This window comes from Myxocyprinus asiaticus, chromosome 10, assembly GCF_019703515.2.
Source record: "Myxocyprinus asiaticus isolate MX2 ecotype Aquarium Trade chromosome 10, UBuf_Myxa_2, whole genome shotgun sequence".
NCBI classification, from domain to species: Eukaryota; Metazoa; Chordata; class Actinopteri; order Cypriniformes; family Catostomidae; genus Myxocyprinus; species Myxocyprinus asiaticus.
In genome coordinates, this window is record NC_059353.1 from 30,502,555 (window position 1) to 30,625,126 (window position 122,572).

Consider the following 122,572-nt stretch of genomic DNA (forward strand, 5'->3'; position numbering starts at 1 on the left):
AGAATATCTCAGCTCTGTAGGTTCATAAAATGCAAGTGTCAGAATGGTTCAAGTCAGAAAACATGGATTTAACCACTAGAGTCTTACAAATTACTTTATGCTGAGCTTTTCAAAATTCTGGAACCCATTCACTTGCATTGTGAGGACCTACAGGGCAGAGATATTTTTCTAAAAATCTTTGTTTGTGTTCAGCAGAAAATAGAAAGTTATACACATCTTAGATGGCATGAGGGTGGGTAAATAATGAGAGAATTTAAATTTTTAGGCGAACTATCCCATTAAAGCTGGCTTAAGATTAGTGTGAATAACCCTAGAGATCAAGAAGTTTATACTAATTGCAACATTAGAGATGCACAACATACTGTTACTCTACAGTATAATGTGCAGTTCCCATAATATCCCATAATAATCACCTTCATCCTGTTGCACTCAGTAGGCATGTGTTGACTATGTGGAGGAACTTTCTCTTCGATTATCCATTGTTCTGATTTAAAAAAAAAAAAAAAAATTACATAAAGAGGGATGAAAATAGTTAAAGGTTTGTCATGAAGAAGGCATCCTCAATAAAATACTCACATTTGATGCTGCAGCAAAAAGTCTGCAAACTGACGATCTCTCGCATAGAGTTCAAGTATGCGAATACGATCTTGAATCTCCTGCGGAACGGGAGGGAACAGAAAATACCAAATATAATGTCACACGCTTGCTCACACACAAAATACACATGCATTGTAACATAAACTTAAACACATTTACTGTACATGAGCATCTACTATCTGCTGTATGCCAGGGTCATTTTATTTTTAAAAATATGTTTTTTCTTTGGAATATCAGCCAATTTGCATGTCCTCATTCATTACCATTGCATTTTAATGGGTTATAAAAAATCGAATAATACTGTACTTAAAGTTCTCTTATACAGTAATAATACAGTAATAATACATTTGAATAAGTTTTATTTATATGCACTTTCCAGAAGCTGAAGTTTCTCTTACAGTCTTTATCAGTATTTCATTAGTCTTACACATTTATTGATGTTCAACCCTGAAATATTTTGAATGCAACAGTGTACCTACAAATCATGATTTGAAAGAGAATTGTCATTGGTTGAAATGCACCATTTTCTATAACCTGCCCATATAGTGTACCTGTACATAGTAATACGTTGTAAACATATAGTTTTTTTTTTGCACACACAAGCACAAAACCACACACACCTCCTTGGTGAGCTCACTGTTCTCATAAATATGGTGTATCTCTTCACTGCTGAAGTCTGTGGACGCCTCAGCACTGGCACTGCTGTGGATTAGTGGGTCAGGGTACCGCCGGTAGTAATGGCTGTAGCCTGTCGTTAAATCACTTTCATACATGGGGTTATACTTAGTGGCCCTGTCTAGAGATGGAATACTGTCCCCTCTCCTACATGCAAACATATACACACACACAAACAAACGTGTAAGAAGAAGGGGTCATGATCTAAAATGGTCCTGAGATCAAAGATCAGCCTTGTTGATAAATGAATACAAATCTCATAATGACATTACTGGAGCTTTAAGCTTCTTCTTACGTGTTGTAAGCACCATAATTAAAAATATTTACTGTAAATGAGAGAAACACACTTAATGGACAAGTAACTGATTCTATTCATATGTGACAGTTCCCTTATTATACAGAAACAGAGTCACACACACACATAATTGACCATGTTGACTGTGCTGTATGTCTTACCGTATTGGGTCCTCCATTTCTTCCTTGTAGTCATACTGGTCTCTCAGAGTTCTTGCTAAGAAGATGATTACTCCTGACGCCACAAGCAGGAACCCTGCAACAGATGCTATGGCAATGCCTACTACGAGTGTCTCAGATACATATTCTTCACAATGTTCCCCTCTGTACCACCAGTTCTCCCCCACACGACATCTACAGAGTGAACACACAGATACATACTGAATATATAAACCTTAAGACAACCCCTGAAACACAAAAGCAATTCTTTTTTCTCACTACCTTTACGAAAAAGTGCTGTAGCAGTACCATGGTACAATGATGGTATCAGATAAAAAGACTATACACAGTATTTTGATGCCTTGACTACCTTATTCATTTCCTTCACAGTTCTTTATAGAATATCATGACAATACCATGGTACAAAAAATATTACATTACCATGGCAGATGTCTATAAAAAAAAGGAGTTGTAATATGGTAAAAGTACTATATTACTAATATTACTATAGTACATTTTGGTACTTTTTGTTAGTGTAACATAATATATAATCCTTACAAATGTATCCGTAATTAACTTTCCTTAACATTTTTAAATACCACACCATCATATGACCAAAAAAGCATTCACAAACACATACTGTACACACACACCTGCAGATGGCTCCTTGGTCTGGAATGACATCACATTTCCCATCATTCAGGCAGAAGTCAGGCTGCAGGTCACAGATGCTCTGGCAGGGTAGTCCATCCACGCTGAAGTAACCAGCGTTACACACACATTCAGCCTCACCTGACCAGCGGTTCACTGTACACTCTGCAAACTCATTACATGCCTGGAACTTGCACGGGTCTGCCTGTTCACCTAAAACAAACATCCATCCACACACACATACTTTACATTAGTCACAGCATGTCATTCCAAACCCGTATGACTTTCTTCAGTGGAACACAAAAGATGATTTTTAGCATGATGTCCTGGCTGCTCTTTTCTATACAATAATATTGTATATTGTGAAGCGCCAAAAAGGATAAAGAAAACCACCATAAAGGTAGTTAGTACAGGTTGTTTACTATATTCCAAGACTTCTGAAGCCTTACAATAGCCTTACAATAGCTAGAAGGGATTTAAGTATTCTGAACTTGTCTTGCCTGATTCAACATCCAGTGAATATTTGTCAATGGCGAGGTTCATGGTCTGGTAAGCTGTGTTGCAGAAGTCCTCTAGAATGAGGTAAACAGCTGTGTTGACTCCACGAGGAACAGGCTTCCCAAACTTCATACGACTGTTCACCACAATACTTCCATTCCTAAAGTTCAGGATCTCCAAATTCTCAAAGTTACTGAGGTTTGACTGAAGATATGGCACCAGCTGAGGAACATACAATGTGAATATTTGAGTTCATAAACTCACAGACAGAAATTATAGACTGCATAAATAAATAAATAAATAAATGAGTAAATAATTCATCTGGATGCCCATGGATGGATTGATGTTAAAAAGGATATATGGTGGTAGTAGAAATGGATGAGATAATAGAAGCAAATGTACTTTGAAAGCAAACTGAGGAAGCACACTACCAGTTCAATGAACCGCTGCTCCAAGGCTTTGTATTCTGGAGAGCTCTTGTTGAACAGATCCTCAGAGAACATCATGTTAGTTACACGAAGACTGAAAAAAACTATCAAATCTCGCCCAGGGTTAGTTGGCATAGCAAAGCTGGGGAGCTCATCACCCTGGAAGACACCAGCAATGCCACTACCCTCTTCCTCTCCAAGATGGATCATATTATAATCCAGAGATGTGCTCATGACTTCCGAGTTTGAAGTAGGCTCTAACCCCACCTCCCCTGGAGGCATCATGGTGATGAGGGTAAAGGGAGATTCTTTCTCTGGTGAAAGAGGTGTTGGATAGACCGGGCCTGCTGGTTTAATAGTGAACACCAGGACCTCATCTTCTGTTAGATCTTCCTCGAAAAACTGTATCGGTGAAACATCTGTTAGTACAAAATTGTTTCCTTCCTTTGCTACTTTGGTAATGTCAACATCCATCCCTATCTTTTCACCAATTTCCTCTGATTCCTTCATTGTGATCACAGCAAATTCAGCTTCCTCATACTTTCGTGTTTCTAATAGAATGGTTTCCTCCTTGTTGTCTTTCTCTGGCATCTCTTCCTCTGCAGGTAGTATGAGGTCTACCATGGGTTCTGGGGTAGCTTTTGTCTCTTCCACTTTATGTGGTGTATCACTACCAACTTGATTGTCTTCATTCCCTTTAGATTCAACAGTCATCAGTCCAGGTATTTCCTCAGGCAACATTTGGTCTTCCTCAACCACCTCTGTAGTTGTGGTAATGGTGGAGAAGTCATAGTCTTCTACCAGGGGCATTTCTACATTAATCAAAACCTCTTTGTCACCTTCTGTTGCTCCAACTGGCTCTTTAGCATCAGTAGGGAGGACAGTCACCCATAGCCAATCATCTTCTCCTGCACCAGATCCAGAGGCAAGATCAAGGTCAGCTGTTGTGACATCACTGTCTTGCTTGGAGTCGGTAAAGTGACCAACAGCTTCACCATCCACAGAAGGACTCTTGCTGGGGGGAAACAGTGACAACAAGCCCTTGTCTTCAACGTCTGAAATAAAAAATAGACAAGAGTCTTTACCTGAGTGAATCACCACCATTGGTGTATGTCATTGTAGATGTGAATGTTGAGTCTTACCCTCTGAGAAACTACTGCTGGGATGGTCAATGAAAAGAGATGTGTCCTCATCTAGAATTATGACCTCATGTTCTCCCATACCTTCCTGTTCTGAGATTGTAGGACCCAACAGGTCATCAATAATAAGTAGCTCCTTGGTCACTACTTCAGGCAGATCGGTTGTTTTCTCAACAGCTACAGTTTTATCCTAGACAATAAATAGAATAAATGTGCTGAGCAAGCATCACTATTACTGTTCCTCATTTTTATTTATTTTTAAGAATTGAAATGAGTGCAAATGATGATGAACTTGTCCTGCACTGTTTGTGCTACGGACATGAATGATACCTCAAATCGTGCGACTTGTTGAGGAGAGGTATACTATTACTTTTACAAGCATTAAGACTTAAGATTTTCACCTGGTGGACGATTGAGGGGGGGGGGGGGGGGGGTATGGGTGTCATAGATTTACAGTACATTGAAGGATGGACCTGAGTCATATCTAGGGACCAGGATGTGATGGATACTTTGAGTTGGGCTCTTTTGACATGGGCCAGTAAGCAAACACCAAGCAACACCCTAAATACCTCCCACAACAACCTAGTATCATGGCAGCAAGTTTTGCACAGGCAAACATCAGAAAATGTAAAAATCTAGTGGATTCACTCTACCATGATTGATTGAAGATTAATGAAGTCCAGTGTCTCACTGCTTATCTCTTCACTGCTGGTCTGGAGGAAAACAACATAATCCACCAGCACTGCCTTTTCAATGCTGCAGAGAGAAAACAAAACATCCATTCACCTACTCATACACAGAGCCAGCACTGTCTTGTAAAAAAAGGAAAAACTGTGCTTGCAGTAATGCCCTCACAATGGAAGTCTATGGGAGGAAAGTATTCCAAGGGGTTTAAACTCATGTTTTTGCTAAATTACTTACTGAATATACATTTTTACATACAGTACACAATTGTTGATTTTTCAGCTGTAAAGTTCTCTAAATCATCCTTTTAGAAGTAGAACTTCTGTTCAATCACACTAGACACATATTAACATGTATACTCATTTAGTTATGTGGCTATACCTTCGATACAGTATATACATTTATCCTCATGCGATGCATTTCCTCTGAAAATACCATTGTAATAGCATGTCTGTATACAATTCTTGCTTGTTTTAAAATAACAAAATTATTGTTTGTGGTGAACAGCATGTCTCAGGTTCTGTCGATAGAAAATTTTTCTGCTTTGAACTAGGAGCATTTCTTCAGTTTGTCTATTCCAAGGTTTTAACAATGATCCTTACTAGCTCTTTCATATCGGTCATTCATCTTAACAAACATCATAACTTTTTTCTTTCAGATAAAAGTTATAACCCTTTGATAATAATCAAGTGCTGGAATAGATCGAACAAGGACCATTCAAGTTTAATCAGCATAACCATAGTTTTAAGGACAATCTTTTGTATGCACCTGCTGGTTCTAGCATACCTTAGCTGTTATCCCACTGTATGCATCAACACATTAACTGCAACACACGTTTACTCATTCACTAACCTGCACTCACACACACAATCAGGTTCTAACTTACCTTGAGGAATCCATCTGTGGCCTGCAGAATAGAAAGAGTTCATATTTTATAGCCTCACCACTTCGGCAGATAATAGACTTAAATAAATAAAGTTATCTGAATATGCAAAATCAACATCTATCTAGCACACATTGATTATGTTGTCATGACTCATCAGACAGCATTTGGCCACTCAAGCTACACTTAAAAATGTATAAATGTCATTGCATTAGATAACAAAATATATAAAACAAAGTGGCATCTACAAATGAATGATGCTAGACTTTTAATCAAAATCTGACTTAAATTTTCTTCACCATTTTAACAGTTACTTTTACTTCTAGTCCCATGGTAATTTTAAGTGGATGTTTGAAGTCAGTTCCCCTCAAGTTCATATGTGTCCTAGCAGAATAACCACAGGATTAGTTCATCAAATTAACTATGGACATGTTTCACTAACCTTGGACAACTTGCTTGTGCTATTCTTTGTTACTATAAATGCCACTTGGTTTGATGCTTTCTTATCTAATGCAATGACTCTATTACATTTTTAAGTGTGGCTTAAGGTTCAAATACATTTTGTGGCCACTGTGTAGTAGGCTAACTGTAGTGTAAACCTACTGTAAGAAAATTAAACACACCTGACATCCAGCACTAATACACTCTTGAATTCTTCCAGTTTCTCCAAAGCAGCTGAAATCTGTAAGCACAAAATATATTATATACACATTAGCCATTTTCACACATGCAACCAGGTAAATAACAGTAAAATTGTTGGGTTGCCTTTACTGGTAAATGTACCACATGTGCTGTTCACACATACCATCAAAACAGACATTTAAATGTACATATGATAGAGCTTCTCATTAAGGGAAATTGCCAAAGCAAAATTTACCAGTATTTTCAAAAAGGTTGTGTTAACAGATGACCTCAAACATGAAAATTGCAGTACATTTTCTGGAAAATACCGAATGTGTGAAAGGGGCTATTATGTCCCAAAACAAAGAAACATCAAAATGTTGGAGCAGCACATACTGTATGCAATATTAGGGTAAAAAAAAAAAAAAAAGAGCTTGTGAGTGTGTGTGTGTTATCAAGCATTAGGTGCGTGAGTGAGGATTAGTCTATAACGATTTAAATTAGCTTGATATGTTTATTAACAATAGAAGCCTATGGTATGGCCCCATTTAGACAGCTGAATGGCAAGTAAAACACCTTCTCCGTGAACTGCTGAGTGAGTCTGCGATGCTTATTGCTAGTGGGGTTGGACAGCTCTTCACTCCACAGCTCTCCCGCCAGTAACAAAGTCAGCTCCACCCTCTGCTCAACCAGAGTTGGTGTAGGCAAAGCAGCAGCCTCCATCTCAATCTCATTAGTGATCTGCCACACAATGAACACAGATGTTGTTAAGCAGGTGTTCACTGTTCATCATTCTTATTGATGTACTGTATATTGGTTGCATGTATCATGAACGCATCAGATTTGAACAGCCAGAAGGCAAGATTTACAGTGAATAACAACTTAACCTTTGGTGCGCCGCTCACACAAAGCTATCATATAGCTTCAGAAGATTTGGAATATAGTGCATGAGTCATATGAACTACTCTTATGCTACTTTAAAGCTGTTTATTTGTCTTTTTTAGAGCTTGACAGTTGCTGTCGCCACTTTTTAGCTGTATTGCAAAGAGCAGTGTAAACATTTCATTTTCATTTTTCATCTCTTTAACCCACTGTTTTTTAAGGCAGTTAGGTAATACCTTTGTATATACTTAATATGGGTCAAAACTACTGTACATATCACAGTAGCTCACTTTGTGAAATGTATCATAACAGTTTAAGCAGTAACACAACATGGTCATTGCCATCTGACATTATTGCTGTTTTGGATCAAATTTAGCCCAAAAATAGATAAATATTACAAATGATTCTTGACAGCCTAATCAAACTCTTCACCAATAATTTACTAAATGAACAGTACTGTATGTTTCAGCCCACCAACCTCTGTCTCCAGTTCAGTCGTCATGACAACAGAGACAGACTCTTCTGGAAATGGTACAGTCACCAGCTCAATGGTCTCCGCTGGAAACCCATCACCTACCACATGTACGGAAGACAATTAGTTGTTTATTCACCATGCAACCACATGATATTGAATCTCTTTCAGCATATTTTATTCCTATTTCCAATGACAACATTTTTGTTGTAACTGGAATTGCACACATTCAAATTGCTTCAAACTAGCCATTTTCAACCTCACTAAAAACTTTCAAGCATTTACAGAGTTTAACTCTGATTTATCTTTTGCTCAGCAACACACACTCATGATAGACAGACCTGGTGGTCCACTGTTTTGCACTTGGGATGAATCCTCAGGGCTGGACAAAAACAGACAGTTTGAAATGAAACAGCGGCCTTCAAATGTAGGTGTCAAAATTCAATCACAAACACAGGGGTTCACAAATGCACAATGTCTCTAATTCACAGTCAATTTAATAGAAATTCAAGAACAAGTATAAGAGGTATATACCTGCAGGCTGAGGATATATGTGTCTCTCTGAGAAGAAAGAGACGCATAGACAAAAGATGAGGGGAAAGACAGAGACCCATCTAATATAATGAATTGATGGCTGAGAGAGAAGGGGCATTTGTAAAAGGATGGATTCAGAGTGAAAACAAAAGTTTAAAAAGTGTTTTACTGCACCTTTTCAGTCCGGAATGAACAAGTCTCTGCAAAAGAACAATAAATAGATGAGCAATTCAAAGTACAGTAATATCAGTCTCAATATGCACATGTTCCATATCCTGACTCACAATACTCTTTTCATATCTAATTATTAGCTAACATAATTATCACAATGTTAACAACACAGGTCTTGTGCTACGTACTTTGTGGACCAGTGCTAAGTGTTCCTCTGATTGGCTAAAAGCATAGCCAATCTCCTGTATGGTGACTGTCCCAGCCTGGCATGGGCTCATCCAGCTCTGGTACTCATTCTGATTAGGGAGGCGGTCCCAAAAGATTTTGAAGGCCTCCCACACGGTTACCTGACAAACTGATATTAAAATATATTTTATTAGTGCAACAAACCACAAAAATGTGGAATGCACCATACACAAAAAATACACAATCAGCAAGCAACATAAGGTACACATAAGTACAGAGAGATTCAAAAAACCTCCTCCTACAATGAAAGAGATATTTTGGTGTCATTTTGCATGCATGTTTACTGATTCTAGAACAATATTATCTAATTAAGCATTTCATGGTCAAAGATACACTAGGGCTGTTTTTGTTTTGGTGGTATAACATATGGTGGCACACCCTCGAATAAAATCTATCCAATCTACTGTATCTATCTCATTAGTACAATTTAAAAATATGATAAAAAGTATTTGTAAGCTTAAGCAGTTTAAAATACTGTACATTTTTTATTGAATTAGATAACAAAATATCAAACACATTCATTCTATACTTATTTTCAGAACTAACACTTTCGGTAACTATTTTTGCAATTACTTTTAACCACCTGGTCTCACTGTGATTTTAATAGGGTTTACAAACTCAGTTCCCATCAAGTGACCCTTACAGAAATAGATCAAATTTGGTCAAACTGTCCACTTCTCAATTTAAATGTACAATCTACATCCATAATTTCCAGCAAGTTAATCAGAGGCAAGGTGACATTGATGTGCATTTACTCTGTTTAATCTCAAAACTTCCCGCTTAGCTAAAGTTGCCCTCTCTCAGTACATAGTAGCTGGCATGGTGCATTTATTTTGATACAGGTGCTGGTATAATCTTGTTAGTGGTTTCACAAGATTGGTGTTGCCAAGATACACTGATAATATGGTCACATTCATGAGCTCATAAGCTTGGGCCTTAGGGTTGCCACCTATCCTGTATTAGCTGGGACGTCCTGTATTTTGGCCGAAATGAACACGTCCCGTACAGGACGCCCATAGTCCCATATTTAGGTGGTGAAACTCTCAAGGGAGGATGGTGAAGCTCCCCGTTTTCTGCCAACAGTTACTGTAGCTGTTTTATCAAATTACTTACACTTATAAAAATGTACCAAATAGTACCATGTTATTATTTCCATATTTGTTTTTCAACATGTACAATGGTAATACCATGATATTCTTTGAAGTATCTTGATGTACCGTGAAAAAAACATGTTATTTGAATATGGTAATCAATCAGTACTGTAGTATGATAAAGTGCCTTGACACTGCCATGTAATGTCATCACTAAACCATGGTGCCACCACAGTACTTTTTTATGACAGTATATAGCAAGTGTATAGCCAGTATAAGTGCTTCTTACATTCTAAAGTAGCTAATGTTGCAATTGGATCTCCGTGCCTCAGTTATTTGGACATATGTTTGGATTTTCCTGACACAGAGAGCAAATAGTCTGTCCAGGTTCAAACCTGAGCTGACCAATTTTAAAGTGTCTCAATGGGGCACTTAGACATGGCTGATGGCTTGCCTGTGCTCACACCTTTAGTCTCAGTCATGGATGTAAAAGGTCTGACCTCACTGGCTCCAATCCAATGTGTTAACTGACTTTTAACCCCACCATCCTACCTTCTAATTTGTTAAGGACGCAATCACATGTGAGCTGTGAAAGGCTGTCCAGCGGTCTTTCCCCACTAACCTGAGCCTACCCAGACCCTTTGAGTGGATCTGACTGACTAATGAATGTGAGGCAAACGTTAATGAGACCCCAGGGTTAAAGTAAGGGCTATAGAGAACTACTTGCACTTCTTGGTAATTTTAAGATGCAGAAGTAAACTTTCCAGACCTCCAGTTTATTCATTTATACAAGACTGGCAATGTGTTTTGTATACTAAAAGCTTCCCTACTGCTATTTTTACTGTCCCATAGGAATTGCCAATAAATGCTCTTTAATATCTCAATCCCATTTTTTCTAAAATGCCAAAGTCTGCAATTAGAGATTGCTGAAATGACTAAAATTTCAATATGAAAAAAAAAAAACCTCAAACATTTCTTATCAAATACTTTTTAGTCCAAATTATCTGAACTTAAATTAAATTTTCCTCTGGGATGTTTAATTAAAAAAGACCCTTATTAACCCCTCTTCTCTCACCTTATTTCAGACAATCAGCTCTCCCTAAAAGGACAGCGGATAGTTACATCTTTCCTAGACTCCACTCTTAACTGAAGATCATCTTGCTGCCCTTCTCAAGTCATCCGCAAAAATAGAACCAGACTATTGGCAGTAGCAAGAAAGAAAACCAAATCCGCTCATGACCTTAGGATACACCAAACATGTTAACCTTGCCTGTTCTTCTAACATCAGATAAGTGATTAACTGAAAAAATGCATGTATCTTCACAAAATTTGAAAATGTTCAACATGTTCTTCTTTTTCTCCTCTGCTCGCACATCACCCTACTTGCTCAAATCCCAGAGAATGACTCATTCACACCCTCACAACAGGACAGGAGTTTCGTTTTTAATATTTCTATCTGTATTATTCGCTCACATTATCAAATTTCTTATCCGTTTCTAATAAATGCTGATAATTATCATCTGTTTCATTTATTAATAAACATTTATTTTACCGGGTCAGTCTATTAAGGTTTTTTTTTTTTTTTTTAAAGAGACATTGTCATATAGAAATAAGGCAACAAGACTTGACATTATTACTAACTACACATTAAAACACTGACCAGGGGGCCTGGGTAGCTCAGCGAGTATTGACACTGACTACCACCCCTGGAGTCGCGAGTTTGAATCCAGGGTGTACTGAGTGACTCCAGCCAGGTCTCCTAAGCAAACATATTGGCCCGGTTGCTAGGGAGGGAAGAGTCACATGGGGTAACCTCCTCGTGGTCACGATTAGGGGTTCTCGCTCTTAATGGGGTGCATGGTAAATTGTGCGTGGATCGCGGAGAGTAGCATGAGCCTCCACATGCTGTGAGTCTCTGTGGTGTCATGCACATTGAGCCACGTGATAAGATGCGCGGATTGACAGTCTCAGAAGTGGAGGCAACTGAGACTTGTCCTCCACCACCCGGATTGAGGTAAGTAATCGTGCCACCACGAGGACCTACAAAGTAGTGGGAATTGGGCATTCCAAATTGGAAGAAAAAGGGATAAAAAAATTTTTTTTTTAAAAACCCTGACCAAAATGTATTAAAAAAAATCTTTGACATGAGTCTTAAAAGCATTATGACACAAAAGACATTAAGCTCTTTTCCACCATCGGGCTGAATAGTATAAGGCATGGGCTGAATAGTTCTGAACACGGTGAGTTACGATACCAGTAGCTTTTCCACTTTAGCACTATTCAGTACGGTTCGATTAAAAACCATTCTCATCCAGGAATTCTTAGCACGGTTAGCTAATCCTGCTCAGGACAGAGAACCATGATGGTGGCAGGCCTGTAGTGACATGACTTATGATTGGTCACTTGCCTAGTCAGTTCATTCTAATCCTGATTTTGCAGCACCACAGTGGAAAAAGAAACCATAACCGTGCCAACAAGTATGGATTGGCACGGAACTGCATGATTCCCCAACGAGATGGTGGAAAAGCGACCATCGTAATACTTTTGTTCCAAAAAGGGGCAGCAGATACAAAAGCTTTCTTTACTAAATCAATTCTTGTTTTAGACACTAAATATTACTGTATATGAATAAATTAAAGCTGAAGTATGTAATTTCTGCCCCACTAGTGCAACCAAATGGAATTGCAAAAATAAACATTGCTTTCAAAACAGCTTTCTGAATATGCCCTCCCTTCTGCCATTGATCGAACAAACAGAAAGTCCCACCTCCAACTCATGCCATTGGTCGAATCAATGCTATTGTCTCTCTTAAGATGCGTCACTCAAAACAAACAGCACAATTTTCATAGTGCCACACAGACAGACTGTTTACAGTTTTCAAGAAAATTAACAAATGAATGCCTTACTTAAAGCTAGGATAATATAAATTATTTTAACACCAAAAAAGTTACATACTTTGCCTTTAAATTAGTGTCTACATGTTAAAAGCTATTCTAGATGACAAACTTGTCTGTACTGATCCCATTTGTCCTGTTGCATATAGTCCATTAAAGGAACATCCACACATTAAATTCCTATTAATTATTACTATTAACAAAATCTTAAAAATCCTTCCTCACCTATGTCCTCTCCTTGTTCATGCATCAGTTTACTCTTTATTAGACTATAGCAGCACTCACTTAGGCTCATGCCTTATACTGTAACTACCAGAAAACTTTTTCAGCCAGCACTTCATTACCTTCAAGGCAAGATCCACTTTTTTGGCATTGATTTAGCACTAAATTTGTGTCTTACATAATCTGTTAAAGCATCTTATATAATATAGTAAATCTTTCACTAACCTTTAAATTGCTTTGATAAGTATGAACTGTGAAAACATACATGGATAAAAAGCCAATACAAACTAATACAAAACAACTTTAGAAAGAACAACACACCATATGCAACACAACACTCCATATAAAAATCACGACAAATAATACTACACTCTAAAAAATAAAATTTGTTGTTTCAACTTAAAAAAGTAAGTGTTCGTGCTGCCTAAATATTTAAGAGTAAAAGTTGTTTGAACAGAATGTAAAGTTGACTTAAATCAATATAACTTAAATGAGCTTAATGTCTTTTAATTAAACTTGACTTTCTGAGTTCAACTTCATTCTAATTCAATTCAAACTGAATTGAAGTTAAACTATTCGTATTATCATTTAATATTATTGCTAACCAAAGAAGTAGTTAGGGCTGTCACAATGTCAGAAATAAATTAAACTGCCATGTGATGGTATATGGCAAGCTGATAATCAGAGACCAATGTCTGAGCCTTATCATATTCAGACAAAAGATTGTCAAGGAGACACGCATGAACCTCAACAATTTACACGCAAATCACAAAAATGGTGATAATCATCAAACACATTGTTGAGTAAAACGAATTATTGCTACATGACAAATAACTGAAAGTGACATCAAACACAATAACCAACAGCATATATAAAAGCAGCAAACAATTTAAAAAAAAAACTGAAAAGACATTAAAACTGCAATTTGCATAATTTATTCATGCCGCAGTGAGTGAATTGTCTTGAATTATATTTTCGATTTCAGCATAATAGGTTTTCTAAATTCAGTAATTTATCAGCCAACAAAAACTTGGATAATCTCAATAAGATCCATTCAGGGCAGTTATTTTAACTCTACATTTTAAGTTATGATAACTAAAAGGCTAAATAATTTTTTTACAGTGTAGTACATAAGTTAAAAACAATAAAAACTAACATTATATGAACAAAAAACACAATAATGATGATTTTCTTTTACGACATTGTCATAACATTGTAATAGTTTCTCACTTCTGAGCTGGTAGTATTTAAGGTGGTTAGTGATGGCTTTCTGCACTGTCTCTTGACTGCACAGGCGTACTCCACTGGACAAAAGAACGTCACGTTTCTTCCTTGGCAAGAGCCCTCGGTCTCCAGGCTTCTCCACAAGCAATTGAAACAATCGTGAAACATCATCACTTTGGGAGTGCTTAGCTGAATTTCTAAATGTGGGTTTCCAGTCAACTTCCTCTGAAACACCAACACAGACACATATGCATTACTTGATGATGCCATCATCCGCTACCCACATTCCCACCAAATATACACTTGCTCAAAGGTTCATACCTGCACTAATATCCAGCTGGCCAATTGCCAAAATGCAGCCAATACAACAAAGGATGTACGTCCAAATGGGTTGCCACATAGCAAATTCCATTACTTCCTGTGGCTTGAAAATCAAAATGTTGCAGCTTCACTTCGGATGACGTGGCATGGATAGATCCCAAACTTTCACACACCTGTGCATACCTGTTACACACTATCCAGTGACAATTATTATATTGTATTACTGTTAATCTGAAAGACAAGTACAGGTGTGTAACGGTGTCATTCAGGCTTTTCTGGAAGGTAGACAGATGGAAAGGGATTTTTCTTTTTTTCTCTAATCCTGTTTAGTAATCCTGTAGAGCAGCTCATCAAGAAGTAACTGGAGGAACTGGAGTTAACCAAGAGCGATTAACCAAGAATACATGTGCAGGGAACATGGGTTAGTTAGTGAAAGAGACAAAGGAAGGGGAAAAGATCATCTTGCCAGATATCGTGAAGCCAAAATCAGATAACAAGAATCATTATAGTTCAAAAGTTCTTCATGAAGAATGAGATACTAAGATGGCATGTACATAATCAGTTCTCAGCTGAACACCTGACCATCTGTAAGGTTAAGGACAACATTAACTGTTTTGACCCTTGAAGACAACACCTGTAAATGAACTGGGATCAAGTCACATTATTAAGATAATATTATAAAATACTATTGTGTCTTTTGAAACAGATAAAAAAGAACATACACTACCATTCAAATTTTTCGAACACTAAGAATTTTAAAAGAAATAATAAAATACATTTCAAACCATTATAATAAATTTACATTACTAAAATTTTGGCAGTATTTTTGATTAATTTAATGCATCCTTGGTGAACAGTGGCATCAGTTTCTTTCAAAAACAAAATATCAATGTTCTAAAACTTTTGAACGGTAGTGTAAATATTGCAATGTAGCAATAAATGAAAACACAGTAAACAAGTAGGAAAATGTGCTTATTTATAAAATCGAAGCAGCAAATAACCTACACTGATCTACCTGTACACATTTTCTTTGGAAAGACAATAACTTATTTGATATATTCATTCCTAAAGGAATATTCTGTACAAGTTATGCTCAACCAACAGCAGTTGTGGAATAATGTTGATTATCACAAAAATGTATTTCGACTAATCCCTCCTTTTCTTTAACAAAAGCAAAAATGGTAGTAACAGTGAGACACTTACAATGGAAATGAATGGGGCCAGTTTTTAGAGGGTATTAAGACAGAAATGTGAATCTTATAATTTTATTAAAGCACTCACATTATTTTTTTCTGCAAAAACTTGTGTATTATTTGAGCTGTAAAGTTTAAATCATTATTTTTGCGGGATGGCAACGAAGCTGTAAAATTTTATATAACTTTACACAGAAAAGGTTAGTATGCAATTTTATCACAAAAAAACAAAACAAAACAGGGATAGCATTTACATCTTGTCACTTTGGACCCATTCACTTCCATTGGAAGTGACTTACTGTAACCCAGACATGTGGTAATCAACACTGTGCCACAAATGGTTTAGACTGAGCTTAACTTGAATTGAACCCAGAATATTAATTTAAGGAATGTGTATAATGTCATTAATTTAATTTGTCCCGTAAAACCTATAGAAGGGCAGCTGACATAACATGTCAAGCACAGACAGTGTCTTGTAGTGTCTAATATCTAAAACTATTTTGAACAAAAAAAAAAAAAATCTAATTATTTTAGAATTATTGTGGTGTCTGTTGGCAGTTGATTTCCCACGCTTGATTGTTTAGAACAGTTAAGTGTTTAGTGAACAGCTGTTTGGCGATTGTTTGTTTTTTTTTTCTTTTCTTGGAAGGGTGAATTTTTAATTGACGCATTTTGATGTGAATCCTTTCAACCACACACCTTCTCCAAAATCCTGCCCTTCAAAACATGTCAGTGAAATAACTGACAGGCAAAGAGGTTTGCTAATACACAAATGTCCACATGTTCTTTTTTTTTTTGCTGTTTACAAAGTCTAGAGGGGTCACAGAAACAGGTGCCATTTCTCAGCACACCAATTTCAGTGTCAGGTAGGGACATGTCTATATCAACATTCCAGGGCCATTTTTGTAAATAAAAATGTAAATATGGTTTTGTTGCAGAAATGTTTTTTTTTTTTTTTTTTTTTTTTATGAGATGTGACAGTATGTGATTTGCACAAAGGTTAAGACAGGATTTGGTACTTTTAAGAACCCTCCCTGTGCTCACCCACTGATTTATCAGTCACAATACAATTACTGTGCAGGTGGTTAATGACTGTGTCCTTAGAAATATATCACCACAGGAAGGCCTCTTGGAAGCGGTGTCTTATTAGCTGAGAGTGTTTGTAAGAAAGGGTATGATCACCTTCTTAACATTTACCTTTACCTATGACATTCACTTTTATACATATCCAGTCATATGTGTGTGCACATGATTATCCGCACAGATATAAGGCACCACTGACATGTCTTTCCATTAAATATTGTGACACAAATACACTGAAAAGAACAACATCTCTATATGCATCAACATACAAACATGCATACAACACTGAGGCTATGCAATAGCATAATACCATACTACTACTGAAATTGGAAGTAGGGATGGGAATTGTAAGGAATTCGGTTTCTAATTTTGAATCCACTTCAATTCATTCCGTAACGATTCCATTGATGATTCTTCTAGTTCTTGTGAGGAAGAACCACTCTGACCGATTCAGTGAGTTAGTGGTTAGGCTGATTCAAACAGATAAACCATGAGCCTATTTGACCGATTAATTTAAAAGAACCGGTTCATCAGAGTCATTCATTTATAAATCAGACTACACTGGTCGCTCTGCATGTTTCTTGTTGCTTGCAGCCAGTGAGGTAAATGCAATAGAAAGGTGTTTTGTCTATATTTTGTATTAAGTCATTTGTATAATGTCCAAGGGCTGTTAACAGAACCGAATGTTAAAAACTTAAATTCCATCATTTAAAAAAAAAAAAAAAAAAATGGTTCTCGATTCCCAAGCCTAATGATAACTGAATGCCACATCCTAAATCAAACATGCACCGTAATAAGCTCATGTGACAATAATGTAGCATACTGTTTGAAATGTTTATCATTATGCATAATGCATACTGTTTCTCAAACTTTAAGTAAATAGTCTGCAATATACAGCGTAATCTGTGCAGTATGCAGTAAAGAGCAGCTCAGTATTCCATTCCAAACATAGACTATGGCATCTCATGAGTTCAAAGGGCAAGTAGTTAATACACACAAGCAGTGTGAAAAGGCACCGATTAAAAACATTTAGACAGTTTAGACATTATTTACCACTCTTATAATTTCTTATCTTAATCCAGTAGATGCTTTGCAAAAGTCTAAAACTGTGTTTACTGACTTGCTGCTGGATTGTCCATCTTTACAAATAAACAAACACACAGACAAACACTGTATACAGAACGGACTGCTGGGATTACTGGAAGAGGATGGGTGGTCTGTAAATCGTTCTCATCTCAATCTAACTGTCCGATTAGCATTAAACCATACAGTACATCCGTACACACAAGTGCCCTTTCACAGGTCCCCTTGACCACTACGACTGAGTCAGCCAATCAGAACAACAACTCATGCCACACCTGACTACTAATCCAGGCCGTTTGCTCAGGTCTTCTCTTACATTCATTTATTCCAACTAAAGCCACTTTAAATAGAGTACAAACACATAATGAAATAAACAACTGCATGACACATACAGTGTGTGACAGCTCACTATAGGGAATCTCATTAAATCCTGAATATATTCTTGACCCTGTGTTTAAAGGCTCCCAGACCAGCTGGAGGTTTGCTGTTGGGTCCTTTAAAACATTTTTAAGACCATCTTTCAGTAACCGCCTCTTTGTAAAGTCTGCATGTGACAGTTCACAAACAATTTGTGCTGAAATATGCCACAATTGTTAAGATTAGGCATAAATTATCAGGGACCTTGTTTTAACACTGGAATTCTTTAGAATATGCAGAGAAGCAGGTGCTACACACAGACAGGAATGTCACAAGGTTTGCCAGACTTTCCCGAATTTTACTCTTATTGATAGTTCTTCTGGTGTTGGGAAAAGTATATTTGCCAATTCTGGGTGGGTCTAGCTCCTGAGTACAGACTATTGTGCATCATTGATGTGTAAATGTGAGCAGTCATGTGTTCAATCTGTCTGACATCAGTCAGTCGCAGAAGCTCAGACTGATACGTTTTGCAGCTTAGTTTAAACAAATGGACAATTTTTGGTTTTGAGATCTGACAGTTACAGTATGTTTTCATAGTACAATGAATTTGATTTCTTATCGACATGACCCATTTAAAGAAAGTCTGGGCTGCTTACCTGAATAAAGACACAAACATTTAAACATACACATACATACAAATAAAGTTGAAATTAAAGGGATATTTCACCCAGAAATGAAAATGTTCTCATCACTTACCCTCATGCCGTCTCAAACTCGTATGACTTGAAAATGAAAAGTCTCACTGATGTACAGTGATTACATTAATCTTTGCCCCCATTGCCTTAAATTGAATGGGCAAAAACACGTTATACATTCTTCAAAATAAAATGTTTGCCTTCTGCAGAAGAAAGAAAGTCATACGAGTTTGAGATGGCACGAGGGTGAGTAAATAATGAAAGAATTTTCATTTTTGGGAGAACTATTCATAAAAAAAGGACAATTTAAAACACAATTAAGCTTAATTTTATCTTGACATTTATTTATTTCTAAAGTGTATTTCCAACAATGTATACAAAAGCATAAAATTATATAAAAGGTTCAAAAACACTTATAATATAAATACATCTAGCATAAAACAATCTTGTGCACCTAAAAGCGAAACTACTGAATCATATTTCCATCATCGGTTCTATCTTCTAGAGCTTCATTTCCAAAAGAGCCTTGTTGAAATCGGTACAGGTGAAGTATGAGATCTCGGATCTCCTCCCGTTTCCCTCGAACCTGTTGTCGTGGAAACCAGCGCTCCAATCTCAAAGGCAAGTCAAAGTGTACCACGGGATCCTGAAAGGCATTGAGGTCAAAGTAGGCAATTACACACATTGTATATTTGAAAAGCTGGTGCAACAAAAGGGTATGAATCTACCTGTAAAAAGGTTTCTGCATATTGCAGTAGATAAAGGCCACAGTCACTGCTGTTGTCCTGTAGGGGGACTTTACAGTGTGAACCAACCATGTGGTCGACACTAAAGTCACGATAACCACCTCTCTTCACCTCCCACTCCATCTGCAGGTATCTTTTAAAAAAAACAACTCATAATTAATGTCACTAATATTTAAAAGAAACATTATAACTTTAATAATTAAGGGCTGAAATCACAACCAAATAGACCTTATTTCATTGGTGTAAAATAAAGATATATAAAATGTAACCCTGAGAATACAACATAAACATGAGGTAGTTTGACTACAGTCAGAGGGCAAACACTCACTCGCGCAAAAGTTTGAAGATACGCTCATGAACCGACAACTTCAGTGAGTCCATGATGAGAATACAAGGTCTGGAAAGAATAAAGAGTAAAAAACAAAAATAATAATAAATCCACAAATCTCAGCATTTAAAGACGGCAGTAAATTGCAAAAGTGTTAGTTTAGTCGAAGATGTGGCCTGGCAGGTAGTACAGGTACTGTGGCACTTCCAGGTTCGAGCTCATGAGGCATTTCCCAATCCCAATCCCACCCCCTCCTTCTCCATATCATTTATATGTGGTATAATGAGCAGCGAAATACTTTTCTTGTAATACTCCATGACTGCATAATAAAACATTCAATTAAATAAAAAAATATTTACAATAAAAGCCAATTAATAAAATACACCAAAAGTAAAATACAAAAATAGAAAATGCCAATAAACAATCCCCTTATATATCTTATGTAGAACTGCAATTTCTTATTGTAATACCATACTGTACAAGACAAAGTTTACAATACAAAAAAACCAAACAAGAAATACTTCAGACCAGCTTTTATTAGAAAACCTAAACGATTATCTTTTCCTCCAAAGAAATTCTCTCTTTAATGGAGATAAGTTTGAGGAAATTAGAAACACACACATACCTTTTACAGACAGTGTGTCTCTTGCAGGTATTTTCTGTACAGTTCTACAGAGAGAAAAATAGGCACAAGACTCTCCTGTTACTGTACCTGTCCAAATTATTGCAAATAAAATGAAATCCAATGAAATGGAATCAAATCCAATATTTCTGACTGGCAAGCCCAATCAGTTATTACTTTTTATGGTGACTTACCGGAGGATTAGGAGATGTACTTGGCTTTATACAGCTGTCATCTAGATTAAGAAAAAAGGGTGTTATGACAAAGTATTTTTACACTTATTAAAACACGTACTACATTGTAAGAGATTGTCACATCTTACCTGGATCTTTGTCCTCATCACTGTTGGATTTGTTGTCTCCCTGGATTTCACCCTCAGACTGGGACTCACCCAAACCTTCCAACCCATCACCCTGCACTGATCCCATGTCTTCCCTCTTCACATACTGGGGCTCTTCCAACCCGGGGAAACAGATCACCACGAGATACCAGTGAGCTCTAAAAACAATAGACAGACATGATATAACAACTCACTAAAATATAGCCATCATTTTTCAATAAAAAGGCAATTAATATACATACACTCACTGAGCACTTTATTAGGAACACTATACTAATAATTGGTAGGGATTCTTTGCTTTTAAAACAGCCTCAATTCTTTGTGGCATGGATTCCACACAACATGATTTTATGCATTGCACTGCTGCCACATGATTGGCTGACTAGATAATCGCATAAATGAGTAGGTGTACAGATGTTCCTAATAAAGTGCTAAGTGAGTGTAGATATGTCCATACAAACAGACACTAAGCCAGACTTAAAAATGAGTGAATGTCATTGCATTAGAAACCAAACATCAAATCAAGTGGCATCTGCAAATATGATATTTAAGTGTGGCTTAAGTGGGGCCACTGGATGTGCACACATTTATGTAGACAATACTCACTCTTGATTGACAGGCACAAACAGGAAGTCTTTGTCAAATATGTCTACATGACGGGTCCATGTCTTTACTCGCTGATGCCTTCTGACCTGAGCTCTGTAAGCACATATCGAATCATAAAGTTGTAAAATCAAAGAAGACACTCTTACCTTTAAATATTTGTAAGAATAAAAATTACCAAAGGGAAGACAACTTATTTTAGTAATTCAGAAACTAAACAAACATAAATACATGCAAAAACATACTCACGGTGTACTTGTGCTGTCCTCGTTAGCATTGTCCCGGCGTGTGAGTTGTTTATAGAAAAAACTGCTGAAAACATGTGATCTGTCTACTGATGCCTGTGGGGCCTTCTGCAACAAAAGATACCTGAAATACACACACACATACAAAACAGTCTGAAACATGTACACCACAAACATGTAAGGAATATCAAATACCTTAGCAGTATTTAACTGTAAATGTTACATTTAACTTGGAAATTTGTCATTTCCAACTTCCTACTTGGAAAAGCTCAAAAGAATGCGACTTGACATTGGAGTTCCAACTTGGAAACTTGTGCAGAAATCTACAACTCCAATTTCACCGGAATGAACAAAGTAAATTATAAATAATCACTTTCTTTTTCTCCCCAATTTGGAATGCCCAATTCCCAATGCGCTCTAAGTCCTCGTGGCACTCAATCTGGGTGGCGGAGGACGAATCTCAGTTGCCTCCGCATCTGAGACCATCAATCCGTGTATCTTATCATGTGGCTTGATGAGCACATTACCGGAGATGTAGCTCATGTGGAGGCCCACGCTATTCTTCGTGGCATCCATGCACAACTCGCCACACGCCCCACCGAGAGCGAGAACCACACATTATAGCGACCACGAGGAGGTTACCCCATGTGACTCTACCCTCCCTAGAAACTGGGCCAATTTGGTTGCTTAGGAGACCTTAGGGGTGGTAGTCAGCGCCAAGGCTACCAGGCCTCCAATATTCACTTTTAAGCAAATAAAATGGATCTATGAGTCAAAGTTTAGCAGAGACATGTCAGTTAAAAATGGTAAATTATATTATCTCTTGTTTACTGTCCTGCAAAATAAATGCTATCATTGCCTTTTTGTTTTGAATGTCATCTTCCAAGCAACAGACAAAAGAACTATTCAAGATGAACTAATAACTCAATTCCCTAAAGATTCTGATGTTAGCTTTGAATCTTATGCCCCATTTGCACCTTGAATTATCATGCGTTTTCGGTGATCGGATCACTATCGGACTGCACTTGACCACATTAAATGGCATGTGTAAATGCACCCAAGGCGCATTGTGATCGGATTGTGATTGGATCGTGATTGGATCACTCAAACCACATTTGGAGGTGGTCAAGAACAGATTCTGACCACATGCAAAGAAGGTGTAAATGCCCATGCGTATTCGTTATTTGGATACAGTATGCCGCAACAGTCAACCACTGTTAAAGTGCTGTGTTGCAGGTTCTTGTCTTTTTCTGTAAATTCAGCCATGGAATGTGAAGAACAAAATAGACACTGCCGTCTTGCAATCTTGCCACTCGAACAGTATACAAAATCCCATTAATTATTTCATTTGAATACACTTTAATATCTCATCTCTCTCCTCACATCCCCACTGGGTCATGTCTCTCTCCTGTTTCTAATCACTATTTGGCTTGCGAGACATTCACGTGAAACTCATGCGTTTCAGATGAGAAGCATATTCAGCAATTACAAAGTGTTGAACGCAAGACTAATATCATAAAATTTGCTTCACCGACCTGAAATTTAGCTTTGGTGGCCACCAAAAATTATCAATGAAGAAAAAATCCTGACTGTCAAAGTGATGGAAGTATTTAAATTATCTATCAATGTTTTTAAAATTGGATAAAAGACAGAGCATTTTGAGTTATCACAGCCTCTGATGTAATATGCAAGTAATGTTTTCCATTTTGAGCAGGTAACTTTGATCGGATCTCTATCCAATCACAGTAGAGACACATTTGACTGCAAGGTGTAAATGTAATCCAGATGAAGAATATCCAGATACTATCCGGATATGAAACGCATGTTAATGCAAGGTGTAATTGGGGCCTTATATTCTGCTTTGCACTACAGTCTATATCTGATTTCAAATTGAATGGCTCCTAAACTTTATGTAAAAAAAAAGTTAAGTCACTGTAAATGTCACACATATGGCCTCTTCCTGTCTAAGTGGGCAATTCTTGGCCAGAAATAGCTTTCCAGACCGAGAATTCAAGACAATAGTCAAAAGTCTGTCTATTCAAGACTAGCAAGATCTCACCCTAACCCTGTTTTTAACCTCACCCCTTACCAAATAACTTTGAATGAGTAGTTGGATCTAATTAATCTCCATCCAATGATATATTGAGTAACTGAGCAATGAGTGATTAGTCTTACTTAAAGTAAAAGTCAATGATGACATCATTAAGGAACTCGCCGCTGTCTAAACACTCCAGGTCCTCCGTTGTCACGGTGATAGCTCCTTTCGAGGGTGGAGGCGGGAACTGAATCAGTCTACATAGAGTTGAGTGGTGATTAATTAAGACTGAAGTACAGAAAACATGCATAAATGCTGAGGTTGTGTTAGAGCAATAATCCCTTTGAGGCTGTGCTTTAGAGATTTTAAAATATGTGGAGTGTATAAAACCCTCTTAACTGTGGTAAAATCACTGTAACGCACAGCCTCAAAGGTCTTATAAATAACACCACTGTTCAATTACATTTATAAATACTAAAACTCATAATAAAAAATTCTTCTATCAATAGTTCATTAGCATAACTGAAAACTGGTTGCCACATGAATGCAGAATTTAAATGATGTGCTGTGAAAGTTCTGCCTACATCAGCCATTTTTCCAACAGTTTCAAACGTGCCTCAGGCGATCAATTTTAGACTGAATATTGTATGACAACAGAATTTCCAGAACTAGCAGTTTTATAATATGAATTATTTTGAGTTTCATTTTGATCTTGTGTACCTGCGTGTGGGACCACAGTGATAGTACTCTGTCCATTCTGGCCCAGGTGTGGGTGCCATGAAAATACTGTATGAACCCTGAGCTCTTCTGTGGCACAGCGTGTAGACCGACTTCAGTTGAACATCAGAATCCTGAGACTGTAGAGACACAGATACAATCCTATAACTGCCATATCATGGAAAACAGGATTTGTCTTGCTTTTTTAAATGACAGAGCTTGATGTACTGATGTACATTTACATATGAAAGTGTTAAGTGTCATGAAACACTAAAATATGTTAACAGACCTTAATGTGTTGCGGATTATGTAATAAAATGATAGCAGGCATTATTTTCATTTCAAAGCAAAAGTGGTTAATTTAGGGATTTGTTTAGGCTATTTTTGTCTTCCTGGTTTGAAATCAGCATTGAGAAAATGTCATGTGATGTATATGTTTTAGATTTACACTAAATCTGAGTTAACATCATTGGTTTCTCTCAACATTATTCATAGGATGGGTGGTTTCTCAGCCAGTCAGAGGCATTGATCATGAATATGAAATTGCATGGTTCAAAGGTACAATAGAGTTGCATGTTTTCCGCTGTTAAAAGGACAGAGCAACATGCTATTCATCAATAACTGACACATTTGAAATGTTTCTGTGCAACAAGCATTGAACGAGAGGATTTATCAATTTATGGAGAGGTGGTCTGGGACTCATTTGAAACAGACAAGGTCTGATGTGGTACAGTAGTCTCAGCATCATGAACACCATCCCCATCCTAACAAACATATTTGTGAATCAACATCAAGGCAAAACAGTCTTAAAAGTTATTTAAAAATGCAAAAGTGCATTTACATGCATTTTAATAATACAAATGTGAGCGGCTCATCATTTATATGTGCATTAACCTCTTCAATTCTGGGGCATTTTTAGGCTTAAAAAATTTAAAAGGTCACCATTTACACATACTGTGGACTAATTGCCAAAAATTGGCGCTCAGATTGGTGGCGCTCTACCACGTTTTAGCCCTTGCATATGTGCTCGTCCATAGACAGTAGACATCCATAGACCCTCATTGTTTCATCGAATATCTCAGCCTCTGAGTGGACTAGAAGCTCAATTTATCATCGATAGTCGATAACATATTTCTGATGATTTGTTTAGCATGCTTTTCCTGCTGGACTGCATATTTTGTTCTGGACATCCAAGATATAACATTTTAATATTCACACAAGCAAGCTCACAGACAAGTAAAAAATTTCAATTTTTTTTTTTTAGAAAACTGCCTAACGTAAGTTATAAAGTTTTTAGCTTTTTGGGGCTTACAGTAACAGTGATTGGTGCCTAAAAGAGACATTTGTATTTGATTTCTTACAGAAATCATATTTCACTTTGTGATTCTTTTGAAAATCTTATGAACTTTGTTATTAGAGCAACAAAATACTGTACAGTACTGTACAGTCGCATTCCTGGGAATGTGAGCTTCCATTTGATCATTTGTCTATTTACGTGCTATTTGAAAGACTTTTAGATTCATATTAATATTTCTACCACATGAACTCTAGATGGTGCGGATTTGCGAGGCGAATGTTTTCAGGCTTGATTTTGTTATTTTATGTAAGATAAATGCAGACATTATAGTTATCTATGAACAGTTCAGATTCTAAGCTTTCAAACGATACCACATATACCTGTCTTATGCATTCGGAGAAGAACATTATAAGCATAAACTTATAATAAAACACCCCCTTTTGGACCAGCCGGCGAGTCACCAAAGTTGTAACAGGTCATCAAAGACATAAAATGACCTGTGTGTATTTTTGGATTGTATTGTAAGCTTACAAAAGTGTATAAAATATTTTTTTGCATGCATTTGTGAATTACAGTGTGCATTTGTAAGAAACATAGATACTCTTAACTCAAAGCGAAATAAAGCTGACTGGATGAAAAAGGCAGTTGGTGTGTTCTCTCCCCTCTTCCCCCACACTCTGTTGCTTGCCATGCCCACTTTGTTCACATTTTTCAAAATTCTGCTGAGAGCTGAGAGTTGTGCTGAAACAGGGGGTTTTGTGACACTTTAAAGGTTCAGTAGCAGGATCAAAGAGAGGGTGGAAGATGGTCATGTACAACTAAATTACAATTTCTGGTAAACTAAACTATTTTAACATTTTAAGAAGGTGACATGGAAGAAAACAAAAATATGCAACAAAACTGCAGAATATGGCCATTTTATAAGCAGAATCAAGATTCCTCACATGCAAACATGAAAACAAAAACCAAACAAGACACAATGTTTTGTCTCAACCTTCACAGCAGACGCAGATGCAGCAGTGTTGTTCTGCGCATCAGATCTGGGCATGAGCAGCTGCAACAGGTGTGTTTCCTGGGAGGTCTGCAGCAGTTTCAGACTGTCTGACTGTGTGAGAGGGGTCAAGAGGTCTGGGTTGCCCTGCTTTAGACCCATCATGTCCATTAATGAGACCAAGACAGCCCTTTCAACACCAGCAACAGGTTCAGCCAAGCACAGCAATACACAAGAACTGCCTTCAGCTGTACACACACAGCAAAACATACACATACAAAAGAAGAGAGAGGAAAAATAGAAAATGGTGAGTTTTGACGATACAAAAAAAATCTTTAATGAAACAAAGCAGCTTTAGCCAGTGTTTTTGTCAATAATGGATGGACTAAATTGAGTCCACTGTATCAGGGAATCATAGATTAAGCAAATCTGTTTTGGGGAAAACGTGCATAACAGAATTATATTACTCATAATCAACATGTTTTTTTGATGAATTTACATTATAACACCCTAGTTGCTTTTTCAAATAGTAATCGCATTGAATTGCTATTTATTTAATGCAGGAGTACTTTAATGTTCTTTCTTGACCAAGGACCCAAAAATATATTTTGTGTTTACCTATGGCCCACAGTAACGAAACCATGCAGCATGCAATATTTGCTATGCTCAAAAGTTTGCATACCCTGACAGAAATTGTGAAATTTTGGCATTGATTTTGAAGATATGACTGATCATGCAAAAAAACTGATTTTTATTTAAGGACAGTGATCATATGAAGCCATTTATTATCACATAGTTGTTTGGCTCTTTTTTTAATCATAATGATAACAGAAATCACCCAAATGGCCCTGATCAAAAGTTTACATACCCTTGAATGTTTGGCCTTGTTACAGACACACAAGGTGACACGCATAGGTTTAAATGGCAATTAAAGGTTAATTTTCCACACCTGTGGCTTTTAAAAGTTCAATTAGTGTCTGTGTATAAATAGTCAATGAGTTTGTTAGCTATCACGTGGATGCACTGAGCAGGCTAGATACTGAGCCATGGGGAGCAGAAAAGAACTGTCAAAAGACCTGCATAACAAGGTAATGGAACTTTATAAAGATGGAAAATGATATAAAAAGATATCCAAAGTCTTGAAAATGCCAGTCAGTACTGTTCAATCACTTATTAAGAAGTGGAAAATTCGGGTATCTCTTGATACCAAGCCAAGGTCAGGTAGACCAAGAAAGATTTCAGCCACAACTGCCAGAAGAATTGTTCGGGATACAAAGAAAAACCCACAGGTGACCTCAGGAGAAATACAGGCTGTTCTGGAAAAAGATGGTGTGGTTGTTTCAAGGAGCACAATACGACGATACTTGAACAAAAATGAGCTGCATGGTCGAGTTGACAGAAAGAAGCCTTTACTGCGCCAATGCCACAAAAAAAACCCGGTTACAATATGCCCAACAACACCTTGACACGCCTCACAGCTTCTGGCACATTGTAATTTGGAGTGACGAGACCAAAATAGAGCTTTATGGTCACAACCATAAGCGCTATGTTTGGAGAGGGGTCAACAAGGCCTATAGTGAAAAGAATACCATCCTCACTGTGAAGCATGGTGGTGGCTCACTGATGTTTTGGGGGTGTGTGAGCTCTAAAGGCACGGGGAATCTTGTGAAAATTGATGGCAAGATGAATGCAGCATGTTATCAGAAAATACTGGCAAACAATTTGCATTCTTCTGTACAAAAGCTGCGCATGGGACGTTCTTGGACTTTCCAGCACGACAATGATCCTAAGTTCAAGGACAAGTTGACCCTCAAGTGGTTACAGCAGAAATAGGTGAAGGTTCTGGAGTGGCCATCACAGTCTCCTGACCTTAATATCATCAAGCCACTCTGGGGAGATCTCAAACATGCGGTTCATGCAAGATGACCAAAGACTTTGCATGAGCTGGAGGCATTTTGCCAAGACGAATGGGCAGCTATACCATCTGCAAGAATTTGGGGCCTCATAGACAACTATTACAAAAGATTGCACGCTGTCATTGATGCTAAAGGGGGCAATAGACAGTATTAAGAACTAAGGGTATGCAGAATTTTGAAGAGGGGTCATTTCATTTTTTTCTTTGCTGCCATGTTTTGTTTTATGATTGTGCCATTCTGTTATAACCTACAGTTGAATATGATTCCCATAAGAAATAAAATAAATGTGTTTTGCCTGCTCACTCATGTTTTCTTTAAAAATGGTACATATATTACCAATTCTCCAAGGGTATGCAAACCAGCACAACTGTATCTATCAGTCAATTTGAAATAAGGACTATAGAGAGGACTTGGAAAAGTGCATGAGTCATATGAACTACTTTAATAGTGCTGTTTAGAGCTTGATGGTAAAAATAACCATTCACTTTCAATTTACTGAAAAGATCAGCTTTGACATTCTGCTTAACATCTCATTTTGTGTTTCATGAAGCAATGAAGAAAATAATACTGCATTGCAATGATATGCAGGTGAGCAAATGATGCACAAATTTTAATTTTGGGGTGAACCTTTTTTAGAACTACAGCATAGAACAATGCAGACAGTGGAGGTAGCTGACCTGGACGTGTGCCGGACTGAATGACAGACAGGTCGTTGTGAAGTCTGTGGGCCTGAGCATCAGACAGCCAAAGTAGGAGCAGAGAAGGGGGCGGGATCTCGTCATCCTTAACCAATCCACACCTCTTCAATGCAGTCCCCTCCCACACACTGTATTTACGAATGTTAGCTATCGCTAAATAAATTTTCACTGAAGAATCTAGGAATGAACACAGGACAAGTACAAAGAATTAGACTGAAATTTGCAACAAAACATTTTAAAAGATTAACAGTACATAATTAAGGTCCTAGAGTTCCTATAGTGCTATATAACAAGAGTAGACAAAAAGAAAACACAGTAAATGTTTAAAAATAATTCAAACTTTATCAGAATAGAAATGTGCAATTTCTGGTCCTCTAGTGCAGTGATTCCCAAACAGTAAGAATTAGATTTTGCTATGCTGAACTTATAAAACAAAATGTATGAATTAAAATAAAAAATAAACAGTGATTTAGGGCTGGGTGATAGGACAACGTAATCGGATATCGAAGATTTCTTACAAAGCTCCCAATGCCGATTGCGAACAGATGATGATCGACAATATCGGGAAATGGCAAAACCATGGATCTGGGATGTCGGCAAATATATTTAACAGTGGCCAGGGTGTGAAACTAGCACACGCCACCCGCAAAATGCGATGAGGCTGAATCCAGTTCGCAAGCTCCTCGTCCAAATGAATTTCATGTGCAGGTAATTTTGCTCATCTACCCGCAAAAGGTTGTCGACCTGTAGAACTTCTCGAAGTGACACATGACATGAAATGCTGTTAGTCACAAAGACACATGCTTGAAGAAACACACATTAATATATTTTTAAGCACAGACAAAAGGGGACCCTGGGTAGCTCAGTGAGTATTGACGCCAACTACCACCCCAGGAGTTGCGAGTTCGAATCCAGGGTGTGCTGAGTGAGTCCTGCCAGGTCTCCTAAGCAACCAAATTGGCCCGGTTGCTAGGGAGGGTAAAGTTACATGGGGTAACCTCCTCATGGTCACGATTAGGGGTTCTCGCTCTCAATGGTGCACGTGACAAGTTGTGCGTGGATCGCGGAGAGTAGCATGGGCCTCCACCTGTCTACCGGTGTCATGCACAGCGAGCCACGTGATAAGATGCGTGGACTGACTGTCTCAGAAGTGGAGGCAACTGAGACTTGTCTTCTGCCACATGGATTGAGGTAACCGCACCACCACGAGGACCTACTAAGTAGTGGGAATTTAAAAAAAAAAAAAAAAAAAGAACAGACAGAAGAAAAGCCATCAATGCTTGTGTCTGATTTACTGTTTGTTCAGAGGTGTGCAGCACGAGCCTGTCATGTGGAACACAAGCACGTTGGCGTGCAGCGCAAGCCTGTCTCGTGGAACAAGCGCATGTAAAGAGTTTTCACTCTTCTTTCTCTGTATTCGTCTGAAAACTGTTTGCAAGAATAATGTCGTCAATAAGAATGCTTCAAATTATCTCCGATCATCACGGGAGGTGCTGTGAGTTTAGTTCACTTTATTTCCACGCGGTTAGCATGCATTGTGAACGCAAATCTGCAGGTTCAGTAATATATATCTTTGTATTAAAGAAACAAAGCCTAAAGTGATTAAATCATAAAATAATACAAGACACATTCACCTTGAACATAAAATTGAGTTTTATTTTATTTTCTTTAGGCAGCATTAACTGTAGGCTATTACTAAAATGCAACAAACACAAATTCAATAATAACACACATTTGGCAGCATTATGTTGGGAACACAAGGGAATTTATTTGGCTTATTTATTTTGATTATTATTGTCTTTACATTTATAATTGTCTTTAGTTTTTAATCTGTAGGCTAGTAGTAATTTTGCACCTGGTGTCATTGACGATATATAGCCTTTGGTACAAATTTTTGGTTTTGTGTCGATAAAAGGGGTACTTGAGCCTTACTGATGGTACTGTGGGGGTACTTACAGCAAAAATGGTTGGGAAACACTGCTCTAGAGACAACTGAATTGCAAAAACAATGACTGTTTTCAAACAGGTTTTCCACCTGCCCCCCTTCCATCTTTATTGGTCAAAAAACACATGTCTAAACTCACACCACTGGTTGAGCCACTGCTATGTTGGGCTAGTTACAATTGTCTACTTATAGTTGTCTCTGCATATTATGCAGGGAAAGGAGAAGGTATATGAACATTGAAAAAAAGTTCACACTTCACATTTAATTATATTTCATAAAATATCAGATACTAAATGGCATACATTTAATTTGCAGACGCTTTTCGACACGTTTACCTGTCAATGAAATGTTGATCTTGTCAGTTGTTATCTGAAAAATAGAACAATAATAGTATATTCAATATCAGGAATACTTTAAAATAGATGCAGAGCCAAGAACATTCATTCTCCATTTACTTCCTGCACATTTATGTAAACCAAAACTATCTGATAATTCAGACCTTTTTAAGGGTGGGTAATTCAACATTCCAATCCACCACATTATCATATAGCTCTCACCTTTATATTTCCACTGAATGCAGCACTAACTCCACCCATGTGAAGGGAAGACAGTTGTAGCTCCATCATAGAAGAACTCTGAAAACATACACAAATAAGCAATAGATATGTGCAGTTATTATTGCATGCTTTGTCATAGCTAGGAACCACAAGTAGTTATGTGTGGTAGACAAATGGGTAGAAACTTCAGCACATAACACTATACTTGTGTGTGTGTGTGTGTGTGTGTATATATATATATATATATATGGCAGCATGTAAAATAGAGACAGTGTGCCATTTTCAACTGTTAAGATCTAATACACTGTGTTGCCACAGCAACAGCTAGTCACCTACAACATTTAAAATAATTACAAATTATGAATTAGACTGGTTCAAAAATATATTTTTTAAAAACCCAAACACATGATGATGTTGATTACCTTGATTTAATCCCTAAAATATTCATTGTCATGTTACAGACTATTTTTAGTACTGATTTATTGTTTTGACTGAAGGTAAGTAATTTAACTCCAAAAACTACTACATAAGTAGGTCATAATGTTTTAAAATTTTCTCCGTTGATTTTACTAAACATAGTAAACAATTCTATATGGAGGTGAGGGTACTATACTCTTATTAGTAGCTAAAAGCATCATCTAATTAGCCAACATATTTAAGAAACAGGGGTGGGGAATGCAAAGAACTTTTCTGAATAACAGATGTTGCAATTCTGTGGAAATCTGCCGTTTTCTTTGAAGTTCTGCACACGTCAAATTCTGGGCCTTGTCATGATACTAACCTGTGAATAGATCTCTGTGATGTGTGGGTAGAGCACAGGTATTTTTTTCTGCTCACAAACTCTTGTTGGTATCTCCACTCTGTGTGTGTCTTTAGCGCCCTCTGGTGCCTGGATGTTTAGGACAGAGTCTTCACCCTCTTCTCTTTCCTCTCCCTCTTCCTCTTCACTTGAGAGAACAACTGAGAGAGGTAAAGGTTAAATAATTGTCTTTAAATAACAACTGTACTCCCATACGATTTCAAATGTTTAAGCAAAAAATATACACTCACCGACCACTTTATTAGGTACACCGGTACACCTACTTATTCATGTGATTATCTAATCAACCAATCATGTGGCAGCAGTGCAATGCATAAAATCATGCAGATTCAGGTCAGGAGCTTCAGTTAATGTTCACATCAACCATCAGAATGGGGAAAAAATGTGATCTCAGTGATATCGACCCTGGCATGATTGTTGGTACCAGATGGGCTGGTTTGAGTATTTCTTTAACTGCTGATCTCCTGGAATTTAACTGAAGCTCCTGACCCATATCTGCATGATTTTATGCACTGCACTGCTGCCACATGACTGGCAGGTTAGATAATCAAATGAATAAGTAGGTGTACAGGTGTTCCAATAAAGTGGTCGGTGAGTGTATGTTTCTAAAATTTGATTTGTATTACTATTTTTATTATATTTTTAAGTATTTAAATTTTTTTGTATAAATGAAATGTTTGATATAGTTGAATATTTTTGTGTTTATTTAGTGAAAAAAATGGCTTGATTATTCTTAACTAGATTGATACTTCTTGCTTAAAACATTTTGAATCTACTTCGCAACAATGTCAGTTTGGTCAAAACGATGGTTCATATACAAAAAACACCTTTTTAGGCAATGTCAATTCGACCTTACAATGTAATGTGTTAATTTAACTTCTTGCACAACTACGGTAAACATTAACTCAACGTTCCTGTGATATTGGACACCACTAATCACTTACTGGGTTCAGGTGGGTTGGGCTTAGAGGATTGTTGGATGAAGCTCCGCCCCTCTACACATCCTGGGGCAGGCTCTGAGTCGGGAACCTGTTCATCTGAGAGGCTGTCCAAACGAGATCTTTTGAGTGGGACTTCCCCATCAGCACCAACTGAGAGGCGTAGCACACTTCCTCTCAACCCCTCCGCCTCCTGTATTACCTCTCCATTCCTGCGGATGTGCTTTACCTTCTCATCTTCTTTTGCGTACTCCTGGCACTCTTGTGTTTCTATACTTTCTCTCTTATTGGCTAGATGCTACATCAAATGAATCAAAATTTATGATCTTCAAGAAAAAAACTTTAAAAATGTACCTCAAGTAAAAACAGATAATAAAAATATATCCAATGACCCCTTTAAAAGTGTATATGAACAATGATAAAACAGCAATGTTCTCTAATACGTCTGTGGTCATTCTTTTACAAACATTAAGTATTCTGACTTTTTTACCAAGATGTAGAGACAGATCTTTGCTTACCTCACTACTTGGTTTTGTCTCTTGTGCTACTAATGGTGATGAGGGGCTGTATCCAGACTCACATCTGGATGAAACTGCTTCCTCATGCTGTGGAGATCCTTCATGAAGTAGTGCTTCATTCTCTTCAACAGTAGATAACTTGGTCAATTCAGGCAACTGCTCAATAATCTGAACAGACTGTGGGGAGTCACTTTCTCTGGGTGTACAAGAGTCACTTGTTACTTCAGATGACTCTGATTGCGATGAGTTCAACTGACTGGATTGTGAATGTTTTATTCCTTTGCATGGACTTGATTCATTTTGAGTACATGATTCCATCGGCATATGGGATAGTGAATTAGCTCTGAGTTCAGTCGAGTCTGTTCCTTCTCTCTGAGTTACACTGGTTCTCTTTTTTATTAGCTCAGTTTTTGAGGTCTGATCACTCCATTTCTCTTTAGCTCCCCTTTGACTTTCCGGTTGGTATGTCAATTGAAAACTCTGCCTGTTACTTCTCAGCAAGCTCTGCCCGATCTCTGTCTGAAGGACATCCTCTAAGACAACCTTGATCTGACGCCTAAGGAAAAAGTAAACAATGGATGTAAAGGATAACAATATTTTTGAGAAATTTCAGTCAGGTTTTAGAGAAAACCACAGTACAGAAACTGCCCTTCTTAGGGTTACCAATGACTTATTAATGGCAGAGGATGCTGGAGACAGCTCCATTTTAGTGTTGCTTGATTTAACTGCAGCATTTGATACAGCTGATCATTCAGTTTTAATTGATACATTAAAGAGATGTTTGGGAATATCTGGGGTGTTTTTAGACTGGTTTGTTTCCTATTTGTCAAATAGGAAATTTGTAGTGTCAGTTGGAGATGAGATGTCCTCCTTTTCAACAATATATTGTGGTGTTCCGCAAGGGTCCCTGTTAGGGCCAATTTTGTTTTCTCTATATATGTTACCTCTTCATTCTGTGTTTCGAAAATACAACATTAATGCTATGCTGATGACCTACAGTTATTTGTTGTTGAATCCCAATTAACTGTCTAGTTTAAATATTCTTCAAGAGTGTATAGCAGATATTAAAAAATGGATGCCATGTAATTTTCTGCAGTTAAATTCTAATAAAACAGAGGTTGTTATAATAGGTCATGGTTTTAAAAAAAATCAGAGTGAGTCAGCACTTAATCAAGTGGTCCCGAATATTCAGCAGGTGGTGGGAAATATGGGCGTCTATTTTGACAAATTAAAATTTTGAATATCACAACAGGAAGTTAGTTCAGTCTTGTTTTTATCAGTTAAGGAACATTTCCCAGATGAGACAGGTTTTGAGTTAGGGATACAGAGAAGCTTATTCATGCTTTTATTTCACATCGCCTAGATTATTGTAATGCCCTGTTTTCAACTTTAAATCATCAAACTTTAGCATAGCTACAATCAGTGAAAAATGCTGCAACTAGTCTTTTGACACAAACTAGGTCTTTTGATCATATTTTATCATCATTTTCATATCAGTTTTAGCTTCTTTGCATTGGTTACAATTCATTTTCGGGTTGATTTTAAGATTTTATTAATTACATATAAATCATTACATGGTTTGGCGGCAGATTATTTAGCAGAACTTTTAAGACCTTGCGAAAGAGTTAGACCTCTTAGATCTTCTTGTCGTAAACATTTGGCTATTCCAAGATTCAGATACAAAACAAAAGGTGATTAAGCATTTGTAGTGAACAGCCTGCCCTGGGATATTAGATCTGCTGAATCTGTGTCCGTTTTTAAGCCTCATTTAAAAACTAATTTGTATAAACTTGCTTTTACTGCCTTGTAAATTTATGTTTTTACCTTATGTTTTACTGAGTGTTTTGATTTTATGTTTTGTGAAGCACTCTGGGCTAAACTGCTAAAAGGTGCACTATATATATAGTTATTATTATTATTTGCTTATCCTTAATGTTAGAGATTTTAATAAAAAAGCAAAAAAGCAAAAAAGATTAAACTTTGGCAAAAAAAGAAAAATCTGGTCACAGTACCATTTGTTCTATGGAAACTGGCAATTTCACTGGCAAATGATAAAACATATGAAACAATCACTTAGACTTGCATTGAACGAGGGACCCGAGCTATATCTAGGGACAGAGACTTGATGGAGGGCTGTTTGATTTGCATGGTGGTGGTCAGTTTTGCATGGGAAAGCACTACTCCCATTTTCTTCAAAAGATGTAAAAATCTAGTTGAATTATACATTTATACCTAGTTATTGAAATGACACTAAGGTTGCTGCCACATACCATTACAAAATATTGCACAAGCTTCAACAATCATACAGTGGGTAAAATAACACAGTAATGCCTTAAAACACACTTACATTACTTGAGGATCCATAACTGCTCAACAGACAGTATGAACACATTCTGTCAATCTTGCACAGCCTTTGCTCTTAATTTATTTATCTTATTAACTAACGGCAGAACAGCCATTTCAGCTCTCTAGCAGTGCACAGATGGTCAGCATGCACAGACGGTGCAAAAGAAATATGGCGGGAGATGGTAGATGTGGGCCATATCATGCAAAACAGGTTTTCTCTTGCTCTTTAAAAAACATTTAAAGTTCACTATGTAAACATTCTCCTTCCTAGGTCAACCGAGACATTTAAAGAAACCAAACTGCAAAAACATTTTCAGCATGATTCTGATGTCACACCTATGAGCAGAGAACCATGACTGCATTTACACGTGAAAACCTATTCAGTATTTTGCAACTTGGCCCAGCCTTATGAATGACAATGGACACTTTTTGCCTGTTTTCATATTTTAAATATGTGCAAGCTAGATAAAAGGAACGAATTCCTTATGATTTTAGTTCTGTCAGCACAACTTTAGCCTGAAGAATAACTCACTCCAAAAGTTATGATCATGCAAATGTGCTCATTGCCTAATGAGAACATCATCACTTCCTCTAACAGGAAACAGGTGGCAATTAAGAATGTTAAACAGCTAGGTTAAAATCAAAAGTTTTGTCAATGGATAATACCTTCATACCTACATAATAGTCATTATGTATTTAAAAAAGAAAAGGAAAAAGGGGCAAATCCTTACGGTTGTTCATACAATTGCTAATCTGAGAGGATTTGTAAGCACATAATGCATGTTTTACTGATTAGACAGGTCAAATTAAGCGAGGAACAGAGGAATTTGAAAGTGCACTAAGATTGATTTCAATGTAATGTCATTCTGAAAGAAAAAGAATGATGCAAGACTATATACAGTGCATCTGGAAAGTATTCACAGCGCTTCACTTTTTCCACATTTTGTTATGTTACAGCCTTATTCCATAATGGATTAAATTCATTATTTTCCTCAAAATTCTACAAACAATACCCCATAATGACAACATGAAAGAAGTTTGTTTGAAATCTTTGCAAATTTATTAAAAATAAAAAACGAAAAAAATCACATGTACATAAGTATTCACAGCCTTTGCCATGACACTCAAAATTGAGCTCAGGTGCATCCTGTTTCCACAGATCATCCTTGAGATGTTTCTACAACTTGATTGGAGTCCACCTGTGGTAAATTCAGTTGATTGGACATGATTTGGAAAGGCACACACCTGTCTATATAAGGTCCCACAGTTAACAGTGCATGTCAGAGCACAAACCAAGCCATGAAGTCCAAAGAATTGTCTGTAGACCTCCGAGACAGGATTGTATCGAGGCACAGATCTGGGGAAGAGTACAGAAAACTGTCTGCAGCATTGAAGGTCCCAATGAGCACAGTGGCCTCAATCATCCGTAAATGGAAGTTTGGAACCACCAGGACTCTTCCTAGAGCTGGCCAAACTGAGTGATCGGGGGAGAAGGGCCTTAGTAAGGGAGGTGACCAAAAACCCAATGCTCACTCTGACAGAGCTCTAGCGTTTATCTGTGGAGAGAGGAGAACCTTCCAGAAGAACAACCATCTATGCAGCACTCCACCAATCAGACCTGTATGGTAGAGTGGCCAGACGGAAGCCACTCCTCAGTAAAAGGCACATGACAGCCCGCCTGGAGTTTGCCAAAAGGCACCTGAAGGACTCTCAGACCATGAGAAACAAAGATTGAACTCTTTGGCCTGAATGGCAAGCGTCATGTCTGGAGGAATCCAGGCACCGCTCATCACCTGGCCAATACCATACCTACAGCGAAGCATGGTGGTGGCAGCATCATGCCCAGCCAGAGCCCAGACTTGAACCCGATTGAACATCTCTGGAGAGATCTGAAAATGGCTGTGCACCGACGCTCGCCATCCAACCTGATGGAGCTTGAGAGGTCCTGCAAAGAAGAATGGGATAAACTGCCCAAAAATAGGTGTGCCAAGCTTGTAGCATCATACTCAAAAAGACTTGAGGCTGTAATTGGTGCCAAAGGTGCTTCAACAAAGTATTGAGCAAAGGCTGTGAATACTTATGTACATGTGTGGGTTTTTTTTTGTTTTTTTTTTATAAATTTGCAAAGATTTCAAACAAACTTCTTTCACGTTGTCATTATGGGGTATTGTTTGTAGAATTGAGGAAAATAATGAATTTAATCCATTTTGGAATAAGGCTGTAACATAACAAAATGTGGAAAAAGTGAAGTGCTGTGAATACTTTCCGGATGCACTGTAAACGCATTACACATGCACTTGACAAGTTATTCATTCAATTTTAATAATAATGAAAGAGATCTACATCTGTTACATTTATTGCAAGAAGTAAATGATACTAACACATTGGTTAATAATGTGCCCATGCAACTACATCCCTAAATGTTTACTGTGAGTGGCCAGAACAGGTTGCACACTTAGGACCTGATGGTTTGTGTGCCACATGGCTGACCAGATTAAATTAGAATATCAACATTGTACAAAAAGCATATTACCTGTCAATTTTCTGCCATCTTTTGTGCTTTTGATCACTGGTTGTTTGTAATCTGTGATCTGACTGAGAGGACATACCATTTGAGGCCAGCTGTGTCCAGTGGATCTAATAAAAGAACATAAGAAAACACAATCTTATAAAATGAAACTACCAAAAAATGGTTTAAGAGGGTTTTTTTTACATAAAGTATTTAAATATACTAGATAAACAGTAAACTCTAAAATTCTTTTAATTGGTCCTTTCAAATTTCATCCCAAAATCAGAAGAATTTTTTTTATATATATATATATATTTTGCATAAGTTTCCATTAAGATTTTTTGCACTGATTTGTAACATAATTTTTTTGCATCACGTAATTATTTTCACCCACCTATTATTCTCATTAACAAAATGCAAAATATAATTTTTTATTTTAAATATATTTATATATAACTTATAAAAACATATTTACAAAAATATCCATACGCATTACAGTAATTGCTTTATTACCATTTAAATAATTTCACAATGCAAAAACAATCTTAATGGTCCTAAAAACAGACGTTTCTTTATGCAAAATGTAGTATCTTATGTTTTATTTCTTTTGAATATGGAGTGAAAAATGGCCAGGACATGTTTTCGTGTGGTTCACTATACTAGCATTTGTGGAACGTTAAAAATAGTGTTATATGCACTAAAGTGGTCAATGAAACTCATATGTAGTTCTTTACTTAAGCAATAAGGCACCCGAGGCTGTGCCATATTGTAAATATATTCTTGGCTGAAAGGCGTTGTTAGGCATGTCGCGAAGCAGAGTGCCTGCAACCCCTTCAGCGGTGACTATATTAACAATAACAATTAACAATAAGTGCCTTATTGTTTTTATAAAACAGTCACCACATAATAAAAATATTAAAGGTGCTGTAAGCATTTTTCATGGAAAGGTATGCAAAAAATGCTCCTACTCCCTGAAAGATTTTTAAATGTCTCTGTGACAGCACTATTCTCTGCAAACAGTAAATAAATATGTGTCCAAGGACAATGATGCTTTCAACCTGTCAATCATTTTGCGTGTTCTCAGTATTGTAGTTGCAGCGAACTATTGAGGCTTACTGCCATTTTTAAGCCATGTTGTTCATAACAGTTGTCTGTTGAGGGCGCTATTTTGCTACCGTTTCTTTTAACATCCATTTCTGCTCGATGTCGCTCTCAATAAAATTCTTGTGGAAGCAGAATGGCTAAATTCGCTTACAGAAACTGCAAGGACACAAATGTTCGTTAAAAGTACTGGCAGTAAACAGTTAACAGAACGTTGCTTGGCAACAAAAATAACTGTCAGCTATGGGTCATGCGGAGCGATACAAATAAAAGTTAATTGAAGAGGTCAGAGCTGTACTTTATCATGAATGAAGCACTGCTGTTGACCAATCAGCATTCAGAACCAGAACTATCTGTTCCATGAGCATTTAAGGCAACATTTCCTGTCCATCTCATAGTCACCTTGGAGTGGCTCTTCTTCCAAACATCAGACACCTCTGCATCCACACACTCATCGTCAGCTGAGGAAACTCTCCTGGGGATCTTAAGTGGACTTTCAATCTGTTATACAGGCGCATGTTCAAAGTTTATTTGAATATCTTAGAATATCCTGATTTCATAAACATCACTATGTTGTTTCATGCATGGACCTACCTTACAGTTGTCACGTTTGAGCTCAGGTGAGATGGTCAAAGCTCTCCTCCGATCGGAGGAGTCAGACTGGGGACTGCTGCGGGCTTTTTCATGTGGCATTCTGCAAAGACAGGTTTCAATGCCTTTTTAGATAACAGAAACAGCAGAGAGAAAGAGGAGACATCGGAACCTAGATGTACTATTGTAACCAGTCCAAAGACAGCTGCATCAGCACTGCTTCATCCATGCAACGTGAGATGATTAAATAACATATTTAACCAGATTCAAAGCTTCTTATCTGTTCGCTTTATCTGATCACGTGTATCAGTGCAGTTCAGCACATATCGCTGCAAAAAAAAAAAAAACAAACAAACAAACAAACAAAAAAAAAAAATAATAACATTTACACACATGCACATAAATAATCTTTAAATTACTTGTTAGCTAAATACAATGCCCTGGTTTGTCCTCACATACCTTCATATTTATATAGAATACCTACTTTTCAAATTACAGTCTCAGTGTAAACTGTAAATCATGGTTTATGAAGATAATTCAGATGATGAACATAATATGAGAACATGAATATTTTGATCAAATTCAACGGATGAAAACTTCCGCTATTCACAGGAAGTCGTGTGCTCTTCTTCTTTGGAGAAGTGATTGCGTCAGGTGGTGTTCGTCATCTAGTGGCAGGGAGGGCATGCTCGGTCAAAAAATAAACAATAATCAATTAAAATCAAAACACTTTATTGTAACTTCACCGCACCCAAGTGAAAAACCCAAGTTTTTCACTCATCATGACACTTGTGTGCATGATCCACAGAATAAATCAATAGGGAGAATGGGGTAAGATGAGCCGATTTGTACATATGTTGTTTCTTATACATGGAAAAATAAAACAGAGGTTAAATGAATCGAGCTACCTTTATTTCAAGGTGTCTGAAATAATTTGATATTATAAAATGAGTCTGTCACAGAAAGCCACAAACATATGGCCTTTAGAAAAATTTGATCTATTGGCTCAACTTGCCCCAGGTTAGGGGTAAGTTGCTCCTGGTCAGAAATAGTTGAACCGATTTAATTTTTTCAGTGACAAAAAATAAAATAAAAAATAAAATAATATCCACAAATATTTTTTATCTATTGATTCTTAAATATACTATTTATTTAATAATTATCTCCCCCTTTCCTCGTTTTTCCATAACATAAAGGATTGTTATTGCATGTAAATGATGGAACGATTTGGACCAATCACATAGTATAGCCTACAATAAATAAGTCGTCCAAAAATGAAAATCCTCTCATCATTTACTCACCCTCATGCCATCCCAGATGTGTATGAATTTCTTTCTTCTGCTGAAAACAAACGAAGATTTTTAGAAAAAAAAATCTCAGCTCTGTAGGTCCATTCAATGCAAGTGAATGTTGGCCAGAACTTTGAAGGTCCAAAAAGCATATAAATGCAGCAACAAAAAAAAAAAAAAAAAAAAAAAAAAAAGAAGAAAAGAAAAACGAATCCATACGACTCCAGTGGTTAAATCTGTATCTTCAGAAGCAATATAGAGGAAAATTTATATTAAAAAGGACCTAAATATTTATCTGTTTCTTACCAACACTTATATTGCTTCTGAAGATATGAATTAACCACTGAAGTTGTGTGGATTACTTTTATGCTGCCTTTATGTGCTTTTTGAAATGAATTAATTAATTTTCATTTTTGGGTGAACTATCCCATTAAGGCTTTGCTCTTTTAGGTCCTCTTTCAATTCCAGAATGTATAAACAGAATGGTTATTAGAACAAATTTGTTTCAATAAAACTTATAACTGGACTCAAATCTTTTCCGAAAAAAAATAAAAAAATCTTTAGGTCCTCTTTTATTTGCAAACATTTTGGAAAAAAGGCACTAGCTTAATACTTCAGAGATAATATAGTGCTAATTAAATAATGTGTATTTATATTGGATATAACACGCATGATATATCATTTTGCAACTAAATAAATTTGCTTTTGCACAACGGTCATTAAATCTCAAATAATATATATATATATATATATATATATATATATATATATATATATATATAGTATGTGTGTGTGTGTGTGTGTGTGTGTGTGTGTGTGTGTGTGTGTGTGTGTGTGTGTGTGTGTAAATATATTATAATAACCATACAAACAATAACCATAAAAACAATGTTACAAATATGCAAGTAATTCAGAGAGTTAAGATTAATTAATAAGTTAAGATGTATAAAAGAGTGAAAGCTCCACTTTTCTGTTACTTGCCAGTAGATTATGAGAAAATATTGCAGAAATAATAGTGAAAGGGTTCATTATTTTTCCACAGTATTTTCTCATATTTCAGGCTGTGATCACAATGGGATCATAATGAGTCTTTATCTAAATCCTTGATTCTTTCCTTAATTAATTTAATGACAAGGATAAATACTACACATTTCCATTTCAAATCTCCAGAGTCCATTGAGATTCTCTGAACATTGAATGAATGTTTTTCTTTTTTAAGCTTAGCCAGAGATTGAGCTGTAAGATTCATGTTGTTTAAGCAAATCCTTTTAATTTATAGATTATCTCTCATGCGGTATGATCTCACAAACATGCATATAGAGATTAATCAAATTAAACAAGATTAGAGCTTCCCAGAGAGGGCATGTTAATCTACGTAAAAGAGTATCAGTGATTACAAAACAATGCTCACTTGATGTTAAATTGTTGTGGAAGAACACAAGAGAGCATATGGTTGGAATTTCACAATTTTATTGGTTGTTTTTGTCATGGCAAACATGACATGAGGTAATAAATAAAGTCCTCTGTTATTTTTATTTATATGTGTCCAGTCAGTATACAGTCAGTTAGCAAAAGAGTTGGACACTGTTAAAATACAGTAAAAGCTGCAGGTAAACATCAGATCTAAACCGCTCCTGAGGCAGAAGTTGATGAATAGACCTTCACATTCTACAGCTGATGGGACACAAAAAGAGGAAAAGAAGAGAGGTAGAGCAAGAAAAATAATAAAAAGGTCACGCAGAGCAAAACTGGGTTGATGTCAGATCTTTATGTCACAGTCTGCCTTCTGAGCCAGTAAAATGGCCCCCATTGTGCCTAGTTTTGCTTCTGCGTGACCTTTAACCTCAGGAACCACATTTCTCTACAGCTGTCTCTGTATATACAGATGACGCAGAAGCACCCTCAGCCTCTGGAGTTGACATTAATGCTGCATCTGATGCAGAGCACTCTTGCTTTTTACCTGAAAATACACAAACATTTTGTATGACTTTAGTGACATTTGCACACACCATTTGTACATTTCACATCTGTGCAATACTACTGATACACTCTGATGGATTTTGCCTCATTCAGAGGCTATAAAGAATTAAACACCTAACATACACATACACCATTATGCAGTCCTTAAACCTGCTATGCTAGGTTTATTGATATCCTCTTTGCTCATGTTTTATGTGCTCATGAGTCATTCTGAGGATTTGCTTTTATAGTATGGCTGTAAGAGTGTAAATGATATAATCATGCAAAATGCTAGAATAACTCACTTTTAGCCAGATCACATGGTGTCAGCACAGGTTGTTCTGACTGATCTCCCTCTTTAAGGGAAGCCCTGATTTTGCGCACCACGTAGATGCTGGCTGTTGGGGAGAGTGTTAAAAGGGATCATAAAAATATACAAAACATACACCACTACACTAGGGATTTCAAAAAAGGCATAATTCAAATGATAATTTCTACAGTCCTGGAATCTTTAAATGTTGAATCAGAAATATAGGTGTATATATATATATATATATATATATATATATATATATATATATATATATATATATATATATGTTTATTAAAAGGTCATTACCATTACAAAAATACTATGGTGGTACCATGGATCTTCCATATCATGATACTAAATGATTTCCATATTCACGTACCATGGTATTTGCATGGTATTTGTTGATGTAACAAACAACAAATTAGTACCAATTTGAACGTACGTTCCACCTGTTAAGCATTATAATTGTGTAATAATTATATAATATGCAATAACATTGCTTATATTATACATTTAATCTCGTAAACGCAAATACAATACGTTTTGAATCCTTCTGTTATAATGTTTAAAGCTTACAAAGAAGTCTTACCTTTTATCAAAAGTCATACCATGGTGTACAGAATGTAGTTTCTATCGTGTCTGTACAATCCCAAGAAATGTGCCTTGTTCAGATATGTTTCGACGCCCAGAAACACCCGCGTCTATATGTTGTCAATGTTCTTTATGTTGTTCCGGAAGCGCCCTGCATGCTTTAGTGTTTTCAACAGCTTATGAAACTGGATTACGTATGATTACCGTCTCATTTCTCATCCATCGTTAACTCGCACTCATCCATGATTGGTTCTCTCATCAAACATGATGAGGTGTTCACCAATCGCTGTAAAATGCGTTTGCTGACATAACGCAAAAAAAGCCAATCAGGAGCACGAAAAGGGCAATAACAGGTCTCTCTGTATTTAAAGCTTATTTAACACTATAAATAACGTTTGAAAGTAAAACGGCTGATTACTACTTTGTTTCATGGGCTTTATTTTATTTTCAATTGTATTTTTTCCCACATAAAGACCTTTTTCATTGAATAAGTCATTACACTTTTGTCCACTTGTTCACAGTATTGTTTAAAATGGCTTTCGTTATACAGAGTAACACAAACGGGCGTAATGCCATTGAAATAATATTCCGGGTTCAGTACAAATTAAGCTCAATCAGCAGCATTTGTTACATGATATTGATTACCACAAAAAATTATTTTGATTTGCCCCTGCTTTTCATAAAAAAAATCAAATAAAATAAAAAAAAGAGCAAAAGCTGGGTTAAAGTGAGGCACTTACAATGGAAATGAATGGGGCCAATGTGTACAATATGCATGTAAATATGTAAATAAATCGCTTACTAACATTATATGTGTAAAATGACTGCAAAAATTATGATTTAAACAACTTTACAGCTCAAATCATACATGAGTTTTAACAAGAATTAATGTAAGTGCTTTTATAAAGCTTTTCATTTCTGCCTTTAAACCCTCTAAAAATTGGCTCCATTTACTTCCATTGTTCCTCAATGTAACCTCGATGTTTGATTATTTTTATTTTTTATTTTTCCAAGAAAAGGAGGGACGAGTTGAAATAATTGTTTGTGGTAATCAACATTATGCCACAATTGCTGTCGATTGAGCTTAACTTGCAATGAACCAGGAATATACCTTTAAAGACCCCCATACCAGTTCATCCTCTTGAGTTTTTGACTCTAGTTTATTCTGAGCAGCTTTCATAACCCTCTTATATGAAGCAGTTCATGGGATGTCCTAAGCTGCTTAAGTGACTGTCTAATCAGTGTTACTCCACATGACTTCAATGAATCAGCCTGACTTAGTAAGTGCTAAGACAGTCGAAATGTAGAGTTAATTAATTTGATCTTAAAGTAAATTAGCTAATTAGCAGAGAGTGCCAGCTCACTGTATTACTAAATGACACACACACATACACACACACACACACACACACACACACACACACACTGGTGCAGCTATCCTTATGAGGACTCTCCATAGACATAATGATTTTTATACTGTACGATCTATAGATTCTATCCCCTAACCCTACCCCTAAACCTAACCCTCACAAAAAACTTTCTGCATTTTTACATTTTCAAAAAAACATTGTTTAGTATGTTTTTTTAAATCATTTGAATTATGGGGACACTAGAAATATCCTCATAAACCACATTTATAGCATAATACCCTTGTAATTACCAGTTTGTAACCTAAAAAAAATGTATTCGTAAACCACTTAAACCTGCCCACACACACACACACAGAAACGTAATATAAAGTTATTATATTTGTATTTCAAATTAGTTGAATCTTCAACCAATACAAAAATATAGCATACGTTTTCATAAATATAATTATAAAACATGCTAAAGTTTTAAGGCAACAAGGAATAGAAAAAGCAGTCTTTACAAAAGAGCAAGTCCATTACTGTATAAACAACAAACCATTTAATTTTGAGGTGGTAGAAAGCTTGTTTGAAAAGCTTATTTTCCATAATACTACAGTACTCATAATTGCTATGCTACTATCAGTCAATGAAGGCGGAAGAAGGAAAAATACTTATATCAACAGTTTTCTTTAGAATAGACACATTAATCAAAGTGTTCAAAGGCAAGGAGTGTAAAGACACACAAAAACACACTTCTTTCCTAAACACTCTCTCAGGGTCCCCTGTCTTTCAGAATCGTGTCTGGGCTGTAAAAGAGAATGTTATTGTCCTCATCGTCAGAATCAGAGTGTGTATTGAGGTCATGTGTGTATCTTACACTTGCTGGTTAGTACTCTCTGCGGTCGCCATGAAGTGCAAAACAAAACAACAAATCTAAAAATGCAATAGCAAATCCGAAAACAAAAGAGCAAACCATAAAACACAACACCAAATCCAGAAACAAAAAACAAGTTAGAAAATACAACAGCAAATCAGAAAACACAACGGCACAAACACAAATTCCTTTCTTCAGGATTGGTCAACTGATTATATCAAAATACATGCCGATACGTCACTGACTAAAAAACTAAATAATTTGCCGTGTTTTTTTCTCTTGGGAAAACAGTAACAGGAAACTTTATAGCACAGTGAGTTAAAACAGAGAGCGGGAAAAGTTAGTTTCGATGTACATCTATGGTCAATGGGATGCCAAACACACCATTGATGAGACCTTCATCATGACCCATGAGCATGTAAACAGGTTCATAATGTTCTGAGAATAAAACAAATGTGTCCACTTTGCAGCCAACATTAAAATAAGCTTTTAGAATCTATAATTTCAGAATTTTTTATTTTACTATTAAACCAGACTCCTGATATAGTGTTAAATTGAATACTAAATTACCACTGCTTTGAAGTATGGTAAAATAAACAATTAATAATTATACTCAGCCTTCATTCATTTTTACTAACACATGATAGAAAAGTAGCATCAAAACTTCAAGCAATTGCAGAATGGTTCCATCAGTATACACTTCAGAAAATTGTGCATCATTCATTGAGTGCATGAGTGCACTACTAATTCTGGGCTTAAAAGATACAACTATGCAGAACTTTTTTATCTTCTCTCTTCCATGTTCTACTTAACGGCTGATGTGGCCCCTATACCAAAATAATCGCACACTCCTGCTCAATTGAATATGTATGACTAATACTGTAAATTGACAAGCAGATTTCCTTGAATCCCAGCAAACACACAAAAATCCCTGCATTTTGTGAACACACAAAATGCTGCATCAATATATGTCCTAATCTGCAGATGCAGCATTTTGCTGTCATTTTCAGCGACAGATCATGTGAAGAAAAAAAAATGAAGCAATAAATGTTTTGTACATGAAAAACTGTTCTTTACGTTGTTTAAGTAGCATTTAAACATGATTTAATCTATAAAAAAATGTGTCATTATGATACATCTCCACTTTGTACAGAGCACCCCCACTATTTCCAGAAGCACCCTCAGAGATTTTGATCTGGAACCGGGCCTGTAGCTGGCTAACATCTACAGATACATTCAATTGTATAGCCTATATTTTATAGGTCTATTTTGGGTACATATTTCATATTGCTTTCTCTTTTTTTACCCTTTTTTTATTAACTGCTTGTGCAACCATAGGCACAGTTGTTTATGTGTGTGTGTGTGTGTGTGTGGGCAAGTTTAAGTGGTTTACAAGGGCATTTTTTTAGGTTACAAACCGGTAATTACAAGGATATTATGCTATAAATGTGGTTTATTAGGACATTTCGAGTGTCCCCATAGTTCAAATCGCTTAAAAAACATATTAAACGATGTTTTATTGGAAATGTAAAAATGCAGAATGTTTTTTGTGAGGGTTAGGTTTAGGGGTAGGGTTAGGGTTAGGGGATAGAATCTATTGTTCTTTCAGTATAAAAATTATTATGTCTATGGAGAGTCCTCATAATGATAGCTAAACCAACATGTGTGTGCGTGTGCTTGCAGTTCTTTATTTGTGTTTGAGTAATGTTCATGTCTGGTCTCTTCTGGTCTCTTTACTCAAAATAAGTGTTTTCGTGGTGGGGGGGGTTAATTTAGTGAATAAGGGACCACAAACTGTCCACAAACTGCACTAAAACATTGGTGGTGTCCAAGCGTTCATTCAATTTGCATGTTCTAACTTAAAAAACACTGTTGTTTAAAAAAAAATTCTGAAGGTTCCAGTTGCTGCCAATGTAGCTTCAAATGTAGAAAGTGAGCCATCATGCCGGCAGTCTACTGCAACCTTTAAAATGAGAGAATGCTTTTTAATAACAGTGTTTATTATGTTAGAATATGCAAGTCATTTGAATGAACACTTGGTCAGTTTATGGAATTTTTAGACAGTCCCTTACACACTGTAGATGAACATCGTACCTAAAACTATCTTTTCCTGCTCGCTGTTTTTGCTCTCTGTGTTATAATGTGTCCCATTACTGTTTTACTTAGTGGCAAACCACTTACAATTTTCAGTAACTGAGCATTTGGAATTAATTTTGAAACAATCACGCAAGTGGGCAGAGAACCAATCCTGAGGAAAGGACTAGGTATTCTCCACACAGCCAATCATGTGAGAAGCTATGGTACCTAACCTTTCCATTTTGAATGAATTGCTGTTGTGTTTTTGAACTTGTTGTTTTGTTTCTGGATTTGGTGTTGTGTTTTCTGATTTGCTCTTTTGTTTTTGGATTTACTGTTGTGTTTTATGGTTTGTTCTTTTGTTTTGCACTTCACAGCCACCGTAACTCTCTGATTCACATACTGTCACACAGTCAAGACTGGAGCACCATCTGAGGAAACACAAAATGGGAACAAGAGACTGAAATCAGACAACACCTGACAGTAAGTATGTGTGTGTGTGTGTGTGTGTGTGTGCAGTCTCGCGTAGCCAGACTTTTGACCATCAGTATTAAGTGTGGTCCACACTGCTGCTTATTCCGCCCTTAAACTGGCCACTTAGACAGGTATGCCTATAGGGGCTTTCTGATGGACATGTAAAGCGACCAATCACAGAACACTTTATTTACTTGACATTTAGGTGCAGGTAAATCTGAAATTTAAACTAAGAAAACAAAATATGCAGGTTGTACTCTGGGATATCTTGTTTACATGGCACAAACTTTATCAAATCTAGCCAATCAGATTGTAGCCTGCTGTAATTAAATGTACCTTTATTCCTGTCATACTCAGTTGACTCCAGGTGTCTCTACCAAAGACAAGAGCGTTGGCAAGCCCATGCAAGGGTGCACTGAGCACATAAAGTAGTCAGAGAAAACACAGGGTCCTCTGGGTAAGAAGCATTATGAAATACACATACAGTACAAATCAGACACACACTCCAAGATGCCTGCACAGAAATGTACCGGATAACAGCAAGAAAACGCACAGTTACCGATTTATGAGGGGGACACAGGGTTACCATTTCAGCAGTCTGAAAGATATCTGAAAGAAGAATTATTGATACAGAATGTAATTTCATGAACTAGTGGATGGCAGCATTGTGATACATCTTTGTTACAAAAACACACACCTACCTACCTCTCTCTCCTCTCTCTTTCTGGGTTAAAGGTGCCTAACCAAGAACGCATCTTCAATTAAGACATTCAGAAGATCAGATGAGTCTGAGGGCACTTTCACACTAGAGCTTTTGGGTGCAGACTCATGTCTGTTTGACATCAGGAACCAGTTTATTTGGCCGGTATGAAAGCTGTTTTCCAAATTGGTTACACAACAGCAAACTGCACATGAGTCAACTTAAAGAGGTGATTTGGGGTGCATGTTCAGGTTCATGTTCACATTTGGTATGAAAGCATCTTCCTTTCTCATGGAAGTGCAACTATTAGGGCTGGGTATTGATTCAGATTTCCCAATTCAATTCGATTCCGATTCACAAGCTTTCCATTAGATTTGATATCAATTCATGTGGGTATATTTTAATTATAATGTCCCTTTTGCTTACATATGAAAGAAAATCCCTCCCAGCTAATGCTGTTAATTATACAGGGTTAATTTAACTAGGTACATAATGAAAATATTAATTTTACTAATTATATATATATATATATATATATATATATATATATATATATATATATATATATATATATCTTCTTTTTTTATTATTATTTTATTATTATTATTATTTTCATTTATTGTATTGTTTTTTCTTCATTATACTGGTCATATTTTGGCTTTTTAAAAATGAACAAATCCATGTATTCAATCAAGAAATATGATATTATATTTAATATATTATTTTTGGTTACATGTTTATTGTTTATTGCATAATTTGTACTTTTTACAAGTATTTACATTGATTTGTTGAACATGTGCTAAAACCGATACTGTCTCTTTAACAAAATCGCCATTTCTGTAAAAAGCGTCTGTAAATGAACGCATGTTATCAAGAGAAGACTCAAATGGCTTTATCTCATCTGTGCAATGCATGTTTAGAATAAAATGTTTATTTTCTGTTGTTTTTTATCAACAACTGACTGTAAAGAACAGAAAGGGTATTTAAAGATACATTATTCAATGACAAATGGATCGCATGGATCTCGTCTTTGGATACACGGAACAACTTTTATTCTCAATATGCGGTGAAAGGATCTTGCTGCTGAATCATCCACCACTATACTACACAATTACTGGTGAGTGAAATGTACACATTTACCAGCCAGTTGCCAAATAAATAAATTTTAGTCACATTGCGCAAAATTTGGAAGCAAATGCGACTGATTTCCTCTCATTGTAGTAGAGGGTTTCGCTCAAAGTAAAAGATCGATATTGGGATTTAAGAATCGATATTGAGATCGTTCAAGTTAAGATCGCTATGTATTGTAAAATCGATATTTTTACCCACCACTAGGAATATAGTATAAGTGTAATGCATCTCTCATTGCTGCTTGTCTCCAAATAAATTGCCTTTGGCTTATTTGCATCTCTTGCAATGCACCTGCGGCAGAAAGACTCAAATGCCTGTTCTCGTTAAGTTCTGTTGGTAATCAAAAGTTAAAAATAGTTCAATAACACAGTGGAACTGGTGTCTTCTCCTCCTGAGTCATTACCTAGCTACAGTGCTAAACAGCAGCCACTAGTACTCACGGTGGCACTCACGATGATGACACAAAAGCACCTTAGTTTTGACCAAAGTAATACTAATAATACTTAATGCAAGTGGAATTGGGTTATTTTGGGTTTGGACCAAAAAAATCGAAGGACCCAGGCCAAAATTTTTATTTTGGCCCCCTCTGTCCTACTTATTGAGTGGACGTGTCTCATCAGAAACTGCTTGTTGTGCAAAATGTGTTGGAATGTGGAATGTTGCCTTAAGCCTTACTGTGGTGCGTCAGTGTTACAGAGAACACATACAGGGAGGAGATAAACAAAGTGCTTTGCTCATGATGAATTTCAAATTTCACACCTATGTTAGACCTTCGGATACCATACAATCAAATTTAGGAAGTTGTAGGAGAGTTTTTAGCAGGTATTTGTGAGTCCCATTTACTCACCCTTTCATTGGCCACACAGATGAATTGAGAATAACAGCAGATCATGAGGATAATGAGGGTAAACAGCAGGACATAACATCTGCAAACAAACATGACCTTACTACTCAAGCAAGAAATAACACATACATGGGTCCCAGCCACACTTAAAAATCTATTAATGTCATTGCATTACATAACCAAATATCAAACCAAGTTGTATCCACAATCAAATGATGTTTGTTCAGAATTAACTTTTCTGAGCCATTTTGCTATTACTTTTAAACAACTGATATATTTGATCTTTTATGGTATAAAAAAAAAAAAAAGAAGAGAGCCCTTAAAGAGTCAATTTTATCATAAATGTTCTTAAGTAAAGCAACATGCACACCTTTAAGAATTAGAACGGAAATTCCTGAGATTCCTGAGATTCATGCTGCTTGTGTTAGGTGAGTCTCTGACATATGATGCAACTAATAACATAGTTTCATTCGTCTGTCAGTAAAACAGAATCATTCACACACACACAACCACACAAAAAAGAAACATGCACTTCTGTAAACACACACATGCCAAACCTCCACATTACATGTTCATCTGTGATCCAACTGCAGGAAAGAGTAAGAGAGACAGAAAGGATTGATGACTAGGGTGGTGATAGGATGACAATAAATTATAAATATAAAAGGTCAAAGGTTATTCACCACCAGGCACCAGCAGGACTGTAGTATCCACCCAGCAGGGGGAAGCTGGACATGAGCAGAGGAACCCCCCATGCCACCACATGGTACGGTCTGAGAAACACATTAAGATCTTTGGAACGCTGCTTGTATACATAGCTAAACATCTGTTTGTTGGCCCATGTGCATTTTCACACACATTTCATAATGTTCAGTTCTGATTTCTCTCACCAAGTTCAGGTACAGATTGACAGTAATAAGACACACCCAGGCCAGAGCACTCCAGTCTGAAACAAACAGCCAAAAATAAATAAATAAATAAAAATAACAATACTTACTATACATGACAAAGTGTCTACATCAAAAGTCCATCCTTCCATTCATTTTCCATACCCGCTTATACCTTGCAAGACACTTACAATGGAAGTAAATGGGGCCAATCCGTAAACTTTAAAATACTCAGTTTAAAAAGTATAGCCACTAGACGTAAACCATATGTGTGTTAACATGATTTTATTGTGATAAAATTGTTTATAAACCTTTTCTGTGTAAAGTTATATCCAATTTACAACTTCGTTGCCATGACGTAATGATTTAAACAACTTTACAGTTCAAATAAGACACAAGTTTTAACAGAAGATTGTAAATGCTTTTATAGAATTATAGTGTGGTGAGCTGGGCGGAGCCGAGCAGCGTCTGGGCAGAGTGAGGCTGGGAAAATAAGTGGCGAATGACTTTCACCTGTGTGCCACACTGGTCTCGCATTCCAGCGAGGGGCGGCGGGGGTATTTAATGAGAAGAGACCGCGCAGACAGGAGAGAGACACGTGAAGCTGTCTGCGTATCAGAAGTGCAGGTGCTGAAAAGCAGCGCATATGTTGAATGTACGGTTGAAAATATTTGACAATAAATATCTGTGTGCCTTGTCAACCCGGTCCCAGCTTCCTCCTTTCTTTAATTGTTACATATAGGCTTTACATTTCTGCCTTTAAATCCTCCAAACATTGGCTCCATTCACTTCCATTGTAAATGCCTCACTGTAACCTTGATTTTTGCCTTTTTTAAAGACAATGAGGGATGAATCGAAATAAATGTTGTGGTAATCAACATTATGCCACATTATGTCATTGAACTCTGAATATTCCTATAAGCAAAATCACTCTTTCAACAATGATGCTGTTGTACTAAATATCAGCATGGCTGTGATTACCTGCACCAATTGTGACTATGGTTGAATCACAGCAGTGATGATATGCAGAACAACAGCACTCTTGTTTGTGTGATATTGCTTAAATATATGTATTTATACATATATTAGGTTTGGTTATATACATATATAATGCTTTTCACGCATCGATAATAAGATAATTTTCCAGATGATAATCGATATATCGCCATCTTTTTTTTTTTTTCAGATATAAATAGATCTGCTTGTTGCACAATAGTCTTTGTCTCTTCATACATATTTCTCAACACAACTTTGGTATAGTGTGAGAGGCAGGGCAACTTAAAGGGGGCCGCACACCAAACATGTATGGAGGACGACATGGCGCATTCTAAAATGAAACAATTATTTTCTATGAATGTACAACCACCACTAATTGGTATCTGTCGTGGCACCCAGCTATTACTCCAGAGGCTGCTCAAAGTTCTGCAGCCACATCAAGGAGCTTAATTTGCATCACTTTCCATTAAATTCTACCCAAATCATTGTAAAAGGACAATCACTGGGTGATATATACACAATGTATTTACAGTTACAAGTATGTCTTTTTGTGGTTTGACAGTGCAGTTACACCTGTTTCATTCACTAACCTCAGATACACTAACTCATTAATGTCACTTTGTTCATTCTTAAAGAAAAACCTTCGTAACTAACTTGTCCTACCCGCGACCAGGTTCAGTAAATGTTATATCACCCCCTTGTGGTTTCCCAACGCTATTACGCCAGACCACATTAAACAGAAGAACAAGTCTGGCCATTCTCTTTTGACCTCTCTCATAAACAATGCATTTCCATCCACAGAACTGCCACTCACTGGATATTTTTTGTTTTTGGCACCATTCTGAGTAAATCCTAGAGAAATATTCAAATCAGCCCATCTGGCACCAACAATCATGCCACGGTCCCAATCACTGAGATCATATTTTTTCCCCATTCTGATGGTTGATGTGAACATTAACTGAAGCTCCTGACATGTATCTGCATGATTTTATGCACTGCACTACTGCCACACGAAAAGCTAATTAGATAATCACATGGATGATTGTTGGTGCCAGATGGGCTGGTTTGAGTATTTCTGTAACTGCAGATCTCCTGGGATTTTCACACACAACAGTCTCTAGAATTTACTCCGAATGTTGGCAAAAACAAAAAACATCCAGTGAGTGGCAGTTCTGTGGACGAAATGCCTTGTTGATGAGAGAGGTCAACAGAGAATGGCCAGACTGGTTTGAACTGACAAAGTCTACGGTAACTCAGATAACCGCTCTTACAATTATGGTGAGAAGAATAGCATCTTAGAAAGCTATTCTGAGATTTAGGCTGGCCCTGTTTTGATGGCACGAGGGGGACCTACACAAAATTAGGCAGGTGGTTTTAATGTTGTGGCTGATCGGTGTATATTCGATATTTGTACACACACACACTCAGTTGCCAAATTTACCAAAATACGTGAGCCACCAAGCTTGAAAATCACACAGAGACCCCTCCGGATGAGACTCTCCCTGCACAGAAAAAGGTACGATGAAACTGATGAGGGACAAAAACAATTCTCTCTTCCACATAAATTAGCACTCTCATAATTATTCTATGCCTAAATATGTCTCTCACATACAAATACACTAATATTAATCAATGCAACTCACATAACATATGCAACACTGTCAAAAAATGCAGCTACTGTCAGACTGACTATCATTTTCTGGAAAAACAAAGGAACAGATAGACATACATTACAATAAAGGGATAAAATGAGATACATTAATCCTCAAAATGTTATAATAGCCATAAATATAACCAAATAAACAGTTACTGGTTGTAATTTTACTGGTATTCAAGACATAATCAACAGTTGGAAATTTGCTATATTTGTAATTCATATAAGACACAAACACACACTGTACCTGAGCCAAAGAGTTATTTCGGCGCAGGAGCCATATTGCGAAGAGCATGAAAATGCTACAGACAGAAAATGTAAAGCTAGTTAGGCCTCCTCAAAACCTAAAACAAAATAGAAACATCATATTATTGTGACATATGAATAAACTCACCACACTACCAGTGAAAATGTCCTTGTGGCTCTTTTCACTTTTAGAATCACATCCTGAAAATTAAAAAAGGACTTGAATACAACAGTCAGGAAAAATAGTGCAATGACTTTAATTTCATGCATAAAAATAGCAGTTTGGCCCATAAAAATGCAGATTTCTATTCAATAACACTATTAGTGCCACTTTCATATATATTTTCCTTTCATTTCAAATAAAGTCTTGGCTGAATATTCTGCATATTCATATTTCCTATGTTATACATTTTTATACAAGAGTTCATGTGTTATCTGTGTTACCTGCCACCTACTATGTTGTGTGTTCTGCATAATTACCACAAGTGTAAATTAAAGTATCAACCCGTAATATCCAACATATTTCATTCTGTTAAGTTTCTAATAACTCACAAGCAGCTAGCCTTTTACACACTCTGAGCTCAAGTGTAGTGTTTTGTTAGGGTTATTTCATCACAGATCAATGAGTTTAATGCTTCTTCAATTATACTTTCTTATGTCTAGTAGTTATAGCACTAATAGACATCATGTTGCCTGTAATGGATGATGTCCTGTTGTGGTTCAGCATGAGGGCTAACCAGTTTCAGTGTTATATTAGTGTTTACACCATATTTATACTTACGCATCGATAGTCGTCTGGTGATGCATTAAAGAAAGTACAGTGGGAGCTGCTATTGTTTTTAATCTGGACTGGATGCTCATCTTCCATTCTTATACTTTCTTTTTACTAACTACAGTTCCCTTACGACTCAGTACACTTGACATTGCATTTATTAATGCATATGGGAGTGACTTCTTACATGACCTAGTTGAAACCTCTCTACAATAACGGCAATATTCTAATATTGGCTATGCTGTTTGAGGCCCGCCTGTTTTGAAGTGAAACTGTCCGCTATAAAAACAAAACAGCACAAACACCATCTTCCTTCAAGACAGTGATCATCTCTTGTCTAGAAGCCCTCTACTTTCGCCATCGATATACACGAGTCAGCGGGCGGAATCTTCACGGGAAGACTTTCAGCTCCCCTGCAATGCTATGGTGAACATCACACCGCCTCGTCAATTGACGCTTTGTTGGTGAACGGGCCGCTTCAGCATACTGACTCCCTGCAGCGTGTAACAGGTGTTATATTTATTTATTAATTTCACACAAAATCTCTCTTTTTGTTATTATCATTTGTTATATTTATATAATTATTTTGTATTCTGGAAATTCTTTTAATATTTCATTTAATTTATTCTTTTAATATTGATTTCTTTTATTTGAGATGTCATGTTTCTATGGTTATATGGTACTTTTTCAGTATTGTTAAAAATGGCGCGTGGCTCCTTTAAGACTTATGTTCCGGTTCCGGTTGCTCTCCTTCAGTTCGCGGTAAGCGCGACTGAAGAGAGGTTAGTTGTGCTGAAGCTCCGTCTAAAAAGTTTGATATGGGTTTTTTTCATTGTAATAAAACATGTAATTTTGTTCTTAAATTCACTTTAATCTTATTCAAACATGTATGAAGTTTGTGTGAATAATATGGAGCATGTATTTTTGGAGACAGTTCATTAAGCATGAGTGTGCAAGCTCTGTGGCTAAAATAATGCTTTTCACGGACAGGCTGGTGTTCCAGTTGTGAGAGAAGGCCACAGATTCGAGCTTATTTTGATAAATTTGTTTCTTTATTCATGCAGGTATGTTCTCTTTCATGCTTCTGATAATATTGTTTTGAATTTATGTAAAATGCTTTATTTTATTTAGTTTTATTTTTCTATTTTTTAATGAAATATGTTGAACACAATTGATTTTGATTTACATGAAAAGTGTAAAATGTGTTCAGTTCGCGGTAAGCGCGACTGAAGAGAGGCTGGTGTTCCAGTTGTGAGAGAAGGCCACAGATTCGAGCTTATTTTGATAAATTTGTTTCTTTATTCATGCAGAATAAAATCTGGCCAGAGTAATTCCTGTTGCCCGGTCTTGTTCATTTATCCACACAACGCAGAGCTAAACGAAGGCCGGTCACAAGCGCTTCGGCAGAGTTTGTGTATCCTTACAAAGCAATTGTATATTGTGTATTGTATATTGTGTGATATAAATATATATAAATTAATATATTTATATATCTAAAAGTGTCACTTACGTGTTCGCATATTTTTAAAGATGTCGTTCCGTAAGTGTTCCTTGTGCGAGAGACACATCCCGCCGTCAGATCAGCATGAGAGCTGCTTTTACTGTCTGGGCTGCGCCCATGCAGAGACGGCTCTCATAGAGTCAAACTGTCCTCAATGTGAGGACATGAGTCTCAAGACACTTCACTTATGAATCGTGTGTGAGGGACGATTCAGCCTCACACGCCCTCCCACCCGCCTCTTCTGTGAAACCTGAGGATTCACATGAGGAGGCACGGCGGGGCCGCGAGGTCGAGCAGGATGACTTTGAGGTGGTCCTCGTGGCGGCAGTGCATGTTTTCCGATATGCTATGTGCGAGACGTGCTCCGGCCTTCTGGAAGAGCAGGCGGCCTCGTCTCACTCTGAAACTGAGCGGTGTGCGCATCTTGAACTACCTCGATGTTTGGCTGTTACTAGCGCAATCAGAGGACCTGTTATGCCAGCACAGAGACTTAATGCTTCAGCATCTAAACAGCTTGGGCCTCAATGTGAACTGGGCGAAGAGCACGCTCTCCCCCAGCCAAAAAATCTCCTTTATGGGAGTCAGCCTCAACTCCATGAGAAGGCACGCACACCTCACGAGCGAGCACATTCAGGCCATTCTACAGTGTCTGTCTTGGTTCAAACTGGGGAGAACACTTCCACTGAAGCTGTTTCAGAAAGCATTGGGATTTATGGCGGCGGCATCAGTCTCTTACACATGAGACCTCTTCAATGCTGGCTGAACCGGCGTGTGCCATGACGCGCTTGGCACCAAGTGCTCATGCGCATCACTATGTCCTGCTGCTGTATAGCTGCTTTAGCATCATGGACAGCTCCTGCGTTTTACCAGTGAGGTGTCGTGCTGGGGCAAATTTTCACGCGGCACCTAGAGCTATCGGCTGCATTTCTATCCTTAAAGGATTTTCAGTCAGAAATAGCGAACTGTCAAGTCCTGGTTCGCTCAGACTACATGACAGTTGTGGCATATATAAACTGCCAAGGCGGAATTCAGGAGACTTCATCCTCACTGTATTGAGGATTTGGGAAATACCCACTGTCCCCTCTGGTACTCTAAGTCCCAAGCCCCACTAGCAGGTGCAATGGCAAACAAATGGCCGGCCAAATGCAAATATGCATTTCCCCCAGTATGCTTGATTCACTCTGTCATCTGTAAAGTCAGAAAAGACAAGGAAATTATTCTATTAGTTACACCGAAGTGGCCCAACCAGCCATGGTTTCCGTAAATGACAGAAATGCTGTACAGTCCGCCATGGGAAATACCGCTGAGGAGGGATCTCCTCTCTCAGGCACAAGACACAATCTGGCATCCCCAGCTCCAGATGAACCTGCATGTGTGGCCCCTGAATGGAGCGTGCTAGATTCGCCAGAACTGACGCGTTCAGTCATAAACACCATTTTACAGGTCAGAGCGCTATCCACGAGACGCCTCTAAGTGCTAAAATGGAAGGTGTTCACTGATTGGTGCCTCTCAAATGGCAAAGACCCAATAAACTGCCCCAAACATTAAATTCTCATACTTCTTCAAGAGCGATTAGATGCAGGACTCACTCCGTCAACGCTCAAAGTGTATGTGGCAACATTATCTGCGTATCACGCTGTGATAATGTTAAGTTCGTGGGCAATGGAGGAGTCAGGAGACGACGGAACAGGTTCAAGGTCAGTTTTTTTAATCAAAGGTGCACACACAGTTGACAAACTAACATAAACACTCATTGCAACACAGCACAGTCTCTCAGATCTGCCTTCTCGTAACTCTCTCTCCCGTCCTGATGCTCTGGCATGCCTTATCAGGTCTCCATCTGTCATCACTATAATGAGAGACAGGTGTTAGAGAAATGACAGCCCAGGTGATGAGCCTAAACCACTTTCCCTATCCAGCAGACAGACACATGACCACGCCCCTCACGCCACACACGCACATGAGCTGGCGCCTCTATAGGCACGCATGATTTGGAGGCTGTTCAATTGGCGGAGGACCATATGGCGGCGTACCAGAGGGCGGAAGAGCCCTCCCACTCTCTCTCCCCTCCCCCTGTTTTTTCCCCGTTCTCTTCCCCCTCCCCTCTTCTCTCTCACTCTGCTCTCTCCCCAGAGCCTGTTCCTGCCCCGCATAGGCCAGGAGTCCCGCCACTGAAGCCAGTTCCCCACACCCGGGGTGTTGCATCGTCCACAGCAGCGACAGTGCCCCACCGCTCTGCCCCTCAGGTGGAAGTGTCCACCAATGCAGGTATGGGCGTGGCACCTGGGCCGGTCTGCTGAAGTGGCGGGGATCCGGGACACTTCCGGGATCAATGCCCTGTGATGGAGCTGGGAACAGTGATCCCCAAAACTCCGCAGGCTGCCCCTGATCGGCCCGGAGCATACCGTATACCGTTAAGTGTCAAGGGGGGTACTCACCAAGCATTGGTGGATACGGGTTGTAATCATACCACTATCCACCAATGCTTGGTTCAACACGAGGCTTTGGGCACAGCTAAAATGGTGAGGGTGAAGTGTGTGCATGGGGATATTCATAACTACCCTGTGGTGATTCTTGCGATTAAATTTTGGGAACGAAACATAGAGTGGAGGCCGCGGTTAGTTCCCACCACACCCATCCACTGATTCTGGGGACTAATTGGCCTGAATTTAGAAATGTATTAAAGGGAATATGCGCGGATGGTCCCGCACTAAAGCAACGAGATGTGAAATGTGCGATGCTCTGGCAGGGGAGGCGGAGCCAGGGCCATCTTCATCTGCTCCACGTCAGGATGACGTGAGCGGGGGAGAGGCTGCATCCCCTACAGTCCTCAGGGGATTTTCCGAAGAGGATTTCCTTTGGAGCAGTAGCAAGACAGAACCCTCAAGCACGCCTTTGGCCAAGTGAGAGTGATCAATGGTCAACAACTCCAGCCAAATGTCACCCTTTCATATCCTTATTTCGCAATTATAAATGAGCGGTTGTATAGAGTGATGCAGGATGCTCAGATAAAGGAAGATCCAACCCAGCTCTTAATACCGCAGAGCCGTCGAGAAATGGTGTTCCAGGTGGCTCATTATAATCCCATAGCAGGTCATCTAGAGGAAAGAAATACACTGAACCGCCTAATAGCCCGTTTTTATTGGCCGGGCATTGGCGGCAATGTCCGCAGGTGGTGTGCGGCATGCCGAGAATGCCAGCTGGTGAATCCACCAGCCACCCCAAAAGCACCATTGCGCCGTCTTCCACTGATCGAGGTCCCCTTCGGAGAATTGGAATGCACCTCGTCGGGCCATTAGAGCGGTCAGCACGCGAACATTGTTTTGTATTGGTCCTAGTGGACTATGCAATGCGATATCCAGAAGCAGTGCCTCTGTGCAACATCTCAGCATGCAGTGTTGCAGAGGCACTCTTCAAAATAATCTCCTGGGTGGGGATTTCGAAAGAAATCGGCTCAAGATCGACAGCACCGACTGTATGACAGGTGAACTCGGCTGTGGGAATTTGCACAGGGAGACTAGTATTACTTCCCACATCAAGTTCCAAATTACTCGCCAAGTGGCAAGGACCCTTTGAGGTCACACGACGAGTGGGGGATCTCGATTATGAGGTAAAGTGAACCAATAGAGGGGGCGCACGTCAAATATATCACCTCAACCTCCTGAAATTGTGGAGGAAGGCAGTCCCTGTAACATTGGCTATGGTAGTCCCAGAGAGGGCGGAGCTCAGGCCAGAGGTGAATACAAAATACAATCATTTCACCCCGGTCACTTGCAGAGACCACCTCTCACCGAACCAACTCGCAGAGGTTGCCAAGTTGCAAAAGGAGTTTGCAGACGTGTTTCCCCTCTACCGGGTCGTACAAACCTCATACAGCACCACATCGAGACCGAGCCGGGGGTGGTGGTACATAGCCGTCCCTACCGATTGCCCGAGCACAAAAAGAAAATTATCCGGAAAGAATTGGATGCAATGCTCGATATGGGGGCAATAGAGGAATCCCACAGCGATTGGTCCAGCCCGGTTGTTCTAGTTCCTAAGAGTGACGGGTCTGTACGGTTCTGTGTGGATTATAGAAAAGTCAACGCGGTGTCTAAATTTGACGCATACCCAATGCCTCGCTTTGATGAGATGCTCGATCAGTTGGGCACTGCTCGATTTTATTTTACACTGGATTTGACAAAGGGTCATTGGCAGATCCCCTTGACACCAATGTCCCGTGAAAAAACAGCCTTTTCCACGCTGTTTGGATTACACCAATTTGTGATGCTTCCGTTCGGTTTGTTTGGAGCCCCGGCTATGTTTCATCGTCACATGGACCGAATCCTCAGACCGCATTCGGCTTATGCTGTTGCCTACTTAGATGACATAATTTACAGCAATGATTGGCAGTGGCACATGCATCATCTGAGGGCGGTTCTGAGATCGCTGTGACGAGCGGGACTCACAGCAAACCCCAAGAAATTTGTGATTGGGCGGGTGGAGGTACGGTATCTGGGGTTCCACTTGGGCCACGGGCCCAAGACCAAAAAGGGAGTGAGATTTGTGCCAAATTATTTGGATGTCACCAGCCCGCTGACTGATTTCACTAAAAAGGGAGCTCCAGACCCGGTCCAGTAGATGGAGCAGTGTCAACAGGCGTTCATGCAGGTTAAAGCCGCACTTTGCGAAGGGGGGCGCTTTTACATTCACCCGATTTCTCTCTCCCTTTTGTCTTGCAGACGGACGCTTCAGACAGAGGGCTGGGGGCCGTACTCTCACAGGTGGTGGAGGGGGAGGAGCTGAGGGAGACTGAGTACACCATAGAGAAGGAGTGTCTCACCATCAAGTGGGTGGTCCTCACTCTCCGGTACTACCTGTTGGGGCGGTACCTCTGCTTGGATCATGCCCCACTCCAATGGCTCCACCGCATGAAGGAAACCAACGCACGGATCACCCGTTGGTATCTGGTTCTTCAGCCATTTAATTTCAAGGTGGTCCACAGACCGGGAGCGCAGATGGCTGTCGTCGACTTCCTTTCCAGAAATGGGGGGGGTTGTGGTAGACATCCCGGATGTCTCCCAGGCCTGAATCGGGTGGTGGGAATATGTGGCAGTGGGGGCGTGGTCAAGCGTCCGGCCGGAGAGAGAGAAAGCGGTAAGGGCGCTTGCACCTGAGCTAGATTATGTGTAACACCTGTCTCTAATTCCAGTGAGCATGGGGAGAGCAGCATATAAGCAGCCACGCCACCAGCAGAGAGAGAGAGAGAGTCTGGCACAAGGAAGGCCAAGGTGCTCCTGAAGCTGCTACATTTAATCTGTTATGTTTGTGAAGCTGATGTGTTTAAATTACTATGTGCCTGTGAAGCTAATTAATTTAAGTCTACGTGCCTGTGAAGCTGACAAGTTTGTGAATTTGTAAAGCATTGAAGTGTCTGATTAAAAGTCCTACCTGAGCCTGGAAAAACCTGCTTCCCTGTGTTCTCCTTCCCTTCTGTTTGTGAGCTGTTACAGACTGTGACATGTTCTTGATTTCTGGGCAATGGAGGAGTCAGGAGGCAGCGAACTATCAATGTGAGTATTTTATTTACTCCTTCAGTGTCACACAAATCTTTAACAAAAAAGGGCTCTTATTGGCCAAACAAACACAAACGAGTCTTGAGGTTTCTCTCTATAATATGATGGGCACATGCAGCCAACACTCTCTGCTGTCTCTTTCTGCCACTCTGACGCATTTGTGCGCTTTTTCGGGTCTCCCTCTGCCATCACTATAACAAGAAACAGGTGTTAGAGATAATGAAAACCCAGGTGATGAGCCTCACCACTCTCTCTCTTCCACAGACTGACACGTGACCACGCCCAGTCCCCACAAGGACCTAAAACAGAGGCTCTCGAAGCTGCGTAAAGCAGAGAATCAAAGGACACGATGCAAAAACACAGAAAAAGCAAGAACAGACTTCTATAAAGATCCCTTTAAATTTGCGAAAGGCATTTTCACAAAAGGGAAAAGCGATCACTGAAAGTGTCAAAAATGGAGGTGGAAGCACATCTCAGATCCATCCACACTGATGTGCTAAAAGATGAACCGATACTTGTCCCAGCTGACATCCCACCAATCTCACCCCCACAATATTAATTTAACATCAGCCCACCCAAGCTGAGTGAGGTGAAAGAGGTAGTTAAGAAGGCAAGATCGGCATCAGCGCCAGGCCCTAATGGTGTTCCATACTGTGTTTACAAGAACACTCCGGAGGTTTGAAAATTCCTCTGGAGAACTATGAGGGTTGCGTGGGAAAAGCAAGTTATCCCCAAAGCCTGGCGAAGAGCAGGGGAAGTGCTGATCCCAAAAGAAAATAATTCATCCACCAGTGAAGAGTTTAGACAAATAAACCTGCTGAACATAGAAGGCAAGATATTTTTTCAGCGTGTTGGCACAATGACTTACAAAGTATCTGAAACAAAATCGTTGGAATGATACATCAATCCAAAAGGCTGGCATAGCAGTCTTTTTGGGATGTCTTGAACATATCAGTGTCATATGGCATCAAATCCAGACTGCTAAGCAAGAAGGAAAGGATCTGCATGTCTTGATCCTCGATCTGGCCAGCACCTATGGATCAGGTCCTCATTACCTGTTGTGTACTGCTTTTTAATTCTTTCAGGTGCCTGCAACAATAACATATCTGGTAAAACATTACTTCCAGGATCTGCAAGTTTGTCTCACAACATCAGACTTCACTACAGCTTGGCAACCACTGGAAGCAGGCATCATGGCGGGGTGCACCTTCTCTCCATTGGCTTTCACTATGGCAATGGAACTCATTATCAGAGCCTTAAAATGGGTTGCAGGAGGAGAACGGCTATAGCTTGGACAGTGATTACCACCGATACGAGCCTATATGGATGATATAACAACACTGACTACAAATGTCCCCTGCACCAAGAGACTTCTGGAAAAGCTTCATCAAAACATGCAGGAGCATCTCCATTGTCAAAGGTCAAGTCACGGATCAGAAATTTCATATTGATGGAATACTTTTCCCAACTGTTTCAGAAATGCCTGTGAAGAGCTTGGGCCACTGGTATGACACAAATCTCAAGGACACAGAACAGTTTGAACAACTCAAAAAGGATACCATCGCACACTTAACTAGCATCAACAAGACATTGCTGCCAGGAATACTCAAGCTATGGCGTTTCCAGTTTGGCATACTACCAAGACTCATTTCGCCTTTAACAGTTTATGAAATCCCCATCAACAAAGTGGAAAAGCTGGAAAGACTGATCAGCACAATGATGTGAAACAGCGGCTTGGACTTCCAAGATGCTTAAGATCTCTCGGACTGTACGGGAACAGCAAATTGGAATTTCCAATTGCAAGCCTTGTGGAAGAATTAAAATGCACCAAAGCAAGATTGATGCAGGGCCAGTAGACTAACTGGGAGAGCCTGGAAAAGAGGAAACACAGCTGGCGGACATCTGGAAGATGGAGGGATCTCGACTAAGCTTTGTCATCAGAGCCACTTATGACCTATATCAACACCCCAGAACCTGAAGCAGTGGTGGGGAGAAGACTCCGCTTGCTCTCTTTGTCAAGCACCTGCATCACTAAGGCACATTTTAACAGGATGCACTACGAGCCTCACCCAAGGGCGTTACACTTGGCGGCATAACCAAGTTCTCAGAAAGCTAGTATCATTCTTGGAACAGAGGCGAACCACCACAAATGCTCTCCCACAAACATCGATGGGAAATGTCCACATAACACTATTTGTAACGGCAGGCCAACCTCCAGAGCACCATGTAACATTAAAGGGTGCAAGCATTCTGCAAGTTGCTCGGGACTGGAAAATGGACGTGGATTTGGAAAAAAAGCTTGTATTTCCCCCAGACATTGTAACTACAACACTCCGGCTTGTGAGAGGAAAAAGACCAAGTACTCTGAACTGGTAACTGAAGCTGCCCAGAACAACTGGAAGACCAAGATTTTCCCTGTAGAAGTGGGATGCAGGGGATTTGTTGCTACATCTATGACCAGTCTATTGAAGAAGATGGGGTGAGGGGTCGATCCCTCCAACAAGCAGTCAAGTCCTTGTCAAATGCAGCAGAAAAAAGCAGCAATTGGATTTGGATTAAAAGGAAAGACAATAACTGGGCTGCAATATGAAAAATGGAGGGTATGGAACGGAGGGGGGTATACATGATATGCCAGGTATCACCACTGAGCCCTCTGGAGATGTTGTGGGCTTATCAACGAAACATCAAAGAAGGAGGGTGCCCACCTGATGACCCCGATGATGTATGTATCCTCCCTTTCACCACTCCAATCCCACTGCCAACATGGAGAGTGCCAAATTACCATAGAGATTGAAACATCAAGTCCTATTAGCCCTACTATGTTTAAATTAATAAATGATATAAACATGATATATTACATTTCTGGAAATATAAAAGTCTGCTTTTCACTTTAAAATGTACTGTTAATCAATGTAGCAACTACAAAAGGCAACATGATGACTTAAATTTCATCAAGAGTGACCCGTCAAGGAGCAGTAAATAATACTCATGTAGAGATAGTACACGGTGTTACTCACACAAACACAAAACACCATTAGGGTAACATGTCAAATTAAAATAATGCAATAAACATTAACTAAACTACATAAAATATAACACGGAACACTCCACAGTACATAACTGATATTAAAAAGAAGAAGAAACATAACTATTCCCATATATAATCACATTTATGGTTCACACAGGGACTTCTGAGATTTACTTTTTACCTTTAATTATATGGTAAAATCATACTTTTTACCTCAAAATTGTTTTTTTATTTTTTTATTTTTTTGTACAATAATTTATCGTACAATTACATGCATTTCCTTATTAAATATTTTATACTTTTATACAGTATATATTAACCTGTTAACCAATGTTTTTTTTTGTTTTTTTTACTGTAGCATTTTTACATTCTTTTACCATTAAAATGTTTTTATTAAAGCTTTATAGCATGACATGTCTATTTTCACTTTAAAATTAGTTTTGAGGGCATGCTTTTATTCTCTACTGAGATGATTTAATGTTCACCTGAGAGAATAGGGTGTGACAGTCCTCTCTCAACTGAAAAATAATATCTTTTAAAAAATAACACATTATGCAATAAGAACAAACTTTTTGATATTCTTGTTTTTATAAATAAACAATACCATTATTATTATTATTATTATGGCTGAGTGTAATTCTATAGTCTGTTTCATTGCACAGGTCTTGATAAAGCAAACACACAATCACAAATATGTTTTACTATTTTTGTGGCTATAGTATGCATTGATTTTCAATGTTTTTATACTCAGCTAATTATTATATGTTCTATCTTTAACACTTCACTTCACACAGCCCTCAAAGTATTCTTTTAGCATTTTAAAATGTTCATTAAGACATCAGTTTGTTTAGAATGTTTATTGTGACGTTTTCCTCATGGAAACTCCACATTGTCAGAGATTTCAGGTCCTTGAAATATCCTTGTGGGGACATTTGGTCTTGTACACACCTGGTATTTGCATGCACACACTTGGTAAATGGGAACAGTAAGCACCTTATAGATTACTTTTTATTACAGTAAAGTTAATGTTTTATGTTATTGTCTAATAAATAATGCCTAATCCATCAGCATCCTCACACATTAAAAGGAAATTATGGATAGACACCTTCAGTATCAGAAAGTGAGGTGTGTATACACTGTGTGGATAATTTGTGATCCGATATAGATATAATGGCTTGTGTAAACATAGAGGTTATGCATTGTTGTGGATGAATAATAATAAACAACATGACCATGGAAGATAGATTCAATTTACAAATGTTTATTTTGTCATAAAACAATAACATACTGGCATCGTGGCACAATATGGCATAGAATCTCATGGAGCTCATCATGACACCTGCAAACAGATTTTTCAGAGCATTCCACATCATTGATTCACAGGATGATTCACAGATAGTTTCGAGTCATAAGCAGGAAATGTCCCCAGGCCGCCTCTACGGATCTATCTATGTCTGTTCTCACATACACAAACTATCAAACACTCAATTCCTATAAAGGTATCAGTGGAAACACACTTAGTAGGTCTGTGTGTCTTCTGAAACATTCAGGAACATCATAATACAACAGTTTTCTTCTTGAACATTGAAGAAGAATGGAAAAATAAAAGTTTTCAATTGTACATAATACATAAATAGATTTAAATATCAATGAAAGTTATGGCAGCCAGCCATTTGAATGGGTATTTTAAAAAATAAAAAGGAAACTGGCAGTGCAAATAAAATGGCTTAAGACCTGAAGTCAGGAAGCAGCCCTTACAACACATCAGTGATCAACACCATGGTCAATACTAAAACAAAACCACTTTCCCCTCTGGGTTTGCTTTCAAACTTTTAGTGTTTTGTCAGTCCCTTCAAGCTCTTCCACAAATGTTGAACAGATCCTATTAGATCAGAATAGATCATCATGTGTGGACCCTTCATGATGCAGTTCATTGTCCCCAACCAGCAATGCCAATCTCCTGCTTGTATCGGTTGGTCAGGTTGTTGGCTTGGCTTGTAAGTTTGGACAGCACCCCATGCAAGCCCCTCAGGTGGTACTGCAGAAGCTGTTCCAGGTCCACGTCATTCTCCAGTTCTGTGCGCACTGGCTCCAACGCAGGAGTGTCCTTCTTGCGCCTCTGCTCCTCTGCACGCATGACACCCCATTCAATGTTGTTTCGGATGGACTTGAGCTGGGAGTAATAGCTGTACATGTCTGCCTCTGCATCGAGCAGATAGCTACCGGATTCGTTGGTTAACTTTTGCTGCTCCTTCTCTTGGTCCAGCGGAACATCTCTCAGCAGGCTCGGCACCATGACCGTCTGATCCATGTTGTTGACGGCGCCGATGAAGCGGTTCATGGCCGTGAAGAGAGCGTTCTTCTGGCTGAGGGGCTCGGACATCTGCATCTTGATTGATGATTTGGGGTAATTCGAGAGTAGTTTTCTGTCTTCTCTGGGGGAGATATGTCCCTCTCTCATGTGCTTAGCTTTCTGGAATTTAACACTATGTGAATCCTTTTTATAACTACCCATTATTAACTGGGTGTGACTGAAACCTGTTGATCCGGTTTGTGATGTCAGGTCGGTCGCGACCAGATTCCAACAACAAGAGGCAAACCTCCACACGGCTCCATAGATACATCGGGAGTGGCACGAAAATGCATGAAAAATGGACTGGTTTCATAATTATTTACGCTTCCCACAAACTTCATTAAGACATTACTGTTATGTATGTACAGTATGTGAAACAAACTGTATGAAGCTCCACTTTGACATTCTTTCAAAACAAATAATACAAGTAGGCCTTATATCATAGGCCTATAAAATTACACCCCAGAGATAGCACACCTACATTTCCACGATGTTTGTTTAGATCTTTTCATCTGGAAAGCATCACAATCTTAATAAAATCTGCTAAACATCTTAAAAATATCAGACTTACAAACATTCTAAATCATAAATGTCTCAAAGACATCTGCTGAATGTCTTATTGGCATCCAAGACATACTTATTGACATACGTCTTAAAGACGTATTGCAGATGAGCAAACAGCATTAAAAATATGTCTTCCAGATGTAAACACACATATCAGATAGATGTCTTGGTGATGTATGTTTGCTATCAGGGACTTAAGAAGTGTTGTTAATAGGTTGTATAAAGGTGACCGGGGTTGGTTGGCACACTTTTCTTTCTTTGTTGAATATCTCAAGATATTAAGCTTGGTGCAAATGAAAGTTTAGGTCTGTAGTTACAAAACATTAGATGTCACAAAATATTTCCTACATTTTGTCAGTTCAACACTAAAATTATGTTATGTAGCCTGCCTGTGTAAACCAATCTCAGCACCCCAGATAGCACACATACATCTCCGAGATAGATGTCTGTTTTAGATCTTTTCATCTGGAAAGCATCTAACAACTGCTAAACATCTTAAAAAGATCATATTTACAAACATTCTAAATGATAAACATCTCAAATACATCTGCTGAATGTCTTATTGACATCAGAGTCATACTTATTGACATACGTCTTTTAGATGTATTGCAGATGAGCAAACAATGTTAAACGTAAATACGTCTTTCAGATGTAAACACTCACATCAAATAGACATCTGGGTGATGTACTTGTGCTATCAGGGACATGTTTAAAATAAGTTTTTATTTTCATTTAAAACTATATTTTAAGAAGGAAGCAAACCCTGACCCAACCAAACTCATTGTGCCAACCAATCCTAGCCTTTCCTACTAACAAAGATGGTGGGTATAAAAAAGAGGGAAATTTGGTCCCTTGATAACAAAATATCCTTTAAATTATATTATCAATGTGATTCTATTCTGATTAGTTCAAATGAGGCCAAAAGCTGTGTTTTCTAAGTTATTAATATAATGCTTATGTCGGATGCCACATAGGCAAGAATGTCTATTTGGACAATGTAGCCTATGAATATACTTTCATAACCTCAGTAGTCTGGTCTTTCAAAGTGGATCATTTGCCAAACCACTAAAACATTTCATTTGTTTTTTTTATTAATGCTTTATAGCATGACAAGTTCTCCTTCTTTGCCTTAAAATTAGTTTTGAGGACATGTTTTAGTCTCTTTTTCTTTTCCTTCAAAACTTTTAAAGTGCTTACGTAAAATGGCCTGAAACTGTCCTTTCTGGATTGTAGAATTAATCTGAATGCACAGGAGTGATTAGTTTGTTGTCCAGTTTAAGAAATGAACACAAGAGGACCCAAATCAGTATTCATGTGCAAATTTTAAACAGTTAGGGTGAAAATGACCTACTATCTGATAGTTCAAAAAGTTTCTGTTTTGCACATACACAGATATTCTTTTGGATTCACAAGGTATAATTTCTTGTCTTTCTGTTTTGAATGTCAAGATATCAATACATTACTTGCACAAACTAAAACATGCACACACCGGGCTATTAAGGTAACAACTAAGGGGTCAATCCGTGTCTAGATAAGATAAGATCAGAGTGAGGTTTCAGTTTAAATAACTGTACATGCGCTAAGGCATAGAAAGGGAAGTTGAGAAGCTTTTGGAATGACTAGAATGTCTCAGAACAACCGGTTTTTCTGCCTCACCACCTTCCTTGTTCTCGGCCCTTCTCTGCCTCACCCTGTGAACCACACATTCTTTGTGATATAACACTGCCTCTTTTTTTTTGTTTTTTGTAGTGTGTCTTTACTTAGCTTCATTGTTGATAGTTTCACTCATTTTCTAAACTTTCTTACCACCCTCCCCATCTTAAATGTTTGACTGTCATGCATTTCAGTCTAAACAGACCTTGATCTGATACTGATTACAGGGCAGCAGCAGTCAGGCATTGAAAGGTGACAGTGAAACTAAAAGACAAAAGCATGCACAGTGACCCCACATTCATGCTAAAACACACACATTCTGATATTATGATAATATCAGTAGCCACAACATGAAACTAGATTTGAAATCGCATGCCCACACACTGCCAATCGTTCTAAATTATGGTGCACTGCTTGTTTTTTTTTTTTTTTTTTTGTGCAGGGTTAGTTATGTGTGAGAAGACCTTAGAGGAGTTTATTTGTTATGTCAAATGTTTCTAAGTGATTTGAGGTGGCATAAATGCCACATCGCATAATTAAACAGAAAACCTTAGAGACACAAAAATGTGGATCATTAATTTCATGAGTGCATTTTGTGACCCTTTCTTTGCTCTGAAAAGCTATGCAATTGCAGTGTCCTTCCAATCCCTTGGAATTTGGAGAAAAAATAAGAACATAAAAATTTACTAATACTGTAATACAAAATACATAGATACTTGAACCATAATCTCACAATGTCATAGCACTCTCTATAGGTAATATACAGGCTTTGGACTACCTGTGCACTTGAATAATGAATTTTGTGAAAAAGAGTTTTAACACATTCAATTCAAATACTTGATTTCTGAATGAAACCACCTATTGACATGTCAAGACATATGATAATTACTCATTTTGTGATACAGAAAGCACATTTATAGATGACCGTAATCTACTGTTATGTTGCTTTGACATTATTTTTTCCAGATATTTTAAAATTTGAGTTCAGGAATTTGTGGCTTGTAGTCTGTCAGGATGCACAGCATCAAACCCTGGAGGGGAAAAAATAGAAACCATTACTAAACAAAGATAAATTGGCAACACTTTAAAATAAGGTTCCATTCGTTAACATTAGTTAACTAACAATGAACAATATATTTTGTACAGCATTTATTAATCTTTGTTAATGTTAGTTGATAAAAATACAATTGTTCATTGTTAAAATACAATTGTTTATTGTAAGTTCATGTTAGTTCATAGTGCATTAACTAATGTTAACATATACAACTTTTGATTTTAAATGTATTAGTATATTTTTAAATTAACATTAACCAACATTAATAAATGCTGTAAAATATTGTTCATTGTTAGTTCATATTAACTAACATTTTTAACTCATGTTAACAAATGGAACCTTATTTTAAAGTGTTGCCAATTTATCTTTGTTTAGTAATGGTTTCTATTTTTTCCCCTCCAGGGTTTGATGGTGTGCATCCTGACAGACTACAAGCCACAAATTCCTGAACTCAAATTTTAAAATATCTGGAAAAAATCTTGTCAAAGCAACATAACAGTAGATTACGATCATCTATAAATGTGCTTTCTGTATCACAAAATGAGTAATTATCATATGTCTTGACATGTCAATACGTGGTTTCATTCAGAAATCAAGTATTTGAATTGAATGTATATATTATTCAATCAAGAGTTCAATTCAAGTTCTGCTTTAAATTGAATAAAATGACCTCACAATATTTTCAGTTCTAAGGGTGGCTATGTGCTTATCTGATCAGTTTCTTTTCCACAGCATTCTCAGAAAAGTCTGAAATAGTTAATTACAAAAAAAAAAAATAAAAAAATAAAAAAAAAAATACATATTCTCTTATGGGAAGTAATGGTTACCTTGATATTTTCTTATTCTTATATTTGGCATACAGTGAAACCATAAATGTTGGAGCCAGGCAAAATCGGTTTGTCATAAAAAATAAAAATAAAAATAAAACTCATTCATATCACTCTTTATTGTTCAGGACAAAGTGATGTCATATATAACTAATTATTTACTTTCCAGTAGGCTACATTTATTCAGCCATTTACTATTAATAAAAATTCTACTGTCGGAATGGCAAAGTGTCAGAAGTTAGAATCACACATAACCATCCAATCAGAAGGCGTCATCAATCTGGTGACATATAGACGCCTGGTCTCCCTCTGACGTCACGGCAATTCCATTGGCTGAGGGACCAATTAATGGGTACTATATTCACTGCCTGTGAAGAAATCCTTTAAAATCACTTTATGATGTATGTCGATATAACTTTGTGATTACGACATTTGACTTTTATTAATGACTTTTAAACCATAAGTTACACATAATAGTATATAACTGAAGTTATAGATTGTGAAATTAAAGATGTGTCGTTGTTTGTGTTTTTCAGTTAGCCTAGACTTCAATGTCTAGACAGGTTTTTTCTCAGGCATTACAAATGGCTACCCCTATGGGGCCGCGATTTACCGGGCGAACTCAATTTATCATGACACCGGAATACGGGTGGGAAAAAAAATAAAATAATGCATGCTCAGCCAGGTGTCTGTAACCAGCACACTACTGTCCCATGCTGCCTCCACTGGGTCCGGGAGGAACCGCCACTGCTTCTCATTCCCTACTTGTTTAGACAGACGCTGAGCCTCTTGAGTGACGTTAACATCTGGCTCATAACCCTGAAGATAAGAGAACACATAATAATTTAAATAAAATGTAGGCCAACAAAATTTCAGAACTAGACTTTTACATTTTCTGGAGAGTGGTGCTTACCTTATGCCTTAGAACCACTAATAAGGGCATTTATACAGAAGTTGATATGATTATATATTCATCCGAAGCTCAAGTCACATTGCTGTTATCAATACACAGTTTTGAAAGGGGCAGACTTTGGGTGTGGCCACTTTTAGATTGACACCTAGTTTGGCCAATGACATCATGAAGGAGTGAAGAAAGTTGTTTTCATCACCTATCCAAGCCACAGTGAGGCCTTTTAGTGAGCCATAGTGCTCCTTTAAGAGAGAAAAAGAACACATGAGTATGTATTGACCTTATAGACATCAGCGCCATCTTTGATTTTTGACAGGAATGACAATGAGGCTGTGAGGGATAAATGTACAGTCTCTTCAATGGGTTGTACAGTTGTTTAAAGTGTATGTGGATTGGTCCGCTGATGAAACTTTGAAAAAATATCTTTCCAAGAAATGTCAGTAGAAAAAACTCCAGACAACATGAGGTGTTGAAAATTAGATGTGATCTAGGAGCCTTCTACAGTAGATGCCATTGAAGAGACTGTAAGTCTATCCCTCACATCCTCATTGTCATTCCCGACAAAAATCAAAGAGGGTGCTACTGTGAATAAGGTCTGTTGCTGCAAATGTATGTGTCAGTGTGTAAGTAGCCTAACTGTAGTGTGAGTAGGTCAGCAAGAATCTGTATAGGGTGGTAGAGTGCAGACAGGCCATTGATAATTGGTATTGAAGCATCTTTATCCAGTTGCTCCAGAGTTGAGTAACTATACACCCGAGCTAACACAATATCTGCCAAACCAGAAAGCACCCTGCCATACACACACCCCCATACCAATATTTCTTATTATGTAAAGCCCACATAGATCATCTCTCTGTATTCAACCTATGCAGTGTTAAAGGAATAGTTCACCCAAAAATTAAATTTCTCTCATTATTAACTCTTGCCATCCCAGATATGTATGTCTTTCTTTCTTCTGCAGAACACAAACAAATCATATAACTTCTGAAGATATAGATTTAACCATTATTATGCTGTCTTTGTGTTTTTTGGAGCTTCAAAATTTTGAAGGACATGTAGAGCTGAAATGTTCTTCTAAAAATCTTTGTTTGTGTTCTGCAGAATAAAGAAAGTCATACACATCTGGGATGGCATGAGGGTGAGCAAATTTTCATTTTTGCATGAACTTTCCCTTTAAAAAGCTGTGGGTTTGTGTGTGTGGGTCAGTTTTTGCCTACATTTTGAGGACTAACAGTCCCAAAGGATAGTAATACCTGAAATCTACATTGTGGGGACCAGCCAACGGCCTCCACAAGGAAAATGACATAAAAAACAGCTAGAATGTCTTAGTTAGAATATATAAATGCAAAAAGGTCTGTAAATGGGTACATTTGCACATGCAAAAACTTATTTGTAAGAGTTAGTTTTAGGAAAAGGCGATAGAAAATATGATTAGCTCATATTATCATTATAAAAACAATGTTAATTAAGTTCAAACCTGGCTGTGTCAGTGATGCTCTCATTGACTCCTAGATGAATATCCTGGGGTGTGAGAAAATATGGATGGCCACCCAACAAAGAGAACCCTGGTTAGTGTTGAGAGAGAGAGAGAGAAAGAAAGACAGAGACTGTCAGATCTTTTGTTTGGTACCAGTTCCCATTCATTCATTTTGTTCAGGGACCACAATGATACATTTAAGCCCTTTTACAAGCTCAAACTCTGAATAGCATCTGTTTTGGTGGATATGCGAGTCCTAGTGCTTCTCTTTTCAAATATCATGGCAATAGATTTGCCTTGAAGTAATTGGAGATACTGTATAAAAAAAGCATAAATCAAATAAACATTGTTTAAAATATCTATTGACCTGGATACAATTTCTAATGAATGACTTCAGTAACTACAGTATGCTTTGCAGTACCTCTCCCCTGTGCTTTATTCGATGTTTCAGGTCAGCAGATATCCACAGGATGTGTTTAATTTCCTCTGCATTAAAATCCTTTAACGTTAGGAAGCTGCGGCCCTGCAGGTTAACAGTGCCCAAAGATGAATTTCCTACTCTATGGACATAAAATATGCACATTACATACAGAGTCATTGTGCTGCTTTTGTTAACAAATGGAGAACCATATGAAAATAATACAGAAGAATGCAATACTATTTTACACTTAATAATAATTGTTGCAGTTGACATGATATGCAATTACATCTGTTCCTAAAACAAACAACATGTTTTTAATTTCTGAATAATATGCATGTATGCTGGTTGTATGACCTCATTAATTAAGAGACAATCAAGAATATTTGTACTTTTAAAAATGCATTTGTCATACAGCAGAGCTATTTATAAAAACTGCAAAAAGTTTAAAAGATTATTAAAATGGTAAGAAAAAAAGAAATTGTCACAGAAACTAAAATGATACACATCCCCTCTCTCAAAAATGCATGTTAAAAAAACCTTGATGTAAAAAAGATCATGTACATGTTATCAGTCAACTACACTTTCATTTATAATTAACAAACATTATATAATGCTTACCAGATCAGTCGCCTAGTTCATATATATTAAGAATATAGCCTATATGAAAACATGAATCAAACTTCATGACATTCATAACAATCTAAATGTATGTACTTGTATCTGTTAAGCATTATGTAATTTAATAATGTTGTTATTATTATTAATGTAAATTACTGTAATATGTTATACAAAAATTCACAAAACAGACCATGTTTGGCATTTTTATGGCACACCTTGCGAACCAAAATTCCTGCTTTGGCAATTTTTGCACATTTCAGACCATTGTATATTCTGTTTTTAAAAGCAAACATTTTAATGACATAAATATATATTTTAAACACAGAGCTGGCACAACCAAATCAAGACTCCCATCTATTCCACAAACTCTCTGTCATGCAGTGGGAGGGGCATGGCTAAAGGGACAGTAATGGGGATGGGCTAAAGACATTGGCGTGGCATGTAACAGTGCTCGTGCTCACCCCTACCACTTTCACTGACCATGACAAGATGCTCTCTCACTCTCTCTTGCAATTACATAAACCTTTATGTATCTTTATTTTCTTAAATGCATCAAGTAATTAACTGCAATAACTGAACAGTTATAACAAAGAATAAACTTTTTTTGCATTGGTTGCCAGGGTAAAGTTTACTACTGGTTCGCTTGAAACAGTCTTCAGCAGGCAGAAGCTGACAGAATGTCAGTTCAGGAATGTCGTCAGGTGTAGGAGGTGATGACAGGGGAAACAGAGACAGAAATACCAGTTTATTTATCTGTCTGTCTGAGCATTGTAGGACTTTCTGTCTGTGACACCATAATCATGCTTTGAGAGCATTAACCACACATGCTATTCTGGGAATCTGGAAGCTAGGGATTTAAATGGGCTGTTTTGCTAAGTGTATGGAGGTTTGCTCTTTGCCATGTTTGTAAGGGAATTTCACTAAACCAGTATGTAAAGTTTCTTTTTTACTGAACTTAAATGTTTTCTTATTGCAGCCACAGGTGCTGTATTTACCTTTGGAAAGAGTACAATAGCAGGCAATGTGCCCAGCAGGTTGTGGGTGAAGAATTACATACCTGTGCACATCTCTTGTGGACAGTCACACTCGGCCTTTGTAACAGATTGCAACCTCTCTATATGCTCAAAATTGTGTAACTACACAGCTATATTTTGCAATGGCTCTTATTATCTATTTTCAGATCAGGGCTGTTTGTTTGTTTTGAAGTAATAGCAGAGGTCAGCTTGGTCTAGCAAGCAAAGGACCAGTGACTAAACCGAACTGTGTGAAAGGTGATGGGCCTCATGTATTCAGATAGAAGACAAAGGCAGGCCTAACAGTCGTAAAACCTAACTCAGCCCCCACACATTCCATGTCGTAAATTCTACTTTAAATCGCGCCAAAATCAAACAAAGGGAGTCCAAAACAGACTACAAATCCATGGAGCCTTGCTCACTAAAGGATCGAATTCTCAACTCCTATTGGATGAGGCACACAACAGAACGTCCCTCAAACATGACATCATCAGGAGTTCAAATAATTCTGAAATGCTTCCAGAATTCGCTTCCAGTGACTTAGTTCACCGTAGCTTTTTGCTGCTCTCGGTGCAGCCTCGTGGCATAAGGAAGTAATATCTGACTTGAAACTGTAGCCATACAATCTCCATCTTGCTGGACGAGTTGAGATTACTCTGTGTTCAACTGAACACTCTAACGGATCCGAAGAAGACCGCTGAGCAATTCGCATCTTCATCCGTTGGCTTACAGAAGTGAAGAGATTAAAGATTTCTCTACCATCTTCAATCAAGTCGACATTTCTGAGTTCTCCGCCAGCCCGCCGAGAATCAACAGCCGTACCACCCGCCGACAATCAACAGCCGTACCGCCCGCCGACAGAGCGAGGAAACGGCCTCCCGTCATCACCCGAGCCTCAAGGAACCGGGTCAAAGTTAAAGGACGGAGGAAAACACATTCTACCTGTGTCCTCATGCGATTCAAGTAAGAGGTTATGTCTGGGCAGAGATAGAGTATTATAGTGTGTTATTCTTGTGTTTCAAGGTTTTTGCTTGTACAGTTTATGGACCGCCATGTCCGTTCATTATTAATACTCAGGGTATTAATTATCACAAATTTGTTTTGCAGTATTGTGGTCCAACCAAATTGGATTGTTGTGCATTTTCGCCATCGCGGGTGAGACAGAAACTGAGTTCATCCATTAGAGTCAAATAACGCAGGACTTTTACGAGCCCCGCTCGTAAAACCGCGTCTCTGAGTGATGAGCACAGCTGCTTTCTCTCCAGCTATCACGAAATCAGCTTTCGGGCTGTCACTTAATAATCTCTCTCTCTCTCTGTCAATAACCACACTGACACACACACACACACACACACACACACACACACACACACACACACTGTCACACACACACCTTATGTGTTATAGGATTATTTTCATTTCCATATCTAATCATATCACTGTTTAGTTTGTAGTTGTAAGTCGGAAGTTTATTGACTGCATTGTATTAATTATTAATTGATATTACTGCATAAATAAACTTTTGTTTATATTACAAAGAGAAGTGTTTTGGTTTGTTTTGGTTTTGCATACGCCTGAGTCATGCTGACGGGATGTCAGTGCTCGGATTCAAACCTTCATTCATTGTTTTTTCCCGAAAATCAATATTCTTCGGATGTCGATTTTCCTAAGAAAACAATCTAATATTGAGACTGTTTTACTATTTGGTTATTAGTCCCTGATTCCAGGGTGGTGCCCCGTCAATGTTAATCCTTATTAATATTCTATTGATTTTTGATAATTGATAATTATCTTTGATGATTGTTGAATTTGAATGATCAATAAGCTAGTGTTAATTTTAATTAATGTTTCATCGATGTTAACAATTAACGATTATCTTTGATAAGTGTTGCTTTTTTTAAAGGATTAAAAAGCTACATTGATTCTCATCAGTGTTCTATTGATTTTAATAATTAATAATTATTTTTGATAATTATTAATTATTGCTAATAACCAAACTTTCTCCTAAACGTAGCACACTACATTTACTGGAGCCCCATATGAGGTTTTAATGAGTTAGATCCAATTAATTAATTTAAATATTGATTAATAACTACAGAAATAATTATTAATTATTTCTGATAGTAACACTGATCTAAACAACCAGTAAAGCCCTACAAAGGTGAGACAGAAAGTGGCGCATACCTACCTGTGCTTACTATCTTCCAAGTTGTATGCTGTTTTTGCATTTATTGCACACGTTTAATATTCATCCACAGCTCTTAAAGGGGAGAGAATTCAGTTTGTGTCCTGTGGGACTGATCTCACACTTGTGAGCACCTGTAACTAAAGGTTTGCAATCACAGTCAACCTTTCATGCTGCTGTAAATATATATTCTAGACATCTGATAGAGAATAATGTCTGACTGAGATGAAGAGATGAAGTGAAGGTGTCTGCGGGGGTGTCTTCAGCAGGAGGGGAGGTTTGTGGCTGGAGGAAACAGTGATGGACAGTTGGGACTGGGTCACTGTAATGACAGCATCTCTTTCCAGTGGCTCCACTCTTTCTGTGACTATGCTCCAATCAAATTGCTCTCTGCTGATGGCCACACCTCTGCTGTGCTCACAGGTAACATTTATTACATATGCAACAGATTCCAAGATTTGTCTTCCATTTTGCTTTAACATGAAAAAATGACTTAAATTATTCATTATAATTTTAATAAAACTGTTAATTTGCACTGTCATGTAAAATACTGATTATAATTTATTAATATTGACAAAACTAGCATTCAGCTTTGTCAAACTAATTGTCAGCTCTATCTATTGAATTGTCATCAACGTCAGACAGTTGACACTGATGGTGTTAAAAAATATATCATTATTTTACATATCACACATGTAGTATTTGCAGTGGTCATTTTGATTTTCTGATGTTGATAGCATCTAATTGGACCTAAAATTTGATCTTAAATTCCCAAACAATTTCTTTACAATTACCTGAAAATATATATGAAACAAAAACACTGAGCTTAGTTGACCTTGACAAAATAATAGCAGGTGAAATATGGAAAGAAAACCTTCAAAGGCGTAGTTCACCCAAAAATGAAAATTCTCTCATCATTTACTCACCCTCATGCCATCCAAGATGTGTACGACTTTCTTTCTTCTGCATAACACAAATTAAGATTTTTAGAAGAATATCTCAGCTCTGTAGGTCCATACAAAGCAAGTGAATGGTGGCCAGAACTTTGAAGGTCCAAAAAGCACATATAGGCAGCATAAAAGTAATCCATATTACTCCAGTAGTTAAATCTATATTTTTATAGATTACTGAAAGCTGATCAGCGCCGGCCATGCTCCATCACGGCCCGGCCACGCCCTCCTCCTCGTCACATTCATGTTTTCTTATGTGTCTCAAACTAAGAAAATCACTGGACTGTCACATGAAAAATTACATGGTGTAATTTTGTGGTTATTGTGTGGTGTGATCAATGTATGTGTGTATGTGCGCTCTAGGTGGCATGTGGTTCCAGTTACACACTGGTGTTTGCACGGCCAAGGCAACAGGAAAGTGAGGAAGTTTGTTTAGAGGATGAAGATGTTGCCTACTCTTACCTGGACAGATGTTATAACTCAGTGTTGAAGGGGCAACCATTAGAGCACATTTCAGACCCAGTACCTGCTCTGATCTCACAGCCTGCATTTGTCCCTGCATTTCTTCCAGTCTTTCACCATTGGAGTCTATCAACGCACCAGAAGGAGACAGAGAGTAAGAAACTTACTGCTTAAGTTAAACCAAAAAAAGTCATAGGTGTTAGAGTCCTTGTGTTCTTTGTCTTTACACTGCAATTGGGGCGCAGAAGCCACATCTCAAGGAGTATATATACAGATAATATTCTATCACAGTCTCCTTAGGCCTATTTTCAGTTTCACTTCTGTTGTAATTCTTTAATAACTTTTTATTTGGATGCTGCACTTAACGGAGGACGTTGACACGGCAATCATGAATAAAAAAAAATATTTTTTTTTGACTGGGCAATAAAAGTTGTCATTTAGTTGTCATTTAGAAAATAATGTCTTTCAGGTTCGTCCCCGTAAAATCCTCAAAAGGACTTAAAGACTGCTTGCTCTGTCTGTAGCTGGGACATGTCCCACTGCCTCAGGTAGAGATGCAAATGCGACTGTAGGGAGGGAAACTTTGCAGATTTAACGTTTTATGCATAACCCCTTCTCCACTGAGCTGTGAAGATGCAGACTGCTGACAGCCAAACCCAAGGTGAAAACAATAAATTTGATTGGATTTTCTGTCACTCTAATAATAAAAACTAATTGCAGAACCCTTCAAAATGTCCTCTGAAGGGGGACGCAGTAACATAGAGCTACAGTGCGATAATGAGCAGTTTTGATTGGCTGTTACAGATCACTTACACAGAATCAAAATAGCAGGAAATAATGTTTTAGTGGTTGATTGTTGATTCTTATGTACAGCATGCCTCAATTTGCATGTATATGTTTGTGTGTGTGTTTCAGGAGAGCTCATCTCCACAGTTTGGCCCAGAATTTCTTAATCTTCCTCCACTTACAACTAGTTTTCCTGCAAAAGCCCTGACAGGCAACATCCTAAAACCCAGATCTTTAACTGACACTCCTAAATGCTTCAAAACAGATGCTTCTGAAGAAATATTACCTGCCAAATATGATGTCAGGAGAAGCCCAGTCAGGACACCACCATCTAAATATTTTAATGTTGCTATGTTAATCATTACAACCACATCTACATTATCTGTCTTGCCATTCATGATCCCTGATCTTACCACAATCATTTAATCGTTAAATTTAATCACTCTAATGATCCAAAAACAGTTTCAAACACTAACCAAAACATACAGTAAATTGTAAATACTGACCAATTGCCCTTCTTGTGAATACAGTCACACCTGTCAGTAATAGTGCAAAGTACATCCACAGTGTTGGAACAGCTGAATACAGCATGTCAGACAAGGTAAGGAAAATCTGTGTCATTTTTCTCAAGACAGAATTATATATATATATAAAACTGAGAACTGATCAGTTGAGGGATGTAATGCCTGAATTGACAGAAACAGAATAAAAAAAGAGATGGCAAGACTGTCTTCAATAGAAAATGCACCTCGACAGACTCCGCCCACTAAACTACAGACTGGTTATGTTTCCCATCCATCACTGACAGAATCTCTACCTCCAAGCAATCAAAAATGCAGGACACTCAAGTCAGGACATACAGAGAATACCATGACGAAAGAACGTCCTTCTGTTACTACAGCATCACAAAGCGAAATGAAATCCAAAACATAAAATAATAATAATAAATAAATAAATAAATAAAATAAACTATCCAGAGTAAACACATTTTTTTAAAATTTTTGAATCTAAATATCAACCTGTAGTGGTCAAATCATCTCCAGATAGAATGTTAGCTAAAGACAGGGAGGGAAGCAATGAAACACCCAACACTAATTGCAAAAGACATGGGTTCCACAAAAGTTAAAGATCAAAAAGCCACTACTCTTGGGAAGATTAAACAACACGTAAAGTCAAGTCCAGTTAAAATTCAAGACACAAGTTCTCTGCCACTAGATCAAAGAGAGACCAAGTCTGATCCAGAGCAAACTGAACAAGTTAGAACAAACCCTACAAAAGTTCAAGAGGTGAAATCCCCTTCTAAAGTCAAAGAGGTTGGTAGTCCAGTAAAAGCTATAAAAAGGGTAAAGCCACCTATCAAAGTTCAAGATGTGCTGCCTCTCTGAAGTTGAATAAGTTGAATCAACACCTTACATAGATGCTCAAAGAGACATCAAACCCTCCCTTGGAAAGTCTCAAGAGGTCAGATCAACATTGATCAAAATACAAGAACAGGGAAACTTGACACCATTCAAAATTCCAGCTAAAATCCGAAAAACACCTGAAAAATGGAAAGGAAAGAATGATGTTGACACAGAGGAAAACGCTGGTGCATTTACACCAAAGCAAGCAAAAACACCTAGCCCTCTATCAGTTTCCATACCCGCACAAAGAAAGGGTAAGGCTTGGGGAGAGGGGGTTTGAGGAATGTCTAAAGCAAGAAATGAAAAACCTGTGGAAGCTGAGAACTTCCAGCTTCATTTCCCTCAATGGAAAACAGGCAGTCATCCAGTAAAGCACCAGCTACTAAAAAACACAATCTGCTTCCAATTTGCAGTCTGACCATAAAAAGAGCCAGTCACCCACCGATAAAGCACTTATTGAACAGAAACAAGAATATCCATCTATTAAAACTTTAGGGTCAGAGAGAAGCCACTAATTTCTGGGTCTATGGTCAAATAAGCAATCAGCAACCATTAAATCTTCCACCTCAAAAGAAACCGAATCATAATTTGCTAAATTATTAAGCCCAGCAAGTTCATTACCACAACACAGGCAGTCACCACTAAAAGAAAATAAATTAGTTGTCAAAACAGTTGAATCTGAACCAGTGTTGGTAATATAGACCTCACAGTCTGACAGGAAGCCACATGGAGAGCAAACCATTATGGGTAGTGTAGTTTCATCACTACCAAGCTTGGCTGTAGCTAGTGCAGCACCACTACTAATAAAAGCAGCTGATGTGCTTTCTGAAACTTCACACACCAATCTTGCACCAGAACAAGCTGCTTCAGTACCCAGGAAACAACAAGTAACAATTTCCTGCCAGAACAGGAAGTGGACCAAAACACTGCGGTTTAAGATGCATTAGCAATCAGTGAGAATCAGGAAACAGATGGCAGCATCACTAAATGGCAGCGCAAGAGCACACAAGGTAATCCTGAGTATGTTAAAGACTGGCTTTAGAAAAGGAAATGTTGGAGAGTGGTAATGGAGGAAGAGATGATAAGGAAGATGAGAAAGACAGTGAGATGGGAGAGAGAGATGAAGAGGAAGAGAGAGGGGAAGAAGACAATTTAGCTAAGGAAGAAGATGAATGTGAGGGGGTGGGCAGGAAGGGCAGAACTGTCCTGTTGAAGAGGAAGAGGAATGAGAGAGTGAGAATGAAGGGGATGGTCGAGATGGAGAGAGTGCTAAAAAAAGAGATGAGGGAGAAGAGGAGGAAAATGGAGCAGCAGGAGAGGAAGAGGGTGACTGTGATACTGGACAAAGCAGTAACAGTGAGAAAGAAAAGAGTGAAGGAGAGGACAGTGGAGATAATAAGGTTGAAAGAGAAGATAACGAGGATGGAGATGGAGAAGAAAATGGAGAGGAAAGTGAGATACAAAAGACTGGGAATGAAGACAATATAGAGGAAAAAGTGGAGGGGGAGGAAGGAGAAGCTAAGCGTGAGGAGGATAAAGACGAGAGTGGTGATGAAGAGGAGGAAGAGAGGGATGAAATGGAAAGCTGGGATGGAGGGAGTGAGAGAGAGGTGGAAGACAACAAGACCCAAGAGAAAACAGATGTAGAGAAAGAGCAGGAAGGAGAGAACAGTGATGATCAGTCAGGAGAGGAAGAGGAGAAAATGGAAGGAGACGAGGAATCTGATAATGAGGATGAAGAAAAGATTGAAAGATCAGATGAAGAGGATGAGAAAGGAGAGATTGAAGAAGAGGAGGATGGGAGTGAAGAGGAGGATGAAGAGTATGAGACAGGTGAGGAGGAAGAGGAGGAAAAAGAAAAGTCTGAAGGAGGGAGTGACGGAGAGGCTGAAGCAGAGGAAGGAAATGGAGAACAGGAAGTGGGAGAAGAGGAAGATGAAGAGAGTGGGGAAGATGATAAAGTTGAGAATGAAGATCAAGAGGAAGAAAGTTATCATGAAAAGGAGGAAGGAAATGGAGACCAGGCAAAAGAGGAGGAAGAAAAAGAGAACGAGGAAGAGGAAATAAAAGAAGAGGGGGATTTTGTATACGAAGAGGAGGAAGACAGTTTGGAGGATGAAGAAGAAGAGGAGAGTGAGAGAGAGGAGGAAGAAGATGATAGTGAGGAAGAGGAGGTTGAGGAAGAGGAAGAAGAGGTCAATAAAGGCCAAAGGGAGGGGAAACAGCCTCAGAAGAATGAGAATGCCAAAAACAGTGATGAAGAAAACAGCAAATGCCAAAGGATCACAGGAGCAGAAAAAAAGTAAATGCTGAAAATAAGGAAAAAAGGGAGATGGAAAACAGCAGAGAAAAATGGAAGAAAGGAGAGGGCAAACCATGTACAGGAAGAAGAGAGTGAGGAAGAAGAGGATGAAGGTGAAGAGGAAGAAGAGGAGGAGGAAGAGAAATAAGGTGAGGAAGAGGAAGAAGAAAGTGATAAAGAAGAGGAAGAGAAAGAAAGGGTTCAACAAAGGAGAGCAACAAAACAGAGCGTCAAACCAAAAGCATTATCTGTGGGCAGACAGGGCATCACACAAACAATTGCACAGAGACAGAAGACTGAAAAAAGAGATCAACAGAATCTTCAAGGGAAGAAGCAAAGAGCTAGTGGTGCTCAGGACCCTCAGTTCTGGAACAATATCTTACCACAGTATCTAAACCTTAAATTATCCCAATGGGAGCACACAAAAAGCATAGAAACACTGTAAAAAGTGTTTCTTAAAGGCCAGTTTCCAGTGAACTCACAGTTAACTGGCCTACATTTAAGTGCTGTGGATCACAGTTCTTGAAACAGATGGCTGTAATCATGACAAATGAGCATCAGAAATGGTCTATGGAAATGTTTTGATTAATCTATAATTTGTGTTCCGATTTAGTAAGTATGACATGCGGCTTTATTTAAGAGGTAACTTCTCCGAATCCAGGGCGTGCTGAGTGCGGAGAACCAATTGGCCCGGTTGCTAGGGTGGGTAGAGTCACGTTGGGTTAACCTCCTCGTGGTCACTATAATGTGGTTCTCGCTCTCAGTGGGGTCCTTGGTGAGTTGTGCGTGGTTGCCGTGGAGAATAGCGTGAGCCTCCACACGCGCTAGGTCTGAGGGGTAACGCGCTCAACAAGCCACGTGATAAGATGCACGGATTGACTGTCTCAGACGTGGAGGCAACTGAGATTCGTCCTCCGCCACCCGGATTGAGGCGAGTCACTACGCCACCACAAGGACCTAGAGTGCACTGGGAATTGGGCATACCAAATTGGGGAGAAAAAGGGGAGAAAATAAAAAAATAAATACAAATAAAAAAAATAAAAAAAGAGGTAATTTCTCATTTCAAGTGCCTTGATTGAACTTCTTATAAACGTATTCCATTATGGATTATCATGATGTTTATTTTAAAGGAATAGTTCACCCAAAAATTCAAACTCTCTCATTAACTCACCCTCGTGTTATCCTAGATGTGTATGACTTTCTTTCTTCTTTAGACCACAAACGAAGATTTTTAGAAGAATATCTCAATTCTGTAGGTCCTCACAATGCAAGTGAATGGTGGCCAGACCTTTCAAGCTCCAAAACATCACATAAAGGCAGCATAAAAGTAATTCATATGACTTTAATATGTCTTCTGAAGTGATGCAATCACTTTGGGTGAGAAACAAATCAATATTTCAATCCTTTTTTACTATAAATCACCACTTTACTTTCACTTTCAGAATGTGAACAAATGTGAAATGAACGTGTAGATTTATAGTAAAAAGGGACGTAAATATTGCCCTGTTTCTCCCCCACACCAATTATATTGCCTTTGAAGACATAGATTTAACCACTGGAGTCATTTGGATTACTTTTATGTTGCCTTTACTGCAACATAAAACTGCAAATTATTACTGTAAATCAAAGTGAGAGAATAGAGTGTAATAAAAGAGTAAAACAAGAATACAAACAGTCATGCATACCTACCAACATTCTGCAATTTGACAGTAAAGTGGTTTAATGGTTTACTAAGATTTTCTCTCAAGACTCTGCAGAAAAATGTAAGAAAGCGTGTGTGTTTTGTTCCCAAGGTTAAATATACACTCACTGAGCACTTTATGGAACACCTGTACACCTACATATTCATGCAATTATCTAATCAGCCAATCATGTGGCAGAAGTGCGATGCATAAAATCACGCAGATATGGGTCAGGAGCTTCAGTTAATGTTCACATCAATCATCAGAATGGGGGGAAAATGTGATCTCAGTGATTTCGACCGTGGCATGATTGTTGGTGCCAGAAGGGCTGGTTTGAGTATTTCTGTAACAGCTGATCTCCTGGGATTTTTCACACACAACAGTCTCTAAACTTTACTCAGAATGGTGCCAAAAACAAAAAAAACATACAGTGAGTGGCAGTTCTGCACACAGAAACAACTTATTGATGAGAGAGTTCAATGGAGAATGGCCAGACTGGTTTGAGCTGACAGAAAGGCTATGGTAACTCAGATAACCACTCTGTACAATTGTAGTGAGCAGAAAAGCATCTCAGAATGCACAACATGTCGAACCTGGGCTACAACAGCAGAAGACCACGTCAGGCACTTTATTAGGACCATAGTGTTCCTAATAAAGTGCTCAGTGAGTGTATGTAAGTCTTTGGTGAAGAATTTATGAAATCCAGTGCTCTCTGACTCACAACTGCTTACTATGCTATTGGTAATCTTCATGGTATAGGGTGAGACTAGCTATTGAAATAGGACTTCCCTGTGTCTTCTATTGTTCTTACATTAAGCTAACACTTAAATACAACTTTTGGAATGTTTATGTGAATAGATTTGTTAAAAAACAAGACAATGTCTTGTTATGTACCATCTAAAGAACATAGTTCCCAATAGAACAGAAAGGAATCATGATCACCAGTGAAAACATTTCCTGGCAATTGTTTTAAAGACAACCCCCTATGATTTCTTTTAAGACTTCATTTCAACTCAAAAAGTTCATAAATGCAGGTGCCCAAGCAAAGTAACCACAGGTTTAGTTGAAGTTTGACAACCAGAACGTGTCTAAATATTGTCTTTATTTGAAACAAAACATCTACTATTTTATTACGTAAAACCTAATAATAGTCTTTTTTTTTAAATTAAAAAGCTTAAAAAGTGTGCCTGTGCCATCTTTATTTACAATGAGGTTCCATTTGTTAACATTAGTTAACAACATTAGTTAACATGAACCAACAATGATCAATACTTTTACTGCATTTATCTTGGTTAATATTAATTACAACAATAGTAATCTAATAAAAAAAATTTAATCAAAAGTTGTATACGATAATATTAGTTAAATGCACTATGAATTAACATGAGCTAACAATGAACTATTGTATTTTTAACCAACATTAACAAAGATTAATAAATGCTGTCAAAAATATATTGTTTATTGTTAGTTGTTGATACCTAATGCATTAATTAATATTAACGAATGGAACCTTGTAGTACGCTAAAGTGTTACCCTTTCTTTAACATGTTGCTAACAATTTACAGTAAGACATGAATTGCGATCATTATTTGCCGCGGTGTATAGACAACTTGGCAGGCTGGGCCCTTGATTCCACGCGCCGGGTATGTGCGCGCCCTCGCGCTGGATAAAGAGACTCGTGTTTCTGAGGAGGAGGCGGGTCTCGGCTTGTCATACGGAGGTCTCCCAGTAGCTCATGTACTTCCCAAAGATGGACACCTGGATGTGTGTGTTTATGATAGTGGGACTCCAGATGTTCGGGAGCTTCGCGTATGATGGTAAAAGATTCATCTAAAATGATCCTTTTGAATCTCGCGCTTTGAACTTTGATCAGTTTACATGTGTAGAGCGATACTTATTAAACTAATGCTAAGTCATTAGAGGAACTATAATTTTTGTACATTTATGAGTTTTCCCTGGTTGTTTCTACTGGTTATACTCTAGTAGGCACAGTTTATGTAAACTGAGCCCAGAGTGTTTACGTGGACGCTTTTGGGGCTGTTTGGGGGGAGAAAAGGGGTAAGTTCCCTAAATCTAGGGGAAAAGACACTGGATTCTTTCATATGAAAACGCACGATGATTTGACACCAGTAGGACACTGCGCACCAGGTTCAACTGCTCAATAAAGATGATTTTGCATCGCACATCTTTATTATGCATACCTTTTGAAGTAACTGTATTAGAGACATACATAATTAAAGGTTTTCTGGAAGTGAGTCAGCAGTGCTGGCTCTTTTTTTTTTTTTTTTTTTTAGCTGGAATAGCTGAGTGTTTATACAGTGTTAGTACGCACAAAAAGCGCATTTTGTTTTCAGGTCGGACGGGGACACAAAATGCGTGTTTACAGTCAAACTTAATCACTCTCATTTTCATCTTATAGTGCCTTCAAACCTTATATTTTGGGGGTAGTTCACCCAAAAATGAAAATTCAGTCATTGTTTACTCACCCCTGTGTTGTTATAACCCCATATGACTTTCTTTCTTTTTCTTATGTTGTGCTCAGTGATGTCATACAATGGCAGTTTATGGTGAACACCTCTTCAAGCTTCAAAAGGACACAAAAGTATGATTCAGAAGTCTAATAAATGATTCCATTAGACTTATGATTGTTATGAAAGCATACAATAATGTTTGGTGTGAAACAAACCAAAATCTGATGTAATGTTTAGTAAAAAATTTCACTGACCATTATTATTCAGTACGAGTTCATGAGTCTGCACTTTGCAGGAGAGCAACAGTAGTTACGCAGCACGTGCGAGATGGGGCGTTCAAGCGAAAACCAATCTGCGCAGGGCACCAACTCCCTAGGGGGGCACCGTCTTACCCGATGGGGTTACCAGAAACTCCACCGGCTGTTGTACGTTATACCTTATTCAAGGACCCGAAAGCAGTCGCGGAACACAGACGATCCTTAAGGGCCGCAACGCAAAATATGGAAACACAGACAGTCCTTATGAGGCACAATGCAAAATATAGAAACACAGACATTCCTTATGGGGTGCAACGCAAAATATAGAAACCAAGCGATCGAAAGAATGTCCTGTTGCTCGTCAAATCTGCTTAGGACAAAAAACTATGATCAACATAGAAAAGATAACTTTTATTGCGTGTCATTTGGCATCTGAGTAGGACATGGTGTGACTGTTTACCTTCAGCCCCGTGGCTCTGTTTGATGGAGGACTCGCATCTATTGAAATGCATCTATTCTTCCACTACAAATTCTTAAGACCTGCTTGTAAGTTCTGTTCTCTGGTTTGTGTGCAGCTGTATTGTGTTTTCTGTTGTTAAAATAGCTGGTGGTGCTGTTGAAGCGAAACAAAATGCATTTTCAATTGAACGCCCCATCTCGCGTTTGCTGCATAACTACTGTTGCTCTCATGCAAAGAGCTCTAAAGCTCACGTGCAGACTCATGAATGCGCACAGGAGAATAAAGGTCAGTGAACATTTTTACTAAACAATACATTTGATTTCGGTTTGTTTCGCACCAAACCTTATTGTATGCTTTCATAACAATCATGAGTCTCATGAAATAATTTGGCCCAAAAGTTGTTGAACGAGGGGTGGTGCAGGGGTGTCGCTGCTCTTCTCTGCATATCACTACCCCCTTCGGCATTTCTCTCTAGATTGGGAATAAAGCATGTCCAGTGCTACGCGCTTATTCCTGCTCTCCATGTTATAGACATGAGTTGCCGCATAAAGCCTGATTTACTCTACGTAGTTTCAGGTGCGGTTATTTTAACAATAGTAGCAGAGACTCCGCTACAGATACTGCCATTTTTTGCTTAAACACAGTGTAGAAAACAAAAATTAAGCAAAGTGAAACTATCTTCATCTGTCTGAAATGTGATTCAGACGGTTTAGCTAAGCCAGGTCTGTGTCAGGACGTTTTTTCTGTCTGAATTTAGCTTCATTAATCAGCATGTTAGGAGCCTTTTTTATAATAAAAAGTGATTTTTGTTCTTATTTTGTGAAAATTAATCAGATGTCATCATGTCATGGGTCGCAAAGAAAGCCTATTTATACTTTAATTAAAAAATCTAAATCATCTTGTTTTTCAACAGAAGTTGCCGCAGCAGCTCATTTATTTTTTACAGCAGTGACCGCTACCACTTTAAGTGCTACTTTTACTCTGTCTTTCTTCCTAATCTCTATGCGCCAAAGTAGATCATTGCGTGAAGCTGGCTGTTTCGGTGCCGTATACGTATGAAACAGCTTTCCACCCGGACTGTTGCGTGAGCCTGCCTTTGCTAACAGGTGCCGCTCCGGCTTCATGCCACTTGAGCTCTATTACAGCTTTAATTGAATGCAAGGAAATCAAAGATTAACTATTTAATCCAATCTTTCCAATGCTCCCCAGTGTTTCAATCTGGTTCTCCCACACAGGTGATTCCTGTCAGCCTCACCTGCGCGGGCAGCTTGTTTAGGGCGTGCTCCATTCAGCGATTCCGTTTGAAGTCATCTTCCAACATGACTATCACGATCATTCTCCCTTCAAAGTGTCCTTCGGAGTGTGATTTACTCCATTCTGAACACAAGGGCAATCATGCAACAAGCGAACTCCTTCCAAATGACCACTACTCTAATTACAACATCTTTTCAAATCAACACAGACATTTTAGCGCGAGCTCGCTGCCGTAGCAGCACCCGCTCTGACTATTCTACAGCTCACTATAGCTATACACAGCCTCTATTCGAACAGACACAAGCCGAATTCGGCTCCGCAAGAGGCGGGTCGCATGCCGAATCCAACTCATTGATAATCATTCTGCAAATATGCCTCGCCTCCCCACAGTATTCGAGCTCGCCTCGCTGCGCAGCCCCGATAACTATGAAGCAAGCGCTTCTACAAACTTCTACTCATCTCTAGACCATAGCATGACTTTCTCTCCTCCTGCCAAGGACAAATGCTTCATGCAGGTAAAATCAATCCATCATTTTTATTTTACAGTCAAGTTCAACAGTCTGTCATAATCTTACCCTCCACCCAATTTTAAAGTAATGGGTTTAAATCGACATTGGATGATTCGGCTTTGCAGTTTGCTTCATACTCACAATATTTCAGTTTTTCTGTTGAGTTTATTACAGGTCATCAGTATAAACAAGTTGTTTTATTCACCACACTACTACAAACGGCACCCATATAGTATCTTTTAAATAAAAATCTCAGGCACAAACGCCAAATGATTTCATACGTCCTCGTCTAAATGAGACGAGTCACCCCGTGCCAATAATACAGAGTTCATGAAATTACTCGCATTACATTGGAAAACAGTCTACAAAGCTCCAAACCATACGCTTAAGTTAAATAAACATCAGACTATGGTATTTATCTGGGTATTTTGTTTCAGGTGCCTTCTAATTCCATGACAAAGCAACTTTAAATGACATCGTACGTATGCACATGCAAGCATATTCCTGACATTGCTACACATATGTTCCCGGAATTTAATCTAGCAAACAACTAAATTTAAGGCATCTGCAGATGCTACGTTTACCACATTACCATGTTTACTGTTGGCTTAATACACCCCTAAGCAGCACAGTCGTGCTGTCCAGGTGCCGCAACTGCGGCGTCTTACAGACCATAAGTTTAAGTCTCCCACTACACTGCAAACAGCACAATGCGTCATTCAGGTTGTGGCACGTCTTTCAGACTATGCATCCAAGCTTCCACGGCTCTGTAACCCATATTATGCCACTCATACCAAATGAACCATTGTTGTAGTGTTTGACAACAATCAGGTCGTCTTAGGTCTCCCCTATGCAGTTCTCCACAAGCCTGTATCTCAGCATCAATCAATTTCATTCAAATATAGCCTACTTTACGCACTCACTTCGAATGCCGTGCTTGACAACTCAACCCATTCGTATCACAGAGTGAGTTCTCGTTTATATGCACTGCAACCTTTTCTCACTAAAACCCGGGCTCTTCCTGTTAATGCCACGTGGTCCCGTGCCCGAGGATTCAGCCCGTTCGTTTCGCATAAGGAGCTCCTCTACAAATACAGCATATATCACTTCACAAGAATCAAACGTTCTACCATCGAATGCAGTGCGTGCCCATGCCTGCAGACTTAGCCGCCACAGCTCCGAGTGAGCTCAGTAAATACAGCTAAGACATTCCCATGAATCGTAAACTCCCATTGAACGAAGTGCGGCCCTGCCCAAGGCTTCAGCCCGTTAATATCGCAAAGGCACATGCAAGCATGTATCCCCACATTGCTTCACATATGTTCCAGACATTTCAACCTAGCAAACAATTAAGTTTAAGGGGTCCTCTCAACAAGCATTCGATCAAGCGGGTTCACAAGTGTCTTGCAATACTTAATCGTAGGGAAATTCGAAAACACATCTCCCTACATGCAGTAAGCTCACCTTCCATCCTCAGAATATTTCACCGCTCATATGCCTCTGTTTTCCATGCAACCTATTCTTTCTGCCAACATCCATCCCACCTCCCCCTCCTATCCATGGGCCACAGGAGCAGGTTCCCGCATGATTCTGCCTCCGCTGGAGAAACCCACTCCAGACCCATTCCCCTATACACTTTATCCCCCTCCTTTCTACCATCTTAATCTCCCCTACTCTGGAACTGTTCCCTGCATGAGGCTGCCTCCGCAAGTGAACCTGGTCCCAAATCCCTTCTCAGCTAATGCCGTGTGGGCACACACTCATGGATTCAGCCGCTCGCAGCACTGAGAGAGCTCCATAAATGCAGCATAAACTATTCAAGAATCGTATGCTCTTCCATTGAACGCCACGCAGTCCCGCGCTCGAGGATCCAGCCCATTTAAATCGCAAAGAAGGGAGGGATCTCGTTTTAAAGCAACTCTAATCACTTCATTCAAATGCAGCACAGCTCTCCCGTTTAAACACAGTATGGCCCTCCCGTTCAAATGCAGTACAGCTCTCTTGTTCAAATGCAGCTAGAGTCACCACATCCAAACCATGAAATCTCCCATTCAAACGCAGTGATGGCTCTCCTGTTCAAACATAGCATGGGCTCTCCCTTTCGAATTGCAGTAAGAGCTCTCCCATATGAATGCAGCGAGAGTCACCACGTCCAGGCCGTGGGCTCTCCCGTTCAAATCGCAGTGAGGTCTCTACCATTAGAATGCAGGAAGACCACCATTTGAATGCAGGCTGGGCTTGCCCATTTGAATCGCCATGCAAACTTTACGTCAGTAGGATGAAGGATACGCAGCAGAGTAAACCATTTATGAGAATCAGACCAAAGAGGACATTCAATTACATTTTCAACCTGCCGAATTCTGCCCAGCTTTCCCAAGTTAAATTCCCTCACAACAAAGCAAAACAGACCTAACCAAAAGAGGGCATTCAATTTTCATTTTCAATCTGCCCACTCCCATCCAGCCCTTTCAATCACTAGCACACTACCTCCATTACAGAGGGTCCCAATCCAGAAACCTCTCGATCCACTTTTCATAGACAACAAAAACCATACAGTTTCCTGATTCTGGTTCCAAAAACATCTCAAATCCTTTCTGATTAAATCCGGCATCTCAGAAAAACCATACTCCAAGCCATTCCTTCAGTACCAGCGCCACAACCATAGCAGCACAAAAAGGCCTGCTCGAGCATCAAATACGCCTACTGGGCCATTGGTCATCTGTACCAACCGTTTCCATATCAGAAAAGCACAACAAGCCATCATCAGCAAACCACGATGCGTTCAGGGTCAGGGGGATGCTTGCTTGGGGGAAAGACCTCAGAAAAAAAATTGTGGAAGGAAGGAGACACAATCTGTCTCCTAGAGATGAACGTAGTTTGGTGCGAAAGTGCAACTGAATCCCAGAACAACAGCAAAGGACCATGTGAATATGCTGGAGGAAACAGGTAGACAAGTATCTATATCCACAGTAAAACATGCAGAAATAACGTGAAAGACTGCTCAGCAAGGAAGAAGCCACTGCTCCAAAACCACCATAAAAAAGCCAGACTACAGTTTGCAAGTGCACACAGGGTCAAAGATCTTACTTTTTGGAGAAATGTCCTCTGGTCTAATGAAATAAAAAGTGAACATAATGACCATCGTTATGTTTGGAGGAAAAAGGGTGAAGCTTGCAAGCCGAAGAACACCATCCCAACCGTGAAGCATGGGGGTGGCAGCATCATGTTGTGGGGGTGCTTTGCTGCAGGAGGGACTGGTGCACTTCACAAAATAGATGGCATCATGAGGAAGGAAAATTATTTGGATACATTGAAGCAACATCTCAAGACATCAGCCAGGAAGTTAAAGCTCGGTCACAAATGGGTCTTCCAAATGGACAATGACCTCAAGCATACCTCCATAGTTGTGGCAAAATGGCTTAAGGACAACAAAGTCAAGGTATTGGAGAGGCCATCACAAATGCCCTGACCTCAGTCTGATAGAAAATTTGTGGGCAGAACTGAAAAAGCGTGTGCGAGCAAGGAGGCCTACAAACATGACTTAGTTACAGCAGTTCTGTCAGGAGGAATGGACCAAAATTTCAGCAACTTATTGTGAGAAGCTTGTGGAAGGCTGCCCAAAACATTTGACCTAAGTTAAACAATTTAAAGGCAATGCTACAAAATACTAACAAAGTGTATGTAAATGTGGCAGAGTGAGCAAGAGACAGTGGGTGTGGCATCAAGCCTCAGAGAGGCATTTATTGGAAACAATAATAAACGTAAAAATGTCCAAAAGGGGTAATAAAGTGTCCAAGGGGGAATAGTGTTCATAATAAAAGGGGGAATCTGGCATCCTCGTGGTGAACAGGGCTCCATGAAAGGGGCGGGGTAGTGTCCATAGGATAGCCCAGGCCCAGGCTGGGTCAAGTCCACGGCGCATGGGGCGGCGGCGTCACTGGCGGCCTGTCTTCCCAGGCCCGCGGCAAGTGTGAGGGGAAGGCAGCCCGGCATCTAGCCTGTTGGCGGCAACGTGAGCAGTTCACCCCCGGCAACTTATTACAACGTCCGGGGGTCCGAAGAACGGGTCCGGCAGCGCGTCCACTCGTCCGATCCCTCCCAGCTCTGGTCCTGGGTGTGCAAGGATGTGCACACATGGAGATTTGAAGCTGGCTCCCTGAGAAGAGGTGCACACTGCATTTTAAAGACAGCGGTGATGAAGCATTATCCCCATCAGGTGTGCTTCATTCACCGCTGACCAAACGAGGCTTATTAATTATGCAACTCTTCTCGCTCTCCCGCCTAACTTCCGTCGTGAGTCTGGCTGAAGGGTGGCCCTAAGAGGCGGGGCGACGATGACGAGCCAGAGGGGTGGATCATTCCGCCACAGTAAACTTCTGACCCACTTGGAATGTGACGAAAGAAATAAGAGCTGAAATAAATCATTCTCTCTACTATTATTCTGACATTTCACATAATTAAAATAAAGTAGTCATCCTAACTGACCTAAGACAGGGAATGTTTTCTATGATTATATGTCAGGAGTTGTGAAAAATAGACTTTAAATGTATTTGGCTAAGGTTTATGTAAACTTCTGACTTAAACTGTATTCTGAATGTAAAAATATTTAAACACAAAAACTGGACTGCTGTCATTCAGCTTCAAAACTAACTGTTGATCTTATCTTTTAATATTCATATCCAAGTGCCCTCGACTGATGAAGTCTTCATAAAATATTTTAATCCTTTGGTAGAAGATCCCTCAGACCCCATTACTTTGGCTGTCTCTGGGCCCCCAATGTCCTCATCCCTGCAAAAGTTTTGAAGATACTATTTTGACTGTTTAGGATTTATTTTTTATTTCTTTACAAAGTACTATTGCTGCCAATGTGGCAAGTTATAAAAACTATTCAAAAATATATATTATATAATTTCATAACCATATGACTACTGACACCATGTAAGCTATGTATTATCCGGACCTTTGCTGGGAAGGAAATGTAGAGACTCCTGGAACTTTAACTGAATACCTCTGCTTTAATGGTTTCTCAACCCAAGATTTTTAGGGAATTAAGAGTCTTGTTGCTTGGGCTCGCTTAGACTTGCATGGACTTTCTGAATTTCCTGTGCTGCTGTAAAAACAATTCAAGAAGTTCAGTGGGCAGGAACACACTGGAGAGACATGCAAGTTGTGTTGTAGTTGTCTGATTGGTCTATATTACCAATTCTTCTGCATACTGACTTAAAGCACTGTGAGATAACACTGCATTTGTGTAGAGAGGGTATTGCATGAAATGTAATAAAAAATATAAATGTGTTGAAAGCTGTAAAAACCTGAGGTTGTGGCTCATGCCATTGAGTTGTGGCTTGTGGTTGTGGTGTTGTCCTCAGTTTGTGGTGCATGAGAGGAGAATTTACAAATACAACAGACCCTCAAAGTCAGATCTTGAGTTTATGTGCATGTGTAAACTAAGCGCCAGTAAAAGAAATTATGCATGTTGGTGATTTATTTCAAACACTGATTGTACATTGTTTATTCACAAAGACTGGGTGGCTATTTGTGTTTGTAGACTTGTGAACGTGTTACAAGAGTAAGACAGAATAAACACAACCTATACCCATCTAACACTGTCCCGACTTGAACCAGTATTTGTGAGGGCACGTGCTTGTATTTTTAAAGTGCCCACATGTCCTGACTACTGTTTTTAAAGGAGAGCACAAGAATTAAGTACAATTATCAATATTAGTTAAACAACCTTCTTAGTTAATTGGTTTGTGTCTAATTTAAACTAATAGCTCTCAATGCTTACATAATTATACTTGTAAAAAAGGCTATTGGATGAGAAATTGACACTTGAATGTGTCATTGCTGCTGTATTTACAAATAATGTGAGAAGACAATAGTTTCAAACTAGAAAATGAATGTTGGTTAATGTGTTAGTTCACCAAAAAATAAAAATTGTCTCATCATTTACTCACCCTCATGCCATCCCAGATGTGTATGATTTTCTTTCTTCTGCAGAGCACAAACGAAGATTTTTAGAAGAATATCTCAGCTCTGTAGGTCCAATGCAAGTGAATGGTGACCAGAACTGTAAAACTCCAAAAATCACATAAAAGCCACATAAAAGTAATCTATATGATTCCAGTGGTTAAATCCATATCTTTAGAAGCGATAGTATAGGTGTGGGTGAGAAACAGATCAATATTTAAGTCCTTTTTTTTTTATATAACTTTGAGATTTATGGTTAAAATAAAAAGGATATGAAATATTGAACTCACCCAAAGTAATTGCATCACTTCAGAAGACATGGATTAAACCACTGGAGTCTAATCGATTACTTTTATGTGGCCTTGATGTGATTTTTGGAGCTTGAAATGTCTGGTCACCATTCACTTGCATTGTAAGGACCAACAGAAGAGATATTCTTCTAAAAATCTTCGTTTGTGTTCTGCAGAAGAAAGAAAGTCATACACATCTGGGATGGCATGAGGGTGAGTAAATGATGAGAGAATTTTCATTTTTGGGTGAACTATTCCTTTAGGACAAACTTTGAATGTTGGCTAATCAGAGCCTTGTCTGAAAGTCAGAACAGCCAGAGTTTGGTGGTCATACTGTATCTTAAAAACTTTAGGATTAACAACAGTCGGAAAGTTTGATCTTGGGATTGGTATTATGAAAGAAAACCCTTATAAAAGACATGGACTTGTTGGGCTAGAACTGTTGCAGATGCTGAACATGAGGAGCCTGAGGGATCTTTTATGTTCAGCATTGATGACTAATGACTGCAGAACTTCCAAGAGTGAGCAATTTAAACTAACAATTGTAAAAGTTGTGAAATCTTTGGTGATCCTCTGGACTCTGATAAAACCTAATGTGAATTCTGCCAATAGTAGGCTATTTAAATGGTTTAGTTGAAGTTGTCTATACAGGTGCATCTCAATAAATTAGAATGTCGTGGAAAAGTTCATTTATTTCAGTAATTCAACTCAAATTGTGAAACTCGTGTATTAAATAAATTCAATGCACACAGACTGAAGTAGTTTAAGTCTTTTGTTCTTTTAATTGTGATGATTTTGGCTCACATTTAACAAAAACCCACCAATTCACTATCTCAAAAAATTAGAATATGGTGACATGCCAATCAGCTAATCAACTCAAAACACCTGCAAAGGTTGCCTTCAAAATGGTCTCTCAGTTTGGTTCACAATCATGAGGCTACACAATCATGGGGAAGACTGCTGATCTGACAGTTGTCCAGAAGACAATCATTGACACCCTTCACAAGGAGGGTAAGCCACAAACATTCATTGCCAAAGAAGCTGGCTGTTCACAGAGTGCTGTATCCAAGCATGTTAACAGAAAGTTGAGTGGAAGGAAAAAGTGTGGAAGAAAAAGATGCACAACCAACCGAGAGAACCGCAGCCTAATGATTGTCAAGCAAAATCGATTCAAGAATTTGGGTGAACTTCACAAGGAATGGACTGAGGCTGGGGTCAAGGCATCAAGAGCCACCACACACAGACATGTCAAGGAATTTGGCTACAGTTGTCGTATTCCTCTTGTTAAGCCACTCCTGAACCACAGACAATGTCAGAGGCGTCTTACCTGGGCTAAGGAGAAGAAGAACTGGACTGTTGCCCAGTGGTCCAAAGTCCTCTTTTCAGATGAGAGCAAGTTTTGTATTTCATTTGGAATCCAAGGTCCTAGAGTCTGGAGGAAGGGTGGAGAAGCTCATAGCCCAAGTTGCTTGAAGTCCAGTGTTAAGTTTCCAGTCTGTGATGATTTGGGGTGCAATGTCATCTGCTGGTGTTTGTTCATTGTGTTCTTTGAAAACCAAAGTCACTGCACTCGTTTACCAAGAAATTTTGGAGCACTTCATGCTTCCTTCTGCTGACCAGCTTTTTAAAGATGCTGATTTCATTTTCCAGCAGGATTTGGCACCTGCCCACACTGCCAAAAGCACCAAAAGTTGGTTAAATGACCATGGTGTTGGTGTGCTTGACTGGCCAGCAAACTCACCAGACCTGAACCCCATAGAGAATCTATGGGGTATTGTCAAGAGGAAAATGAGAAACAAGAGACCAAAAAATGCAGATGAGCTGAAGGCCACTGTCAAAGAAACCTGGGCTTCCATACCACCTCAGCAGTGCCACAAACTGATCACCTCCATGCCACGCCGAATTGAGGCAGTAATTAAAGCAAAAGGAGCCCCTACCAAGTATTGAGTACATATACAGTAAATGAACATACTTTCCAGAAGGCCAACAATTCACTAAAAATGTTTTTTTTATTGGTCTTATGATGTATTCTAATTTTTTGAGATAGTGAATTGGTGGGTTTTTGTTAAATGTGAGCCAAAATCATCACAATTAAAAGAACCAAAGACTTAAAATACTTCAGTCTGTGTGCATTGAATTTATTTAATACACGAGTTTCACAATTTGAGTTGAATTACTGAAATAAATGAACTTTTCCACGACATTCTAATTTATTGAGATGCACCTGTAAGTGGAAACTCCCTCCATACAAAGTATATGCATATGTGTGTGTGAGTGAATCTGAGCCGAGCCAAATAAGATTCTGTGTTACACAACGTTCTGCTGAGCTTAACAGAATGGAACAGGAAAACTCATCTGCCAACTGGTGCGCACACACACATACACGTTTTCCATGATAAAAGTTGGAAAACTGTGGTCCTGTTATGATTTGCCTTTATCTAACATAAGACCCAAAAATTTATATTTTGTCTTCATTTACTCACCCACATGTCGTTCCAAACTTGTATGATTTATTTTTTTCCATGAGACAGTCAACATTCCCTACTACTGTCAGTCCCTAACATTCTGCCGAACATCTCCTTTTCTGTTCCACAGAAGAAAACAATCATACAGGTTTGGTACTGAATGAGGGTGAGTAAATGAAGACAGAATTTTCATTTGTTGCTGAACTATCCCTTTAAGGCAGTCTCTTGAGTTCTTGTAACTGCATCACAGAAAGCTTTGATCTAACTTGCTGTGTGATCTGCCATACACACATTTACACACACACAAGAGGCAAAAAAAAAGGGAAATAGAGGGAATGAAAAAGCAAATCAGAGGCAATTTATATGCAAGGAACATAGGCCTCTTGTTTTGTTTGTGTGTGTGTTTGATCCAAGTCTAGCAGGGTGACCTGTGGTTAATAGAGTTTTCCATTCCATTCCTTTTTTTTTTTTTTTGTGAAGCAAGCATAAAGGCCTCATATTAAATTTCACTCGAGTATTGATCACTTATTTTCAGATTACAATAAGTATGAACCACCGAATTAGATGGAATAGAACACAGAAACTTGTTACTGTTGGAGTCCATTTATGTTTTTTTCAGCAGCATGGTGTCCAGGGACGGCTCTAGGTTCAGTGGATATTTGGGGCTTAGCCCAGACCTCTGTGGATACATATGGGGCCATCCTTTGATGAAATATCGAAGTATAATACACTTTATGAAAAAATTTCAATGTTACATCTGTGAGATGTCATTTATATTGTAATTCTTAAAATATTACTGAAACTAAAAATAAAAGGTCCCACTAACTTTTGTCTCAAATTCAGATACGACTGAAGATCAGATGTTGCATGATTTAACGCTTTAAAGTGTGATTTAAAAAAAAACACACCATATTGTCCCTTTCTGCTTTCCGTACTTTGACGCACATTGTGTGCAGACAGTTTTGAGTTTCATACAGTGCATCCGGAAAGTATTCACAGTGCTTCACTTTTTCCACATTTTGTTATGTTACAGCCGTATTCCAAAATTGATTAAATTCATTATTTTCCTCAAAATTCTACAAACAATACTCCATAATGACAACGTGAAAGAAGTTTGTTTGAAATCTTTGCGAATTTATTAAAAATAAAAAATGAAAAAAATCACATATACATAAGTATTCACAGCCTTTGCCATGACACTCAAAATTGAGCTCAGGTGCATCCTGTTTCCACTGATCATCCTTGAGATGTTTCTACAACTTGATTGGAGTCCACCTGTGGTAAATTCAGTTGATTGGACATGATTTGGAAAGGCACACACCTGTCTATATAAGTTCCCACAGTTAAGAGTGCATGTCAGAGCACAAACCAAGCCATGAAGTCCAAGGAATTGTCTGTAGACCTCTGAGACAGGATTGTATCGAGGCACAGATCTGGAGAAGGGTACAGAAAAATGTAAAAAGCAGCATTGAAGGTCCCAATGAGCACAGTGGCCTCCATCATCCGCAAATGGAAGAAGTTTGGAACCACCAGGACTCTTCCTAGAGCTGGCCGCCTGGCCAAACTGAGCGATCGGGGGAGAAGGGCCTTCATCAGGGAGGTGACCAAGAACCCGATGGTCACTCTGACTGAGCTCCAACATTTCTCTGTGGAGAGAGGAGAACCTTCCAGAAGAACAACCATCTCTGCAGCACTCCACCAATCAGGCCTGTATGGTAGAGTGGCCATGCAGAAGCCACCCCTCAGTAAAAGGCACAGGGCAGCCCGCCTGGAGTTTGCCAAATGGCACCTGAATGACTCTCAGACCATGAGAAACAAAGATTTAACTCTTTGGCCTGAATGGCAAGCGTCATGTCTGGAGGAAACCAGGCACCGCTCATCACCTGGCCAATACCATACCTACAGTGAAGCATGGTGGTGGCAGCATCATGCTGTGGGGATGTTTTTCAGTGGCAGGTACTGGAAGACTAGTCAGGATCGAGGGAAAGATGAATGAAGCAATGTACAGAGACATCCTTGATGAAAACCTGCTCCAGAGCGCTCTGGACCTCAGGCTGGGATGAAGGTTCATCTTCCAACAGGACAATGACCCTAAGCACACAGCCAAGATAACAAAGGAGTGGTTCCGGGACAACTCTGTGAATGTCCTTGAGTGGCCCAGCCAGAGCCCAGACTTGAACCTGATTGAACATCTCTGGAGAGATCTGAAAATGGCTGTGCACCGACGCTCCCCATCCAACCTGATGGAGCTTGAGAGGTCCTGCAAAGAAGAATGGGAGAAACTGCCCAAAAATAGGTGTGCCAAGCTTGTAGCATTATACTCAAAAAGACTTGAGGCTGTAATTGGTGCCAAAGGTGCTCCATCAAAGTATTGAGCAAAGGCTGTGAATACTTATGTACATGTGTGTGTTGTGTTTTTTTTTATAAATTTGCAAAGATTTCAAACAAACTTTCACGTTGTCATTATGGGGTATTGTTTGTAGAATTGAGGAAAATAATGAATTTAATCCATTTTGGAATAAGGCTGTAACGTAACAAAATGTGGGAAAAGTGAAGTGCTGTGAATACTTTCCGGATGCACTGTAAGTTACAATGGCTTTGGGAAATGGGCAACAAAACTAAGAAGAATCATAAGATGGATTCTTAGATGCAGTGGTGGGCCGTGCATTTTAAGTCTAGGCCTTCAGTGTGATTCATGCCATTGAGAAAACACAGTTTCACAATGAATAAGACACCCTATGCTTTTGGGCATCATATATTTTGTCACAGCTAACTAGTAATACCAACTGACATTTTAAAAACGCATCCACACACGAAAGCCAGAACTTGAAATGACACTTAATGCTCAAGCAAGCCTAATTTTAACTGCAGCATGACTGTTTTGTGAAATGAACATCTCCCAAACAGACATTCAAAAATCATATTTTTTCATTTGAATCTAGCAAGGAGGTCTATAATACCTGGAAAATTTGCGATTGTAATGTTTCTTGCAATAAATTTCATTTAGTCAGGGTACACGGTTATGCTGCGTTCCATTCAAGTTGGATGTGGGATATTCCTACTTGATACTTCCGATCATAAATGCATTCCATTCCCTGATATTCGGAACTGCAACACACCCGTTAGCTTAGCAGGGGTTTGACTCTCATTAGAGATATCTCCTAGCAACCCAACTGATAAACAATGCTACAGCGCTAGCATTTGTGCTTCAGGTGTACGATTATTAAAAGAGATTATAATTTACCATGCTTTATACACCTGTTTCTGCAGGCGTTTGTTAAACAAGCTTTAATATCATGTAATGTGGAAACAAACTAATTTATCAATATTATTTAATAAAGTGAATGTTTATCACTTACTTTGTATATCTCCCTGAGTGTCAACATGTTTGTTTGACATCATGCCCTGCATCTCGGCAAAATCGGAGTTGAGAATTTCTGCTCGAGCCTACAAGTTGTAATTCTGACTTAAAGATGCATTCCATTGCACTTTTCCTAGTAGGAAGTTGTAAAAATCACACTTTCCGAGTTGAATGGAACACAGCACTGCTTTTCAAAACTTGATCCGACACTGAATGCTCAAGCAGCCTAATTTACACTTAGAAAACTCCTGATGTTGCTATAAAAATGCAAAAATTAGTTACCAATTTACTAGAAGTGAAAATCAGTCCTCCTTTCCTGTTTAATAAATTAAGCAATCACAAGGTCATGCAGAACTTCTCATGTTTTTAAATCCACAAGGATTTCTTTCTCAATGGCAATAACAGCAGTGATGACAGCCCACTCGTCAGACAGGTTGATCTTATGCTTTCCGCTCATGAATTACGTACATCACTTAAAGCGTGATTGCGTCACTCAAGGCCAGCTAGAAGGCCTCAACCGGGACATAGCCTAAAGATCACACCCACCAAGAACAAATAAATCAATCTGATTGGCTGATGAATCTGACAATCTGACTTTAGTTGCCCATTCATTTGCACTACTGAGGGATTCTGAAGAAATTCTGAAGGCCTGAGGGGGTGGAGCTCAGACTCGCGTGCTGCTTTAGGCATGCGATTTGTGAAACAGTTGTCACACTTTGCTTGTAAGCATCAAGGAATAAATTCTGACTGGATAAACTTTTGGTTTTTCTCTAGTTGTTTGTAGATTAATTAAGAGTGGAAAGCGTTTAAAAATACATATGCAGAAAGGTGACTGAGAATGAAAGGATGAAAAATATTTATTATTTGGCATGTTAGGCCAGCAGAGAAGGTTTTGCTGGCCCTGAGAATTCACCACTGCTAAGATCTAAGCAGATCTCTTTTGATGTTTTGAGTCGGAGACTGGTCTGCAGAGAGAAGTCTCAGATCTTACAAAGGGCTTGTTGTGTGCACACTCCTGCGACATGCTGAGACTAGTCCCAGACGCAGTGACAGTTTTCAAAACAGCTAGACATCTAGACATTTTGTCGTCAGGTGTGACAAAGTTTGCAAATTCTTTGAGCACATCTGTTTATATTACTTTTTGTTTTCAGGGATATATATCTCAATATTTAGTACTTACTGAATCTGGATGGACCAGAACAACACAGTCTTTACAGTATCTCACCAAGACTAGACACACAGCCACAATCGCGTGGCGAGCGCTCTTCTTACATACACACGAGTGCTGGAAAACTGCTGCAAATGAGGACAGCGCATGTTTACTGAATTGAGTGTTTATTTGGTGTCATTGATACTGTAGAAAGACACCTATCATTTATTTATACACTAACTGAGCACTTTATTAGGATCACTATGGTCCTAATAAAGTGTCGGACGTGGTCTTCTGCTGTTGTAGCCCATCTGCCTCAAGATTTGACGTGTTGTGCATTCTGAGATGCTATTCTGTTCGCAACAATTGTACAGAGTGGTTATCTGAGTACCATAGCCTTTCTGTCACCTCGAACCAGTCTAGCCATTCTGCGTTGACCTCTCTCATCAACAAGGTGTTTCCATCCGCAGAACTGCCGCTCACTGGATGTTAGAAAACTATAGAGATTGTTGTGCGTGAAAATCCCAGGAGATCACCTGTTACAGAAATACTCAAACCAGCCCGACAATCATGCCACGGTCGAAATGACTGAGATCAAATTTTTTCCCTATTCTGATGGTTGATTTGAACATTAACTGAACCTCCTGACTTGTATCTGCAGGATTTTATGCATTACACTGCTGCCACATGATTGGATGTTAAGATAATCGGATGAATAAGTAGGTGTACAGGGTGTTCCTAATAAAGTGCTCAGTGAGTGTTTATTACTTAAAGGTGCTCTCAGTAATTTTTTCCTCATTAAAAAAGTTTAACTCCTTAAGACATTAATTGTAATTTTGCAATATATGTAGGAAATCATGACCACTCAGCTCTGACCACATTAAAATGAAGACTCCAGTCATATCAGTTACCTTATAAAAGCTGTTTTATTCTACATGGAGAGGGTCCGCACATGGGGGCTGCCATGTTAGAAACACATGACCAGCCAAATACTACTTGCTTAACCTTTTCGCTCGTGAGTTTATCCTGTACTGACGGATCCCCCAGCGTGAGTTCTTTAATGCATGCTGTAATAATTATTTTTTTTTTTCAATCTTACCTTACACTTCACAGCAGAAGCTCAGAAGGACAGATAATATCACAGCAGGTGCACTGAAGGTCATATTATATATGATTAAACATATCATGTGGTTTTTAGATGTTTATAATGATTGATTATGATAGATAAGATGTGATCGCAAATGTGCTTGCCGGCTATGCACACTGCCATATTGTTTACATGCAATGCAACATTGGATTTTGAGTTTATGAAAGAAGCATAGAAGGTCCTAAAAGCCTAGCCCTTCCACTTTCCCAGCACCGGAAGTGGTTAGAATGAGTGATGGACGGAATGGGATAAGGCTCAATTGGATTGACTAGTTTGTGTACTGTTTGTTTGACGTCTGAAAACATGACCGCATCACTGCATCAAAACAGTGGTCTCTGATGGTAACGGCTTTAAATTTTTATTTTTGAATTTGAATGTTTGTTACGCCAGGTTCACACATCCTCCGTGAGCGAGGTGTGAGCAGCACGTTTTCATTTTGGTGCCCATATTAACAGACAACACTGTTTACACTGCAAACGTGAGTCCTGAAGTGACGTGTCCCAGAAGCGTCCCAGATGCGGCAGTGAGCAGATAGTTTCGGCGTTGAGCCTATTTTTTCCGCGCGGCTCACGTTGAGCTCAGTGGCTTTGGGTGCAGTACAACACTAAAATAATCAGATTATTGAAAAGACACAAAAGGAAATCAAAATTATTCAAACCAAACCTATAGTACACTACAATTTATATGTCTGCATGCAAGTAAACTCAAAATAAATAAAGGAAAAAATTAATAAACTGCCGGACATTTTGCCATTCTATGTATAAAGGTGTAGGCCTACAGTATAGACACAACATTAACCAATCACAACCAAGTGTGCTAATAAAGATGACGTGCACGTGACTGCCCGCTGTTGTCCTTGAAGCAGCAATAACCTCAGCTTATTACGACCATATTAAAGAAAAATTTGGCGTAGGACCCCAACTTTATTTCCTGTGCAGAGGTGCTTGTGTTTCTCGCAGGAGAGACATGGCCAATGTGAACGTCCAACGCGACTGCTCATGCTCACGGAGGATGTGTGAACCCGCGTAACATATATAAAAAATAAAGATATTGTGATTTTTAAAAGACTATTTGTGCAGCTGGTTCATTATGACAACCGCTTCTGTCCCTCTTTTGCTGGTAAACAGCAGCACGAATGCAGATCACACCGGTTTGATCGTACGCATCTGAGCCCAGCCTAGCGTAATCACACCGGTTTGATCGCACATGCGAAAGGGTTAATCTCAGTAACCGTTCTGTTATTTGACACATTTATAATCACTTGATACCACATTTTATCACAAAACTAGATACTGAAGCACTGCTACTTCTGACATCGCTACAAGATAACAAAAACATTCAGGGCTTAAGCCCTAGTGGCCCAGCCCTTGCACAACCCATGATAGTGATGAGAAATTACACAGTGACTGTTGTGAAGGAGCTTCTGTCATGATTTTCAATGGAAACAAGCAATGTAAAATATGAAAAATACTAGATGAGCCTCTGAATGAAGCCATGCCTACATCTATCCTATCTATTCCTATTTTCTGTAGTGCATGTGATGTTATTTTATGCGGCTGGCCATGCTCACTGCACTGCAATTAAACACTGTAATTCACTGCTTTACCTGCAGAGGTCATTGTTGCATTTCATGATTTGTCAATAAATGCAATAAACTTAGGGTTTTCAACCTTTACAGACAAATTCAGAACCAACAATAGAACATTAATAAAAGCACACACTAAAAAAAATACATTAACTACAATTATTACATCATAGATGTGTTAAGAAAAAAATTATTTATACATTTTCTTTGCAAAACCTTTTTCTTCACAAACCTTCATGGACGCCCAGTGGTCCACAGCCCTGGTTGAAAACCCTGAACCCATTTTTAAGATAATTATTTGGGATTTGTTCGACTACTAGTTGGCTGAACATATCACAATGGTAATATTACAGCAAGACATTCTGTACTGGAGCCAAGGTGCTTTTCCTTGCTCTAATACAGTCACCCAGAATGGCAATCCTAGTTGAGCTGAACTTTTTCTTGCTTGTGCTGTCCTAAACTGTTTACAGGCTCTGGATACTGGCCATACACTGATGATGAAGATGTGCGATACACAGGTGAACACACACAATCACACATACAGTATTCAAACACTTATTGATCTGAAGAAAGAAAGAAAATTACTCAAAACTTAAATGAACATTTTCTCATAATTTTTTCACTCTCAGGTTGTTCCAAATCCATATGACTTACTTTCTTCTGTGTAACACAAAAGGAGATATTATTCAGAATGACAGCCGCAGTCACCATTCACTTTGCATTGAAAATGATGCAATGAAAGTGAATTGCAACTGATGCAGTCATTCTGTCTAATATGATATTTTGTGTTCCACAGAAGAAAGGAAGTCATATGGATTTGGAACAACCTGAGTTAGTGAGTAAAAGATGACAGAATTTTCATTTTTGGTTGAACTATTTATTACTTTAATCCAATCTTTTCTTTATACAACCACATAACTTAACACATGAGCGCTGCTGTCAGAACACGTACACTCAGAACACACAGAGGACGCTATGCCTCTGGCTGCCTGCTTAGGCCTTCCTCTTCTTCTTTGGCTGTGTCTCTTTTATTCCCATCTTTATCCTGTTCACATTTCCTCCATGTGTGTCTGGATGATGGCAGTTGTCAAGGTAAGTACAAAAGACCATATATTTTTAGGCCAATTATGTGTTTTGACTTGAGTTGGTGTCTTTCAGTGTATTTAAACTTGTTTGCATATGTGTGTAATAATGTATGTCCCTTTTCTAGGTGTGCCATGGTGTGCCCCAGTGAAGGTCAAACACGGTTACGTCAGCTGCCAGTCACCACTTGGGGAACGTTATAAGAATGTCCTGGGAACTCGGTGTAAGATCCGTTGTAAGACCGGCTACGAGATGCACGGCAGCAGTGAGATCCTCTGTATGGCCAGCAAGCTGTGGTCAGGAAAATACGCCTGCAGAGGTCTGACTTTGCCATTCACACAACCCAGTTAGAACATATTACCTATGGATGCTAAAAAAGGAGGATTAGTCCATAATCAGTTCTAGATTTTATTGCAATGTAACATACAATTTCTACAAGTAGGAGATAAAGGTCAAGTGTGTAATCTCTGTGTCCGGCTGTTGGGTTGCTCAAACAAACAGAGCAGTGTTTTGATAGTGACGCAGAGTCCGTGTTTACACTTTTCAGGAAATCAGCCTACAAATGGTGTACTTATACTTGCCTCTCTATATTAATCTGAGATGGAAGATTAAGTAATTTAACTTGGGAAAAAAATACACACGTCACCCTTAAAATGTTAGTTTACCCAAAAATGAAAATTCTCTCATCATTTACTCACTTTCATGCCATCCCAGATGTGTATGACTTTCTTTCTTCTGCTGAACAAAAACGAAGATTTGAAGAATATCTCAGCTCTGTAGGTCCTTTCAAAGTGAATGGTGACCAGACCTTTGAAGCTCCAAAAATCACATAAAAGCAGCATAAAAGTAATCCAAATGACAGTGGTTTATTATGTCTTCTGAAGCGATCATTTTGAATGCAATCACTTTGGGTTAGAAACAGATCAATATTTCAATCATTTATTACTATAAATCTCCACTTGCACTTGAAAGTGAAAGTGGAGATTTATAGTAAAAAATAAAAAAAACATACACTGTTTCACACATATCACTTTGGAAAACAAAGATTTAACCACTGGATTCGTATGGGTTATTTTATATCTCCTTTATTTGATTTTTGGAGCTTGAAAGGTCTGGTCACCATTCACTTGCATTGTATGGACCTACAGAGCTCAGATATTCTTCTTAAAATCTTTGTGTTCTGCAGAAGAAAGAAAGTCATACACATCTGGGATGCATGAGGGTTAGTAAAATATGAGAGAATTTAAATTTTTGGGTGAACTATCCCTTTAAGACCTTTTTACATCGAGCATGAACATTTACCACAAATTTACTCCACAAAAAAAGATTAGAATGGTACCAAAGCATTTCAATGGACCTATTAACACATGAGTCAACATTTTTCAGATTACAGAGCAAGCGTTTTGTAAGGTGAGTGGTATCTTGCATTAATCTAGCTTTACTCTTGGTGTGAACAGACCTTTCATCTGTGGTTTGTTTTGCTTTTTTGTTCAGTTCTTCGTTATGAAAACGCCTGTATTGTTTGAAAACAAACTGTATATTTGAAAATATATATGAGAGTGATGGGAAATGAATTCTAGCTGCACAAATAAATGGAAATGCAATATAATTGTCATTTTCTGAACCAATGCATTTACTTGAATAATAACTTGAAATCTTCAGGGTACCTGTGCATAACACAACTCTACTCAATACTACCTAGTGACCTAGTGCCGGATTTAATTGCATTAAAGACCTTAACTGTCCATTTAAAATCCATTTAAACCAACTCATGAATTGATTATGTTTGCAGAAGTCCGTTGTCCTAAACTGGCCATGCCGTCTAATGGTGGTTTTAAGTGTTCAGATGGGTCCTACTTCAACTCACGCTGCCAATTCTTCTGCTCGCCGGGATACACACTCCATGGAGACCACAGCGCCACCTGCCAAAGCAGCAGAACGTGGAGCGGGGGCAACAGTGTGTGCTTGGGTGGGTGAAACAGTCATTCAGTACTCACTAATAACATGGATCCATAATATTTTTAGTGGTTTTGGTGAGCAATGTAAAGGTGTTTTTTTTTTTTTTATCTCAGATGTGGATCCTCCAGTGATTAAGTGTCCTAATATAAAGGAGAAGACAGCTGAACCCAGGAAACTCACTGCCAAAGTGACATGGGACACACCAGAGGGCAAAGACACAGCGGACGGCATTCTAACAGAGTCAGTGTATCATACAAACACCAGTTTATTATGCTACAGTATTAAAGTGTTCTCAAGGTTGTGCCTGGTTTGCAGATTGCCAACAGTATTCTTGAATCTCTACATCTCTTCAGCAAGAGACTCATTATGTAGATTACACACACACACACACACACACAAGCGAATGCAATTGCACATTTTAAAGACCTCATGAAATCAAAATAAGAGTCGTTTCGCTTTTTGTTCATGTGTGCTTTGAAGTTAGTTACAGTACATACTAGTGTAGCGTTGACAAAATCCACTTTTAGCTAGATAGATATACAGTTCATCAGATATTCGTGTTTCTCTTCTGGGAATATGGACCAAAATATTGATCACTCATCTAGCACTACACAGGTTTTTGTCCAATCAAATGCTAGAATGAGAATGTCCTTCCCCCTGCAACCAGCCGGCAAGTAGCAAATCATCAATCATGGCTGTGACTTAAAAGCCTATTGGCTATTTAAAAGCAAAAGGGATGAGTCCTTTGATATTTCCTGCTCAAACTTCCTGTTTCAAAATAAATATTTCAACACAGGACAGAAAGTCAAGCGATTTCATGTGGGCTTTAAATCACACCAAATCACTTTCAAAATTGTTAGTTTTGTAAGGAAGAGACTGATTGTTTCTTTGTGTTGTAGTGTTGAACTGAAAGGAAAACCATCTGGAACCCACTTCCAAGAAGGAAATCATAAATTATCTTATACGGTTTTAGACCGGGCTGGAAACAAAGCGACCTGCAGGTTCAATGTTCGAGTCAGAGGTGAGTCGTGTACCTTACCAGTGCTGACAAACCTCCTTTAAAACTACTCATAATTTAAAGTAGTTAACCTACAGCTACTTTTAAACAATTGTTTTAGCAACTAACAAGCCATGCATGGACCCAGATAAATCAATTAATGTTTTTTGGAACCGGTTTATTGAAATTTAACTGAAAATGAAAGAAATGATTGATTTAAATGAACTGGCCTTCCCAACGCTACATTGAAAAAGAGTGTGTTTGATTAATACCGCAGCTCACTTGGTTGAGTGCACAGTACATTGTGACATAAAAACAGTGATGTAGCCTTTTTGTCACTCTACACTGCACTGCTGCACATTGGAAAAAAATTGCTTGTTACTGGAAAGGCAACACTGTTTTGACAGCAACTACTACTGACAAATGAAGTTATGTTAGAAGAATAGCTTTTTTTTCAATTGCTTGCCAACACTGCAACTTGCATCACAATGCAAACACACACACTTCCCACCGATTAGAATGTTCTACAGAGCACAATTACAAGAAAAACTTTTTACCACCTAGATTTTAAACCATTATTAGTGCACTGTGGAAAGTCATAAGTGTATGTTATGTGCGTGTTACAGTGCGTCGATGTACTCCTCCTTCTGTTCCTGACAATGGCTGGATGAAATGTGACAGCGGGGGAGATAATTACGGGGCCACGTGTGAATTCCGCTGTCTGGGTGGCTACGAGCTGAGGGGCAGTGCTGCCAGAGTCTGCCAATTTAACATGGAGTGGTCTGGCCTGGAGACCTCCTGTGCTCGTATGGAAAGCAATTTTAACACCTGACTAACATCTATATCAGCTAAACAAGAGATAAATACTTTCATTGTTCCTTATATGTTTTTATATTTATGATTACATAGTATTTCAAGTTTTACATCTTATGCCGTAGGTAAAGGCATAGAAAGACTTACAAACAGAGTGATGCTACTTATTTAGGCTGAAATATAAGATTCAGAATTCTTATTAAAAGGAATAGTTCACCCAAAAATCATTTACTTATGTAAACGTGTATGATTTTTTTTTCTTTTCTTTTTTTTTTTTCCCAGTGGACAAAAACGAGATGTTAGGCAGAATGTTCATGCTGCTCTTTTCCAACAAGTGATTGGGGACAGACATTGTTGAGTTCCAAAAATGACAAAATCACACTAACAAAGTATCATAAATGTAGCCCATATGAATCATGTACTATATTCCAAGTTTTCTGAAGCCATTCAATTGCTTTGTGAGAGGACTGAATTGAATTTTAGTGAATTTAAGTCTTTTGCGAAAATCCTTCCCACTGACAAAACTCTTGAATCTCATTTGAGAGGGTGAGTAAATGATGACAGAATTTTCATTTTTGGGCAACCTATTCCTTTAATGTTACACTTACTGAGATTAAACCCCTCATTCCATACAAAATTAATCATAAAGGGATAGTTCACTCAAAATATGAAAATTCTCTCATCTTTTACTCACCCTCGTGCCATCCCAGATGTGTATGTCTTTCTTCTGCAGAACACAAAACAAGATTTAAAAAAAAATATCTGTAGGTCCACATAATGCAAGTGAATGGTGACCAAAATTTTGAAGCTCTAAAAAGCACCTAAAGTCAGCATAAAAGTAATCGATAAGTCTCCAGTGGTTTAATCCATGTCTTCTGAAGCAATCTAATCAATTTTGGGTGAGAACAGACCAAAATGTAGCTTCTTTTTCACGGTACATCTTGACATTGCAGTCTCCTTGGTGATCATGATTTCAAGCTCGATTACACTTTCTACAGCCATCTAGCGCTCTGCGCATGTGTCAAGCACTAGGAAGTGTAATCGAGCTTGTAATCATGATTGTGCCTAGAGACTGCAATGTCAAGATGTACAGTGAAAAAGGAGTTACATTTTGGTCTGTTCTCACACGGATCGCTTCAAAAGATGTGGATTAAACAACTGGAGTCTTATGGATTAATTTTATATTGCCTTTATGTGCTTTTTGGAGCTTCAAAATTTTGGTCACCATTCACTTGCATGATATGGACCTACAGGTATTTATTTTTTATCTTGGTTTTTGTTCTGCAGAAGAAAGACATACACATCTGGGATGGCATGAGGGTGAGTAAAAGATGCATTGAATGGACCTACAGAGCTGAGATATTCTTCTAAAAATCTTTGTGTTCTTCTGAAGAAGGAAAGTCATACACATCTTAGATGGCACTGTTATTCATGTCGGCACTAAGGATGTCCAGCTTCGTCAGTCGGAGATCACTAGAGATAATGTTAAAGAGGTGTGTGAACTTGCAAAAACGATGTCAGGCACTGTAATATGATCGGGCCCCCTCCCTGCTTGTCGTGGTGATGAGGTTTATAGTAGATTAGTGTCACTGAATGGCTGGATGTCTGAATGGTGTCCAGAGAATAGCATAGGATTTATATACACTTGGAAGAGTTTTTGGGGTAGACCTGACTTGCTAAACAGAGATGGACTCCATCCCTCCAGGGAAGGTGCCGCTCTCCTCTCTAGTAATTTGGCTCATGGACTTAATAGTGATAGTATTTGACTAACTGGGGCCCAGGTCAGGAAGCAGACAAACTGGCTAATGCGAACGTCTGCTAGCTACCTTGAGACGTCACACAGGTCACATAAACTACAACACAGAGACTGTATCACCTAGATGTCATATACAGTTGAAGTCACACATTTACATACACCTTAGCCAAATACATTTAAACAAACTTTTTCACAATTCCTGACATTTAATCCTGCCTTAGGTCAGTTAGGATCACTACTTTATTTTAAGAATGTGAAATGTCAGAATAATAGTAGAGAGAATTATTTATTTCAGCTTTTATTTCTTTCATCATATTTTCAGTGGGTCATAAGTTTACAAACACTTACTTAGTATTTGGTAGCATTGCCTTTAAATTGTCTAACTTAGGTCAAACATTTTGGGTAGCCTTCCACAAGCTTCTCACAATAGGTTGCTGGAATTTTGGCCCATTCCTCCAGACAGAACTGGTGTAACTGAGTCAGGCTTGTAGGCCAACTTGCTTGCACATGCTTTTTCAGTTCTGCCCACAAATCTGATTGAGGTCAGGGCTTTGTGATGGCCTCTCCAATACCTTGACTTTGTTGTCCTTAAGCCATTTTGCCACAACTCTGGAGGTATGCTTGTGGTCATTGTCCATTTGGAAGACCCATTTGCGATCAAGCTTTAACTTCCTGGCTGATGTCTTGATGTTGCTTCAATATTTCCACATAATTTTCCTTCCTCATGATGCCATCTATTTTGTGAAGTGCACCAGTCCCTCCTGCAACAAAGCACCCCCACAACATGATGCTGCCACCCTCATGCTTCACGGTTGGGATGGTGTTCTTCGGCTTGCAAGGCTAACTCTTTTTCCTCCAAACATAACGATGGTCAATATGGTCAAACAGTTCAATTTTGGTTTCATCAGACCAGAGAACATTTCTCCAAAAAGTAAGATCTTCATCCTCATGAGCACTTGCAAACTGTGGTATGGCTTTTTATGGCGGTTTTGGAGCAGTGGCTTCTTCCTTGCCGAGCAGCCTTTAAGGTTATATCGATATAGGACTTGTTTTATTGTTGATATAGATACTTGTCTACCTGTTTCCTCCAGCATCTTCACAAGGTCCTTTGCTGTTGTTTTGGGATTGATTTGCACTTTTCGCACCAAACTATGTTCATCTCTAGGAGACAGAATGCATCTCCTTCCTCAGCAGTATGAAGGCTGCGTGGTCCCATGGTGTTTATACTTGCATACTATTGTTTGTATAGATGAACATGGTACCTTCAGGCATTTGGAAATTGCTCCCAAGGATGAACCAGACTTGTGGAGGTCCACAATTTTTTTCTGAGGTTTTGGCTGATTTATTTTGATTTTCCCATGATGTCAAGCAAAGAGGCACTGTGTTTGAAGGTAGGCCTTAAAATACATCCACAGGTACACCTCCAACTGACTCCAATTAGCATATCAAAAGCTAATTGGCTAATTGCCTAAAGGCTTGACATCATTTTCTGGAATTTTCCAAGCTGCTCAAAGGCACAGTTAACTTAGTGTATGTAATGTAAACTTCTGACCCACTGGAATTGTGATATAGTCAATTAAATGTGAAACAATCTGTCTGTAAACAATTGTTGGAAAAATTACGTGTCATGCACAAAGTAGATGTCCTAAACGACTTGCTAAAACTATAGTTTGCTAATATGAAATCTGTGGAATGGTTAAATTTGTTTTAATGACTTCAACCTAAGTGTATATAAACTTCTGACTTCAACTGTAAAGACTGTGTCTGTTCCCCGAACTACCAAACACAAAACTCTCACTAAAGTATTTAGAAAAAATTTGATTAAGGTAAAACTTGAAAATAACAACAACAAAAAAAATTTAAGATAAACATCATATAAAGGTAGGGCTACTAAACATGAGATCTCTTTCAACCAAAGCACTAATTGTAAATGAAATTATTACATATCATAGTTTGGATGTGCTCTGTTTGACTGAAACCTGGCTTAAACTGGATGAATATATTAGTTTAAATGAATCTACTCCCCCATTTTATTGTTATAAACATGAGCCTCATCTGAAGGGTCGAGGAGGTGGTGTTGCTACAATTTACAGTGACATTTATGGTGTTACTCAGAGGACTGGATATAAGTTTAAGTCTTTTGAACTAATAATGCTTAATGTGACACCATCAGATACAAAAGTCATCTTTTGCCCTTGCTTCAGTATATAGATCACCCAGGCCGTATTCTAATTTCCTTGGTGAATTTGCAAATGTTCTATCGGGTCTTGTAGTTACTGTGGATAGAGGTTTAATTGTTGGTGACTTCAACATTCACATAGATAATGAAAATGACACAATGGGATTAGCATTTATCGATATTCTCAACTTTCTTGGAGTCAGACAAAAATGTGACAGGACCAACTCATTGCCATAATCATACGCTAGATTTAATTCTGTCATATGGAGTTGATGTTGATACTATAGAAATTCTGCCACAGAGCGATGACACCTCAGATCATTACCTCATCTCTTGTATGCTGCGATCAGCTAACATTACTCAATCTACACCATGATATTGTTCAGGTAGAACTATTCTTTCAACCACTAAAGATAGCTTCACTAATAATCTTCCAGATCTATCTCATACACTCAATAAGCCACAAAGTCTAGAAGAACTTGATGTAATAACAGAAAATTTAAAAACAGTCTTCTCTAGCACTCTTGATAGTGTTGGCCCCCTTCGATTAAAGCAAATTAAAGAAAAAATCCCCGCACCATGGTACAATGATCACACTCATGCTCTCAAGAGAGCAGCTTGGAAAATGGAGTGCAAGTGGAAGAATACAAAATTAGAGGTATTTCGTGGTGCATGGAAGGATAGTGTATGTAGCTACAGACAGGCACTAAAAGCTGCCAGGTCAGCATATTTGAGCAAACTTATAGAAAATAACCACAACTATCCTAGGTGTTTATTCATTACTGTGGCTAAATTGGTTAGGAATAAAGCCTCAACTGAACCAGATATTCCGTCGCAGCACAATAGTAATGGCTTCATGTCTTTCTTTACTGATAAAATTTAAATAATCAGAAACAAAATTGGAATTATGCAGTCATTTGTCACAGTACCTCAGAAAAAAAGTGTCTCATAATTTTCCTCATGAGCAGCTTCAATCCTTCGCTGTCATAGGTCATGAAGAGTTAACTTATCGAAAAATCAAAAGCCACAACATGTATGTTAGATCCAATACCAACTAAGCTCTTAAAAGAGGTATTCCCTGTAATCTCAGAATTTCTTAATTTTATTAACTCCTCGCTATCCTTAGGACATGTCCCAAGAAACTTTAAAATGGCAGTTATCAAACCGCTTATTAAGAAGCCTTAGCTTGTTCCTGGAGATTTGGCTAATTATAGACCGATTTAAAATCTCCCATTTATGTCAAAAATACTAGAAAAGGTAGTGTCCTCCCATCTATGTTCATTTCTACTGAAAAATAGTATATATTAACAATTTCAGTGTGGATTTAGGCCAGATCCAGCTCCGTTCCCGTTTGGTGTCATACTCCATTGCTACTTGTCTCTGAGTGATGATGACTAAATGCAGCCGGTGCCAGCCAGACATCACTTCAGTCTATTACGATGGACTTTAGAGGATGAACTGATGCCAACTCCAACCATAAGACATGGGATATTTCATATGCCACTGCCTGAACCTTAGACTTAGGATAGACCTCACCGAAATGACCGGCAGGTTGAAGTGCGATGCGCCTCACTCATCTCTGCCTGCATCACCTTGGTCTAATGATGGACTACGCTCCTGAAATGGAATACATAGACTATCAATGAATTGCCAACAAAAGCCTTCATCAGCCAACTAACAAAGGACAATGCATCTATGTAAACTTCTGCAGATAATGGACTTTAAAAACATTAGTTATTTATCTTACAGTTCATACAAAATCTTTGTTTAACACTGGCCCTTAACACTTACTTAGTTTACTAATTTTAAACCATGACTTGCACTGCACATAAATAATTAATATTGGCATTATATTCATGCTGTTAGCCAGAGGGGAACTGGCCCTCACAGTGAGCCTGGTTTATCCTAAGGTTATTTTTCTCCATTAACCAACATCTTATGTTCAATATCATATTTAATCAAACTACACAATGATGACTCTAAGACTTCATAGATATTACAGTTTCATTTTCTGTTAATGCATGAGTTTCTGTAAAACTGCTTTGAAACGATGTGTGTTGTGAAAAGCGCTATACAAATTAAAATGACTTGACAGGGGGTGAGTAAATGATGAGAGAATTTTCATTTTTGGGTGATCTATTACTTTAAACTTGAGCTTGATCTGACTGTTACTTTCCTGCCCTCTTGTAAATAACATCCTAATCATTTGCATTATTAACAGCTATGAATATTAATGTTGGTGTGCTGTCTGCTGCTGCACTATTGGATCAGTTCTATGAGAAACGCCGCCTTTTGGTAATCTCCGCCCCGTCTGCTGCCAATCACAATTACAGATTCCAGATGACTAATTTACAGGTATAAATTGTATCTCTGTCTGTCACTAAGGCTATATTCTCATTCCTGAGAATTGTATTGGACAAATGTTTGTATACTGTACATCCCTATTTTCTAAACATCAAATTTTAAATGCATATACAGTATCTGCTAAAAGTTTAGTTTGTCGACTTAGTGGAGTACACTAGCATATAGATGGTCTCAAAGCTAACAGACATGGTCTAAAAGCCACAAAACTTAAATTTTAACATTAAAGGGTGGTCTGGGTAGCTCAGCATGTAAAGACGCTGATTACCACTCCTGGAGTCACAAGTTCGAATCCAGGGCGTGCTGAGTGACTCCAGTCAGGCTTCCTAACCAACCAATTGGCCCGGTTGCTAGGGTGGGTAGAGTCACGTTGGGTTAAACTCCTTGTGGTCGCTGTAATGTGTGGTTCTCGCTCTCGGTGGGGCGTATGGTGAATTGTGCGTGGATGCCGCGGGGAATAGCATGAGCCTCCACACATGCTAGGCCTCCGCGGTTATGCGCTCAACAAGCCATTTGATAAAATGCGCAGGTTGAGGGTCTCAGACACGGAGGCAACTGAGATTTGTCCTCCGCCACCCAGATTGAGGCGAGTCACTACGCCACCACGAGGACTTAGAGCGCATTGGGAATTGGGCAATCCAAATTGGGGAGAAAAGGAGAGAAAATCCTCCACCCCCCCAAATAATTTTTTTTATACATTCAAAATACTTTAGCTAAACTGTCAAACCAATACTAGTGTGGATTAAAAGCGAACAAATGGCCAAAATGGTGACTCAATATATGATAAGTGCAGCTTGTACTATAAATGAGTGCTCATGTAGAAATTAAATGATCTTTGTGTGTGTGATTCAGTATGCACAGTGTGGTCTGGACTTAAGGCATGTGTCAGTGATTGAGCTGGTGGGGGTGTATCCAGCTCAGATTGGCCGCATCAGACATAGACTCATCTCTCCAGGACTAGCTCTGCAACTCAGGTACTTTATTAATTACCGCAATCCAGAAGCTTGATGATAGTGTTTGCAAGACATTTCTTTCTATTTTTTTTTTTTCTATTAGAGTATAACTAAATATGAACCGAGTTTGTGTTTTGTTTGCTTCTGGGTAGGTTGCTGCTGCAGCTGTCTCAGAACTCATTTAGCATGGTCCTGTTAGATAAACAGGGTGTGGACAAGCAACGCTACACTTTTCCCATCACAGCAGCAGAGATCTTCACCACCATTGACACCTTTCCTTTGCGCACTGAGGAGGCCATACTACAGAAAGAGGCTGGACATGGCTGCTAGACACCCACACACACAGTTCCCTATTCTTTTGTACTGGAAATAAGGCTAGCTAAACTACGTGAGAGTCTGGATAGAGCTGCTACATTTTATATTGAAAACACATATGCACACACATCTTTAAACACAAATGCATGAGTGAGTCTCTGTTGTTTGTCTTTTTTATGATGCTCTATTCTATTTTATTTGTCTCTATTTATGTCAAAGTGGAAAATCCACTTTTCTAAAGAAATACTACCAAAACAATATTAATGCAATAAAGGCCTTTTTGATGATTGATAATTGAGAGTATGGGACGCAGCTTTCTTAAAATGCCGGTCATGTTTATCTTAGATGTATCTTATGTTTATGTTTTATTTTATTTAAAAATGGGACAATGCATTACATTAATTAACATGAGCACTTATGTCAATCATGTAAATGTGCCATATTTAGACATACAGGCTAATTTTCATCTGTAGTCCCTGGCAGGTTGATGGCATAGAAAACATACAATGCACATAAGCACATCAGCTCATAAGCATAGACAAAAGCACATAAGCACATACAAATATAACTTTAAAGAAACATGCATGTAAGCACAGAAAAGAACACATTAGCACATAGACACATAAGCACAAAACAAAAACACATAAGCAAACTCAAAAGCACATAAACACAGACAATATCCCAGACACTACTCCAGGTTATGATAACATGTCTGATTATCTAATAACCACTGTTTTATAGATTTAGAAAGAATTGAAGGATGTGATGTTTCTTAGTTCTGTGGGTATAGTGTTCCAGGTACGTGCTGCTCTATAAGAAAAGGCTGACTGCCCAAAAGCACCTTTTCTACATGGTATTTAACAATCCCCTCTAGTAGCTGCTCTTGTAAATGAGTTTGGATTTTGTTTAAAGAACTCATTGAGCAGAGGTGGGGCCAGACCATGGAAAATTTACAATATCTGCAAATTTGATCATATTTTCCCAGTTTAATATATTATATTTAGTTAAAATTTTACAATTATAATATGAATTTGACTTTTCATCCAATGTTTTCAAAGCCTGCTTCTAGAGTCCAGTGTGTCTGTGCCTAGCTGGTAAGACAGTAGTTCATGTGTGAGAGAATCATGGCACTGATGTACAACTTTGAGGCCTCAATAGTCAAATTGTTCCTAATGTGTCTAAAATTTGCCAAATTGAATTTGATTCTGTTCACAACTTTTTTAACTTGTGTTTTGAATGTGAGTTGTGAATCTATTATTATGCCTAAATATTTATACTCGTGCACTACTGATAGTCTTCTCCCTGCTATTATAACATCTGGGTCTGGGACACTATTTGCAGACTCTTCTGCAGCTTGCTTCTTGTTTTTAGCATGTAA

At 38.5% G+C, this 122,572-nt stretch overlaps 7 protein-coding genes and 1 long non-coding RNA gene across 11 annotated transcripts in view; 2 read left to right on the top strand and 6 right to left on the bottom strand.

Moving 5' to 3' along the window:
* LOC127447572 (interphotoreceptor matrix proteoglycan 2-like) overlaps positions 1-14,777 on the bottom strand; it is a 15,422-nt gene extending 645 nt beyond the window's left edge. The window contains exons 1-16 of the mRNA XM_051709523.1: positions 14,687-14,777; positions 14,372-14,590; positions 8,877-9,043; positions 8,518-8,544; positions 7,206-7,370; positions 6,632-6,690; positions 6,012-6,032; positions 5,095-5,197; positions 4,445-4,631; positions 3,306-4,357; positions 2,877-3,096; positions 2,379-2,589; positions 1,729-1,920; positions 1,218-1,419; positions 577-656; positions 414-484 (exon numbers count right to left, since the gene is read on the bottom strand). Of these exons, the coding sequence (XP_051565483.1) occupies positions 448-484; positions 577-656; positions 1,218-1,419; positions 1,729-1,920; positions 2,379-2,589; positions 2,877-3,096; positions 3,306-4,357; positions 4,445-4,631; positions 5,095-5,197; positions 6,012-6,032; positions 6,632-6,690; positions 7,206-7,370; positions 8,518-8,544; positions 8,877-9,043; positions 14,372-14,590; positions 14,687-14,777 (3,033 nt within the window). The 3' untranslated portion in view covers positions 414-447. The remainder of the gene's footprint in view (positions 1-413; positions 485-576; positions 657-1,217; positions 1,420-1,728; positions 1,921-2,378; positions 2,590-2,876; positions 3,097-3,305; positions 4,358-4,444; positions 4,632-5,094; positions 5,198-6,011; positions 6,033-6,631; positions 6,691-7,205; positions 7,371-8,517; positions 8,545-8,876; positions 9,044-14,371; positions 14,591-14,686) is intronic.
* Positions 14,778-18,364: 3,587 nt separating this feature from the next.
* On the bottom strand, positions 18,365-41,584 carry senp7 (SUMO specific peptidase 7). 2 transcript variants are annotated; one of them, XM_051709619.1, is made up of 21 exons: positions 41,445-41,584; positions 40,964-41,063; positions 40,772-40,870; positions 39,293-39,396; positions 34,414-34,969; positions 33,902-34,193; positions 32,919-33,097; positions 32,138-32,215; positions 31,916-31,949; positions 29,615-29,812; positions 27,025-27,269; positions 24,737-24,873; positions 24,157-24,273; positions 21,986-22,105; positions 21,740-21,832; positions 21,116-21,291; positions 20,988-21,028; positions 20,797-20,840; positions 20,172-20,240; positions 19,826-19,976; positions 18,365-19,743 (listed from the first exon to the last, which is right to left on the bottom strand). In XM_051709619.1, exons 2-21 carry the CDS (start codon positions 41,060-41,062, stop codon positions 19,564-19,566), a joined length of 3,012 nt encoding a protein of 1,003 aa, XP_051565579.1. In that variant the 5' UTR covers position 41,063; positions 41,445-41,584; the 3' UTR covers positions 18,365-19,563. The 2 variants fall into 2 exon arrangements, with proteins under 2 accessions (XP_051565579.1, XP_051565580.1); XM_051709620.1 differs by lacking the exons at positions 39,293-39,396; positions 40,772-40,870; positions 40,964-41,063; positions 41,445-41,584 and adding an exon at positions 36,761-36,880 and having other exon boundaries at positions 18,366-19,743.
* Positions 41,585-43,702: 2,118 nt separating this feature from the next.
* On the bottom strand, positions 43,703-45,284 carry LOC127447668 (uncharacterized). The gene is made up of 3 exons (XR_007898405.1): positions 45,111-45,284; positions 44,514-44,606; positions 43,703-44,209 (listed from the first exon to the last, which is right to left on the bottom strand). It is a non-coding gene; the product is annotated as an uncharacterized LOC127447668 (long non-coding RNA).
* Positions 45,285-49,824: 4,540 nt separating this feature from the next.
* On the bottom strand, positions 49,825-57,211 carry si:dkey-100n23.5 (cyclic AMP receptor-like protein A). Its single transcript, XM_051709524.1, is given in 12 exon segments — positions 49,825-49,842; positions 50,222-50,300; positions 50,591-50,640; positions 52,564-52,642; positions 53,109-53,147; positions 53,244-53,333; positions 53,419-53,506; positions 55,885-55,945; positions 56,083-56,142; positions 56,345-56,399; positions 56,492-56,544; positions 57,125-57,211. Coding segments are annotated over 12 exon segments (759 nt in total).
* Positions 57,212-68,444: 11,233 nt separating this feature from the next.
* Positions 68,445-69,668, bottom strand: mid1ip1a (MID1 interacting protein 1a). The gene has a single exon (XM_051709645.1). It carries the CDS (start codon positions 69,658-69,660, stop codon positions 69,130-69,132), a length of 531 nt encoding a protein of 176 aa, XP_051565605.1. The 5' UTR covers positions 69,661-69,668; the 3' UTR covers positions 68,445-69,129.
* Positions 69,669-73,893: 4,225 nt separating this feature from the next.
* Positions 73,894-77,369, bottom strand: otc (ornithine transcarbamylase). The gene is given in 8 exon segments (XM_051709643.1): positions 73,894-74,469; positions 74,680-74,804; positions 75,199-75,350; positions 76,038-76,128; positions 76,274-76,352; positions 76,459-76,595; positions 77,301-77,321; positions 77,324-77,369. Coding segments are annotated over 8 exon segments (840 nt in total). The 3' UTR covers positions 73,894-74,280.
* Positions 77,370-84,925: 7,556 nt separating this feature from the next.
* Positions 84,926-86,622, top strand: rpgra (retinitis pigmentosa GTPase regulator a). The gene is given in 2 exon segments (XM_051709525.1): positions 84,926-85,049; positions 85,121-86,622. Coding segments are annotated over 2 exon segments (1,626 nt in total).
* Positions 86,623-89,553: 2,931 nt separating this feature from the next.
* On the top strand, positions 89,554-121,488 carry srpx (sushi-repeat containing protein X-linked). Of its 3 annotated transcripts, XM_051709628.1 has the most exons (10): positions 89,557-89,676; positions 109,249-109,296; positions 109,989-110,180; positions 111,654-111,830; positions 111,934-112,060; positions 112,720-112,841; positions 113,444-113,623; positions 119,787-119,920; positions 120,779-120,900; positions 121,032-121,488. In XM_051709628.1, the coding sequence occupies exons 1-10, from the start codon at positions 89,595-89,597 to the stop codon at positions 121,207-121,209; spliced, it is 1,362 nt and encodes a 453-aa protein (XP_051565588.1). In that variant the 5' UTR covers positions 89,557-89,594; the 3' UTR covers positions 121,210-121,488. The 3 variants fall into 3 exon arrangements, with proteins under 3 accessions (XP_051565589.1, XP_051565588.1, XP_051565587.1); XM_051709629.1 differs by lacking the exon at positions 109,249-109,296 and having other exon boundaries at positions 89,554-89,676; XM_051709627.1 differs by lacking the exons at positions 89,557-89,676; positions 109,249-109,296 and adding an exon at positions 109,562-109,870.
* The last annotated feature ends 1,084 nt before the right edge of the window (positions 121,489-122,572 follow it).

Bases quoted from the DNA above. Each gene is read 5' to 3' on its own strand.
- senp7 (XM_051709619.1), bottom strand. From the start codon at position 41,062: ATGCCACATGAAAAAGCCCGCAGCAGTCCCCAGTCTGACTCCTCCGAT. The intron at 21,292-21,739 runs GTGAGTATTGTC...TATTGTTTTTAG, and splicing joins TTTGTGCCTGTCAATCAAGA to AGCTCACTGGTATCTCGTGG. The intron at 21,029-21,115 runs GTAAGATGTGAC...TTCTTAATCTAG, and splicing joins TGATGAGGACAAAGATCCAG to ATGACAGCTGTATAAAGCCA.
- mid1ip1a (XM_051709645.1), bottom strand. From the start codon at position 69,660: ATGAGAGAGGGACATATCTCCCCCAGAGAAGACAGAAAACTACTCTCG.
- srpx (XM_051709627.1), top strand. From the start codon at position 109,705: ATGAGCGCTGCTGTCAGAACACGTACACTCAGAACACACAGAGGACGC. The intron at 111,831-111,933 runs GTGGGTGAAACA...TTTTTATCTCAG, and splicing joins GGGCAACAGTGTGTGCTTGG to ATGTGGATCCTCCAGTGATT. The intron at 113,624-119,786 runs GTATGGAAAGCA...CATTATTAACAG, and splicing joins CCTGGAGACCTCCTGTGCTC to CTATGAATATTAATGTTGGT.